This window comes from Balaenoptera physalus (assembly GCF_965194825.1).
Source record: "Balaenoptera physalus genome assembly, chromosome: 4".
In the NCBI taxonomy this organism is placed as follows: domain Eukaryota; kingdom Metazoa; phylum Chordata; class Mammalia; order Artiodactyla; family Balaenopteridae; genus Balaenoptera; species Balaenoptera physalus.
The window spans coordinates 63379976-63524055 of record NC_138891.1 but is presented as its reverse complement, the minus strand read 5'-3'; the positions used below and the strand labels follow the sequence as shown (position 1 = coordinate 63524055).

General features: G+C 43.1%; 2 pseudogenes across 2 annotated transcripts; both read left to right on the top strand.

Moving 5' to 3' along the window:
* Positions 1 to 54619: 54619 nt before the first annotated feature.
* On the top strand, positions 54620 to 117025 carry LOC309659613 (annotated as a pseudogene). The gene is made up of 4 exons: positions 54620 to 62153; positions 69465 to 69546; positions 112814 to 112977; positions 113547 to 117025. The product of its transcript is annotated as an uncharacterized misc_RNA (transcript).
* LOC309660653 (small ribosomal subunit protein eS10 pseudogene) lies at positions 88904 to 96182 on the top strand (annotated as a pseudogene). The gene has a single exon. The product of its transcript is annotated as a small ribosomal subunit protein eS10 pseudogene (transcript).
* Positions 117026 to 144080: the final 27055 nt, after the last annotated feature.

Below are 144080 nucleotides of genomic sequence, written 5' to 3'. Positions count from 1 at the left end.
GGAAGATCCCACATGCCACGGAGCAACTAAGCCCATGCGCCACAACTACTGAGCCTGTGCTCTAAAGCCTGCGACCCACAACTACTGAAGCCTGTGCATCTAGAGCCCATGCTCCGCAACAAGAGAAGCCATCGCAATGAGAAGACTGTGCACCTCAGCAAAGAGTAGCCCCCACTCGCCCCAACTAGAGAAAGCCCACGTGCAGCAACAAAGACCCAATGCAGCCAAAGATAAATTTAAAAAATTAAAAAAAGAACATTCTGGTGCTACATGGAGTCTGGATTCTAGGGGAGGAAGAGTAGAACCCAGAGGGTGGGCTGGGAGGCTACTGGGATAACTCAAACCAGAGATGATGGTGGCTTGGGCAATGGTCTGGCAGTGAGAATGGATTTGGGATGTGTTTTGGATCTAGAACCAACAATACTTGCTGATGGATTAGATGTGAGTGTGCAAGGATTAGCCTGATACAAGAGAATTTTTATCTCTATGTGCCATCTTGTCTTAGGTACCCTTTTTTAATTAACAGAATCAAGGCATCAATTGAGTCATTTCTGCCTGAGAAGAGAAAGAGAAGAGAGGGATGGGGAGAAACTGTGGGGTCTGACTTTCCCCTACTACCCTGCCCACAGGCTCTGATCTAGTTGGCTGACTTCAACCCTCTCCCAACTATGACCCCAGCCTCGCCCCCTGCACAGCCTCAGCTCCTACTGAGCCTTGCTCTCTGCAAGGCAGAGGAATGACCAACAGCAATGGAGGCCAAGCCCAGCTGGATTCCCAGGACAGACTTCTGAGCTTTACAGCTCAAGGACTATAATTTAAGAAGTTCAGAGAGAACCCACTAGAGGGCACTGCAGCACTACCCAGAAAAGACCATCCCATGACAGCTTTTTTTTCTTTTCTATTCAGTTAGGGAAAAAGTACTACAGAATTGAGCACCCATTCAGCCAAAGCCCTAGGTTAGATGCTTAGATACAAGTATCAGGGCACAGGTGCTGTCTGCAGTCAAGTTGGAAGAGCAGGGAGGGGCTCAGAGCCCTCAGAGGTGGGTGGTTGTGGCACCCAAGGAGTCAGTCTGTGGTTTTTTCCTGCTTCTGGGGACTTAACTGTAGGACACACACATATACATACACTACATAAACGGCACACACACATACATACAAACAACACACTTATGCACACACCACACAAACCACATACACATACACGCTGCAGTCCTGGACTTGGGGTGCCCGTGAGACCCCGGGCTGCAGAGCAGGTAGGCCGGAGACCCCGAAAAGAATGTGGAGCAGAGCAGTGGCGGGTTTACAACCTGAGAGAACAACCCCACAGCCCCCAGACGATCCACACATCATTAGAGTCACTATAAACGAGCCTATTAAAACGCACACACGTTAACCACAGGTGACCCAAGGGTTCCATGAACTCATTGACGCCCACTAACGCATTAGCATACATTTACTGAGCACTAGGGTTGGGGTGGATCTTGTGTCAGAGGGTCACATGGAAGGATGCTAGCCAGCCCTTAAGGAGTGCTGACTGTGTGCGGACGCCACTCCGGGGCCTGTGTGTCTTCTCTCTCTTAAGGCTCACAGCACCATGGTGGGCTCTGACTTTATCCCCGGTTTACAGAGGGGGACACTGCGGCTCTGGGAAGGGAGGTGGCCTGCCCAGGATCCCAGAGCTATATAGGTAGAGGAGCTGTAATCCTAATTCTGCCCTACAGGAAGCCACAGCTAGTTGGGACATGTATACATAAAAATATCCAAAACAACACACGATGGGCCGGCAAAGAGCAACTTCATTTTCTTTCTCTGTTTCTCTCTCTTTTTCTAAGAACTTAACACGTTTAGCTTGCAGAGCCTCGCCTGAGAAGGAAAGGGAAGCCCCTCTCCGGGGGCCCCGCTCTAGTGTCTGCAAGTGGCCCTGTGTTACCCGACACGCAAGCAGCTCTGTCACCTGAGCCATATGACCCAGCCGACATTATGGTGCTGAAGGTTTCAGTGGTGGGAAAGGTGCCTTGTGGGGTTGGTGATAAGCTCCAGTGGGATACTCACAGTGAGACCCCTGGGTTCACTAGCAAGGCCATGTTCTCTGCAGCAGAGAATTATGCTTCCACCAACAAAACAAAACAAACATCTACGGGGCACCAAATGACCATGCAGCCAGAACTGCCCATTGTGAACTGGGTCTTGTCAGACCTTCCAAGCTGTAAGATCCAGCAGGCCCAGCATCAGTTCACTGTAAGGTGGAAATGGCACAGCCAGGACTGAGCATGGGCAGGACCAGGAGGAACAGGCCAGCTGCACGGCCCCTGCCACTGTGGTCCCAGTGCGCCTTCTTCAGCTCATGCCCAGAAGGGATTCCTGTCCAACCAGCCAGAGGAGGAAGAAAAAGCCCTAGTTTGGGTTACAGGTGGGCCAGCTTTCTATGCATGTGTGAACTGAAAATGATGATAGCTGCACTATAGCCTCCTCGGGGGTGGCCTTGAAAACACAGGGAGGAAGCCCTCCAGTATATAGGCAGAGTTTCAGATGGTGCATCTCATCATCCTCTTTGTGTGGAAGGAGAAGTGTCCCGAAGTTAAAATACGTACAATGCCCAGGCAGTGGCTAATGGCTTGGCTGACTGGTCAGGGGCCTGGAAGGAAAAAGATTGGAAGATGAGGACCAGGACTGGGCAGAGGATGTGAGTAGACATATGGGGGTGGGTCCAAGTGTGCAGATCTCTGTATCACATGGTAACATCCATCAGAGAGTATCTAATATTGAAGAGGCACAGAACAACCAAGTAGATGAAATGACCCAGTCAACAGACATCAGCCAGCCTCTGTCATTGGACACCCCAGCACCAGCATGATAGGCACAGTGGAGATATGGAAGTTACACATGGACCCAATGGCTGGATTCTCCTTACCACACCCCATCTAGGTACAGCTAGGTACTTCCTGCCCTGAACGCCAACCTTCCAGGATACCCGTGAAATCAGAGCGGCTCCTAAGAGTCACCACCAGGAGGCACTAGTTGAACAGTTACAAACTTCGGTGGCAAATGACCCGCCAAATGTGGAGAAACCCAATGTCGGGAGGACCGAGTGTTTCTCTTTTCCTAGGTACAGAGAATGGAGCCATGGAAACTCTGGGAATTGGGAAGACATAGACAGAAAATCAACCTCTACCCAGACTCAATCTCCCCACAGTTGGATCTGTGGTCTTAAGCAAGAGTCTCAGGCTTTCTCTGTGACTCAGTTTCCATCTAAGGGTGGGAGAATGAGGTAGGCGTAGTCATCACTCTTCAAGCTTTGATCAAGTACCTTCACTTGTGCAGCCAGTGGTGCACTGGAACCAGAGTGCATCAGGGACCCTTGTTAAATGTTCACAGCACGGAACACTGCATGCAGGCAAAGGTGCAGTTCTCCACCCTCACCTCACGTGGGCCTCAGCACTGCCCTGCAGCCTGATTACAATCCTCCAACCCAGTGGCCTTCAACCTGGCTGCACAACAGCACCTCCTGGGCAGCTTCTCAGTGATGCCAGGCCCAGCTCACCCCAGGCTAAGTGTGGGGCCCTTGGCGGCACAGAGACTCCCAGGTGATACTGATGCAAGCAGCAGGTCAAGGACCCCATCCTTCCACCACTGAGGGGAAGAGCCGAAGATCCCGTCTCCTCTGGATACCCCCTTGCCAGCACAGAGGAGGGGCCTATGTGACTGAAGAGAGAGGGAAACAAGTTTATCCCACGTCTTTCTTCATGAAGCATCAGAGCAGTTGACACAGAGGGAAACTGAGGCACTGAGCGCCCCCATCTCCCCCTGCCTAGGACACACAGAGGTTCACAGATCAAGCCATGGTAGACCTGGGGTGTAGCCTCAGGCCCTTGTCATAGTAGAAGCAACGTGGTTTAAAAGGCCCAGGTCACCCTGTACACCTTAAACTTATACAGTGATGCATGTCAATTATTTCTTAATAAAACAGGTAAAAACTAATAAAGGGCCCTGGGATCAAGGCTAGCCTCTGCCTTCTCTCTAACCATGAGCTGTGGGACCTTAAGTCAATTAACTCCTCTGATCCTCTATTTCTTCATCTATAAAATGAAGATAAATACCCACTTCTCAAGATTGTTTTGAAGTTTGAATTAAAACCATCTATATATGGATGTTCTGACAACCTTAAAACACTAATACAATACAGTATGTTCTTTTTAAAAACTTTAAATTTTACTTATTTTTTAAAAAACAAGAAATAGATGTATATGGACAAAATTCAAAAAAATAAATGGGCCTCCCTCCCTTGCCCCCGGTAACCATTTCCACTTCTGGGAGGCAACTACTGTTAGCAGTTCCTTGGGTGGTAACTAATGTATTCCTAACAGGAGTTCTGCTGCGCCAGGCAATTCCCTGTACGGACCACGAGGTCTCCCGAATGTGCCAGATTCAGGCTTCCGTAATGTTATGGAGCACTTACTACATGCCAGGCTCTTGCACACATAACCTCTCTTTTAATTATCAAAACCAAAACAGAACAAGAAAACCTGTAAGGTAGCATTAAGACTTCTGCTTTTCAGATACAGAAACTGTGGTTAAGCAGTTTGGCTAAGGTCACTCAACAAGATAGTCATAATACCAAGACCCAAATCCAGGTCCTGTAACTCGCACGCCTTAACCACTGATCTACGGCCACCCCAGAAATCCACCCACATGCCTGCCGTTCCCCGCCCGCAAGCGCAATCCCAGCTCGCTGAGTCTCCGCGGGTCCCTAGTCAGCCAGGTCTCCACTGCGCATGAGTGTTTTCACGTCATTTACGCTTTTAGTGAATACGGTGCCCGTAAGAAAGCCAGCATGCGTACGTCTTTCCTTTCTAAGGAGACTGCGCTCCCTGAGGAAGGCAGCAGGTGTGGTAACACCCATGGGCCTTTGCACCCAAGCCAGTGCAGCCACAAGACCAGATGCATCAGCGGTATTGGCTGGGACCAAGGCGTCTTACTACACATACACCCACACACCCACTGCACAATCATTCTGATCTTGTTTTCCCTGGAATCTCCTCCCCTGCCCTAGAGGAGGTTGCCACACCCAGGTGGGGACACCGGAAGCCATGCGTCCCGAATGTAGGACGTGATCCAAACTGCATCCAGTGTCTGACTATTCTCAGCTCCATGCTGTGCCCACAGGAGCGCCAGAGAGAAATCCCTGGGACCTGTCTCCCCATCAGTCCCTTGAGAGCAAGCGCTCAGCTTCCTATGGTACCTGAGACTGAAGGACAGTCATCAGGGGACAGACCGCCCCTGTGACACATCCCTGTTCCACACGAGGAAAGGGAGCCTTGGGATAAGGGTTGGGACCTAGGAAGGAATTTCTCATTTAAACAGATGGGGTCTGTTGAAAGCCAGCCTCTCCCTTCTGAGAAGTTCAAGAAGGTTCCCAAGGGTGTGGCTTGAATGACAAGGAAGGACTGAGACAGGCAGGGAAGGTTGGGCCTGGGAGGGGCTGGGAGAGTCTGTGGGAGAGGGTGAAGGAAGAGAAGGAAGCGGGGAGGGTTCCCCAGACACCTGGTAGGAGAGCTTTGAAACAGAGAAAGAGCAAGCTACCGAATAGAAACTACAATGGACTTCCCGGTGGGTCGGTGGGTCGGTGGGTCGCCCCTTCTTGGAAGGTCATCAATCAATCAGTCAACATTACATAGCCCATCCCTCCCACTCGCTTTCAAGAAAGGTTAGATTTTCACCAGGCTAGTTAACTTTCCATCCTATTCCATATTTTTACCTGAGAAACTACGAGTATTTTAGGATTTTGGAATTATCTACCTGAGTGGAATTCTCACTCTACCCCCAACCCTGTCAAACGAAAAATCCAAAAAGAGATAGACTGTGTTAATGAGGTTTCATAAGCTATTTTGTTGGGGATGGTTTTCTGCTTTTAAAAGTGGTGCATCCACATTGAATGTCTCCAAGCCCCAGTTCCCTCATTTGTACAACAGGGATATTAACAATATATACCCCATAGGTTTGCCTCAAGGATTAAATGAGACAAAGTATGTAACGTGCTGAGCACAGTGTTGGAGGGTGTTTGACTCACAGTAAGCACTTGGTGAGTGTAGCTATTACTTTGTAGCAGCCGAATCACTTCCAAAACTGAGGTCCAATTTGCCAGCTCCCAATTTGGTCCTTTTCTCTATCTTGACTTTAACAGCTGCTAATTGTTCACAAGCTAAATTTTCACTTATTGAGGCATTTCTCCTAGACTCTCTTTGAGGGCAGGCTCCCTTAGTAAGTAAAAGATGTGATTCAATTTATAAAACTTCTATTTTTGTCCCCCCGTTTTTAGATCTTTTTCCATCAGCTGAGTTGGACCAGATAAAGCTGTGAAATCTTTTCCAATGAAAAATTGATGGCTCCGTTTCATAAAGTGAGGAACTGTCTGTCTACTCAAGTATCTTAGGGCCAAATATCAACAAAAGAAGACTGATATTTTGTAGACAGTAATTTGCAAACTGACAGAGCTGAACCAAAACATTTAACATCCAGTGATGAACGTCTTGTCAATAATGAGGTCCTTTGTATGCAATGCATAATTCAGAAAGGAAGCAGAGTCTCCTCTGCCTAATTTAGCAAACTTTAAAAGATAAAAAAGAATGAATCCTAAGGAATTAATCTGTGATGGAGGGGAAAAAAAAAACTGTTAAGATGTTCAGCAATGCATTACTTACACAGGCCCCAATGATACATAATCTAAATCTCTCACTATATGAAAATGGTTAAGTAAAATCTGGCTCATCCAAACATTTAGAATATTATGCAGTCTTTAAATGGATGCAGCATAAAATGGTGGTTACAGCTTCATTCTCTGGGCTTAGGCTGCCTGAGTTCAAATCCAGACTCCACTTCTTATGAGCTGCATGCCTTGGACAACTCATTTAATTTCTCTACACCTCTGTTTCCTCACTTGTGAAATGGAGATTAAACTAGTATGTACCTCAGAGAGTCGTTGATTAAACGTAAAGCTCTTAGAACAGTTGCTGGTGAACTGTAAATACTTAACACATGTTAGCTAATGTGAGAGTTTAATAACACAGTGTGTTAGCAGTGTGTCACTGCTAACTTATCATCAATTCCTTTTCATCATCTTCTAGGGCTCTTGGCTAGACTACAAAATGACCAGCCTTCCTTCAGTTAGGTGTAGCTATGTGGCTAAATTCAGGCCAACAGAAGAACAAAAGTAATGCATGTCCCTGCCAGGCATGGTCCATACAGACTTCACATACACTCTCTCAGCTTTAACCCTGCTGCTGGCTTGATGCAAACAAATGCAATAATCAGGAGCATCCATTTGGGCTTCCTGTGAATGAGAAACATTTTAGTGTTAAGACAGTGGAATTTTGGGATTCATCAATTACAGCAGCAAACATTAACTACTGCACAAAAGGTTTTTTTTAATGTTAAGTGAAAAAATATACGATATAGAAATGACATGCCAGAGACTGGGAGATATCAATATTTGTTGACAATATTCGTTTTTCCTTTTTTTTTTTTTGATTGAGGAAAACTTAAGCACAGTGAAATGCAAAGATCTCAAGTGAATAAGACAAAAGGTTTTAATGAATTTTAATTCCTATATAACCAACACACTAAATCAAAATATAGGCTATGTCCATCACCCCAGAAAATTCCCTTGTGCTCAAACCTCACAGGCGACCACCATTCCAATGTCTATCACCATAAATCAGTTTTAGCCCTTCTTGAGCACCATTTGAATAGGATCATGCATCATATATTCATTTGTATCTGGTGTCTTTCACTCCACAAACATAATGTTTTTGAGATTCATGCATATTGCTGCATATAACAATAGTTCATTCTTTTTAAGTTGTTAAACAGTATCCCATTGTCAGACTATGCCACAATTTGTTTATTAGTTCTCCTGTTGATAGACATTTGGATTATTTTTAGGTTTTTACTATTGTGAATAAAGCTACCAGGAACATTCATGTACAAGTATTCTTGTAGTGTTTTTTGTTTTCATTTCTCTTGGGTAAATGTCTAGAAGAGGAATTGCTGAGTGTATTAGTTTTCTATTTCTCCTGTAACAAATTACCACAAACTTAGTGGCTTAAAACAACATGGATTCATTATTTTATAGTTCTGTGGTCAGAACCCGGACACGGGTCTCACTGGGCTAAAACTGTGGTCGTCAGGGCTGCGTTCCTTCCTGGAGGCTCTAGGGGTGCCATAGTCAGCTCGGCTGCCAAAAAAGTACCATAGACTGGGTGGCTTAAACGACAGAAATTAATTTTCTCAGTTTTGACACCTGGAAGGCTGAGATCAGAGTGCCAGCACAGTCAGGTTCCAGTGAAGGTTTTCTTCCTGGCTTGCAGATGGCCACCTTCTTGCTGTGTGCTCACAGTGGCAGGGGGGAATGGGGATGGAAGGGGTTGTGCTCTCTGGTGTCTCTTTTTTGAAGGGCACTAATCCCATCATGAAGGCCCCATTCTTATGACCTTATCTAACCTTAATGATGTCCCAAAGGCCCCATCTCTGAATACCATCACACTGGGTTTAGGTCTTCAACATATGAATTGTGGAGGGTGACAGTTCAGTCCATAGCAAGGGTGAATTAGTTTCTGTACTTTTTTCAGCTTCTAGAAGCTGCCTGCATTCCCTGGATCATGGCCCCCTTCCCTTGTGATTACACTGAGCCCACCTGGGTAACCTGAGACAATTTCTCAATCACAAAATCCTTAATTTAATCACATCTGCATGGCCTGTCCCTTTTGCCACATAATGTAATATAGTCACAAGTTCTGGGGATTGGGATGAGGACATATTTTTAGGGGGTCGGGGGATATTGTTCTGCCTACCTTACTGGGTCATAGGTGGTATATGTTTACCTTTATATAAGAAACTCCAACACCGTTTTCCTAAATGGTCGTCCCATTTACATAGTTACCAGCAATATGTGAAAGTCCAGCTGTTCCACATCCTGCCAACCCTTAGAATTTTCAGTCTTTTTAATTTTAGTTATGCTAAGGGATGTAAAGCAATGTCTTATTTTGGCTTTAATTTGCATTTCCCTGATGACTAGAAAGTTGAACATCTTCTCCTGTGCTTATTGACTGAGAATTTTGTTTTGTGAAGTTTCTGTTTTCAGGTCTTTTATCTATCTTTAATTGGGTTATTTGTCTTTTTATTATTGATTTACAAGAGTTGTGGTTTTTTGGGGGGGGGGCTGCACCACATGGCTTGCAGGATCTTAGTTCCCTGACCAGGAATCGAAACCATGCCCCCTGCAGTGGAAACTCGGAGTCCTAACCACTGGACCACCAAGGAATTCCCTACAAGAGTTCTTTTTATATTCTGGATAAAAATTCTTTGTCATATATAGGTACTGTGTTGGGCAGGGGGAAATTCCTCTCTACCCCTCTTGAGTTCTTTGGTCTAACAATTAAATTGACATAAGACAGATTAGCAGGAGAAAAAAAAACAATTTAATTCGTTCACACAGAAGTCTTGTAGAACTGGAACCCCCAAAGTGACCAAAGCAGGCTGTTTATATATCATTTTTAGACAAAGAAACAATTATTTGTGAAGATTTAACAAAGGAGCTTGTGCCTGGGGTAGCAGATGAATAAAGAAGTAACAAAGTTTGTTTATCCAGCTTTCTTAGCCTTGAATTCCCTAACTCTAGTGATAAGGATTCTTTCTATTCTCCTGGTACAGGGAGGATACCTTCACATGGGAGATTTAGTTCCTGCTTTCAGGGGGAAATAGGGGAGTCAGAGTGTTTTTTTTTGTTTGGTTTGTTTTTTTTTTTAAATATCTTTTTTTTCCCACCAGCTGTTTCTCACATAACATTAATTCAAAATAATCAATACACCATTGTGGCATATCTTAAGGCAGTCTGCTCTGAACCCCAATGGTTCCCTCCACATATTGAAAGCTAAGTTGGTGGCTGTGAAGAGCAAAACCAGGTGAGTGCTGAGAGGTAAGAGATCTGCAAAGGGGGGAAAGAATGTAGATTAGAATGAGGATGAATAAACAGAAAAGAAAAAATTGAAGCACATTTCCCCAACCCCATTAATCCAGTTCCCCAATCCTGGGATTAGATCAGTCCAATAAAATGCCTTCATTTATGTGATAGAAAGTGTTAATCTTCTGTTTTAATGCATGTAAGTTAGACACTACTTGTCTGGTTTGATTAACACAGAAGCAACATTTTCCACCAGTGATCGGACAAGGTCCTCCTTGCTGATCTGCCAGCATGGCCAGAGCACGTCAGTTTTGGAGCATCACAGACTCTAAGCCATCAACTTCCGACTGGAGTATTTTCGAAGTCTGCATAGTGATATTGAACTCTTGTTCCCTTATCATGGAGAGATTTAAGATAGCTTTTTCCGATTCATAAGCTCCAAAGCTTGGGAATAAGACCCTCAATGCTGAAAAGAATTTGGAGTTGTGATACACAAGGGGATTTTCTACAGTTCTGACTGCCATGTTTATGGGACACAACTTTAGGACCAAAGGAGCCCAAGTCTGTAATTTGGCTGGCATTTAGGGTGGAGTATTTGGTGACAGAAGGAGCCAGGTACCCAAGTCCACCTCATCCTGACCATTTAGATGGGAACCCTTTATATACTTTGTTGCCACATGAAACAAAAAGACCAGTGTGGTTTACAGACAAGCTTAGAGTGGAACCTGTGATCTCCAGGGTCTGCAGTATTCCAAGACCTTTGCCATTGGGACTTTTAGCATCCATACACCTCCATTTTCCACGTGCTCCTGTCAGTCTGTGAGAGCAGAACAGATTCCACAATAGCTGGTATAGGAGGCCTGTAGTCTGGTTTTGACAGCTATAAAGCTTAGTTCTGTCACCTCATCAAGTCAGTACAGACTTTTGGTCCACTCATATAGAGTTTGTGGTATTGAGCAGCTTAATCAGGGGAGCAGCTTTAATACCCCAAGCTGTTCAAGGATGGCTTGCAAACTATCCAAAACATTTGGTGATTTGGCAGACATTTGTACCAAAAAGGGTAGTACTAGAGTCACTTACAACCTCGTTGAGAGGTCTGAAGATGCCATTTGTGGAACAAACCACAAGGTCTGACTGCAATATTGTCTTGGTATGTCACCCAGAAAAGGTCCAGTGTCATGTTTGTTTTTAATACAAAGGGAAAATTTTTCACCTATTGTCTTTATCTGGGCAAGAGACACTCCTTGAGCTTCTATAGAGGTTTGCCAGGGCCCAAATAGCTCACCAGAAGGAGAGGCAGGGTGATGTTTTTCTAGTTATGGATACCATAGCCTGTCATCCAACCACCTCCCACCTAGTCCACCAGGTGTTAACATCAGCAGGAACCAAGGCCAGTTCCGGTTCTCTTGCACTACCTAGGTGCTGACATATCCAACAGTCAGACTGACTGGTTAACGTGGCCAGGGTTTGGTAAACTGGCATAATAGGGTGTTTGGTTAGTGCCCAACCTGCTGAAAAAGTAAGGGTTAATAAGGGTAAGACATAGGCTGAAAAAGAGCCATCGTGTAGACTTAGAGGGGGAGCAGGATAGATGGAGACAAGCACTCTCCAGCCAGCCTTCTAAAATGACTAATACATGTGAGGAAAGTGGCCATTGAAGAGAAGGTGCGGTTTTTGTTTGGTTTTATTTTTTAACATATATACAGGGAGTCTTAAAACAAGGGGGAAAATAAGTGAAAGCAAAGTTTTTTTCTTTTTTTTTTGGCTGCGTTGGGTCTTCGTTGCTGCGTGCAGGCTTTCTCTAGTTGTGGTGAGTGGGAGCTACTCTTTGTTGCGGCACATGGGCTTCTCATTGCGGTGGCTTCTCTTCTTGTGGAGCACGGGCTCTAGGCACGCAGGCTTCAGTAGTTGTGGTGCACGGGCTTAGTAGCTCCGTGGCATGTGGGATCTTCCTGGACCAGGGATCGAACCCGTGTCCCTTGCATTGGCAGGTTGATTCTTAACCACTGCACCACCAGGGAAGTCTGAAAGCAAAGTTTCTTGATCTATGAACTTGGGAAAAGCTGTCTACTTCATGATGCCAGCTGCTTCTGGGGCCTGGGAATTGGCCCTGGAAATCCTTACTTTGAGGTCACCCATAGGGATTGTCCCCCAACTGTTTTGAGAGCAACGACCCAGGTCTATTTTGGTATGGCTTGCATGAATCCAGGAGGATTTTTCTTTTATTTTGATAGTAGTGTATGTGGTCAGCAGTACCTCATAAGGCCCTTCTCAGTGAGGTAACAGCACGTGTTTCCTTCTAAGGACCTTGATGTACACCCGGTCTCTTGGTTGAAAAGGATGGCAAGGCTTGTAGGTAGGTGGAGACCATGCCCCTTTTTCCTGTTGGCAATATGCTTTAAGTACACTGGTTAGTTCTTGTATCTAGCTAGTCATTGCATCAAATAGTTCACTCACATTTCCATAACATTCACTTAAGCCAGGAATGGAAGGTTTAGACATGCCAATAAGCACTGGGTATCCAAATACTATTTCAAAAGGGATTAATCCATGCCTCCTACTTGAGTATTCTAGATCTGTCAAGGGCCAGGGGCAAAGGTTTAGGCTATTTAAATCCAGTTTCTTGACAGATCTTTCCTAAAGTACTTTCTATGGCTAGATTTTTACATTCCACTTGCCTTGATTATTGAGGATGGTATGGGGCATGGAATTTTAATGAGTGCCTCAAAGTTTTTGCAAGCAGTTGGTTCATCTCTGCTGTAAAATGAGTTCTTGCTCTGATTCAATCCATAAAGGCATGCCAAGACGAGGAATAATCTAGGTTATCAGTGTCTTTACCACTGTGATGGCATCAGCACATCTAACCAGTTAACGTTCAGTCCATCCATTAAACAAGCAGACAATAACCAAACAGTGAGAATAGCCTAAAGCTGGGATCAAATCTATAAAATCCATTTGGAGTGCTGAGAAGGGCAGTGTGGGCCTGGGAGAACTTCCTGGGGTGTACTGATTTCTTCCAGAAGTTTGGTGAGATTTACAAGTTGTGCACTGGGAAATAATTTGGTCTGAAATTTTGTGGATGCGAGGGCAAAACCAATTGTCTTTTGGTTCCTTAACTATCCCCTGTCTATACATGTGTCCCATTTGATGAGAGTTAAGTGCAAGCCAAAAAGTCAAAAGAAAAGGAGTACAGGAAGTCTGTCTGGACCAATGTATAATCAATCTGATAATTGTTTGGCACCTTTTGTATCCATTTGTCTTTTTTGGATTGTGGGGCCTTTGCCTGATAGTTAATAATATCAATCAGAGATAAAGCCAGGTTTAAAGATAGGGTGGAGAAAGGATAAGGGGGGTCCATTTGTGCTGCATGTTTAGCAGCTCTGTCAGCTCTATTGTTTCTCAAAGATATAGCCTCACTCTCCTTAGTATGGGCTGAACAGTGAACAACAGCAATTTTAGAAGGGAGGTGACTGGCTTGTAATAGGGCAGCAATTATATGCCCATTAGCAACAGGAGTACCTGCAGAAGTTAAGAATCCATGGGATTTCCGAATTATGCCAACAGCTTGGCAGACTCCAAGAGCTATGAGTTCGACAGCTTGGGCTGATTTTATAGTGGGCAAAGAGTAGGCAAAGAGTGTTTCATGTGGGGAAACTATGGCATAACCAGTTAGGTTTCCTCAGAAATTTCGTTTGCAAGAGTCGTCACAAAATAAAAGTAAGTCTGGGTTGTCTAAAGGGATGTCTGAAAGATCCTCTCATGGCTTTGAGACCATATCTATAGTTGCAAGGCAATCATGTGGAATGGAGTGGGGCTCTCCATCATGAGGCAGGGGTAGTAGAATAGCTGGATTTAAAGTGTTACAACAATGTACGGTGATGGAAGGGTAAGTTAAAAGATCCTGGTCCTAGGTGATCTGTCACCATGTAGAGAGGTGCTGCATTCTATGAACTTGTAAGATAGCAGACACAGTGTGGGGAACATAGAGATGAATGGGGGAGCCTAATTAGAGTACTGGCTTTGTCAATCAAGGTGGCAGCTGTGGCCACCACACAGCAGCATACTGGATGGCACAGGGCCTAATTGGCATGAGAAATATACTATATGATGTATCTGAGAGGCAAAAGTCTATCCTAGAATGCCTGCAGCAATCCCATTATTTTCGTGGCAGTACTGATGAAAAGGTTTATCAAAAGTAGGTAAGCCAAGAACCAGAGGTGTGACAGAGCTAATTCTAAGGCTTCAGAGGAGGGTAATGCCTCTGAAGGCCAGGAAATGGGCTCCGGGGTGATATCTGGGAGGAGTGCATACAGAGATTTAGCAAGAGCTGAAATATTAGGAATCCACTGGTGACAGTAGCCAGCTGCCCGTAAAAATTTATGTAACTGTTTTTTTTCGTTTTGGGGAGAAGGATGGACTAAAGTGACTCAAGGCATTTAGGGGTGAGTCTTTGAATGCCCTGAGATATGTCATATCCTAAGTAAGTAACAGTTATTTGTACCCACTGAAGTTTAGATCTGGAGATTTTATGGCCTTGTTCAGCTAGTGCCTTTAGGAGAATGAGGGCATCTATAAGTGCTCCCTGTTTAGTTTGAGTACAAAGTAAAAGGTCATCAATATAATGGACAAGCGTGGAGACTTGGGTAAAGGCTATGGTTTCTAAGTTGGCTTTGAGGACTTGGGAAAATGTTGAGGGAGATTAACAATATCTCCTGAGGTATTTGAGTCCATGTTAATTGTCTCCCTTTAATAGAAATGCAAAAAGAAATTGTGAGTCGGGGTGCAATGGGATTGAAAAAAAAAGCTGAACAGAGCTCAACTATCGTGAACCAGGCTGCATCAGCAGGAATTGAGGTGAAAATAATAGCTGGGTTTTAAGGGGGCGTCAGATTGGGAACCCAGAAATCCAAAAGATCTTCTGGAGGGTCAGAAACAGGGAGCTGGGCATAAAGTGGATATAAAAGGGAAGAGAAGGGGTATTTACATCAGATTTGGTTTTTAATTTTTGTTCCAACTTCTATCTTTCATTTTATTAAGGGATTCCCTAAGGATAGCTGGTATACTTTTTTGTGTTCTCTTTTCAACTTAGTCCTCCCATAAGTACCAATATGACAGCTGTTTATGATGAGAGCTCTCCAAAAATTTTTTTCAAATACAGAAGTTTTTCCAATTCAAAAAGTTTGGCCATTGATGAGTAGGCTCTCCTTTAGCATATTTATTCCAATAGTGACTCAATTCAATAAGCCTTTTTGTGGAAAGACGTGGAGGAAAGTTTCCAGGCTTAGAATGAATCTTTACTATGGATGCAAGATGAGTTCCTGGAGAGGGTACAGACAATGAGTCCCCATGATCCAAACGTTCACTCCCAAAGTTAGTCTAAGAAAGCAAAGGCCTTCACTGCCCGGGCGGTAAGGATGGTGTAGTAAAAACAGTGTCTCCAATCTCTCACAGAAAATGTGAGATGCCTCGAATTACAGACGAACTAATCTATGACACCAGGCAGGCACTACTGGAATGGGACCTTTCCAGCACTAACAAGCAACAAATGATGTTGTGACAAAGGCCCCTTATGGACTGGGACCCCTTATGACAAACACCCCTATGACCTGGCACGGCTGGACAAAGAGAGTGCTGCTTATGACGTCATGTCTCAGAACCCCAGTCTATTCAACTGTCCACCAGATGCACCCCGGTAAGTGCACCTTACGGATGGTGGAGACCATAGAGACTATTCTCACTGGTCACAAAGTCAAGCTCTCAGGACGTAAAATGAGATGGAAGGAAAAACCTCATCTAGTTTACATAGGGAACCCACAGCAAAGTTTGTCTAAACAGACGCCATTCCGGTGAGAACAGTTAACTCACCCAGTCTGTGAGGCCAGCTCAAACAGCAAGATTATAAAGGGTTAATGCCTGCATTTTTCTCTCTGATTCTTCCTCCTAATGACAAACAATACAACAGACAGAGACAAAAACAGTGACCATCTCTGAAAGGAGAGAATTCATAAAAACCTAGAGTACTCATTTCCCAAACACCAGAGTTGGTAGGTCCAAGGAATCAGTTCCACAAATATTTTCTCCTGTTAATCTAAGTTTAGAAAGAAAGAAAAGGGACTCTCATCACTTTCCGTTCCACCAGAGACCCAGGTAAGAACTCTTACATTCTGCCAGCCTTTGTCAGAGGTTTCAGGATTTCTCAGCTGCAGCAGCCTCATGGGGGAGCCTGGTCCAGCCGATATCCTGCCCACTATGCCAACTGCTGGGGAAGAGGAAATTCCCCCCCCAACCCTTCTTGAGTTCTTTTGGTTGGTCTAATAATTAAATTGACACAAAACAGGTTAACAGGAGGGGAAAAAAAAAACAATTTAATTCATACACATGGAGGTGACACAGAAAAGGGACCCCCAAGGTGAACAAGCAGGGTGTTTTGTATAAAATTTTTAGACAAAGAAACAATTATTTGTGAAGATTTAGCAAAAGGACTTGTGCTTGAAGCAGCAGACTAATAAAGAAACAACAGGGGCTTCCCTGGTGGCGCAGTGGTTGAGAATCTGCCTGCCAATGCAGGGGACACGGGTTCGAGCCCTGGTCTGGGAAGATCCCACATGCCGCGGAGCAACTAGGTCCGTGAGCCACAATTACTGAGCCTGCGCATCTGGAGCCTGTGCTCCGCAACAAGAGAGGCCGCAATAATGAGAGGCCCGCGCACCACGATGAAGAGTGGCCCCCACTTGCCGCAACTAGAGAAAGCCCTCGCACAGAAACGAAGACCCAACACAGCCATAAATAAATAAATAAATTTTTTAAATAAATAAATAAATAAAAAAGAAACAACAAAGTTTGTTTATCCAGCTTTCTTAGCCTTCAATTCCCTAACTTTGGTAATAAGGATGCTTTCTATCTTTCTGGTACAGGGAGGATAGATTCACATGGGAGATTTAGTTTCCGCTTTCAGGGACAAAGGGGTAGGGATTGGGGGGTCAGAGTGTTTTTTTAATATTTTTTTTCCACCAGCTATTTCTCAAGTAACTTTAATTCAAAATAATTAATATGCCCTTGTGGCATATCTTGGGCAGCCTGCTCTAAGGCCCAACAATTGCAAATATTTTCTCCCAGTCTGAGTGGTGAGTTTTCATTTTCTTCAGAGCATCTTACAATGAGTAGACTTTCTTTGGCAAGTTCAATTTACTTTTATTTTCTTTTATGGTTTGTTCTTTTTGTATCCTAAAAAATCTCTGCCTATCTCAGCCTCACTGTGGCAGACTGTAAGTTCCAAATACAGCTGCAAAAATATTTCTTATCCACATGCTCTTCCACAATATGGTCTTGCCACGCCTTCCATTTCCCTTAAATGCTTGAGAGAATTCACTGATGAGACCATCGGGGCCTCCAGTTTCTTGTGTGGAAAGTTTTTTAAAAAATTATTATTAGAAATTCAATTTATTTAATGGGCATAGGGATATTTATTTATTTATTTATTTCATTTTTTAAAATTTTATTTTATTTATTTTTTTATACAGGTTCTTATTAGTTATCTATTTTATACATATTAGTGTATATATGTCAATCCCAATCTCCCAATTCATCGCCACTTTCCCCCCTTGGTGTCCATATGTTTCTTCTCTACATCTGTGTCTCTATTTCTGCCCTGCAAACCGATTCATCTGTACCATTTTTCTAGGTTCCACATATGTGCGTTAATATATGATATTTGTTTTTCTCTTTCTGACTTACTTCACTCTGTGTGACAGTCTCTAGATCCATCCACATCTCTACAAATGACCCAATTTCGTTCCTTTTTATGGCTGAGTAATATTCCATTGTATATATGTACCACATCTTCTTTATCCATTCATCTGTAGATGGGCATTTAGGTTGCTTCCATGACCTGGCTATTGTAAATAGTGCTGCAATGAACATTGGGGTGCATGTGTCTTTTTGAATTATGGTTTTCTCTGGGTATATGCCCAGTAGTGGGATGGCTGGCTCATATGGTAAATGTATTTTTAGTTTTTTAAGGGACCTCCATACTGTTCTCCATAGTGGCTGTATCAATTTACATTCCCACCAACAGTGCAAGAGGGTTCCCTTTTCTCCACACCCTCTCCAGCATTAGTTGTTTGTAGATTTTCTGATGATGCCCATTCTAACTGGTGTGAGGTGATACCTCATTGTAGTTTTGATTTGCGTTTCTCTAATAATTAGTGATGTTGAGCAGCTTTTCATGTGCTTCTTGGCCATCTGTAGGTCTTCTTTGGAGAAATGTCTACTTAGGTCTTCTGCTCATTTTTGGATTGGGTTATTTATTTTTTTAATATTGAGCTGCATGAGCTGTTTATATATTTTGGAGATTAATCCTTTGTTGATTCATTTGCAAATATTTTCTCCCATTCTGAGGGTTGTCTTTTCATCTTGTTTGTAGTTTCCTTTGCTCTGCAAAAGCTTTTAAGTTTCATTAGGTCCCATTTGTTTATTTTTGTTCTTATTTCCATTACTCTAGGAGGTGGATCAAAAAAGACCTTGCTGTGATATATGTCAAAGAGTGTTCTTCCTATGTTTTCCTCTAAGAGTTTTATAGTGTCTGGTCTTACATTTAGGTCTCGAATCCATTTTGAGTTTATTTTTGTGTATGGTGTTAGGGAGTGTTCTAATTTCATTCTTTTACATTAGCTGTCCAGTTTTCCCAGCACCACTTATTGAAGAGACTATCTTTTCTCCATTGTATATCCTCACCTCCTTTGTCATAGATTAGTTGACCATAGGTGTGTGGGTTTATCTCTGGGCTTTCTATCCTGTTCCATTGATCTATATTTCTGTTTTTGTGCCAGTACCATATTGTCTTGATTACTGTAGCTTTGTAGTATAGTCTGAAGTCAGGGCCTCTGATTCCTCCAGCTCCGTTTTTTCCCTCAAGACTGCTTTGGCTATTTGGGGTGTTTTGTGTCTCCATGCAAATTTTAAGATTTTTTGTTCTAGTTCTGTAAAAATGCCATTGGTAATTTGATAGGGATTGCATTGAATCTGTAGATTGCTTTGGGTAGTAGAGTCATTTTCACAATATTGATTCTTCCAATCCAAGAACATGGTATATCTCTCCATCTGTTTGTGTCATCTTTGATTTCTTTCATCAGTGTCTTATAGTTTTCTGAGTACAGGTCTTTTACCTCCTTAGGTAGGTTTATTCCTAGGTATTTTTTTCTTTTTGTTGCAATGGTGAATGGGATTGTTTCCTTAATTTCTCTTTCTGATCTTTTGTTGTTAGTGTATAGGAATGCAAGAGATTTCTGTGCATTAATTTTGTATCCTGCAACTTTACCAAATTCAATGATTAGCTCTAGCAGTTTTCTGGTGGCATCTTTAGGACTCTCTATGTATAGTATCATGTCATCTGCAAACAGTGACAGTTTTACTTCTTTATCAATTTGTATTCCTTTTATTTCTTTTTCTTCTCTGATTGCCATGGCTAGGACTTCCAAAACTATGTTGAATAACAGTGGTGAGAGGGGCCATCCTTGTCTTGTTCCTGATCTTAGAGGAAATGCTTTCAGTTTTTCACCATTGAGAATGATGTTTGCTGTGGGTTTGTCATATATGGCCTTTATTTTGTTGAGGTAGGTTCCCTATATGCCCACTTTCTGGAGAGTTTTTATCATAAATTGGTGTTGAATTTTGTCAAATGTTTTTCTGCATCTATTGAGATGATCATATGATTTTTCTTCTTCAATTTGTTAATATGGTGTATCACATTGATTGATTTGCTCATATTGAAGAATCCTTGCATCCCTGGGATAAATCCCACTTGATCATGGTGTATGATCTGTTTAATGTGTTGTTGGATTCTGTTTGCTAGTATTTTCTTGAGGATTTTTGCATCTATATTCATCAGTGATATTGGTCTGTAATTTTCTTTTTTTGTAGAATCTTTGTCTGGTTTTGGTATCAGGGTGATGGTGGCCTCATAGAATGAGTTTGGGAGTGTTCCCTCCTCTGCCATTTTTGGGAAGAGTTTGAGAAAGATGCGTGTTAGCTCTTCTCTAAATGTCTGATAGAATTTACCTGTGAAGCCATCTAGTCCTGGACTTTTGTTTGTTGGAAGATTTTTAATCACAGTTTCAATTTCATTACTTATGATTGGTCTGTTCAAATTTTCTATTTCTTCCTGGTTCAGTCTTGGAAGTTTATACCTTTCTAAGAATTTGTCCATTTCTTCCAGGTTGTCCATTTTATTGGCTTGTAGTAGTCGGGCATAGGGATATTTAAATTTTCTCTTTCTTCTTGAGTCAGTTTAGGTAAGTTTTGTTTTCCAAGGAATGTTCATTTCATTTAAGTTGGTGAATTTATTGGCATAGATTGCTCCATAATAGACCCTTTTAATTTTTTCAAAGTCTGAGAATCCTTATTGACCTCCATCCTTTGTTCCTGATATTGGTAATTTGTGTCTTCTCTCTCTTTTTTTTTTCTTGACGAATCTTATAAAAGGTTTATTGTTTTTATTAAACTTTTCACAGAACCAACTTTCGGCTCTGTTTGTTTTGTTTATGGTTTGACTATTGTCTATTTTATTGATCTTCACCCTTATCTTTATTATTTCCTTCCTTCTACTTACTTTGACTTTGATTTACCCATATAATTCTTATTTCTTAAGCTGGAAACTTAAATCATTGATTTTAAACCCTTGTTGCTTTTCTGATGTAAACATTTAAACCTGTAGACTTCCCTCTAAATGCTGCTTAGATGCAGCTCACTGATTTTTTTGCTGTTTTATGATTTCAGCCTTTATCATTCAGCCTTATTTTCTAATTCCTCTTGTGTTTTCTTTTTTGACTCCTAATTTATTTAGAATTACCTTGTTTAATTTCCAAACACTTGGGGATTTTCTTTTTTTTTAATTTATTTTAATTTTTTTTAAAGATTTTTTTTTAACATCTTTATTGGAGTATAATTGCTTTACAATGGTGTGTTAGCTTCTGCTTTATAACAAAGTGAATCAATTATACATATACACATGTTCCCATATCTCTTCCCTCTTGCATCTCCCTCCCTCCCACCCTCCTATAAAAGATTTTTTCTGATGTGGACCATTTTTAAAGTTTTTATTGAATTTGTTACAATATTGCTTCTGTTTTATGTTTTGGTTTTTTGGCCACAAGGCATGTGGGATTGTAGCTCTCCGACCAGGGATCAAACCTGCACCCCCTGCATTGGAAGGTGAAGTCTTAACCACTGGACCACCAGGGAAGTCCCCATTTGGGGATTTTCTAGCTATCATGTTGTTACTGATTTCTAACTTACTTTTGTTATAGTCAGAGGACATACTCATAAGATTTCAGTCTTCCAAAATGTATTGAGACTTACATTATGCTCCAGCATCTGGTCTGTCCTCTTGAACACTCTGTGTGCACTTGAAAAGGACGTGCAGTTGATGGATGTGATGTTCTATAAATGAGTTTCTATCTAGTTGAACTTTTTTTTTTTGGCCATGCTGCACAGCATGTGGGATTTTAGTTCCCCCACCAGGGATTGAACCTGTGCCCCCTGCAGTGGAAGCACGGAGTCTTAACCACTGGACTACCAGGGAAGTCCCTAGTTGAACTTTTCTTATACTGCAGTTTTGCAGGCAATGAGTTCTCTCAGCTATCATTTGTTTTATCATTTACTTTTAAATGACTGTAATTTATCCTCATTTTTGTGGGGTATATTCACTGAATAGAAAATTGTGGATTGTCAGGTTTTTCTTTCAGCCATCTGATGATGTTATTCCACTATCTTCTGGCCTCCATTGTTTTTCATGAGAAGTCAGCCATCATTCATTTCATTGCTCTCCTGTGTATAATGTGTCTTTTATCTGGCTACTTTTAAGATTTTCTATTTATATTTGGTTTTCAACAGTTTGACTATGATGGACCTGGGTATAGTTTTCTTTTTATTTATCCTGCTTGGAGGCTCAGTGAACTTCAAGGATCTATAGGTTGATGTTTTCATGAAATTTTGGGAAAATGTGGCCATTATTTCTTCATGTACTTTTTTTTTTTCTGCCACATTCTCTCTTCTCTTTTCTTTCTGAGATCTCTGCTTTTAACTATGTTAGTTATGGCGAGTAGATCTGGGGTGGGGGTGGGGGTGGGTAGAACAGCTAGTAATTACAGTCTTCACATTCCAGGCAGCAGGAAAAGAAAGCAAAGAGAACTAGAGGCACAACTCATTTGCTTCTGCTCATAGTCCCTTGGCCAGTTCCCTGGGCAGCTGGGTATCCAAATAAAATTCTCTATCTAAAGAAGGAAGTGATTTTGATGATATCCCTGATGGAGTAACTGATATCAGATTCCCACCACCACCACCATAAACAAGTATAAAACTAGACAAAATGTATGAGGCAACTGTTTTCAGGCATTGGACAACAGGCGGTACCAGACTGCAATCCTTGACAGAAAGAAAACACATGCAGCGAATCCCACATTGGCCCTGGCTTTCTTCCTGGGGGTACCTCCTGGGCCCAGTGCAGGGAGACGGAGTTTACACAGAGCTAAGCAATCTTGCTGAGCTGAAGAGGGTAGAAATTCAGGGATGCTGGATTGGCTAAAATTTACAGGGCAAGGTAACAAAGATGAGGGAGCTGCATGGGGAGAAGGGTGCTAGAACGTTTACATGGGGGTTCTCCAGTGGCCCTTGGCTGAGGGCTTGGCTGAGCATGTGCAGGTAGGACACCATGAGGCCTAAAAGGACGTGGCTGCTACGGGGCTGCAAGCTGAATGGGAGTATCAGAGGTTGCACGGTGTTGAATGATGGGGGAGTTCTAACCAATCCATGGTTAGGAGTGAGGACCATGCCCTAGAGTAAAAACAATTCCTTAGGACTAAGGACTAAGCCAAAACACACCAAGCCTGAGAGTCCATAAGATCCACTAGTAATTTAACTGCCTTTCAGAACAAAAGGGGCAGAGTCAGAAGCCAGTAAATTAAAGGACAGAATTCTCCTGTGTAAAAACCATGCCTAAAGAAGAACTTTGACTGGTTACTTGCACATGGCACTGACAGGAAACAAATGTACTAGAAGTCTATTAACTCTTGGAGGGAATTTTATTGCCAAAAAATCCTCAAGTGTGGCCTGAAAAAGCCGGTGATCGTTTTGACTCCTAAAGTAACTCCTAGGCCCCCAAAAGTCACCAGAGGAAACAGGCTGTGAGATCTACAAGCCCCCCAAAAGGGCATACTCTCCAGTGCCCACTTGGGATGAGGCCATGGAGAAAAACAGATAAGGAATAACCTTCCTGAAAACTAGCCTATCCCCTCTGGGGGGGGGTGGTCAATGGACAAGTGGCTACCAGATGGAGAAACTAAGGCACTAACTCCACTGCCAGGGAAGGGAGTGTTTATCATTCCTGTGTGGTAGGATTTGATAATTGCTCTGAACTAGAGACTGCTGTGTGTTTTCCATCCTTCCCTTTTCTGAGTGGAAGTTTTAATTAGGTATTCTGCTCTTTCTCCATAGGTGCATGTTGGGTATGTGTGTGATTGGAGGGAGATAGGTAACTTTTCTCTTTGTTTACAGGTCACCAACAATAAAGAGTTGCACCTGGACCTGCAGGAGAGAACCCTGCAGCACCCAGAGATCCCGAACTTTGAGCTGGAGGAGGGCAAGTACATTCTGTGGGTGAGATATATGGATATTTGGGTGGCTGCTCGGGTGAAGACTTTCACAACCTTCCTTGCAACTGGGTGCAGCAATGTGACCTAATCCTGGACAACAGCACGTGAGCAGATGTGACGTGCAGGACTCCCAGGTCATGCCCCTAAAGGGAATGGGGAGGGGTGTGCCTTCAATGCGTTGTTTTTCCTCTTCCCACTCGCTGGAATGCATACAGGATACCAGGAGCTAGAACAGATGTCTCAGACAGTGAGCTAGAAATCACATGCTGAGAACAGGAGGGCAACAAGATAGGCGCTTCAGTCCAGACCCCCTCAAGCTGCCATATCAGATCTGCACTGCCCACCTAGACTTTCATCCAACAGAGAAACCAGCTTCTATTTTTTTAAGGCACCATATTTTAGGATCTTTTTATTGCATTACCCTATCCACTATTTTAACTCAAATGCTCCTCTTCCTGCTAATTCTCTGAGATAGCACTTGGGTGTATAGGAGATGGGGTTTGTATGGTCTCGTGGTGAAGGTGTGGAAGGGGCCCTAAGTTCCTGAGCATAGGTACTTGTTGCCTCTGATTTTTGTAGCCATGTTTCTTGTTGGTCACTATGCACACATCTTGCTGACATTTGTTGCTTACATCTCTGGCTAATAAACTCGAAGTCTTTCTTAGCTTCCTCAGAGTCCAGTGGTCCTTTCAATGGTCTCTTCTCCACTTCAGTCCTACTGTTGCCCCGTGAGGCTTGGCTGCAACTCCCATTTGGCTCCCAGACTGGAAGACCTCCCAGTCCTCACCTATAGGGTCAGCTCTTCCTTCCCAAGGATATGCAGGAAATTCTGGACACCTTTCATGCCAATGAATGCCAGGGAAGACTTTGGGTAGCTAAATGCTGCCCTTCTCTCTGCTTAAACAGAGAGAAGAATTGCTTCAGGGTGGGTACGTGGTGAGGCTTCTCTTCCCAGAATCCCAAACGAAAACGGGATCAGAGACCTCTCTTCTGCTTTTGATGTTTCCTTCCATCTACCTGTCTACAACTTTGGGACGGTCAGGATGCACAGCTCTCACCTCCTCTTCCGCTTCTTCTCCTCTCCTTTTCCACCCATAATCCTCCCTGGAGAAGGGCTGGCTATTTTTCCCACTTCTACTTGGTAGTAGTTCTCCCTGTATAGACATTTATGATGAAGTCCACCCAGGTTGGTCCTTGATTTATTAAAGGGTAAGCTTCAGGATAAAATCATTCTTTCTCTTTTCTCTGCAAAGGCTGGCATCTGAGACCCCTGTCTTGCTAATGGGGTGAAGGAAGTCAGCGTTGAGACCCAGTTTCTCAAGGGCCTCTCTGCCCCAGGCAGTCCCTGCCCCTCTTTTTCTGGGCTATGAGCTTCATGGCTCAGCCTTGGAGGAGAGAAGCTGAAAGAGAGAGTGATTTATGGGGAAAATTAAAATACATGAGTTTAATATTGTTCCTGTTGCATATTTTATCTCATTTCATCGCTCATATTTTCACTTTGTTTATGGTGTCTTTCAAGGACAAGGCTTTTTAATATTTATGGTGTCAAATCTGTTAGCTTTCTTTTAATGGCTTCTGGGTTTGGTGCCCGGCATAGGAAATCTTTCTTCACTCTAAAACCGAACAGAACTTTTAATGGCTGCAAAATATGCCATGTGAAAACACGCAAATGTGTCCTAATTTATTTACAGATGAATACTTAGTCTGCTTCTGCTTTTAAGCTATCATAAATAATGTAATGAACATCTTTGTAAATACATTTTTTTCTTCTGTGATTTAAACCACTTCTTTAGGATAGATTCTCAGGAGGTTCATGGGTCTTTTTCACTATTTTAAAAGCCTTAACAACAGTGAAATATTTACCTTTTATAAAGCTGCACAGGCCAACTAAAATGCCAAATTCCCTTCTTTTGCATAGAATTGCAGCTGCTCAGTGTGGTGACATTTACATTTCATGTTGATTAGAAGATGTGGTAGTTACTAGTGACTTTAATAAAAGAATGAGACAAGCAATTATTAGTCAACAAATGCGGTTGGTTTGATATACTAAATCTTATCAAAGATAGGGGAAAACATAAAAAAGTGTTTCTTATTTTGTAGAGAGTCCAGAGAAGAAAAAAGATCATCTCAAAGATATACAGTTAATTCCAAGTAGTCAGCTTCTAGGTTTCGAATAAACTGATCAGCACCATCCCTGCCATCATCACATCACCCCTTCCACATGCCCAGCTTCGCTCTAAGGGAACCCACGCAACTCCCCCGCACCACAGCCTGAGCTGTGCTGTAGACGCTTCATCACCCCCCCAACACACACGCACACACACACACATGCTCACACATGAGAAAACAGAGTGCCAGAGATACGGGGTAGGTTTCTGAACCTGAGTCCAGTATCTTGTGAGATGCAGTACAGCACAGTAGTCAAGAAATTAGGTTCTAGAGTCAGACATTCTGGGTTAAAAGCCCCAGTACCCTGCATCTTACCAGCTGTTGGCCTTGGGCAAGTTTATTTAACTCCCTGAGGTTTAGTTTCTTCTCCTATAGAAGGGAGGCAATGAGAGCACTTACCTCAGATGATAAAATGAAGTGATCGATATGAAAGAATAAATTACAAGATGACGTATAAATGGACGGGGTTATCCATTCATAGCATTAAGGTCTCCAGGCTCGGCGAGCCCATATGATACAAGCAACATAAGTAATAGACACCAAGAACATTTTTCTTTAGCGCTTCAATTCAAACTTACTCCTAGAGTTCGCCGTAACCAAATCTACCTCAATAGGACCTTGTCCTGTGTGTTCACACAGGTGATCACACATTTATTGGGGGTCTTTGCAAAGCTTTAGCAGGACAAAGGTGAGCCCAGAGGCCAAGTTTCAGGGGCTGAGGGCCCCCTCCCCATGCAGTGTGTAAATAGATGCTCCAGGAGGTTAGATGAGCAACTAATCCAGTTGAGGGAAATCTGTGAACTTCTGTCTGAGTTCTCTTTTTAAAATAAGTAACTTCCGTGGTTTTAAGAGAATATTTTTTCTTGCAATAGGAGTATATGTTTATTGAAGAAAATTCAGAAAATAGAGATAAGCAAGAAGTCGAAAAGATCATTTGTAATCCCATCTCCTAGGGAAAAAGAGTTGGTGTATTTTTTTGCATCTTTTTTTCCCTGTGTGTATGTATGCATTTATGTTTTGTGTAAGACACACACTTTTTAAAAAACCAAAATGGGGGACTTCCCTGGCCGTCCAGTGGTTAAGACTCCATGCTTCCAGTGCCAGGGACATGAGTTCGATCCCTGGTCGGGGAACTAAGATCCCACATGTTGCACGGCAAGGCCAAAAAAAAAAAAAAAAAAAAAAAACCAAAACAAAATGGGGTTCATCCCATATAGACTATTTTCTCACTTTACCATAAACCTAAATATTTCTCCATGTCAATACACAATTCCTTACACCCTTGCTGCTCAGTGTGGTCCTGAAGTACAGGCATCACAGGGCAGCTAGTGAGAAATGCAGAATCCAGGCCCCACCTCAGACCTGCTGAGTCAGAATCTGCTGCTGAATAAGCTCCCCCAGAGGATGTGCCCCACACAGTTTGAGGAGAATCATCTGATAGCACCGTGTTTAAAGGCCACAGTCTCCCATAGCACGGCTGAACCATAATCTATTTCACCTCTCACTGGTGGGGATTTTCCCCTATGACAAGAAGCTGATCCCTGGAGGATCTTGGGCTTCCCAAAGCTGCCCTTGACCTTCTTCCCACCCCCCCCAGCAGGGTGCTCTTCCCTTGCTGTGGGTCCCCCTCTTCTTCTTCTCCCCACTTCCCAGATGACCTCTTGGCCCCCCAGAGGCCACCCCCAGGAGACTCCTGACAGCTGGGGAAGCACATCCTTGCACGTTCTCCATGGGCTGAACGCACACTGCCCACCTCTGTCATCACCTTCCTCCGCCTGGACCCCGGCCTGGGGCCCCAGACTTCCCTCAGGTCCCAGGCTTCGAGCAGAGCCCTTGGCAAAAGCAATGCCCAGTCCCCTGCGGGGCGGGCAGCCCAGGCTTGGCAATGCCTCAGCCCCTCCTGAAATTCCTTTCAACCTGCTACTCTCGCAATCCCTTCTCACTCCTGTAACCTCCAGCTCACTGTGAACAGCCCCCTAATTGCCGCCTGAGCCTCCGCTCCGTGCCCCCCCCCCACCCCGTCTCCCTATCCCACCCTCCTCCCCTCCCTTCCTCAGGTCCCCTCTCTGGTCCGGAAACCTCCTCTCAGCCCCTCCTCTCCACCCCACAGTGTTCCTCTCCTCTGCCATTCCCCCCATCCCTAGAAACAGCCTCCCGTCTCACCCGCCCCCTCACTCCTCCCTTTCCAACTTCCTCAATTTTCACCTCTCCCCCAAATTCCAGTCCTGTCCCTGGGAAAGGAGAAGCTCCTCTGGTCCCACCCTGCCTGTGTGTGGTCCGAGGTGGGGTGGAGGTCGCTCCCGCCCCCAGGGTGGGGAGGATGCCCTGCCCAGTCCGCCCACCCGGCCCGGGGAGGGTGAATGGAGCCCTGTGTGCCCCTGCTCTGTGGGAGGATGTCAGTGGTCAGTGTGTGACTGGGTGAAAAGAGCCCAGTGACGGCTGTGAGGCAGCCCTGAAAATTACCCCGGCCCACCAGCCCGGGGGTGAGCCAGATGCGACTCGTCGGGCAAGAAAGAATGACAGTGAAAAGTAAACTATGACCCCGACCACCTCGCTGGGCTTCCGTGGGGGCTGGGCTCCCCGGATCAGAGCCACCTTCCCCAGGGCGCCGAGAACCAGAGTCCCCGAGAACCAAAGGCGGATGCTCTGAGCTGCACCTGCCGCGGGGCCGCAGGAGAGACGATGGGTCCCACGGCGCCCTCCACAGTAAAGCTTTTCCCCTTTATACACGTTTGATAAGTAATCGGGGGAGATATTTTCAAAATAATACCGATAAGCTTCTATTTTCACCGATCAAAATAGTAAGGATTTTTTTTTTTTTTAACGAGAATATTTAGCGCTGACAAAGATACAAAGAAACTTAGTCAACCTTGCACTGGTGGGGGTGGGGAAGTGAATGGGCTCAACTCTCCGCAAAACGTAATAATATCCAGTACTAAGAGTCTCTGAATGCTCACACAGTTTGATACTGTAATTCCACAGGTGAAAATGTATCAGAAGGAATAATCCCAAATATTCCCCAAAGCACAGACGTTCTTTGTGCTGAAAAATGAGAAAGAGCTTATTAAAATTGGAATCAACATATTGGGAATTAGGTAGGTATATTATGATACATCTACAAGTTGGAATATCATTCTGTCATTAACAACATTTATGAAGAGCTTTTGATAACATGAGGAAATGTCTTCCCAAGAGAAAGAAACAGAATATAAATTCGTATATACAGGATAATCACAAGTATACAAAATAAACATAGAAGACTAGAAGAAAATCAATTAAATGGGAGTGGGTGATTTTCCCCTTTACCTTTTACTGTTTTATGAATTATTTCAGAGATACATTGAAGTATAGAGAATAATTTAGCCACACTAAGCATTAGAAATGCAACATTCTTCCTGCTGCAGCCCCTCAGGGACTCTCCTTATTCCCCATCCTCACCCTCACCCCTGAGGCAAAACTCTATATACTTTTATTACATGTGAACAGATTCCTGAACATTATATAACACTGTTTTAAATATTTCAAACTTTCTTACATGGTAAAGTACTACTTGTATACTTCTGTGACTTGCTTTTTTTAGTCAACATGATTCTTCGGGGATTTATTCATCCTGACTCATTGTTGATAAAGCCAAATCTGGTTCACTCAGTAAATGAGTTAATATTAATAAGGAACTTAGAACAGGGTCTGGCACATGGTGCTACATGAGTTTTGGGGGGTTTTGATAAACAAAAATTTATTTCCCCTGTAGTATACTATTGTGTTAATATTATATTGCATTTATTTATCCATTCTCCTACTGATGAAAAAATCAGACTGTTTGCATTTTGTCCTGATGACAAATAATGCTGCTATGGACATTCTAGTCCATGTCTCCTTGTGCACGTGTGTGAGAGTGTGTCAGTTTCTATAGCGTACACATCTAGAATTGGGGTTGCAGTGTTGCTAAGGATGCCTAGCTGCAACATGGCAAGTTCCTGCCAACGGGTGTGTTACTGTGTTCCCAATCCCCATCAACACTTGCTACGGTCAGATTTGTTAATTTTTTTCCCCAATTTAATGGGTTTGTAGTATATTTCTTTATGGCTTTAATTTGCATTTCCCTGATAACTATGAGTTTAGAGGTTAGGTATCTGTTCATACATTTACTGGTTATTTGTATTTTTTTATTCTGTAAACTCCTGTTCATCACCTTTTCCTATCTTTCTATTGGTTGTTGTAATTTTCTTCTTGATTTATAAGAATTCTTATATATTTTGGATATTAATGCTTTGTCAGTTGGAAATGTTGCAAATATTATCATTCACATCGTGGCTTGCCGTAACTTTTTATGTTGTTTTAAGGCACAGAAAATTTAACTGTCAACATAGCCTAATTTATTTATTTATTTATAGTTTGTGCTTTGGGTGACTTGGTTAAAATACCCTTTCTTACTCCAAGGTCATAAGTCTCCCTATATTTTCTTCTCGAAGTTTTAAAATTTTGTTGTTTTATATTTGGTCTTACATACATCCACCTGGATTTGATTCTTTGTGAAGGTAGTTATGGAGGGAATCTTCTTTCTCATATGGATAACAATCGTCCTAGAATCATTTATTCCAGTCATCTGCAAAGCCAGCTTTGCCATAAATCAAATTTCCCCAATGTGTTGGTCTGTTTCAGGGCTCTTTATTTTGTTCCATTGGTGTATTTGTCTTCCTTGAGCAATACCACACTCTTTTACTGTAACTTGATAAATAAGTCGATTTCTGCATAAGCATGTATTCCCACATTTTTTCAAGACTATCTTGATGATTTGGGGCCCTTTATATTTTCATACACATTTTAGAATTAGCTTGTTTTACTAAATTCTTGTTGGTCTTCATTTTTAAAGTCTTTCATATTTTCCACTCTTTTTAAAAATGAAGCATTTAATATCTACAAAAATATACAAACATGTATATATATGGTATAAAAAAAAATAAATACCTGTGTACCCATCAGCCAGCTTAAGAAACAGAGTATTGCCTGCATTTTAGAAGTCCCCTACATGCCCTCTCCTTCTCAAGGAATTTTTATTCTAAATTTTGTGTTTGTCATTCTCTTCCTCATTATTATAGATTTACAACATAATGAAATGTTGTTAAGTTTTGTATGTTTTTGAGTTTTATATAACTGTTATAATGTAAAGAAAAATACAAATGTGTAGAATACAAATTAATGGCAGTTTTATTTCCTTCTTTTAAATTTTTATTTCTTTGTTTTGCTTTATTATACTGTCTAGGACTTCAAATAATAGATTAGATAGAAGTGGTGAAATTGGGAATTTCCACTGTGCCACCAGGAAAGTCCCAAGAAATATACTTTTGATTAGAAAAGCCCAGTAGCACTTCCAAATTGATAAAGAGGAAGGAAGAAATAAATAAGAATGGGAATAAGCTAGAAAAAAGGAAAAAGATGAAAAATTAAAATAAATATTAAAAATAAAATAAGATGGAAAGAATAAAATCAAGTATATCAACTGTGACACTAAATGTGAATGAGCTGAATTTCCACATAAAATATAGAAATTGTCAAATTGAACAACCAAATCCAAATATATAATGTTTATAGGAAGCACACCTAAGACGAAGCGATAAAGATTGATGATTAAAGAAATTCTAGACAAATGCAAACAAAAGGAAAGCAGAAATGACAACATAGATGATCTGAAATTTAAGATAAAAAGTATTAAATAAGACAGAGATAATGTGCAATGACAAAAGGCACATTTTAACAAGAAGGCATTCTTCATAAACCTCTAAAACGAAACATCTTGGCAGCCAAATATATAATGCAAAAACTGTTAGAAATACAAGAAGAACCTCATTTTAAAACCTGCATGCATGGGCTTCCCTGGTGGCACAGTGGTTAAGAAACCGCCTGCCAATACAGGGGGCATGGGTTCGAGCCCTGGTCTGGGAAGATCCCACATGCTGCAGAACAACTAAGCCCGTGCACCACAACTGCTGAGCCTGTGCCCTAGAGACCACGAGCCACAATTGCTGAGCCCATGTGCCACAACTACTGAAGCCCACGTGCCTAGAGCCCTGCTCTGCAACAAAGAGAAGCCACAGCAATGAGAAGCCCATGCAATGCAACGAAGAGTAGCCCCCACTCACCTCAACTAGAGAAAGCCCACGCACAGCAACAAAGACCCAACGCAGCCAAAAATAAATAAATTAAATAAATAAATTTTTAAAAACATGCATGCATAATTACAGTAACAGATTCCAATATAAATCTTTCAGAATCTGACAGATCTAGAAGATAAAAATTTAGCCAGGACATAGAGGATCTGAGTATTAAAATCAACCAGCTCAATTTAATAGATGCATATAGATCTTTGAAACCTACAAATACAGGGTATGCTTTTTTTTACCTTATGTCAATAAAACATTTATATATTTATATATATTTCAATACCATGTATATTTCTATATCATACATATACATATATATATCCATCACGTACTTGGCCACAAATAAAACTTGACAAGTTCAAAAAAGTGAAGATTTTTGTAGGATATATTCTTCTGATCAATGTTGTAGAATACAAATGAATAATAAATAGAAGACCCCCAAACTATTAACTACTTAGAATAAAAATAACCTCTAAATCAATATAGAAATCAAAATAGAAACCAAAAACTATCCAGAAAGTAATGAAACTTATGTTTTGGTATGTTAAACCTATATTCCAGGGAAAATTAGTCTTAAATGCGTTCAAGAAAATTGAAATTAAAGGAATCAAGAACTCCTCTTAGGAAATTAAAAATGAACAACAAAAAATCCAGCCAAAGGGATTAATAAAAGTAAAAGCCAACAATAGTGAAATAGACAAAAAAATAGTGGAAAGAATAAATAAATCCTAAATCTAATTTTTGTATTCTGGTAAAATATATATAATATCTATCATTTTAACAATTCATAAGTATACAATTCCATGGCATTAAATACATTCACAATGTTGTATAACCATCACCACTATCTATATTCAAAACTTTTTCATCATCCTCAACAAAAACTTTGTACCCATTAAACAATAACTCCCCCTTCTTCCCTCCCCCCAGCCCTGGTAACATCTCTCCTACTTTCTGTCTCTATGAATTTACCTACTCTAGGTACCTCAGATAAGTAGAATCATACAGTACTGGTCCTTTTGTGTCTCGCTTATTGCACTAAGCATAATGTTTTCAAGATACATCCATGTTGTATCATGTATAAAAATTCATTTCTTTTTTATGGTTGAATAATATTCTATTGTATGCCTATTCCACACTTTGTTTATCCATATTTTGGTTATCTGTTGACAGATGCTTGGGTTGTTTCCACCTTTTGCCTATTGTGAATAATTCTGCTATGAACATTGGTGTACAAGTATCTGTTTGAGCCTCTGTTTTCAAATCTTTTGAACGTATACATAGGTGTGGAATTCCTGGGTCATATGGTAATTCTATGCCAAATCTAATTTTTTTGTAAGATCAACAGATAGTTATTTAAAAAAAAAAAAAAACAGATACCTCATGCCCACCATTAGTGACAAAGGAGAGATCAAATACAAACAATAGTAGAAATTAGAAAAGCCATATAACTCCAGATACAAAAGAGAGAAAAATAATCATAAGACAATATTATAAATAATTTTAAAACAACCAACTCGAAAATCTAGAGAAAATTGTTGAATTCCTGGAAAAATACAAATCAACACCAAAAGAAACAAAATTTAAACAGATCAGTTACTACAGAAGAGACTGGAAAAGTAAAAATAATACAGTATAGGAATGGAAGGACACTTCTTAACTATGATAAAGAACATTTATCAAAACTCAGTAGCAAATATCTTACTTAAACAATAAAAGCTTCAAGCTATTTCCATTAATAGTAAGCACAAGGAAGGGATGCTCACCATGATCATTATTAGTTAAACTTACTTTAAAGGCTCTATAGCATTATTAAAACAAAATGAAATTATAAGAACAAATTCTGACAGCAGAAAAAATTATCTATACTTGCAGATGATGTGATTGTATACTGAGAAGGACCCAAGGGACTGTAGTAAAAAGAAAAAAAAAAATCTGTCAGAGAAGAAATAAATAAACAAGGTATTTACAGACTGTAATAACTACTCTGCAGGAAATAGAGTAATGATAAAGAGTAGCTAGGCAAAGGGCCCTACTCTAGGTAGACTGTCCAGAAAAGACTCTTTTGTAGGGGGGCTCCTGAAGCTGGACCTGGGCAACGAGAAGGAAGAGCTTGGGGTGGCATTCCAGCCAGGGGGAACAGTGTGTACACCGGGAGTTCAAGGAACTGCAGGAAGGCCACTATGGCAGCAGCAGGGAGGGAGGGGTGTTGTGAGATAGGGTGGGGTGGGGGTAGAAGCCTGTTGGCAAGAGCAAGGAGATTGACTATTACTGTAAGTGCCATGAGAAGACATTGAAGGACTTCAAGCAGGGGAGAGATTTAGGTTTTTACAATCTGATTTATATCAGTGTGAGTTGATGGATGTTCACTAAACTTATTGTAATCATTTCATGATGTATGTAAGTCAAATCATTATGCTGTACACCTTAAACTTATGCAATCCTGCATGTCAATTATATCTCAATAAAATGGGAAGAAAAAATTTTTTAAAAATCTGATTTATGTTTTTAAAAGAACATTTTATCTGCTTGTAGAGAAGAAGGCAAGAGGAGCAAAGGGAGACCAACTAGAAAGCTATTGCTATAGTCCAGGTGGGAAACCACCATGGTTTGACTTAGGGAATGGCAGTGGGTGAAGAGAGAAATAGGTGGACGTGAGATGTATTTTGGAGCTGGACTCAGGCTAGACAGATGGAGGAATGTTAGTTTCCCCTGGTACATCTTCACTGACCTCTTTGTTTTCAAACTCTAAGTGTCATTTTGTTTTAGCTATGTGTTTTATCAACAGAAAATAGGTAGATGGGTTGTGGTAGGTTTTTACTGGGGGATTTTTTTTAATACTGGGATTTAATCCATCTGAAGTAATTATGATCTCTGCTATGTATCTTCTACTTTTTCTTTTGTATTTTTTAGTTCCAGGATTTCCCTTTCCCCTGGTATTTTGTCCCTGATTCTCGAAGGGTTGCCTGAGTTTTCTTGATTTCTCCTTTTTTAAAGCTTTAACGATTTGGAAGTTTAACATCCTATTTTTAGTCTTGTGGTCTAGTAACTGTTCAAAGTCTTGAGTCACGTTAAGTATTAACCTTACCCCTCTGTTCGTCTCCACCATCCACCCCCCACCCAGTTCCTTTCCCTTTCTTTAGTGTCCTCATAAACATTTGTGATCACTTCGAGTTCTTTTTAGTAGTGAGTTTCCACAGGAACATGTGACGACGCTGCCTGGCATATACATATTCATTTCTCCTTTCTTGTCTCTCAAGGAGAATGAAGACCTGAAAGAGTGTAGGCAGAAGGCCTCCCCGCCTCCCCGGATGGAGGCTGCCACCGCACCGTCCTCACTGCCCCCACCCCACCGCCCCAGCCCCGGGTCTGCACCGTCCCAGGGTTAGTTGGCGTCCGGCTCTCTGCAGGCTGCGGGTGGGCGGAACACCCAGGTCTGGCGCTCTTGGTCCGTACCTCCCCGCAGTCAGAGTACCGGGACCTCGGGAAGTTCAGAGCTTGTCCACTAGGGGGCAGTGGCGCGCTTCCCAGAGGAGACCGCCCGGGGGCTTTTAGTTCTCGGTCCCCTCTCCAGAGTCCCACGACCGGTTAGACTGGTTCCGCCTGGTGTGGGAGATGCAGGGTGAAGGAGCTCACAGACCCCACAGGCCAGCCAAAGTCGGGGAGGACGCGGAGCCCAGGCACGCCAACCCCCTGACCCCCACGACATACACACAGGCATCTGGAGGCCCGAGTGGAGGAGGCGGGGGCGCGGGGTGACCCGCGGAAGAAGTCTGGTTAGGGATCAAGCCAAGAGCACGCGGTGGTTCTTAACGTGGAGGGCAGCAGGGGTACCTAGTCCAATTTGAGACCAAAACTCTTCTCATCCCAGCCTCAAAGCAGTTCTCCCAGTGTTGCCACCATGCCTGAATCCCCACCATTAGAATCACTCCAATTATTACGGAAGCCCCCAGTCAAATGCTCATGTGTTAACCACTGTTACCCAAGGACAACTCATTAATCCCTTGGGACACAATGACACGTTAGCACAGATTAATTTTGCACTGAAGTGGGATTGGGGCAGGGAGATCTTTAGGCTGTAGGTCATTGGGAATGTTGTTATTACCTCAAGGATTGCAACAATGGTCATTGTTTATTTCACTTGTTCCTTGCCAGGCACCTGAGAGCTTTGTCCCATTATCCCTTCTAATAAAACAACATCTTGAGATCACTTGGTCTGCTGGGTTTTTCCACTGTAAAGTTACTATTTTTTCCCTTTGTAATTAATGAATATTTAGGGGGAGATACTTTGAGACTGCAATATTCTGTTTATCCTCAAACTCCCCCCCCCCCCCACTTCTCAGTGTCCTTGGACTGCCTCTGGGACACCTCTTCACGCTGGCATTGACAGTTTTTGCTCTTGGCTCACAGTTTTCCTTTCACCCCAACGCTGCCTGAGTAAATCACTGTATTTGCATCTCCCTCTCCATCAACTCCCATTCTCTGCTTAATGACTTTCACCCTGCACCTGGCATTGGCACTCCCAAGTGTTTTTGACTTCCAGGCTCCTGGACCCCTCTGCGGGCCTCTTCCTCTTTCATCTAACTCCTCTCCTTTCCTTCCCTCCCCCTCGCCCGCCTCCCCCAGTGGAGTCTTCCTTGGTAGCTCCTTCTCTGTTGAATTCCCACATCCTTCAAACTCTGCAAATAATATCTCTTACCATTTGCTGGGAATAACCAAGCCTGGAGCCTGAACTGCATTGTTGGGCTGCACCCCCCAGGCCTACAAGCCCTGTGCTTGCCCAGCTTCAAGACCGAAGAAAGAGCCCAGAGTGAGCGACAGAAACATCAGTGGTTTAATGGATGGGGGAGCTTACATGTCTGAAGCCAGGTCCTGGAGCGACACCCTACCGTGTGGGGCGGAGGGAAGGCAGAACATGGCGGCAGGCTTCACTCCCGGAGGCAAGGAGAGATTACCAGTTATAGGGGAATTGACGTCAGGTTGTCTCATCAGTTACCAGGAAAACTAGCAGAGGAGCATGCCCCTTACTGCCCCTTTGATAAGCTATCAGGTGGAGATGTTCTGATCTAAAGTTAGAGCAATCATTAGCTGGGGCGGGAGCAAGTACGTAGGAAGGTCAGTCAGGTGAACAGGGTGTAGGTGAAGCAGGTGCTGGTCAGCAAAAGAACAACCATCTTGGGTGGCCTGATCATACGCTAACTTCCTAATTCTTCCTCTGTGTTTTCCAAACATCTCCACCTGCACAGAGCATCCTTTCCTCCTTTCATCCAATCTCAGACAACTAGAAAAGGCCTTTGGGGCCAGCTGGAGCTCTGAGACCTCCTGGTAAAGTAGAAAGAACACCAGCTTTGGAGAAAGTCAGATCTGATTTGGATCCTAGTGCCACCATTTACTAACTATACGACCACTTCTTTTTTTTCTTTGAACTTTCTGAGCATCAGTGAACATTTCAGCGATGTCTGGATAGAAATACTATTTGTTAAAGATTTTAAGAATTGATATTTATGTGTGACAGGAACTTCCCTAGTGGCGCAGTGGTTAAGAATCTGCCTGCCAATGCAGGGGACACAGGTTTGATCTGTGGTCTGGGAAAATCCCACATGGCTTGGAGCAGCTAAGCCCCTGCACCACAACTACTGAGCCTGCGCTCTAGAGCCCACAAGCCACAACTACTGAAGCCCCCACACCTAGAGCCCGTGCTCTGCAACAAGAGAAGCCACCACAATGAGAAGCCCATGCACTGCAACGAAGAGTAGCCCCCTCTCACTGCAACTAGAGAAAGCCTGCACACAGCAATGAAGACCCAATGCAGCCAAAAATAAATAAATAAATTAATTAATTAAAAAAAAAATTGACGTGTGACAAGTTCCTGAAACAGACTCTGACATGTAAGCTCAGTAAATGGCAACTATTATAATTATTCATGGTAGGGGTCCCTGCTCCCTCTAAAAACTTCATGCATTACCTCTCCTCTCCCCTACGTTTTCAACCTCTCACTCTCAACTGGTTTCTTCTCTCAGCTTATGAACAAAGTCAAACCTCCCCCATCTTGAAAAACAAACAAACAAAATAAATAAATAAAAAGAAAAAAAAAAAACCCTCTGTAAGAAAACCCACCAGCTCCCTCAAGTACGTTCACACCTTGTCAGGAAAGGAGAATTTCCACAGGAGGGAATCCTTGGCTTAACCAATGCCTGGTTCTCCCAAATTCCTGTCTCCTGTGGGAATCTCTCGTTTGGCTTTTCTGAATCAGAGGATTGGCTTAAGTCATCAGTTATGGAAAATTCTCAACCATTATCTTTTCAAATATTTTCTCTGCTCCATTTTCTCTCTCCCCTCCTTCCAGAACTCCAGTTAAATATATACTGGATTTTCTCACTGTATCTTCTATCTCATTTATCTTCTCATCTATATTTTTCATCTTTATGCCTCTCTGGGCTTCATTCTGGATGGCTTCTTCTGACTTATCTTCCTTTCCACCATGTGTTATCAACCCACTATTGCATTCTTATTGCATAATCATACTTTTCAGTTCTATAATATCTAGTTGATTCTTTTAAAACTCTGCAGTGTTGCTTTCAAAGTTTCCATATCCTTACTTAAAACTTTAAATCCTGATTTTATGTCCATGGACAAAATAAGCATTGCTTTATTACAAGTTGGATCTAGTAACTCTAGTATCTGGGATCCTGGTGGGTCTGTTTCTATGGCTTCTGTTGATTCTGCCGCATATTTGTTTGTTTGTTTGTTTTACATGCCTTGTGTGCCTGTGTACTTCCTGGACCCTTTATTTGACATTACTATTTTGAAAATTAATTTGAAACCTAGGCTCTTCTTCCAGAGAGGATCTTCCTTTCCTTCTGCCAGCATCTGAGGACACTCAGGCCAGGAATGGGCCCTGAGAATATTCTATATGACCACAGAGTCAGTCCCTGACCCATTTCCAGTTACAGCCCTTTGGGGACCCTGTCCAGAGCAGAGAGTGGGCATATACTAGGTTTCCACCATGATGGACGGTGAACACTGTCCCTGCAGCAGATCACTCGCGTATCTTTAAGACACTGTGGAATAGATGCAATATCACCCCTCCCACTCGCCCAAGAAGCTTGGCCTGTTCGCTGCCTTCTCCCATTGGGTGAACACAGCTAAGATACGGAGCAAAGGGTCATCCATTCAGAGTCTTACCCCCTCCATGTTCTATTGTATTAATTCCTCTTTTTCTGTTAGGCCTTCAATGTTATTAAGAAGAAGTTTGATGTCTCCTCCTTTAACTTTTGTAGTTTCTTTAGAGGGAGGGTGGTTCATCCCTTAGTCTACCACTACTGGAAGCAGATGCCAGGGAATCACTAATGCCCCTGTACCACTTCTTTCCTGGCTGAACCTAGGTCCTTCCTTTTATTCATCCACAGTTGAGCTTTACATGGAGATAACAGGAGGGCATTACAATACAGAGAGCAATGTACAACTGGCCACTAGAGACATCCTGGTCCCTACCCCTGGGTCCACTAGAGGCCAGGAAGCCATCTTCCTTTCTCCCTGACCATCCATCAGGATACATCAGCATCGCTGGTGTGAGTGCTGGGCTTCTGGTGTGGCAATCTGATATGGGTTTGATTCCAAGGTCTGTATAAGTGCGTAGACAGGTTCTATGTCTATGTGTAGACAAGTTCTATGATGAGCAGACCTCTCTGATGTGAGCCACCTGGGAAACAGGCCTGTTCTTAGGTAGGTAGCATTAACTCAAACATGAAGCCTGCTCTGATTCCTCTAACACGGACAGAGTCTCTCCCTGCCTTGTGTCCATGGCTCTTTCTCAGTACCTGGTCTGGAGCCTACATCACCCTCCACCTTGTATGATCAAGATTTTATGTGCATGTCATGTCTTCCCTTTTGTGGTGGTGGTTGTTTCTGTTTCATTTTGTTTGCCTTGGTTGAAGAGGCTTGGATTATTCCTATTGCTCAGTCCATGCCATATTATTTTCCTTGGTCTGCACAGAGGCCATTAGTCATTTTATTAATTAACTTATTCTCTTCTATTTCTACTTCCTACTTTTATTACCCCCTCTCCACAGGTCATTATTTTATTGTGTTAATGGACATCTTTATTTGAATATGTTCTTGAACATGTGCATTGTTGATTTATATGTGTATATTTTTTAAATGTGAAAGATACTATGAAATATATTCTATTCTGTTTCCTTCTCTCTGTGTTTTTAACATCCAACCATGTTCTGTACAATATCTAACTCAAGCCATCTAACCTCTGCATAATATCCCATCATGTGCACGTGCTCCGCTCTCCCAGCAATGAACACTCAGGTTGCCTTCAACTCCTGGCCTTCAGCTACTGGTCACCATGGAAATATGCTGGGATGAACACCTTTATGAGAGTTCCCTTATGGGTCTGTGTGAGGACTTTCCTGGGATGTGTATCCAGAAGCAGGATTGCTAGGTTATAGAGTGTGCTCACGTGGGACTCAGTTTGACAAAGTAGAACCAGGCTCCTTTCCAGGATGGCTGCACCTACCTACACTTCCAGCAGTGATACATGATTGACTTCTATGTTACCAAATCCCCTCCAACTTACATTACCCAGCTTTCTAATTGTTGCCAGTCTAATAGGTGCCAAATGATACCTTGTGGAGTATTGAATTTGCATTTTTCTGGCCATCAGTGATTTTGAGCATCCTGTCATATGCTTAGTAGCTTCTTGGGTTTCTCTTCTGTTGTTTGCTTGTCCATGTTCTTTGCTCATTTTTTCTATTGAAGTTGCTGGATTTTTTTCTTTATTGATCAGCAGTATTTCTTTGCGTAGTCTAGAATAATTTTAATACCTTGTCAGTTTTAGACATTGCAAATGTCCTCTCCAATTCCACATTGCCTATTTTTTTTATAAACATTTTTTTTTAATTTATTTTATTTATTTATTTTTGGCTGCATTGGGTCTTTGTTGCTGCGTGCAGGGTTTCTCTAGTTGCAGCGAGCGGGGGCTACTCTTCATTGCGGTGCACAGGCTTCTCATTGCGGTGGCTCCTCTTGTTGCAGAGCATGAGCTCTAGGGGTACGGGCTTCAGCAGTTGTGGCTCGCAGGCTCCAGAGCTCAGGCTCAGTAGTTCTGGAGCACAGGCTTAGTTGCTCCACAGCATGTGGGATCTTCCCAGACCAGGGCTCGAACCCCTGTCTCCTGCATCAGCAGGCGGATTCTTAACCACTGTGCCACCAGGGAAGCCCCACATTGCCTGTTAACTTTTCTATAATGTCCTTTATAGAACAGAGCTCCTTCATTTTATGTAATCAAATTCATTAAGTAAATTAATCATTTTCCATATGATTTGAGCTTTTGAAACTTTAAAGAGTTCTTTCATGCCCCTGGGATGTAATATTTTCCTCCACTGTCTTCTGCTAACTGGATAGTTTTATCCTTCACATTTAGTTCACAACTCCATCTAGAGTCCACATTTGTATGTAGAGTTAGGTAGAGATCCATGTTTATGCTCCTCCCTAGAGTGAGTCTGTTTTTTCAACATCACCTACTAAACAATCCATCCTTTCCTCTTAGATTTGTGGCGCTCCCTTGTCGATTAAGTTCCCGTAGCCAGGCAGGCCAACCGCAGGAAAAGAGCCCCAGCTGCGCCTCTAGCACAAGTCCCTGCCCACGCCCACTCGTGACTCTCACCTCCTCAGGTGTACAAAGGCTAGGCTGAGGGTCTTTGGGGGGCTGAATCATCCCCAAAGAAAGGCCTGTGGAGCAGTGACAAGGCCCCTGCGTGGCCAGAGCTCAGCAGGGGCTGGTCTTGGCCCCCATGAGGCTCAGAAAGGCCACTCCAGAGCTAAGGAACTAAGGAACTGGAGCTAAGGAACTCCAGAGAGGCAACGCAGGGTCTGAGGCAGCCACGCTGGGTCAATTCTAAGATGAGCTCAAGGGAAAAAGAACAGGAGAAGAGCCCATTCATAATAGAAAGGAGGGCAGAAAGGGAGGGAGAAAGGAAGGGAGGAAAAGAGACAAGGAAACGTATCTTTGGGCAATAGGGTGGAGCTGGGCTCAGGTAGAGATGAAACCCCTTGCCTCAGGCAGGGTTCTTAGCCACAAACCACGAAAACTGGCTCTGGCAGATTTAACTAGAAAGGAGGTTTATAAAAGGAGTCATTTGGAGGGCTAAGAGCCAAGGCAGAGTCCAGGGCAGGTGTGTAAGGTCTGTGCCCACTCCAAGGGAGGCCATGAAGGACGAACCTAGCATTTCTAGGTCCCTGTGGGGATCTGGGCCCTCCCCGCTACCTACCCATTAGGTGGGGAATTCCTTACATAGAGGAAGGGGGTTCAAATACTGAGCAAACAGAATAACTATGTCCACTAAGCTCCTCCTCTCCTCTACCCATTTGTGTCCCTGAACTGTGTGGGCATGAGGTATGTCTGAAAAAATAAGAACTTGAGCTCTGTTAACAGTCAGGGTTCAAAGATCACTGACACCCTGGAATCCTTGACAAGAGCCACTGTAAGAAGAAACAGTATGACACCAAAGAGAATATTTGCTACAAAGGAGGAAGGCACCTCGTACTACAAACCCCACTCATCTTCAGACCCTGAGGGTCCACATGATAGTGGCTTCAGGAAAACTGGGAGGCTGGCCCTCAGCCTTCCTCCCCATCCAGCCTCCCACAACCACAGGTGTGCACTTTGAGAAGACAGTCTAGGTGGAGGGCCTAGGAGAGTGGCCTCAGAGAACGGTAGAGCCCCACAGAGCTCAAAGAAACTTCCTGCAGGGTCCCCCCTCCAGTGGAAACAGAGCTGTTGCCACCTCACTTGGCCCGAGCATCGATCCCTGGGGAGAACTGCCAGAGACCGAAACCAACAAGACCAGGACCCCTCCTAGCTGTCGAGGCCATTGCCTGTGGAGCCCCGGCCCCAGAGACCCAGCTCAGCCAGCAGCAAGAGTGGGCTCCCCACAGCAATGGCAGCACCACAGGCCAAGACAGGGCTGGAAGCCTACAGCCCAGCAGGCTACTGCATCCCTGGCGGGCCGCTGACGGTGGCAGCTGCAGCATCAGTGCCCCGCGCGCAGCTCGGGCAGTAGTACATCTACACCTGACCAGCAACCTGCTGACAGAGCAGTAACCAGAGCTGACTCTTGGCAGATGAGACTCCACAGAAGACAAACTGTGCAAGATCCGTAGACTCTCTGTGACCTTGCAAATGTTGGAGGCAAAGAGCCACTAATATGTGGACACTCGTGTTAATCAGACTGGACTTGTAGTCCCAGACTGGTGAAACCTGGTGTGCTGGTACCACAATTGTAATAACAAACACAATTGTCATGTCATGTCACATTCTTGTGCATTAGCTTCATGCCGGGCAGACAGAGGCACCAGTGAAAGCACAAGGAGCAAAGCGGTATTACTGAGGCACCGCCTCCTGCCCCTGGGAGCACCTACCTGAGAGGTGAGCCTACCTGTTCACCAATTGTTGGGCCGTCATCCGGCTCCTCCTGGTGGGATGGAAGGGGCAGTTGTCCCTTGTGAAGACCCCTGGGCTCTTCTCCTTAGGGCTGATGTCACTACCCTGCTGGGCCCATGTCCTACTAAGAGACACGAGGGCAGAGGTAGTGGCAGCAGGTACCCCTGGAAGAGGTGGCAGAAGCAGTTGCCTTCTTAATTCCAGCCGTGCTAAGTTCTTCTGTTTTTCAAGGATGAAGCAGATGGTAATAGAGGACTAAGAATAGGCTGGTCCTTTTTCATACGCCAGGGCAGCAGGTTGCTGTGTTCTTCTTGCTGAGCACGTGGGGCCGTAATGAACTGGGCACGGCTGGCAGAGAGGCACATGAAGACGGGCTGGGCAGCTGAGGCCTTTGGTGTTGGTGTTCAGGGCCTGAACAGCACGTTGATCAGCCACCTGGCTGCTGCAGCTGTGTGTGATGATGTGTCTCCTACGCACTGGAGACCCTGAGCTTCCTCACCACCTTCTGCTGCTGGCGCCTGGCCTTTGGGGCTACCGTGCCGGCACCATCTGCAGACTCTGGCACCATTGTTGCCCCTCTGATGGAAGGGCAGGTGCCAGGTCCCACCATGCCTGGCAGGCCCCAGAGGTAGAGCTCAAGAAGCTCAGGGCAGAGGTCATGCTGCAGGATGGGGCCTCCTGGCTCAGACTTGTCCTTGGAAGATGCCCACACTTGGACAGACTATAGTGTCCTGAGAGCCACGGTTTGATTTCCTATCCCGTGAATCGTGTTCTTGTATCCTGGGGTTGTTTAGCTTCTGGGATGGCTTCAGGACCTGTCTGTCTGTCTGTCTGTCTCACTGTATGGAGGTGCTTTCCGGGCCTTTCTGGAGGCTTGGGGGTTCTAGAGGGTAGGCTGATATGGAGGAGTGTGGGGAATCAGGGTGGGCCAATGGACACCCTGGCCCTGGGCACCTGGACGAGTCTTTCCAGTTATCACTGGCGTGATTGTGACAGTGATGTTTAGGAAGAAGTGTATGTGCAGAGCTGTCTCTGCATAGGCCCATCATTGACAACACGCTTGTGTGTCTGCATTTCTTTCTGTCTTTTTTGAAAACACTGCTAACAGGTCAAAACCAAAACCATCTTCCAGGAGACAGATGCTGGGTGTGGAGATGCAGATTCTTTCTCCTGATACGGACAGGGTCTGGACGGAGAGAGAGGATTGAGCAACTTGTCTGGACGTGAGGTTGCGGACTGACTTCTTTTATTGAAGCATAACAAAAATACAGAAAGGTGGATAAATTGCAAGTGTGCAGCTCAATAGCTTTTCCCCAAATCACCTGTGTAACCAGCATCCAATCAAGAAATAGAAATGTACCAGAATCCCAGAAGCCTCTCCTGATTCTTCCCTGTCACTCCCCCTCACGCTAACCACTCTCCTGACTTCTAACACCTTAGGTTAGTTTTGCCAATTTGAGGACTTAATAAGAATAGAATCCTAAGATATTACTGATGGACTTTAAAGAACAGAAATGTCTAATACCTAATATTGGGAGTTTTGCTTTGGGATGATATAATCCCCTACCATCATCATCCTCACACTTGTAATAAAGCCTGCTGCACAGATGAATGCCTTTTGTGTGTCTTTCGTTTTGCTTTCTAAAGGGTAGAGGTGGGAATCAGTGAAAGTGGCTGGGCCTCCCCTCTGGGCAGTACAAAAACAGACCAAACAGCGCTGCTGCAGAACATGTTTATAGCAGATTCACACACTCAGAGTCTGATGGGGGCCCTGGAATGCTCAGGAACCGTGGACAGAGGGTTGGATTTCCGAGAGTATGGGATGTGTAGGCAATGAGTCAACTTCACCTACATTTCAAAAGATAGGGTGATGCTCCACTAGCATCTGGGTCACAAACTAGATAAGCATGACATTTCATTAGAGGAGATACAAAGAACCACCTATAGGCATCTCTATTTGACATTAACTGGCAGGTTTATTCCCGTGTGAGTTACACCTGCATGAGTCAGGTTTCAGGGCTGAAGCAAACCAAGCGAGTCTGGAAGAAGAGAGGGGAGGGAGGAGGATCCAGCCACAGGTATGAAAAGGGACCAGGAAAAAAACCCTGCTGGCAGAGGGGTAGCCATCCAGCCACCTATGCAAAAGTGCTGCAGAGGGCACGGAGGGGGTCTCTGGGGCCAGTCTTGGGTAGCGAACGGACCAAATCGCAAAGCAAAAGAGAAAAGTGAAACTTCTGTGCACCCACCCCCCACCCAGCAGCAGCAAGAGTTAAAACCAGAACAGCGCCCAGCTGAGCCTCCCAGGGGTGTAGGAAACCAACTCGAGCAAGAGGGCAGGACCCACCCTTCTGACAGTAACTGCAGATCAGATAGCGTAAGGTGGTTCTCAACCTGACTGCAAATTACAGTCACCAAGGGAGAGTTTACTTTTCACTTTTTAAAAAATTGTGGTAGAAAATACATAACATAAAATGTCCCATTTTAACTATTTTGAGGGATACGGTTCAGTGGCTTTAAGTACATTCACACTGTTGTGTAACCATCACCACTATCCCCCTCCAGAACTCTTTCATCTTCCCACACAGAGACTCCATCCTCGTTAAACACTAACTCCCCATTCCCCCCTCCCGCAGTCCCTGGCAACCACCATTCTACTTTCCATCTCTATGAATCTGGCTACTCTGGGTACCTCATATAAGTGGAATCATACAGTGCTTGTCCTTTTGTGTCTGCAGGGGAGATTTTAAAAGCATGAATGCCCAGGCCCAACAGCCCCTGATCAATAAATCAGAACTTGGGGTGGGGGCAGGAAGCCCTCCCCATAGCAAATACATCTCAGCACCTGCTGGCTGATGCCTACAGTTCCTTTAGTTGTGGGTAAAGCTAAGGATTTCTCCTTTTTCAGCTGGAGATGAGGGGCTTAAAATGACTGATTGAGGTATCACAGTGACTGAAACTCATCTGCTAAAGCTTGATCTATCAGTCAACAAGCATAAATGACTATTATCAGGCACTGTCTACTTTGGAGAGCCAGGAGCACTCAGACAGCAGCAGACGATGAGATGGGGTGAGACAGACACACTGGAGACTCATGGTCACTTTTGGTGGGGGGTGGGAATAAAGGTTAGTTCTGTTTACCTTTAGTTACCCTGTGGACAAAATAGGAGTTGGGAGTAGAGAAATTTAGGTCCAACGCAGCTGTGCACTTGCCTGGTTTACTGGAACGTGGCCACCCTGACATATGGTTCCCATCAACTGTATTTTTGCATGATTCTTGAATCCCTCCCCTTTTTTTATTTGACTGCACTGACTTCATTGCAAAGGAACTTCACTTCCATGGGTTCTGAGGCATGACCAGTGCCTTGTTCAGAAAAGAGCCCCTTGTGTTGCTTGTTTCTGCAGAACTAGAAATACATAGAAAACAATCAGATGGGTTAGAGCAGGGGTCCCCAACTGCCAGGCTGGGTACCGGTCCCTGGCCTCTTAGGAACCAGGCGGCACAGCAGGAGGTGAGCGGCCGGCAAGCGAAAGAAGCTTCATCTGCCTCTCCCCATGGCTCGCATTACCCCCTGAACCATCACTCCCCACCCTCCTCACCCCCGTCCGTGGAAAAATTGTCTTGCCTGAAACCGGTCCCTGGTGCCATAAAGGTTAGGGACCGCTGGGTTAGAGAGACAGAGAAAGACAGGCAGAGATACAAACATATACAGAATAACAGAATGACAAGAAAGATTCACATCAAGCTCCTAAGGCTGGTTCTCCCTATGAAGGGAGAAAGGTATGGGAAGGGGGCTGGAAGGATTTGAATGTTTGTTTATTTTTTAAAATCCTGAAGCAAACATGACAAAATGTTAACACTTATTCATTCTGTGTTGGCATTTGCTATGTTATATCACTCTTTTTACTTGTCTTTGTGCCTTTTGGTGTCTTTAAAAGTTGCCAGTATTGCAAATATATCTTTATAAATAATTGTACATATGAATATACATGTATAAAGAAATATTTTGATGACTAAAGAGAGTTCTGACAAAGTTTTTTATGTTAATAATTTTACCATAAAATTAAATTAATAAAGCCTCACAGAAAAGTTGAAAAATACCAAAAATAGAGACGCAAATTAACATTTCCCATAAAACTACCATCCAGAATTTGCCACATTGTGATGTCTTAATATCTAAGCTTTTTCTCCATGCATTAAATCATTGCATCATTGGGACTTCCCTGGTGGTGCAGTGGTTAAGAATCCGCCTGCCAATGCAGAGGACATAGGTTTGAGCCCTGGTCCGGGAAGATCCCACATGCGTCGGAGCAGCTAAGCCCGTGTGCCACAACTACTGAAGCCCGCACACCTGGAACCCGTGCTCCCCAAAAAGAGAAGCCCCAGCAATGAGAAGACTGCGCACCGCAACGAAGAGTAGTCCTGCTCACCACAACTAGAGAAAGCCCGCGCACAGCAACAAAGACCCAACACAGCCTAAATAAATAAATAAATAAATAAATAAAAACCTTCATTAAAAAAAAAAAATCATTGATTTCAAGTTTTCAGGTAGTCTCTGATTTAAAAAATAATACTTGTTCGTTGTAAAATGCAGAAAAAGATAAAGAAATAAATTACCCATGGTCTTACTACCTGGAGTGTTCCTATCAACGTTCTTGATGGCAAAACCCCAAATCTGATTCTAGTTAGGAAGAGAAAGACATTACTGGAAAGATTGGAGTAGCATTCATCATCAGTGTGGAGATGGGTTTACCGGTGTTTTTTATTTCATTCATCTCCTCCTCTGGTCTTTATGTGATATAGTGACCCAAACATTCAGTCAGATTTTGAATGGCTGGACCCTAATGCCAATTTGACCTTAAATGTTATTTCTTTGATGGCTTAATCTGAAGGAGTCGCTCACTATTGCAGTAGCCTTTTTTTTTTTTTTGGAGGGGAGAGGGCTTACCCTTTATCATCCTCTAGCATTTTTCTTGTTTTCTTGAGTATTTGTTTCTTGTCTCTCTTCTTCATTGTTGTATCCTCAGGGCCTGGAACAGCATCTGACATTAGCAGTATTCATTGTTGAATGAATAAATGAATCAAAGAGCCTTTGGTGGTCTTGCCTACGAAGTATCTTCCTTTAACTACCACTGGACACGTAGCCTAAGAAGGCAACCTGGTGAAGCACCGGGTTTCATCTGCATCCCTGCCCCCCACCTCCTTGTAGAGCAGCAATTATACATCCCTGTGTCCACTAGCCACAGCCAACACCATATCCCTCTTTTTTTGCCTGTTTGCCTTGTGCCTTGAGGAGCCTGAAATATCCATGTGAAGCCTCAGCTTCCAGTTCAATGACATCATCAATGTGTCCCTTGATGAGTATATTCTTCCCTTTGGTGCTAAAACTTTTACCCTCAGGGTTCAGTGTTGCTAGTATGGGAAAAAATATTTTTTATAGCCATTCACTATTGCAGCAGTCTTAAGATTTTTTTGACTTATCATTTATCATTCTTTACCACTTTTCTTATTTGCCACTGAGGAGTGGGAGGAACTACGTCATCCTCTGTGAGGGGAAGTCTGTATTCTTTTTTTTTTAAACATATAGTTAATGCAATTTTTTAATTATTTATTTATTTATGGCTGTGTTGGGTCTTCGTTTCTGTGCGAGGGCTTTCTCTAGTTGCGGCAAGTGGGGGCCACTCTTCATCGCGGTGCACAGGCCTCTCACTATCGCGGCCTCCCCTGTTGCAGAGCACAGGCTCCAGACACGCAGGCTCAGTAATTGTGGCTCATGGGCCTAGCTGCTCCGCGGCATGTGGGATCTTCCCAGACCAGGGCTCGAACCCGTGTTCCCTGCATTGGCAGGCAGATTCTCAACCACTGCACCACCAGGGAAGCCCGAAAGTCTGTATTCTTAAGGCCACAGATAAGCTCCACCCCAGCCACCATGGCCACACCGTACATGACCCCACTGAGCACACACTGGGTGGAGGGTTAGGGAGCAGAATGCCATCCGCAGAGTCGACTGTCCTGGTCCCTGGTCACTGAAAACCTCCACCGTGGGAATATTTTGTTCAGCATTCACATGAGACGCATATTCTGGGCCCATTCTGAGAGTTCAAGACATTAACTCTTCCCCAAACTTTTTTTGTCATAAATCCTCTAATCTTAGTTCTTCTAGGTCATTGATCATATGATGAGATTTTAATCACACCCCAGGATTTAGTGGTCCTTGAGCCATTCCAGAAAAAGTAGAAAATTTTTTAAAAATTTAAATACTCTGTTCAAAGTTCTGCCTCCTAGAAGTGTTTCTCTTAGCTGCTGTTCTTCAGGACCATCTGGAGCGGGACTATAGCACTGCTCAGGGCATCCCTGGTAGAGCCATCTGGAACCAAGCTTGAATGTTTCCCCCTCATCAAGCAGTCATAGAGAGCTCTGCACGTGGCCCTACGTGTTGGCTGAGGGAGGAGAGGGCAGAGAAAGCATGCTGGGAATGTGAGCAACACTTTCATGCCATTTATTTGTGCTTTCAGGTGATGCTCAAACCTGGCCTCATTGTACCATATCTGTTTGATGATGGAGCATTGTTATGCATGCCTGACTTTAGACTCAGAAAGCGCCCAGATCACATGGTTACCTGATGTCCAATATGGAAAGTGTTCACTCTCCAGAAGAGCCCAATAGCAAGCTAAGAACAGTTTCTCAAAATGAGGATGGATGGTCATTTGCCAACATAGTCATGGTTTTGCTCCAGAATTATGGCGCCTTCACTGTGATTCTCCTATCTGGACTTGACACAGCCTCCAGGAAATTTACTACCTCTGGATCCACTAGGCAATAATAAAGCTGCTTGTGCTGCAACCTGTGCCAGTTGGAAGGTCTTCCCTTACATGGATCTCCACCTAAAAACAAACATATATGGACATTCTACCCAACAACAACAGAATACACATTCTTCTCAAGTGCACATGGAGCATTCTTCAGCATAGACCATATGTTAGGTCACAATTCAAGTCTGAAAACATTTAAAAAGATAGATATCATACCAAGTATCTTCTCCAACCACAATGAGATGAAGTTAGAAATCAACTACAGAAGGAAAACTGGAAAATTCACAAATTTGTGGAAATTAGCACACTTTCTTTTTTTATATACAGCAGGTTTTTCTTAGTTGTCTATTTTATACATATTAGTGTATATATGTCAATCCCAATCTCCCAATTCATCCCACCATCACACGCCCCCTCTGCTTTCCCCCCTTGGTGTCCACACAATTGTTCTCTACATCTGTGTCTCTATTTCTGCCTTGCAAACCAGTTCATCTGTACCATTTTCCTAGATTCCACATATATGCATTAATATACGATATTTGTTTTTCTCTTTCTGACTTACTTCACTCTGTGTGACATTCTCTAGGTCCATCACGTCTCTACAAATGACCCAGTTTCGTTCCTTTTTATGGCTGAGTAATATTCCATTGTATATATGTGCCACATCTTCTTTATCCATTCGTCTGTTGATGGGCATTTAGGTTGCTTCCATGACCTGGCTATTGTAAATACTGCTGCAATGAACATTGGGGTGCATGTGTCTTTTTGAATTATGGTTTTCTCTGGGTATATGCCCAGTAGTGGGATGGCTGGGTCATATGGTAATTCTATTCTTAATTTTTTAAGGGACCTCCATACCGTTCTCCATAGTGGCTGTATCAATTTACACTCCCACCAACAGTGCAAGAGGGTTCCCTTTTCTCCACACCCTCTCCAGCATTTGTTGTTTGTAGATTTTCTGATGATGCCCATTCTAACTGGTATGAGGTGATACCTCATTGTAGTTTTGATTTGCATTTCTCTAATAATTAGTGATGTTGAGCAGCTTTTCATGTGCCTCTTGGCCATCTGTAGGTCTTCTTTGGAGAAATGTCTACTTAGGTCTTCTGCTCATTGTTTGATTGGGTTGTTTGCTTTTTTAATATTGAGCTGCATGAGCTGTTTATATATTTTGGAGATTAACCCTTTGTCCATTGATTTGCTTGCAAATATTTTCTCCCATTCTGAGGGTTGTCTTTTCGTCTTGTTTATAGTTTCCTTTGCTGTGCAAAAGCTTTTAAGTTTCATTAGGTTCCATTTCTTTATCTTTGTTTTTATTTCCATTACTCTAGGAAGTGAGTCAGAAAAGATCTTGCCATGATTTATGTGAAAGAGTGTGCTTCCTATGTTTTCCTCTAAGAGTTTTACAGTGTCCAGTCTTACATTTAGGTCTCTAATCCATTTTGAGTTTATTTTTGTGTTTGGTGTTAGGGAGTGTTCTAATTTCATTCTTTTACATGTAGCTGTCCAGTTTTCCCAGCACCACTTATTGAAGAGGCTGTCTTTTCTCCATTGTATATTCTTGCCTCCTTTGTCATAGATTAGTTGACCATAGGTGCGTGGGTTTATCTTTGGGCTTTCTATTCTGTTCCATTGATCTATATTTCTGTTTTTGTGCCAGTACCATATTGTCTTGATTACTGTAGCTTTGCAGTATAGTCTAAAGTCAGGGAGCCTGATTCCTCCAGCTCCATTTTTTTCCCTCAAGACTGCTTTGGTTATTCAGGGTCTTTTGTGTCTCTATACAAATTTTAAGATTTTTTGTTCTAGTTCCATAAAAAATGCCATTGGTAATTTGATAGGGATTGCATTGAATCTGTAGATTGCTTCGGGTAGTAGAGTCATTTTCACAATATTGATTCTTCCAATCCAAGAACAGGGTATATCTCTCTATCTGTTTGTCTCATCTTTGATTTCTTTCGTCAGTGTCTTACAGTTTTCTGAGTACAGGTTTTTTACCTCCTTAGGTGGGTTTATTCCTAGGTATTTTATTCTTTTGTTGCAATGCTGAATGGGATTGTTCCCTTAATTTCTCTTTCTGATCTTTTGTTGTTAGTGTATAGGAATGCAAGAGGCTTCTGCACATTAATTTTGTATGCTGCAACTTTACCAAATTCATTGATTAGCTCTAGTAGTTTTCTGGTGGCGTCTATAGGATTATCTATGTATAGTATCATGTCATCGGCAAACAGTGACAGTTTTATTTCTCCTTTTCCAATTTGTATTCCTTTTATTTCTTTTTCTTCTCTGATTGCCATGGCTAAGACTTCCAAAACTATGTTGAATAATAGTTGTGAGAGTGGATATCCTTGTCTTGTTCCTGATCTTAGAAGATATGCTTTCAGTTTTTCACCATTGAGAATGATGTTTGCTGTGGGTTTGTCATATATGGCCTTTATTTTGTTGAGGTAGGTTTCCTATATGCCCACTTTCTGGAGAGTTTTTATCATAAATCAGTGTTGAATTTTGTCAAAAGCTTTTTCTGCATCTATTGAGATGATCATATGGTTTTTCTGCTTCAATTTGTTAATATGGTGTATCACATTGATTGATTTGTGCATATTGAAGAATCCTTGCATCCCTGGGATAAATCCCACTTGATCATGGTGTATGATCCTTTTAATGTGTTGTTGGATTCTGTTTGCTAGTATTTTGTTGAGGATTTTTTCATCTATATTCATGAGTGATATTGCTCTGTAATTTTCTTTTTTTGGATTATCTTTGTCTGTTTTTGGTATCAGGGTGATGGTGGCCTCATAGAATGAGTTTGGGTGTGTTCCTTCCTCTGCCATTTTTTGGAACAGTTTGAAAAGGATGGGTGTTAGCTCTTCTCTAAACGTTTGATAGAATTCACCTGTGAAGCCATCTGGTCCTGGACTTTTGTTTGTTGGAAGATTTTTAATCACAGTTTCAATTTCATTAGTTGTGATTGGTCTGTTCATATTATCTATTTCTTCCTGGTTCAGTCTTGGGAGGTTATACCTTTCTAAGAATTTGTCCATTTCTTCCAGGTTGTCCATTTTATTGGCATAGAGTTGCTTGTAGTAGTCTCTTAGGATGCTTTGTATTTCTGTGGTGTCTGTTGTAACTTCTCCTTTTTCATTTCTAATTTTATTGCTTTGAGTCCTCTCCCTCTTTTTCTTGATGAGTCTGGCTAAAGGTTTATCAATTTTGTTTATCTTCTCAAAGAACCAGCTTTTGGTTTTATTGATCTTTGCTATTGTTTTCTTTGTTTCTATTTCATTTATTTCTGCACTGATCTTTATGATTTCTTTCCTTCCACTAACTTTGGGTTTTGTTTGTTCTTATTTCTCTAGTTCCTTAGGTGTAAGGTTAGATTGTTTGAGATATTTCTTGTTTCTTGAGGTAGGATTTTCTTGCTATAAACTTCCCTCTTAGAACTGCTTTTGTTGCATCCCATAGGTTTTGGATTTTTGTGTTTTCATTGTCATTTGTCTCTAAGTATTTTTTGATTTCTTCTTTGATTTCTTCAGTGATCACTTGGTTATTTAGTAATATATTGTTTAGCCTCCATGTGTTTGTGTTTTTTACATTTTTGTCCCTGTAATTGATTTCTAATCTCATAACATTGTGGTTGGAAAAGATGCTTGATATGATTTCAATTTTCTTAAATTTACCGAGGCTTGATTTGTGACCCAAGATGTGATCTATCCTGGAGTATGTTCCATGTGCACTTGAGAAGAAAGTGTAATCTGCTGTTTTTGGATCGAATGTACTATAAATATCAATTAAATCTATCTGGTCTATTGTGTCATGTAAAGCTTGTGTTTCCTTTTTCATTTTCTGTCTGGATGATCTGTTCATTGGTGTAAGTGAGGTGCTAACGTCCCCCACTACTATTATGTTACCGTCGATTTCCTCTTTTATAGCTGTTAGCAGTTGCCTTATGTATTGAGGTGCTCCTATGTTGGGTGCATATATATTTATAATTGTTATATCGTCTTCTTGGATTGATCCCTTCATCATTATGTAGTGTCCTTCCTTGTCTCTTGTAACATTCTTTACTTTAAGGTCTTAATGATATGAGTATTGCTACTCCAGCTTTCTTTTGATTTCCATTTGCATGGAATATCTTTTTCCATCTCCTCACTTTCAGTTTGTATGTGTCCCTAGGTCTGAAGTGGGTCTCTTGTAGACAGCATATATATGGGTCTTGTTTTTGTATCCATTCAGCGAGCCTGTGTCTCTTGGTTGGAGCATTTAACCCATTCACGTTTAAGGTAATTATCGATATTTATGTTCCTATTATCATTTTCTTAATTGTTTTGGGTTTGTTTTTGTAGGTCCTTTTCTTCTCTTGTGTTTCCCACTTAGAGAAGTTCCTTCAGCATTTGTGGTAGAGCTGCTTTGATGGTGCTGAATTCTCTTAGCTTTTGCTTGTCTGTAAAGCTTTTGATTTCTCCATCAAATCTGAATAAGATCCTTGCCGGGTAGAGTAATCTTGGTTGTAGGTTCTTCCCTTTCATCACTTTAAATATGTCATGCCACTCCCTTCTGGCTTGTAGAGTTTCTGCTGAGAAATCAGCTGTTAACCTTATGGGAGTTCCCTTGTATGTTATTTGTCGTTTTTCCCGTGCTGCTTTCAGTAATTTTTCTTTGTCTTTAATTTTGGCAAATTTGATTACTATGTGTCTCGGTGTTTTCTCCTTGGGTTTATCCTGTATGGGACTCTCTGTGCTTCCTGGACTTGGGTGGCTCTTTCTTTTCCCATGTTAGGGAAGTTTTCGACTATAATGTCTTTGAATATTTTCTCGGGTCCTTTCTCTCTCTCTTCTCCTTCTGGGAACCCTATAATGCGAAAGTTGCTGTGTTTAATGTTGTCCCAGAGGTCTCTTAGTCTGTCTTCATTTCTTTTCATTCTTTTTTCTTTATTCTGTTCTGCAGCAGTGAATTCCACCATCCTGTCTTCCAGGTCACTTATCCATTCTTCTGCCTCAGTTATTCTGCTATTGATTCCTTCTAGTGTAGTTTTCATTTCAGTTATTGTATTGTTCATCTCTGTTTGTTTGTTCTTTAATTCTTCTAGGTCTTTGTTAAACATTTCTTGCATCTTTTTGATCTTTGCCTCCATTCTTTTTCCGAGGTCCTGAATCATCTTCACTATCATTATTCTGAATTCTTTTCCTGGAAGGTTGCCTATCTGCACTTCATTTAGTTGTTTTTCTAGGGTTTTATCTTGTTCCTTCATCTGATACATAGCCCTCTGCCTTTTCATCTTGTCTATCTCTCTGTGAATGTGGTTTTTGTTCCACAGGCTGCAGGATTGTAGTTCTTCTTGCTGTCTGCCCTCCGGTGGATGAGGCTATCTAAGAGGCTTGTGTAAGCTTCCTGATGGGAGGGACTGGTGGTGGGTAGAGCCGGGTGTTGCTCTGGTGGGCAGAGCTCAGTAAAACTTTAATCTGCTTGCCTACTGATGGGTGAGGCTGAGTTCCCTCTCTGTTGGTTGTTTGGCCTGAGGCAACCCAGCACTGGAGCCTACAGGCTCTTTGGTGGGGCTAATGGTGTACTCCAGGAGGGCTCACGCCAAGGAGTACTTCCCAGAACTTCTGCTGCCAGTGTCCTTGCCCCTGCAGTGAGCCACAGCCACCCCCCACCTCTGCAGAAGACCCTCTAGCACTAGCAATTATGTCTAGTTCAGTCTCCAATGAGGTCACTGCTCCTTCCCCTTGGGTCCTGATGTGCACACTACTTTGTGTGTGCCCTCCAAGAGTGGAGTCTCTGTTTCCCCCAGTCCTGTCAAAGTCCTGCAATCAAATACTGTTAGCCTTCAAAGTCTGATTCTCTGGGAATTCCTCCTCCCATTGCCAGATGCCCAGGTTGGAAAGCCTGACCTGGGGCTCAGAACCTTCACTCCAGTGGGTGGACTTCTGTGGTACAATTGCTCTCCAGTTTGTGAGTCACCCACCCAATGGTTATGGGATTTGATTTTACTGTGATTGCACCCCTCCTATCATCTCACTACAGCTTCTCCTTTGTCTTTGGATGTGAGGTTTCCTTTTTGGTGAGTTCCAGTGTCTTCCTGCCGATGATTGTTCAGCAGTTACTTGTGATTCTGGTGCTCTCACAAGAGGGAGTGAGGACACATCCTTCTACTCCACCATCTTGAACCAATCTTGAAATTAGCGCCCTTTTAAACGACCAATGGATCAATGTTATTAGTCTGCTTGGGCCACCATTACAAAATACCACAGACTCAGTGGTTTAAACAGCAGATATTTATTTCTCTAGTTCTGAAGGCTGGGAAGACCAAAACCAAGGTGCTGGCCAATTCAGTTCCTGGCGAAGACACACTTGCTGGCTTGCAGATGACCACCTTCTCTGCTGTGTCCTCACATGGCAGACAGAGAGTTCTCATCTCTCTTTCTCTTCTGGTAAGGACATTAATCCCACCAGGGGGGCCCCACTCACATGACCTCATCTAAACCTAATTGCCTCCCAGAGACCTCACCTCCAACCAACTACCATCTCACTGGGGGATTAGTGCTTCAACATATGAATTTTAAGGGGACACAAACATTCAGTCCATAACATTCTGCCCCTGGCCTCCCTAAAATTCATACAGATATACAAAAATATTCATCCCATCCCAACAGTCCCAAAAGTCTCAACTCATTCTAGCATCAACTCTAAAATCAAGAGCCTAAAGTCTTATCTAAATCAGGTATGGGTGAGATTCAAGGTATGATTCATACTGAGGCAAAACTCCTTTCCAGCTGTGAACCTGTGAAACCAGAAAAGTTACCTGCTTCCAAATACAGTCCTGGAACAGGCATAGGCTAAACATTCCCATTCCAAAAGGGAGAAAGTGGAAGGAAGGTGTTATGGTCCCAAGGAAGTACAAAACCTAGCAAGGCAAATATCGTTACATCTTATGGCTGGAGAATAATTCTCTTTGGTTCTATGCCCAGCCCTCTGGTCCTTTGGAGCAATGGTCCTGCCTTCAGGACCCAGTGGATTGGCAACACCATCCCTATTGCTCTGCTTGGCAGGTTACCACCCCCCGCCTCCAGGTGGCCCCACCCCCAAGGCTCCAGAAGACCACTATCTGACCTGTTGAAACTGAGGTGATGCCCACCCCCCCTACCTTTTGAAACCAAGGAAGCAGCCCTGATGATCTCTGAATTGCCTTCAGGGTCATTTTTCCCTTGTCTTGAAGAATAGCACATGTTCACAGCCAAATAACTTTATGGTCCAGTCCTGTCTATAGTACCTAACAAGCCCAATAGCCTTCCCTCATTTGGTCTGAGCTCCATTCCTTTGGATTGAAACTGGCAGTGTTGCTGATGGAGTGGCTAATTAGGTCTGTAGTCTATTCCCATACTAATCCCCTTATCAAAGGGTTGTTGGGCCCCACCTTACTGTTCTCTTCAGAAAAACTTCCTCATTTTTTGCAATATGGACAGGGTGAGAATTTTCAAAACCGTAAGTTAGGATCTTTTTTTTTTTAATTTATTTTTTGCTGCCTTGGGTCTTCGTTGCTGTGTGCAGGCCCTCTCTAGGTGCAGCCAGCGGGGGCCATTCTTTGCTGCGGAGCGCAGGCCTCTCATTGCAGTGGTCTCTCTTTGTTGTTGAGCACAGGCTCTAGGCGCAGCGGGCTTCAGTAGTTGTGGCGTGTGGGCTCAGTAGTTGTGGCTCGCAGGCTCTAGAGTGCGGGCTCGGTAGTTGTGATGCAAGGGATTAGTTGCTCTGTGGCATGTGGGATCCTCCTGGACCAGGGCTCAAACCTGTGTCCCCTGCGTTGGCAGGCAGATTCTTAACCACTGCACCACCAGGGAAGCCCTCAGGATATTTTCTGCTTAACAATTGCTTCTTCAATGTATTCCTCTCTTTTCACATTATATTACAAGCAATCAGGAGGCACCAAGCCTCTCCTTCAACACTTTGCTTAGAAATCACCTCAGTTAAACATGCATTTTCATTTCTCACAAGTTCTACCTTCCACAAAACACTAAAACATGAACATAATTGTGCCGAGTTCTTTGCCATTTTTATAAAATTTATCACTTTTTCTCCATTGTCTTATAACATGTTCCTCATTCCCATCTGAGACTTCACCAGAACAGGCTTTATAGCCCATATTTCTACCAACATTCTGTTCATGACTATTTATGCTTTCTCTAAGAAAATGGACATTTCTCTATAGCTCTCCTCTTTTCCTTGTAGGCCCTCAGCTCAATCAACTTTAACTGCCTGTTCATGGCAATCTTGATCTTTTCTAGCATGCACCTCCAAACTCTCCCAGCCTCTACCCATTATCCTGTTGCAAAGCTGCTTCCACATTTTTAGGTGTTTGTTACAGCAGCATCCCACCTCACAGTACCAAAATTCTGTCTTAGCTCAGTCTGCTCTAATGAATACCGTAGCCTGGGTGGCTTAAACAACAAATATTCTTTTCTCACGTTTTATAGGCTGGAAATCCGAGACCAGCATGCCAAGATGGTTGGGTTTTTGTTTTTGTTTTATTTTGGACGCACCGCATGGCATGCAGGATCTTATTTCCCTGACCGGGGATAGAACCCGTGCCCCCTGCAGTGGAAGCGCGGAGTCTTAACCACTGGACTGCCAAGGAAGTCCAGATGGTTGGGTTCTGATGAGCATCTTCTTCCTGACTCACAGACAGGCATCTTCTCACTGTGTGCTCACACGTCCTTTCCTCAGTGCATGCACATGGAGAGAAACAGCAGAAAGAAGATAGGTAAGGAAACAGAGGACTTGAACAACACGATAAACCAACTAGATCAAACATATATGAACACTCTACCCAACAACAACAGAATTCACACTCTTCTGAGAGATCTTTGTCTCTCCTCCTCTGTCTATAAGGGCATTAATCTCATCATAAGGGTCCCACGCTTATGACTTTATCTAAACCTAATCATCTCCCAAAGGTCCCTCCTCCAAAAACCATCACATTGGGGGTTAGAGCATCAATATAAGAATCTTGCAGTGAGACAAATTTTCAGTCCATAACATGTATCATGTTGATTTTATTATTATTCATTTGCTTACCAGTGAGATTCATTATCTTGAATTTCATAGGTTTGTTAAACATTTATGGTTTTTCTTAGATGAGTAGCCAGTTTATGGCCTTTGCCCATTTTCCTACTGAGGTGTTCATTTTTAACTTCTTGATTTGTAAGAGCTCTTTATATTGTAAGAAGACTAACACTTTGTTACATATAGAGTAAAATTTTACAGTTTGCTTTTCTCTTGAAATTGGTTTTTTAACAGTAACTTTTATAAATAAATTATTAATTCTAATGTTTAATTTCTATTAATAAAAACTTTAAAAATTTACATATAATTAAGCTTTTCACTTTTTTCTTTATGATTCCTGCTTTGGTATCATTCATAGAAATACTTGAACAACTTCAGTGTCATAGGAATTTAGCAAGGAATATTAGTAATAACAATAGCAAAATTACTAATAATCACTGTCATTTTTTGAGTATTTACTATGTATCAGACACTCTACATACATTATTCTACAGGGATACCTCAGAGATATTGCAGGTCTGGTTCCAGACTACCACAGTAAAGTGAATATCACAATACAATGAGTCATGGAAATTTTTTGGTTTCCCAGTGTATATAAAAGTTATGCTTGGGACTTCCGTGGCGGTACAGTGGTTAAGACTCTGAGCTCCCACTGCAGGGGGCACGGGTTCGTTCGTCGGGGAAATAAGATCCCACATGCTGCACGACACGGCCGAAAAACAAAAATAGTTATGCTTGCATTATACTGTAATCTATTAAGTGTGCAATAACATTATGTCTAAAAAACCAATATACATACCCTAATTTTAAAATACTTTATTACTAAAAAACACCAAAACAATTATAATAGCAACATCAAAGATCAGTGATCACAGATATAATAATAACAGAAAGTTTGAAATATTGTGAAAATTACCAAAATGTGACACAGAGGCACGAAAGGAACAAATGCTTTTGGAAAAATGTCACCAATAGACTTGCTTGATGCAGGGTTGCCACAGATCTTCAGTTTTTTTAAAAAACACAATATCCACAAAGCCTGATAAAGAAAAGTGCAATAAAATAAGGCATGTCTGTATTTAATACTCACAACAAACCTAGGAAGTAATTATTATTCCCATCCTACAGATTAGGAAACCGAGTCTCAAGAAGACAAAGTAACTTGCTTGCAGTCATGTGAGTTGCAAGTGTTGGAGCTGAAATTCAGTCACTGTGCAGATAAATGAGTAGATCCGGTCCCCATCCAGGCTCTGCTGTGCTGGCTGTTAGAAGGGACCCCATGCATGTCCCTTCCCCCCCACCCCCGAGCCTTCATGTCACCTGTAAAATTTGTTTAGCAATAACTTCCTTATAGAGTTGTTGAGGGATTTTTTAAATTAATTTTTATTGGAGTATAGTTGCTTTACAATGTTGTGTTAGTTTCTGCTGTACAGCAAAGTGGATCAGCTATATGTATACATATATCCCCTATTTTTTGGATTTCCTTCCCATTTAGGTCACCACAGAGCATTGAGTAGAGTTCCCTGTGCTATACAGTAGGTTCTCATTAGTTGTCTGTTTTATACACAGTAGTGTATATATGTCAATCCCAATCTCCCAATGTTGATGGATTTAAATGAGAAAAAAATTATGTAACGTGCCTGGCACCAAGAGACCATCAGTGGAAGAGAGGCCTCTTTCTTGGAGTACCTAACTCTTTCCCTCCCCTCTCTTTGTTGAGGGGTGGGGCAGAGCCTGTGAGAGAAAGGGCAAACCAGTGCCTGCAGTGAGGGGCAGAGGTTGAAATCCCAGGCCTAGCATCTAAGTAAGGAGCAGAGTGTGGTGCAACGCACGCACACCATCACGCCTCCGAAAGAGGTCCCACCCAGGAGTGACTCAGATGCTTTGGACAGCTTTCCCTGTGTGGGAAGCGTGGGTGGGGCTGGATCGGGAAGATCTCCCCGCTGTTCAAAAGCAGCCACTCTTGCTTGTAAGGAGTGCCTGCAAGGTTACTGCTCATCTCCCGCTGTCACCCTGGTGGCCCTGACATACACACTGAGACCATGGGAACCCTCGGGGGACACCTGGTAGCAGGGATCTTCTTCTTCTCTTCTCACTCTACTACTTGGTGCTGGTGTCCTTGGCCCTGCTACGGGGACAGAGGTTCCTCAAACCCCCTCTGCCCCCAAGGGAGAAGCGAGGGCACAGGTGGTGGCAGCTGGTCCCTGTGGAAGGAGTGGGGAAGGTGGTTTTCCCCCTGATTCTCATTTTCCCCGAGTTCTTCCACCCGCCGGGAACAAAGCGGTTGATGACGGTGGACTGGGAGGCCCCTCGGCGACCGTTCACGTTCAAGGACGAGCGGCGGCACCTCACCACGTACGGGTCCTTCCCCCTCGGTGGCATGGTGGACATCGCGAGCCAGGCGTGCCAGGCGTGTGCAGCTGGAGCAGGCAGCCGAGGCGCTGGCCTTCTGTGCGCTGGTGCTGCTGGCGGTGACCCACGCCGAGCACACGGGCGCCCTGGAGACCCGCGTGCACACGCTGTTCACAGTGCCTGCCTTCCTGGTCGGCCTGTGCTCATCATCGAGATGTGGGTCCCCAGCCAGCCCAGCTCTGGGTGCTCAAGACTTGGGTGGGGCTGGTGCTCAGCAGCGGGCTGATGCAGCTGAGCATGCTGATGTACACGCCTCCCTCTGGGCAGCCCTGGGGAGGGGAAAACCCCGTGGACCTCGCCTTCCGCACCATCTGCTTCTGCTGGCACCTGGCCTTAGGGGCCGCCATCTACGGCCTCTGCAGCCTCCGGCATGATCGCTTCTCCTCCTGGAGAAAGGCCCCAGGTGCCAAGTACCACCTGTGCCCCATAGGCGAGGGCAGTGAAGAGCTTGAGAAGCTCCGGGCAGGGGCCCAACTACGAGATGGGGGTGTCTAGGTATAGAATCTGTCCCTGTGCTGCACCCTTTGTAATGAGAGCTTTGAGGATGCCCACCGTGTGCCTAGCGCAGAAATGTCCTGGGATCTGCAGTGTGGCTTTCCATCACAGGGGTCCCCGTCCTTGTTCCTGAATGAACCTTCCAGCTCCTAGGATTCCTGCTATCTATCTCTCTGTTCTCTCCAGGCCTGTCTCTTTCCTGTCTCGCTATTCAGTATGGTTCCTAACCATGGACTTACATGAAGTGAGAGCAGGAGTAGTGTTTATCTTTGACAGCTTTTGGGATCCAAGAGGAAGAAATGAAATGAGGGAACAGAGAGAGACGGAGGGTCTCTGGGGACTCGGCAGGGCTCTGCGGGTCTGAGGCTGGGCTGGCTTAGCGTGTGCATGTGTGTGCCGGCGGCTGAAGTGGTGAAACGTGTGAAAAGGAAGGGGCTCTGTTTTCACATCGTGGTGAGGACTTCTGTTTTCTTCGTTTCTCTCTGTTTTTTATTCACACTAAGTGTAGCAGGAAGAAGAGCTGGTTTTGTTGTTGCTGTTTCCTAGTCTAAACTGGACGAGGCTACTTCTGCCTGAGGGAGTAAGGGATGAGGGGAAAGGGGGTGGCAATCAGCTTAGCAGGGCTCAAGTCTGGGGAGAAAGGAGGCAAGGGAGGAATTCCCAAAGGTGGGTGTAAGAAATGAGGATTATATCTGTATAATTTTAAGTTGTTTGGGTTCTGCTGTGACATAAAACAACTCCATTGCTTATGCAGAGTCTTTCAGTAAAGTCTTATGATACACATACATGTGTCTTGTGTGAGTGATTCTGGGGCAAGATCAAAGAAAGGGCCCAGATTTCAGGTGGTGGGAGCAGAAGGGGAAGAACCGCCATGAAACATGGGGCACAGATGACCTCAGTGGTTCTGAAGATGCAGGAACTCGGAGCCAAGAGGGAAACTGCAGCCCCTGGAACCTGCAGAACTTTCCAGCCAGTCACTGAGTTCCTCCCAGAATGAGGAGAGGAGGTGCTAATAAATTCACATACTCAGTGAAATATATGAAAGCAAACTATATAAAAATACTTATCCCTGGGTACAATCAGAAAACTGCTTCTGATAGCATGTGTCTGCTTATGTGAGATGATAAACGCAGCATTTGGAAGTCTGAAGAGGCAGGAAGACGGGAGTAGATGCTGGCCATAGATGTGGACAAAGGACCACAGAGAAAAGTGCCCACACATGAAGCAGCGGCAATTCTGCCATGGCACACGCAGTCAGAGATGCTGTCCTCAGAGACAGAAAAGCTCTACGAAGCACAGAGAGGGATTTGCATTTGCAGGTGGAGGGCAAGATGGGCTGCACATTGTCCTCTGAAATATGCCTGGACACTCCCTAAAGAAGCAGGGGGCAAGAGTGTGGAAACAGGCCCTGGAAACAGTAGAACAGGGGTTAAAGCGAAGAAGGGGTACAAGGGAAAGGATGGAAGTGGGGCAGGGGTCTGGCAAGTCACATGGGCTGGGCTTGCAGAGGAGGGACACTCTGGGTCTAAGGAAGAGACATGTCTTCCTGCAGCAGCTGGAACCAGGCCAGCCTCAGCTTTCCTCCCCAGCAAAGCAGGAACCAACCTAAGGAAAGGTCAGCACCTTTCTTTCTGTCCCCACCCTAAAAAGCCCAGAAACAGAGCCAGCTTTACCGGCGGCTTGTGCGCCCCCAGCAGTGAAAGCACCGAGTCCTAACCACTGGACTGCCAGGGAATTCCCAGGGCCCCTCACTTTATATCTTCCGTCCAAAGCCCTGGGTGAGGCCATAGCAAGGGGTCCATATGATCGTTTATCACTGAAAAATAGCAAAAGTTAGATATTTCTGTATTCTTTTTTTCTCCATAAAATCTGACTGCACCCTCTCCCTGAAGACTTAACACAGATTTACTTTCAGGATGCCTTATGATAAACACACCTCTTTCCCTGTTAGTAGAACATCCTTTATTCAAGGATAATGGTAAGACTCTTCCTTCTTCAGCTTGGAAACAAGAAGCTTAAAATGCTAATGACATCACACACTGGCTGAGAACCACCTGCTAAAGTAGAATCCCTCAGTCAACAAATGTAAATAAGTCTTATCAGATGCTGGGCCTGACTTAAAGAGGAGTAATTGGAGGTGCAGAAAACTGATGGCTAGGAGAGAGATGGGAAGTAATTTACAGAGGTGGGTCCTGTTTATCTTCATTTGTGCTGTGTGCGGGAATTCTTGTCCTGCACATCTGGCCCTTGCCCAGCGAATCAGTCATGGCTCTCTAGGGAATCAGAACCAATAGGATGTGGATAGACAGACAGAGAATTTAAGGAATGGACTCATGAGATCGTGAGGACTGGCAAGTACAAAATCTTCAGGGCACGCCAGCAGGCTGGAGACCCAGGGGAGAGTTGATGTTGCCATCTTGAGTCTGAAGGCAGTCTGGAGGCAGAATTCCTTCTTCCTCAGGACACCGCAGACTTTTCTTTTAAGGCTTTCAACTGATTGGATGAGGCCCACCCACTCTATGGAGGGTAATCTGCATGTTCAAAGTATACTAATTTAAATGTTAATCACATTTGTTAAAAATACCTTCACAGGGATTTCCCTGGTGGTCCAGTGGGTAAGACTCCACGCTCCCAATGCAGGGGGACCCGGTTCGATCCCTGGTCGGGGAACTAGATCCCACATGCCACAACTCAAAAAAAAAAAGATCCCACATGCCTCAAGGAAGATCCCGCATGCAGCAACCAAGACTCAGCACAGCCAAATAAATAAATAAATAATTTTTAAAAATACCTTCATAGCAACATCTAGACTGCTGTTTGACCAAACAACTGAGTACCGTGGCCCAGCCAAGTTAATTAACCATCATACTCAGCATAATGGAACATGGCCACTCAAACATGATTTATGTCAACTGTGTTTGTCATGATTGTTGGAGACCTTCCTAAAGAATAACAGTAACTTCATTTTAAATGAACTCCATCATTATTCGTTCTGACTGCAGTGTGACTACAACTATATAATGGTCTATGGACTTTATCCCTTCCCTGTATCCTCCAGAAGGAGAATGATAGAGTGATGGGTGTGCAGGTAGGTGACACTTGATTTTCAATTAAAAGAATAATGCTTAGAGGCTATTTTTTCTTTTTCATGTTACATATTTTAGACATCTTAGAAAATAACAAAAAGTAGTTTAAAGTATTTTGAAATCTACCATAATGCTCTTACCCAGAATTAATTACTGCCTGGCAGGGCTAAAAGGGTAGAATGTATTTCAACCACACTAAGAGGTTGGATGGTAGGGTTTACATATCAGAGATGAGGCCTTTCCTGCTGAAGATGACTGATGTGCCTGATGACCAAGGCGTGGCTGACTGAAAAGTGTTGCAGGTGAAGGTCACTGAAGATAAGGAAATCCAGAACTGGGAGTCTAGTGCTGTGGGAAGGAACTGAGTAAGGATACTGACATGCCTGGAAGATGGCAACATTGGGCTGGAGAAGAACCCAGAGCCCAGTCTGCAGCGAATTTGGAGGAGGAGGAGGTGGTAAGGTATCAAGGATGGCCAGAAGACAGAAAATGTGACTAACATCAGCTTCAAAGGAGGAAGTGATCAGGGTTAAGCAGACATGGTAATACCTACCCCACAGAGGTACTGTGAGAAATAAATAAGGTTCTGCATAAACAACACTTAATACACAGTATGGTGTACAGTAGATGCTCAATACATATTAGCTTGAGATTCTGAATATACATATGCGCAATGACCAGACCATATATAAAAATAAAACTCTGACCCACAATCTGCAGCAACCAGCCCAGGAAGCCAGCCTGCTATCTATAAATCAGACTTGTAGAAAGTCAGCTATCGCTCACTACTAACCAGTCCAGGTAGCCAAATAATAACCCCTATAACAACTGACCCAAAATGGGAAGGACCTGATTAATAACTAACAGCTTCCCTAATTTTTGCCCTGCTTCCAACTTAGGACCAACCAAAGAAAGCCAAATATGCATCCCTAAACAATCACACTCCTAGTTAGCCCCACTAGTTAACCCCACTCCTAGTTAGCCAGCCTGCAGCTTCCCTATGCCAACAGCCTCCAATCAAGGCATAACGGATGCCTTCTCTTTTTTTTCCCACTCTGAAGCATTCCCATTCCCCTGCCTGTCTTTGGGTCTTTGCCAAAAAGCAAATAAAGGTGGCTAACTCCCTTGCTATAGCAAGCCCTGAATATAAAGCCTTTTCTTGTTCTCCTTTGGTTGGTTTTCATCTATTTTCACATGTTTAATTCTTTCATTTATTCATTCAAGCAGTTATTCAATATTTATTGAGCATATGTTGATACTATATGCCAGACCCCATGCTGGGACATGAGAATAATGACGTGACCCAGATGCGCAGGTCCCTGCCTTCAAGCTCATTGTGGTTGTGGGAGAAGAAAGGCAAATAAACAGCAAGGTAAGTACAGTCTGAAAAGGACTGTGATGAGGGGCAGCTAATCCAGACTTGTGAATCAGGGAAAGCTTCCTAGAAAAGTGATGTCACCACAGGGACCTGAAGGATGAATATGGCCAAGGGAAGAGTGATGAGGGAAACAGTCAGGAACAAGTGAAACGGCCATAGGAAAAGTCCCCAGGCCATTGCATAAACACCGAAGGAAGTGAATGAAAGTGGGATGACTGGACCTCCGTGTTTGAGCCTGGAGTGGTGAACCATGAAGGTGGAAAGGCAGACAAGGGTCAGAATCCTTCTAGGCCACACGAAGGCATTTGGCATTTATCCTAAAGCTGACAGTAATGATCAGATTTCCATTTTGGAAACATCACTCAGGCTCCATGTGGAGTGAGGCCTGGAGGGCAAACCTGGAAGCAGGGAGACCAGTTAGGAGACTAACAGGTGATGGTGGCTGGAGGAGAAGAAAAGTGCAAGGACTGGGAAGATGAGTTAGATGTTCCCACCCGGGACATCACGGCTGGAGGTCAGTAGGGTCGGGGGGTTGGAGTGGGTGGGACAAGCCAAAGCTTGTACAGCTGAGGAAGAAAGTAAATGCAGTCACTGAGAAAATGAAATCCACAGTGGGGGCTGGAGAAGAAGAGATGAATTCTGGATGGAGACATGAAGTTTAAGGTGTCGTTCTGCAAGAAGGTGGATGAACTTGTCTGGAGCTCAAGAGAAAGGATGGGTAGAGAGGGCAATCTGAAAGTCATAAACGGTCATTAAAGCCATTTATGGGGATGGATGAGATTGCCGAGGGATAGGGTACGGGGAAGAGGGCTTGGAACGGGACTCTGGGAGGCACTACACCTAACTGGAAAAAAGAAGGCAGGCACTCGTAAGGCAAACCAAGAAAGAGTAGCCAGGGACGTGTGGGGAAAATCAGGACCTTGCTGTAATATAGATACTAAATATTGATATTGTTTTAATAAAGGGAGTAGCAAACAAAGCCTCGTTTCTTATTCCCAGTTCCTCCTTCCCCTTCCAGAGAAGGATGGTCCCCAGGACACTGGGAGGGAACTTACTCTACTAGTTACTAGTGGAACTGGTCATGCATTGCCCCATAGTGTTGCCCAAGCTGCATCAACAAAGTGCTAGCGTTGGTACACATCATTAAGTAAAACTGGATGATGAAATAATGGGAAGAAATGCACATGCTTAGGACAAGGACGTCCCCCTGAGGCAGGAGATAGATAGCCCCCCTCCTGAACCCTCCCTGCCCATGGTAAACAGCTGGAGTTTGTTCCCTGTGGACCGATACTCCAATATGAAAATAGCAGGACAATTGAGAGAGGAGGCTGGGCCCTGCCCAGATAAGAGATAAGGGACCACATATTTCTCATTCTCAAAGTCAAGGAGACCTTCCCGACTAGAAAGCTCCTTGGAGGTCAAAAGGGAAGTGATGCTAAGCTACCCATAGGCCTCTTCTCTGGAATCCATCTTAGCTGAGAGATGCGAGAGCACACATGGAGGATCCTGAGATATACCAAACACAGACTCAGAAGCAGGCCATTTAAAATGACCGGCCAAAGGGAACCCGGAAGAAGTGCCCCATATAAGTGATTTAAACTACCATGAGGGCACCACTCTCTCTCTGAGTCCGCCTGTGTGTCTAGCCACCCGTACTGTACTCTTTTTCCTCCTAATAAACACTTTATTTCACTACTCTCCATCTTTGTGGGGATTCTCTTCTGCAAAGCCAAAGGGCCATGGATTCAGCTCTCTCACTGCCGTGACCCAAACTCAATCTCTGGCCAGGAACCGAAACCCTGCTTCAAGCCGCTGCAGGCCGAGGCCACCTGGGCTCACCCCTACGTCACGCCCAGCTGAGGATTTTACTAGTATCTTGGTTAGGTGGGACTGGCAGTTAATTCCAGGACCACCGTGGGCATTATTCCAGTTTGATGGTTGAACAGTATACAGTTAACTATTTAGTTCATTAGCCCGGGTTACTGAGTGCCTACCATCATATTTCCTCTCTCTTCAATAGCCTGTGGGTACAAAAGGGACCACAGGAAGGATAATGGTTTATGTTTCAAGTCCCCCAACCTCTTAAGCCCCCTCTGAGGTACCCCTCCCCGTCCCCACAAGCCTCTCTCTCTCTCCCCCCCCCCCACACACTTTCCCTCTCCCTCTCTCTTCCCTCCTCTCACCCTCTCTCTTCTCTCCCCTCACCCACTCTCTTCTCTCCCCTCACCCACTCTCTTCTCTCCCCTCACCCACAAGCTCTGGGCCTTCCAGTTTCCAGGAGAGTCCAGAGATTACCCTTCGGCCTTCCTCACTGCCAATGGTGTCCCTGGTAACGAGGCCGCTTTCCTCTCTAATTCGCAATTCTTTAAAGACTGCATAGAGGCCCTCCCCCCACCCAACCAGGAAAAAACGTCCTTCTCCCAGCACTGTGCGCCCACCCTCGGCGGCCCTCCGCCCGCCTGAAAACAGTTCCTTAACTTCCCCTGGCAACCCCACTCTCCAGGGACACAGTCCCCAAGGACCAGTCTCCGCGTGGCAGCATCCTCACTGCCTAGCTCATCAACCGGTCCTGCTGTCCTGGGACAGAATCTAGGCGCGTGGGGACTGGGAGACAAGAGTTGGGAGAGACACTTCACTTATTTTGTACTTCTGATTGTTTTATCATGTACAAAAGAAAGAATACGGGTAATACGCTCGATTTCTTTTTCAACGAAATCAAAATTAAAACTGTACTAAGGGCACAGAACTATCTAGTAAACCGTGAGGAACGCACGGAGCCCAGTTCTGCCAGGCTGCCCCCGGCTGTGCCTGATGTGCTCCACGGCCACCCTCTTGTTACAGGGGTTCCGGCCTGAGAATGGCCGGGGTGCCAGGCCCCTCACCCCTGTGCAGTTCCTTTCCCCTCCTCGGGACGGGGGCGGAGGTCAGGAACTCAGCCCGGAGCCCACCTCTGCGCGGGCGAGGGGCTGCGGGGACGCTGCGGCGCGTGGCGCGACCGCCCCAGCGTGCGCTCAAGGGAGGAGCGCGCCTCCCACCGCGCCGCACTTTCTTTTCCCGCCTCGCCCTGGAGGTCCGGCCTCGCAGCTCGCCCGGGAGAGTGTCCAGACGAGGTGGTGTACCCGCCCCTCCTGGGTCGTTTGTATCCTCAGCGCCCAACACCACACCAGATTCGGGAGGCAGAGGCTGCGCGGGGGAGGAAGCTTCGCGTTCTGCGTGGGTGCCCAAAGCTAGGCCCCAGCACTGCTGTGCCCTCTTATGCCAAGCCCGCCAGGGCGAGGGCAGGCCGGCCCCAGGTACTCATAGGTTACACGCCTTATCTGGGGAAATGAGGAGGGAGATGGATGAATCACTGATGGATGGACTGATTCTTAGATCTTTTCTGCGTGCACTATTTCTCCAGCTCCTTCTAAGCACTCGGGAGGAATCGGCGAACAAAACAAAGCTCCCCGGCGCTCTCAGATCTAGAGTGGGAGGTGGCAGTGACCTGATTAGTTCATATATTGATGTTTAGCCCTAAGTGTCTACACCACCTCCTCCTACACCCTATTAAAAGCAAACTTTCCTTGACAAATTGGTCTCCATTGTGCACCAAGGGAGCCAGCAAGTGGCAAAAGCATGCTGATTGGGGGAGGGTGTGGGCAGGAAGAGGTATGAGGTTGGGAAACACAATGCCTACGTTAAGCAGAGACATTTTTTTCATTCGTAAAACATCATTTATCATCATCATTTGGGCTTCTCAAAATTTCCTAAGTGCCCCAACCTCTTTTTTAGTCGCTAATATTTGAAAAGAAAGAAAGGATGGCAGTTTCATTCCGCAAGGTCATAAAAACACTTCTATTCACTCGTTATTTAACAGTTTCTGACAAGATGGTTGAGATGCCAGATGTGGTGACAGTTCGTCAGAAGAAAAAGCACAAGTTTGAAAGGCAAATGATAGGGATACATGAATGTCCTCAATGGGAATAACAAGGTTTAATGACCAGACAATAGTGCCCCAAATGTCCGATTAACAGGAAGCGTGGAGCAATGACAAAGGAATCAAAACCAGAGCACCGCCAGACAAGAGGAACTCCAAACAGGCCCTTTCCAGGCATGTTTTTTTTCTTTCTTTCTTTCTTCCTTCCTTTCTTTCTTTCTTCCTCTTGTGATGAAAACTTTTAAGATCCACTCTCTTAGCAACTTTCAAATATACAATACAGTATTATTAACTGTACCCCCATGCTGTACATTACATCTCCATGACTTATTTATTTGATAGCTGGGAGTTTATATTTTTTAACCCTCTCCTCTCATTTCACCCGCCCCCTCTCTGGTGACCACCAATCTGTTCTCTCTATCCATGAGCTTGGATTTGTTTGTTTTTTGTTTGTTTTTAGATTCCACATATAAGTGGGATCATACGGTACCTGTCTTTCTCTGTCTGACTTATTTCGCTTAGCATAATGCCCTCAAGGTCCATCCATGTTGTTGCAAATGGCAAGATTTCATTCTTTTTTATGGCTGAATAATATTCCATTGTATGTATATACACTGCATTTTCTTTGTCCATTCATCCATTGACAGACACTTAGGTTGCTTCCATATCTTGGCTCTTTTAAATAATGCTACAATGAACATGGGGCTGCAGATGTCTTTTCTAATTAGTATTTTTGTTTCCTTTGGATAAATACCCAGAAGTGAATTGTTGAATCACATGGTAGTTCTATTTTTAATTTTTCGAGAAACCTCCATATGGTTTTCCATAGTGGCTGCACCAATGTAGATTCCCAACAACAGTGCACAAGTGTTCCCTTTTCTCCACATCCTTGCCAACACTTGTTATTGCTTGTCTTTTTGATGACAGCCATTCTGACAGGTGTGAGGTGATATCTCATTGTAGTTTTGATTTACATTTCTCTGATGATTAGTGACGTTGGACACCTTTTCATTTACTTGTTGACCATCTGCGTGTCTTCTTTGGAAAAATGTCTATTGAGATCTTCTGCCCATTTTTAAATCTGATTGTTTATTTTTTTTACTATTGAGTCGTATGAGTTCTTTACATATTTTGGATATTAATACCTTATCAGATTTATGATTTGCAAATATTTTTTCCTATTCGGTTGGTTGTCTTTAACCAGTCATTTTTCTTAAGCTGCAAAGCAGAGTAGTTTGTGCCGTGTTTAGTTTCAGGGCTTTTTTTGTCTTTTTTTGTAATTTGACACTACCTGCTCATTTAAGTGACATCCTGTGTGAAACCTACATTCACACACAGGATTTATATGCAGACAAAACAGCATACCATGATTTACCTGTAGACAGAGTCAAGTTCAGAAAATTACTATCAATGATCCTACCAAACTCAATACCCTCTTTTTGTAACAAATAATTTGTCAAGGTCCTTTACTATCTTTTTTTTTTTCCTTTACTATCTTGAACTGAAATTCATAGATAATATAATCTGTCTACATACATGATTGCAAAGACTAGAGATAGATAGATGATAGATAGATAGATAGATAGATAGATAGATAGATAGATAGATAGATGATAGATAGATAGATAGATGACACTATAATATCTGTCAATGCCTCCCAGCCAGAGACCCTCAGGAACACACAGTTGAATAAGTTAAATCTATTGCTCTTTGCAAGGAGGGAGAATATGCACCACAGGGAAATGTGGTAGAAGGGACTTGGAGGATTTAGGTTTGTGTTAGGTGACTTTCAGGAGGATTCATGGAAGTGGTGCTTTGCTTTGGATTAGATGCTGTTGAGAAGTGGGAATCATTCTATAGTTGGCTCTTTTGATAAATGTGACCCAGAAGGAGGGTAGGTTAGATTAAGACTAAAGGTATCATTGTAAAGGAGCAGCAGACACCTGTACTAGCCAAGATAGGGAGATGTTTAGTCATTTCTCTGGTTTGGACCACGTTCACATTACAGAGTGTTCTTGTTTTTATCTAGATCCATCAAGGTCTCAGAGTGGCTTCATCTCATACTGGCAATCTGTGAAATTGTTGATGTGCAACAGGAGAACACATGCTGAGCAGTGAGTGCCAGGCCAACTCCCAGGTGTCATGGATGGCTTTTCTCATTTTCATATCCTAAGTGAAATTAAAAGGAGAGATAAAAATGATCCATAATGAAATAATGTACATTTCGATATATAAATGCTCCAGCATAACTATATTAGAACACATAATAGAGTCAGATGATTGCATTCCCTTATATGAGTCATTTTGGATTTAAAAGTAAGAATATTGGAAGTGTTTCCTTACAATAAATGCAGAAGAATGAAAGAGAGTGGTTCCAATTATCATCAGAATTTAAATTAGTGTTAAGATATATAATAACACACCAGGCTCATTTGTATATGATAAGAGAAGGAAGGAATAACCTTAATGGAAACAGGAATAACATGTTAAGCAAATTATAGGCTGTCAAGGAAGAAAACATAAAGAACAATATTCTCATGACATTAGCCTTACTTGTGAGTAGTGAAGAAAAAAAAACCTTTTTGTATGACATGGAGGAAAAGAGTGATGAAATATCTCAGAGATCATATCTCCTGTCTTGAAATTTCAATACTCATTCAGTGCATGCATACTATTATTTAAAAAGACCTTGAAGATCATATACAATAAACCCAAAGATAAGGCGTATTTTAATATAATGGGATTCTCTCCAGGCCCCTGACCAGCCCTTGTTGCCAGACCTGAGTCTCAAACTGAGGCAGACTAAAAGGATAATAACACTTACCGTACAGGGTTGGTGCTATGATTAAAGATAATGTTTGGTAGCTCATACAACTCAATAACAAAAAAACAAACAACACAATCAAAAAAAGGGCAGAAGACCTAAATAGACATTTCTCCAAAGAAGGCTTACAGATGGCCAATAAGCCCATGAAAAGATGCTCAACATTGCTAATTATTAGAGAGATGCAAATCAAAACTACAATGAGATACCACCTCACACCAGTCAGAATGGCCATCATTTAAAAGTCTACAAATAATAAATGCTGGAGAGGGTGTGGAGAAAAGGGAACCCTCCTACACTGCTGGTGGAAGTGTAAATTGGTGCAGCCACTATGGAAAACAGTATGGAAGTTCCTCAAAAAACTAAAAACAGAGTTGCCATATGATCCAGCAATCCCACTCCTGGGCATACATCCAGACAAAGCTACAATTCAAAAAGATACGTGCACCCCAATGTTCATAGCAGCACTCTTTACAATAGCCAAGACATGGAAGCAACCTAAGTGTCCATCGACAGATGAATGGATAAAGAAGATGTGGTACATATAGACAATGGAATACTACTGATACTAAGTCATATAAATGAATGAAATAATGCCATTTGCAGCAACATGGATGGACTTAGAGATTATCAGATTAAGTGAAGTAATCAGAAAGAAAAAAGACAAATACCATATGATATTGCTTATATATGGAATCTAAAATATGACACAAATGAACTATTCTATGAAACAGAAACAGATTCAGACATAGAAAACAGACTTGCGGTTGCCAAGGAGGAGGGTAAGGGGGGAGGGATGGATTGGGAGTTTGGGACAAGTAGTTGCAAACTATTATATGTATGTATAACTGAACCACGTTGCTCTACACCAGAAACTAACACAACATTGTAGGGAATTCCCTGGCAGTCCAGTGGTTAGGACTCTGTGCTTTCACTGCCGATGGCATGGGTTCAACTAAGGTTGCACAAGCTGCTGCAGCATGGCCAAAATAAATAAGTAAATAAATATTTTTAAAAATTGTGAATCAACCATGCTTCAATAAAATAATTTTTTTAAAAAAAGATAACGTTTGGAACATGTATAGTTCATGGTGCCCTAAAGCTAGCCATTGTCATCAGTTTAGTCTTTGGGCCCCGTGTGCACACACGCACGCACACACACACACACACACACACACGTCTTTGGGCCCCGTGTGCACACACGCGCGCACGCGCACACACACACACACACGTCTTTGGGTCCCGTGCGCACGCACACGCACGCGCACACACACACACACACAAAGATGGAGAGATAGGATGTGTGCTTGCTTGAGTCTCCATGATTACATGGAAGGTGCTTGATTGAGTGTGTGTGGTCGAGTTTGCAGGAGAATCCCAGGTGACGCTGTTGCAGGCTTTTGACAGTGCAGGCCGGGTATGGGGGGATCACGGGAGATGGAGAGGACAGGTTGAACATAACTGAGTTGGAACTTGCTCAGTTGGGTATGTGGATACTTGTGTACAACATGCTTCAATATATTTACCTTTGTGCCTTTTTTTGATAGTACAGAGCTCTGGGAAAATAGTTTTTATTAACATCACAAAAATGCAGGGACTTCCCTGGTGGTCCAGTGGGTAAGACTCTGCACTCCCAATGCAGGGGGCCCGGGTTCAATACCTGGTCGGGGAACTAGATCCCACATGCATGCTGCAACTAAGAGTCCGCATGCCACAACTAGGAGTCCGCATGCTGCAACTGAGACCCAGCACGGCCAAAATAAATAAATAATTTTTCTTTTTAATTGCAAAAACTGCAGCCCTACATTTTACATGCTTGACTTTTGGACCCCATTTATTTCACTGTGGCCTGGGGTTCTTTCGCTTCATCGGGTGGTGGAGAATAGAAGCTGAATTGGAAGAGAAGACAAGAGGTCTTAGAGAAGTTAGCATTGGGACTGTATCAGAGTAACAGTGAAAATCCTGAAAAACGGCAAGGAATCCAAAATAAATAAAAGAAAACACAATTTTCTTTGCATTGTGCTAAACATCTGTTGCTAATTTTTTTTTAATGGCCTACAAACCTATGTTGTCAGCAAATTATAGCTGAGGCTCAATCTGTGGCACATACAGTGATATTGGAAAAGGGAATTATTGTTTCTATGAAATCATTTTCAAGGGTTGCGTTTTACTGTCAATGCCTCTGTATGAATTGTCATTAACTTTGAAAATAAATTTCCACTGTGGCTTTTTTATCCCTTAACCTCATCCATGTGAGCAGAGCGCTTCCTTGTCCCCCAGGGGGCTCTCGTCCACTAGAAATCAAAATTTCCTAGCCTGATCCCAACTCACAGCTGATGTTCAACAGCTTTCACCATCTCTTTGATTTTTCTTAGAACAGTATCATCAGAATTCAGTGGAATAAAAATAACATTTCAGTTGGATTTTTTCCTATCATCGTTCTAATAACCTATCGTTTGCTGGTAATTTGACTTTTTTTCCCCTACAATGTGTTGCTTACCCTATTTTGCAAGCCTTTATATTATTTCAAAATTCCAGCTTTCAAACTTTTCCTTTAAATCTCAGAAGTATGATATGCTATCAATTTTATAAATGTGTTTCTTTGTAAAATCTTCACTTTATCTTGATGAGGGGGCGTCACTGTTTATTAGAAAAGAACTGCAGAGTTGGCATGTTCGCAAGGGTTCAACGTGGGCAGATACAAAACCAAGTTTTCAATATTCAGCTGAATATTGTTGACTCTTTTCCTTTACATTTGACATTTTGTCATACAGGCCAAATCACTATATTCCTATGTAAATGCAGAATCACCATGAAGATGACAGTTAAAAGGCGGACAGATTTGGTGACTCCAATAATACAAGAGGATTGCCGTCAGCAGCTTCTCAAAATGGTGAACTCTGAAATAAAACACAGTACAATCTTTCCTTGATGTATGCCGTTGTTGCTTCCCAGGAAATCTGCTATTTAACTAAACCTTGCCAATAAAACCAAAAAACATAGAAACACTTTGTGTTCATTTGTAAAATGGAATTAGTTCTGGGCTCAAATAATTATAAGCAGGTTTTTCACCTACCTAATTCCAGGTTCAGTTAGATTCTAGAATTGGATCATTATAAACAGGTTTTTCACTTCTATTTAAAAGTCCTGAGGGACACAGGAGAAATCTTTTGTTGTGCCAGTGTGGCCCCACTAAATGCCGGCAGTAACCCCTATTCATTATGACCAAAAAAAAAAAATACAAATTTCCAAAATTCTCTGGGGAGCAGTAGTGCCCTGCAGAGGACCACTAATTTTTATGAAGATACAATTGCACATCTGTGGTTTATGATCTAAGTTACACCTGATTTACATAAAAATATGGTCACTCAAACATGATCAGGGCTGTTTTAAGAGCTTTATGAGGCTCAGTCCCTTACTTTGGAGGCCCTACCTTAATTATATCAAGCATTTAAAATGCACCCTCATCCTACAGTAAATATACTAATAGCAAGACTGGCTATGTGCCATGCACCATTCTAAGTATTTTACAACAACCTTCTGAAGTAGGCACTATTATTATTCCCATTTTGCAGATGAGGAACAGGCGCAGAGAGGCTCAGTGACTTGCCCAAAATCACACAGCTCCTAAGTGGGGGAGCCAAAATATTATACAAAGCTAGGCACTCTGATGCGGACATACTATGGCCTGTGTAACTCTTGTAGAGTTTGTATTTGAGAATAATTTAAGACATCACTTATGAGTTAGTTGAGTTGCAGATGACTTAACCTTTGTCAATTTCAGTTGTGGAGTTTTTGTTTAGTGTTTTGAGCCAGTCATTTAATTTGAGGTCTCAAACATCCTTGTAAGGTCCTTAAAAGGCCCCCAGACCTCATACTAAGCCTGCACTGTTGAAAGCCTACAACAGCACCTTCCATGCAGTCAGGGAGACCCACAGCAGCACTCACCTTCTCTCTCCTGGTTTTTAGTGTGTAGCTTCTAGAGCACCATGATCCATGCAATTGTCATCTCTAATCTTAGCACCACCCTGTAGGATAAGTGTTATTATCTCAATTTATGCAAGAGGAAACTGGTATCAGAATAAGTGACTCATTCAATGTTCACATTGCCTAAGAAATGACAGAGCTGAGAATTCAATCCTGGTCCTTAGGGGTCCAAAGTCTCGGCCCCCGTGATCTCAGTTTGGGCCCCATGGGGCTTTCCTGTCTCTTTGCCTAACACTCCTTCCCTAGTAATGGAACCTCAGCAGGTTTCCAAATGTCCTGCCACCCAGTTCCCATCAGCAAGAGGCACAGCTACTAATTCTTCCCCTACAGCCACTGTCATCCCATTTCAGAGCCGATTAAGCCCTCAGACTCTCATTAGAGCAAAGCCAACTACAGAGGTTGTTCTGGATGGGGAACTCGAGAAGACGATGTTCTCAATGCCAGACCTCACCTGCTCCTCTTTTCCTGGGCACTAAAATCACCCATCACTTCTCCTGACCATGCTTTTTTTTTTTTTTTTTTTTTTTTACGAACAAAAAAATTTTATTGAAGTATAGCTGAATTATAATGTTGACCATGCTTCTTAGAGTTCCCTTTCCCCACAACCCCAGAGGCCATGACTGCACAAAATTTCCCCTCATCCTGGTTGCCTGAACCCCCGAGGGTTCAAAGAGCATGGGGAGCAGATGTTACCAGCTGGTTCCCCTCACTCGAGACTGAGATGGACTCCACGGGCCCTTCACCTGGAGGCCTCCGAGAATGAGGCTGAAACAACCAAATTTTATTGGGCATGTGGTAGAGAGAGCTGAGAGAAGCTACGGTGTGGGGACCCAGGAAGAGAGAAGCAAACAAGAGATCCCTTGCAGAGCCAGAGAGAGGGAGCGTGCATGTGCACAAAAACAAGAGAGAGGAACTCAGTCCCTGCCTTTCTGGTCCCCAAATCCTCCTGAGGTCTCCTACCCTTCCAATCCTTAGGCCTCATGAAATCTGCCAGTATCCTTCCAATAGATTCCTTTCTTGCAACCAAAGTTCCCTGCATCACCTGCTGAGCCCCACTGCAGCCTCAGGTGCTGAACCTCAGGGAGGGAGCAAAAAGGACCAACTCATCAGTCCCAACCCTCTCACCCCCATCCGGATCTGGGATCTGGCAGGTGGTGGCACTTAAGTGAGTTTTCTGAGGGCCTGTCACCTGTTCACCTCTGAGTCACAAACACTCCAATAAATGATATGGAGTTGAGAGTATGGGAACAATCTATTAAATAAAAAATATAGCAATGCCATAAAGGCTGGACTAACTCTGAAAAAAAAGCTAGAGGCTAGGAGACCAGAAATTTCAGTACAAAGTGAAGATGCTCCAAAATGAGACTAGGAAAAATTTGACAAAACATAGCATTTTCAAAGAAATGCTTCTGGTGTTTAATCACAGAACTGCTGCAAAGGGCAGAGAAAACCTTCAAAAGTTTATTCCAAGGGGAAAAAAATAAAGAGGAACCAAATTGGAATAGGTGTTGGGACACTAGAAATGAAAGGGTTAGGGGTGTGGAGTTTGAATCTTAATGCGGCAGACATAAAAATAGAATATAGAAGACAACTTGCATATGATAAATACATTTGGGAACTATCAACTTGAAACCATGAAAATAGACGTATTCTACCTGAAAATAAGTATGGTGTGGTTTGTAATATTTTTTAAGGTTACCAACATTTGGAGAATGTGATGAACAGTATAAATCCTCTTCCCAGGTAAAAAAAAAATACTCATAACACAAAAATACACATAATTTTGCACATAATTTCAGGAGGTACTCAGACTCCAAATACAGCAAAGACAGTCGGGAATTTAGAGCCAATGAGCAGAGTGAGGAGGTCAGTGGATAAAAAAATTACTAAGAATAATTTGATTGGACATCAAGGGTAGAAGTATTCTTGGTAGGCAAGCCAAAGTGATCAGATACCAAGGATAGGGGTATTCTCATAACACTAACTTAGAGTTTCCCTGGTGGCGCAGTGGTTAAGAATCCGCCTGCCAGTGCAGGGGACACGGGTTCGAGCCCTGGTCTGGGAAGATCCCACATGGCGTGGAGCAACTAAGCCCGTGCGCCACAACTACTGGGCCTGTGCTCTAGAGCCCGTAAGCCACAACTACTGAAGCCCACACGCCTAGAGCCCATGCTCCACAACAAGAGAAGCCACTGCAATGAGAAGCCACTGCAATGAGAAGCCCACGCACCGCAATGAAGAGTAGCTCCCACTCGCGGCAACTAGAGAAAGCCCACACGCAGCAGCAAAGACCCAATGTAGCCAAAAATAAATAAATAAAATAAATAAATTTATTTTAAAAATAAATAATACACTAACTTAGTAGATTCTTTGCTAAAACAGGGCCTTAACTGGGGTGGTCTACCTTACAGCCCCTCCAGAATGCCCCAAGTCTAGCCCCACTGTAGACCCCAGCCCACTTTGCTCTAGCTAAGCCCTGTCTGTTGACTGCCTGAATCTGCTCCCTGAGGTCCTCCTTTCCATGTTCACTTTGCCACTTCCAGACTCTGGAGACTCAGCAGTGACACAGATGGTTCAAGGCCTGCCCTGCCCTACCCACTGGATGGTACCTCTCAGTTCAGAGTCTTATCTATTTACCTGAGCTTGCTGAGCCCGCACAAGGGAACATCACACAACCAATAAAGTGATGATCGCCTGAGGATCTGGAAATATAGCCACAATCTACGTCATGGAGAGCAGGTATGTAGATACTCTTGTAACTAGACATGTCTCCACAGGAAACAGCCTAGTAAGCAACATGGCTGAATTTTCTTTCTGTCTCTTTTTTGGCTTAAACATTGTTCTGGTTTTCCTACTCACCAAAACTTGTGTGAATTTCACAGAGACAATGATAAAGAAAGCAGACACCAAAGAGCAGATACTATATAATTCCATATACGTGAAATTAAAAACAAGGAAAACCAATCTATGATGATAGGAGTCAGAAGAGTGGAATTTCTGTGTTGACTGGGAATAGAACAAGAGAGCTCTCTGGGATGCTGGAAATGTTCTCTCTTGATCTGGGGCGTGATCACGTGGGTTTATACATATGCAAAACTTTCTCAAGTAGTACCCTTAAGATTAGCGCAGTTAATTGCATATAATTTATACCTCGATTAAAAAGCACAAAAACATTTATTATGGGTTCTTCCCTTCCACAACAGTATTTCCTGACTGGGTACACGTTTCCCCTTGCTGATCTGTCTTCTGGAATTCCTGGGTCCTTTTCCTCTTCCCTGAGCCTGGAGATTTTCCTTTCTGGAAGCTCTGTCTGGAGCTGAGAGCTACCAAATGGAGTAAAAATACTCTCAATCAAGGGACTCCAGGTTCTCTGTTCCATGTGCCAGTTATCAGGTTATTGCCTTTCAGCTCCAAGACTGTTCCTCGGTGATAATGCACCTGGACCTTAAAATATTTCTCCTTTGCCAGCTGGCCAGATGCTAAGCTTTCTCAGTAGTGGGCTCTGGAAAGAGACTGGGGGAGGAGGGGGCCAGCTTTCCAGGTTCCAGCGTGCTCCCCTGGGCAGCCTCCCGCAGCATGAGGCTTCTGCAGCACCTGGTCCAGCTACGTGCATGGTTTCTGTAGAACCTAGCAGCCAGCAGCACCGGCACTTCTCCCTGGGCAGCTCCCCTCAACCCCCAGGGAACTGTTCCTCAGTGACTCCAGCTAGCACAGCACCTCAGCAGACCTCACCATCCAGGGAGCCCTGGCTGCACCTTCTTCAGTGAGGTCTGGATCCCAGCCTGTGGAGGGAGACCCTCTTGCAGATTGCTCCTTCTTTCTGTCTCTCTCAGCTCTAGGTGTAGTGACCGCTCCCTATATCCGCTACTACTGTATTCATCTGAGTTTTCTCCACCAATTACTAGCCAGCCTTTCTTTATCCCAATCCCCTGTTATACTTAATGATTCTTTACATTAAACTTTCCCTGTTCAAGTCACTGTGCGGTTTCCATCTCCTGACTGGACCCTGACTGATACATTCCCCTTGTGGGGTTTGGGGACGTGGGGTTTTTACAGATAGAAGTAGCAATTGTCGGAGTGGTGATGCACTGAGGTAAAAGGCTCTGCTACCACATTGCTGGGTGATCCTGGGTATCTCAGTCCATTGGACCGCTATAACAAAATACCATAGACTGGACAGCTTAAACAGCAGACATTTATATCTCACAGCTCTGGAGGCTATAAGTCCAAGATCAGTGCCAGCATGGTAGAATTCTTGGTGAAGGCCCCCTTTTGCAGACGGCCATCTCCTTGCTGTATCCTCACATGGCAGAGAAAGAGATCATCTCTCTTGTGTCTCTTCCTATAAGGGCATCAATCCCATTCATTAGGGCTCCACCCTCATGACTAATCACCTCCCAAAGACCCTACCTCAAAATAGCACACTGGGGGTTAGGATTTCAACATATGAGTTTTAGAAGGGGACACAAACATCCGGTCCCTAACACTGGGAAAGTCACTTTTCCTTTCTGGCCTCGGTTTCTCCTGGGATGAAAAGGGGAATGTGTCTGCTCATCCTCCACTACCTTCACAGAGAGGTTGTGAGAATAAAGTGGAAGCACTGTGAGCTCCTCGGTGGACAGGTGCTGCTGAAATTCCCGGAGCTATTCCACCTACTAAAGTGGCTTGCAAAATTGACTGTTACGTAAAGATCTCTGCATTAATCAATTGCCACCCCTCCCACTGCAGGGAGGGAAACAGGGGTGGAGGAATACAAGAAGGCCTAGAGACTTCTGGAGACAAGCAGGGGTGGCAGGACCTCTGGGAGATTCAAGGCAAGGGCAGATGTTAAGACCTACACCCTGTCTCTGCCCTCAGATTAAGCTGATAGTCGGGGTTCACTTAGCTTCGTATCTGTGACACTGTTCCCCAGCACACATTTGACACTGACCAGTGCTGAAATGGGATGCTCTTGTACAGGATCTCCGCACTGTGCAATTCCAGGTGGCGCCATGCACGTCACAGTTTTGCAACTGGCCCTCCCTGGTGTTGTGCAATGTACAGCCTGTGCAGCCATACGCAGTAGCCCTGCCCAGTTGAGGGAGGCTGAGGCCGTGGCCACACACTCCCTGTGGGTCATCTTCTCTGAGGTCCTGAAGGGAAGGCCCTTCAAGCAAACTGATGACACAAGGAACTTGCACCAGGCCTCCAGGGGCCACAGAACAATCATACTGATTTCCACCTGACTGTCCTTTACCACCCAAAGGGCAGCATCTTCCCTGGTTCCCGTCCCTGCCTGTAGTTCTTCCACCAGTACCTCCAACTTCGGGCTTACAAAATTCCTTATCGATTAGCATGATGTATCACACGTCATTACTTCAGAACGAGGAACCCATCTTATGTCAAAGGAAGTATGAAATGGACATAGGATCACAGGATCTATTGCTCTTACTGTGTTCTTAGCATCTGGAAACAAACATCGGAAGAGAATGTTGGAATGGCCTGTTAAAGTCTCATTTAAGGCACAGGTTTCAGGGCAACACCCTGCGGGGTTGAGGTGCATCCTCTAAGATGAGGTCTGGGCACTGGCCAATGGATGATATACAGAGTTGTTTCCTCTGTAGCTGTTCAACATGCATCCAGGAACCAAGAGGGAGAAGTGGGATTGATCCCTCCCACCATCAATCCCTGTGGCCTACTTTCAGACTTTGTGATTCCGGTACCTACAGCCTTATGCTCTGTTGTATCAGAAGATCTGGCTCTCATAGTAGGGGAAGGAGGGGAAAACTTCAGACAGGCATACCATAGGGTCTGAAGCTACACCTACTACCTGGACCCTTGGGAATCCCATGCTGATAGACCAATAAGGATAGGTTACGGGCAGGCAGGAGTGATGATTGACTCTGAAAGCCATGAAGAGTTAGAGTAGCTATATGATGGGGGACGGAAGGACTACAGCTGAAACACAGAGGTTCCATGCCCAGTGATAATGGTGAGCAGTCAATTACTGCAACCACTGCCCGACAAAGGCAAGGTAGCTAAGGCTCAGATCCTTTGGGATGAAGGACTAGGTCTCCCCACCAGGCAACCAACCCACACCAGTCAAAGTGCTGGCGACAAAGAGGGAAATCTATGACGGTGATGGAGAAGGAGATGATAAATACCAATTTCAGTTTTGGGACCAGCTGCACCAGTGGGGACCACAGCTTGTTCTACTGACACCCTTATATTATGTTCTTGCAGAGATTGTAGCTGACCACATTTTGATGGGGTCTCTGTGGTGGATTGGACTTGATGGAAGGCAGGAACAGATCTGAGTGATACAGGAGCCCTCTTGTGCACCACTTCAAATCCTCTTGGCCACAACTCTTACTCCAGCCACTGCTTTGGCAACCAGTTTTGCACAGACTTCACCCAGTTCTTAGCCTGCACAACCTGACTGTGCCTTGCCTTGGGCCCTTGCTCCCTTACTCTGAATATCCTTCCGCCCTGTGTCTCCTGGACCCTTCTCCTACATTTCTGCCCTCTTCTTCTCATTAGCTCTTTTGGTTCCTTGTGCCCTGTAAATATAGGTTCTCCCCAGAGTCCGCTCTTTGGCTCCCTTCTTGGTGTACACATTCTCTCCATACAAACTTGTCTATTCACATTGCTCTTATCTTTATTTTTATTAAGCTATTTCCCAGATCTCCAACTTTACTCCTGTATTTCAGATCCACACTTTCAACAGCTGGCTGGAGACCTGCATGAGGAAAACCAACCAACATTCCAACTCAGGTAGTTCTTGCCAGAGAATGATTATTCTTTTGCTTATATGAGAGTTGTGGATTCTACATATTTAAAGTATTCTATATTTTTAATAAAATGATAAGGAAAGCACACACACACACACACACACACACCCCACTCTTGGGATCCTGAGCCAGGGGAGCTGGCAAGCGTCCCTCCAGGACCCAGAATTCTCAGTACCTGATTTTGTTCTCCACCCTTCCTCCACCACGCATTTCATAATCATTCTGTAGATTTACATTCACCAGTAATCAAAGCCAACAATCTCAGTCATGCATCCCAGTTTCTGCCTTCATCTCCTATATTTCTAGCTCACTCCCCCATTACCAAACTCCAGCAATGCTTTGCCCCACAATGACCTAAGATCCACTGATCCTACCACCTTTCCCAGTGCCTAGATCCCTAGATGTCCCCTCTTCCCTCCTTGCCAAATTTAATTTCCTCACCCAATTCTTATAATTTCTCTCTTTATCACAATCTAATTCCTTTGCACCTCTTTCACTTTGTGATACTAACTTAGAAAAATGACAGACCAGGTTAAATCCAGCCCTCCACCTACTCTACACCTGCCCTCATGCACCTGAACCTGGCTGCAGAAAAAGATGCAAAACTGCTGACTGTTTTCTCTCTAAATCCATGACATGAACCTCAAGCACATCTCAGCTGTAGCCAGGCAATCATCCAATACATCCTAATCCTATAGCCCTGAATGACGACTTCTTCACCTGTCTTCCCCTCAGACCTCCAACACCTTCTTTAGCTTCACTCTTTACTTGTGACCTTGTTTCCCGTTTTACTGAGGAAATGAAATTTGCCAAAAAAGAACTGTCCTGGACTCCCACCTACCACATCTGTGCCAGCACACTCTGTATTACCTCCTTGATTATAGGTAAACCATCTGTGGTCCTGACTAAAGCCAATCCCTCCCTTATTCAAGGACATCTCTGCAGTAAACCTACCTTCTCTCTCACAGCATCAGATTTTCCCTCTCTACTCTTTCCCATAAACATACAATCACACTATTATTTCTCCCATTTTCTTTTTTCTTTTTTAACATCTTTATTGGAGTATGATTGCTTTACAATGGCATGTTAGTTTCTGTTTTATTACAAAGTGGGGCTTCCCTGGTGGTGCAGTGGTTGAGAATCTGCCTGCTAATGCAGGGGACACGGGTTCGAGCCCTGGTCTGGGAAGATCCCACATGCCGCAGAGCAACTGGGCCCGTGAGCCGCAACTACTGAGCCTGCGCGTCTGGAGCCTGTGCTCCGCAACTGGAGAGGCCACGATAGTGAGAGGCCCACGCACCGCGATGAAGAGTGGCGCCCGCTTGCCACAACTAGAGAAAGCCCTCGCACAGAAACAAAGACCCAACACAGCCAAAAAAATAAATAAAATAAAATAAAAGAATTACAGGGGTCTACATCTTTAAAAAAAATAAATAAAATAACAAAGTGAATCAGCTATACATATACATATATCCCCATATCTCCTCCCTCTTGCGTCTCCCTCCCACCCTCCCTATTCTACCCACCTAGGTAGTCACAAAACACCGAGCTGATCTCCCTGTGCTATGTAGCTGCTTCCCACCAGCTGTCTATTTTACATTTGGTAGCGTATATATGTCAATGCTACTCTCTCACTTCGTCCCAGCTTACATTTCCCCCTCCCTGTGTCCTCAAGTCCATTCTCTACGTCTGCATCTTTATTCCTCTCCTGCTCCTAGGTTCTTCAGAATCTTTTTTTTTTTTGATTCCATATATATGTGTTAGCATATGGTATTTGTTTTTCTCTTTCTGACTTACTTTACTCTGTATGACAGACTCTCAGTCCATCCACCTCACTACAAATAACTCAATTTCGTTTCTTTTTATGGCTAAGTAATATTCCATTGTATATATGTGCCACATCTTCTTTATCCATTCATCTGTCGATGGACACTTAGGTTGCTTCCATGTCCTGGCTATTGTAAATAGAGCTGCAATGAACATTGTGATACATGACTCTTTTTGAATTATGGTTTCCTCAGGGTATATGCCCAGTGGTAGGATTGCTGGGTCATATGATAATTCTATTTTTAGTTTTTTAAGGAACCTCCATACTATTCTCCATAGTGGCTGTACCAATTTACATTCCCACCCACAGTGCAAGAGGGTTCCCTTTTCTCCACACCCTCTCCAGCATTTGTTGTTTGTAGATTTTCTGATGATGCCCATTCTAACTGGTGTGAGGTGATACCTCATTATAGTTTTGATTTGCATTTCTCTAATGATTAATGACGTTCAGCATTCTTTCAAGTGTTTGTTGGCAATCTGTATATCTTCTTTGGAGAAATGTCTGTTTAGGTCTTCTGCCCATTTTTGGACTGGGTTGTTTGTTTTTTTGACATTGAGCTGCATGAGCTGCTTGTAAATTTTGGAGATTAATCCTTTGTCAGTTGCTTCATTTGCAAATATTTTCTCCCATTCTAAGTGTTGTCTTTTTGTCTTGTTTATGGTTTCCTTTGCTGTGAAAAAGATTTTACGTTTCATTAGGTCCCATTTCTTTATTTTTGTTTTTATTTCCATTTCTCTAGGAGGTGGGTCAAAAAGGATCTTGCTGTGATTTATGTCATAGTGTTCTGCCTATGTTTTCCTCTAAGAGTTTTATAGTGTCTGGCCTTACATTTAGGTCTTTAATCCATTTTGAGTTTATTTTTGTGTTTGATGTTAGGGAGTGTTCTAATTTCATTCTTTTGCATGTAGCTGTCCAGTTTTCCCAGCACCACTTATTGAAGAGGCTGTCTTTTCTCCATTGTATATTCTTGCCTCCTTTATCAAAAATAAGGTGACCATATGTGCGTGGGTTTATCTCTGGGCTTTCTATCCTGTTCCATTGATCTATATTTCTGTTTTTGTGCCAGTACCATACTGTCTTGCTTACTGTGGCTTTGTAGTATAGTCTGAAGTCAGGGAGCCTCATTCCTCCAGCTCCGCTTTTCTTTCTCAAGGTTGCTTTGGCTATTTGGGGTCTTTTGTGTTTCCATACAAATTGTGAAATTTTTTGTTCTAGTTCTCTGAAAAATGCCTTTGGTAGTTTGATAGGGATTGCATTGAATCTGTAGATTGCTTTGGGTAGTAGAGTCATTTTCACAATGTTGATTCTTCCAATCCAAGAACATGGTATATCTCTCCATCTGTTTGTATCATCTTTGATTTCTTTCATCAGTGTTTTATAGTTTTCTGCATACAGGTCTTTTGTCTCCCTAGGTAGGTTTATTCCTAGGTATTTCATTCTTTTTGTTACAATGGTAAATGGGAGTGTTTCCTTAATTTCTCGTTCAGATTTTTCATCATTAGTTTTTAGGAATGCAAGAGATTTCTGTGCATTAATATTGTATCCTGCTACTTTACCAAATTCACTGATTAGCTCTAGTAGTTTTCCGGTAGCATCTTTAGGATACATATATAGTATCATATCATCGGCAAACAGTGACAGCTTTACTTCTTCTTTTCTGATTTGGATTTCTTTTATTTCTTTTTCTTCTCTGATTGCTGTGGCTAAAACTTCCAAAACTATGTTCAATAATAGTGGTGAGAGTGGGCAACCTTGTCTTGTTCCTGATCTTAGTGGAAATGGTTTCAGTTTTTCACCATTGAGGACAATGTTGGCTGTGGGTTTGTCATATATGGCCTTTATTATGTTGAGGAAAGTTCCCTCTATGCCTACTTTCTGCAGGGTTTTTATCATAAATGGGTGTTGAATTTTGTCGAAAGCTTTCTCTGCATCTATTGAGATGATCATATGGTTTTTCTCCTTCAATTTGTTAATATGGTGTATCACGTTGATTGATTTGCGTATATTGAAGAATCCTTGCATTCCTGGGATAAACCCCACTTGATCATGGTGTATGATCCTTTTAATGTGCTGTTGGATTCTGTTTGCTAGTATTTTGTTGAGGATTTTTACATCTATGCTCATCAGTGATATTGGCCTGTAGTTTTCTTTCTTTGTGACATCTTTGTCTGGTTTTGGTATCAAGGTGATGGTGGTCCCGTAGAATGAGTTTGGGAGTGTTCCTCCCTCTGCAATATTTTGGAAGAGTTTGAGAAGGATAGGTGTTAGCTCTTCTCTAAATGTTTGATAGAATGCGCCTGTGAATCCATCTGGTCCTGGACTTTTGTTTGTTGGAAGATTTTTAATCACAGTTTCAATTTCAGTGCTTGTGATTGCCCTGTTTATATTTTCTATTTCTTCCTGGTTCAGTCTCGGAAGGCTGTGCTTTTCTCAGAATTTGTCCATTTCTTCAAGGTTGTCCATTTTACTCATATATAGTTGCTTGTAGTAATCTCTCATGATCCTTTGTATTTCTGCAGTGTCAGTTGTTACTTCTCCTTTTTCATTTCTCATTCTATTGATTTGAGTCTTCTCCCTTTTTTTCTTGATAAGTCTGGCTAATGGTTTATCAATTTTGTTTATCTTCTCAAAGAACCAACTTTTAGTTTTATTCATCTTTGCAATTGTTTCCTTCATTTCTTTTTCATTTATTTCTCCTCTGATCTTTATGATTTCTTTCCTTCTGCTAACTTTGGGGGTTTTTTGTTCTTCTTTCTCTAATTGCTTTAGGTGTAATGTTAGGTTGTTTATTTGAGATGTTTCTTATTTCTTGAGATAGGATTGTATTCCTATGTACTTCCCTCTTAGAACTGCTTTTGCTGCATCCCACAGGTTTTGGGTCGTTGTGTTTTTGTTGTCATTTGTTTCTAGGTATTTTTTGATTTCCTCTTTGATTTATTCAGCGATCTCTTGGTTATTAAGTAGTGTATTGTTTAGCCTCCATGTGCTTGTATTTTTTACAGATTTTTCCTGTAATTGATATCTAGTCTCATAGCGTTGTGGTCAGAAAAGATACTTGATATGATTTCAATTTTCTTAAATTTATCAAGGCTTGATTTGTGACCCAAGATATGATGTATCCTGGAGAATGTTCCATGAGCACTTGAGAAGAAAGTGTATTCTTTTGTTTTTGGATGGAATGTCCTATAAATATCAATTAAGCCCATCTTGTTTAATGTATCATTTAAAGCTTGTGTTTCCTTATTTATTTTCATTTTGGATGATCCGTCCATTGGTGAAAGTGGGGTGTTAAAGTCCCCTACTATGATTGTGTTACTGTCGATTTCTCCTTTTATGGTTGTTAACATTTGCCTTTTGTATTGAGGTGCTCCTATGTTGGGTGTATAAATATTTACAATTGTTATATCTTCTTCTTGGATTGATCCCTTGATCATTATGTAGTGTCCTTCTTTGTCTCTTGTAATAGTCTTTGTTTTAAAGTCTATTTTGTCTGATATGAGAATTGCTACTCCAGATTTCTTTTGATTTCCATTTGCATGGAATATCTTTTTCCATCCCCTCACTTTCAGTCTCTATGTGTCCCTAGGTCTGAAGTGGTTCTCTTGTAGACAGCATATATATGGGTCTTGTTTTTTTATCCATTCAGCCAGTCTGTGTCTTTTGGTTGGGGCATTTAATCCATTTACATTCAAGGTTATTATCGATATGTATGTTCCTACTACCATTTTCTTAATTGTTTTGGGTTTGTTATTGTAGGTCTTTTCCTTCTCTTGTGTTTCCAGCCTAGAGAAGTTCCTTTAGCATTTGTTGTAAGGCTGGTTTGGTGGTGCTGAATTCTCTTAGCCTTTGCTTGTCTGTGAAGGTTTTAATTTCTCTGTCAAATCTGAATGAGATCCTTGCTGGGTAGAGTAATCTTGGTTGTAGGTTTTTCCCTTTCATACCTTTAAATATGTCTTGCCACTCCCTTATGGCTTGCAGAGTTTCTGCTGAAAGATCAGCTGTTAACCTTATGGGGATTCCCTTGTATGTTATTTGTTGCCTTTCCCTTGCTGCTTTTAATATTTTTTTTGTATTTAATTTTTGATAGTTTGATTAATATGTGTTTTGGAGTGTTTCTCCTTGGATTTATCCTGTATGGGACTCTCTGTGCTTCCTGGACTTGATTAACTATTTCCTTTCCCATATTAGGGAAGTTTTCAACTATAATCTCTTCAAGTATTTTCTCAGTCCCTTTCTTTTTCTCTTCTTCTTCTGGGACCCCTATAATTCGAATGTTGGTGTGTTTAATGTTGTCCCAGAGGTCTCTGAGACTGTCCTCAATTCTTTTCATTCTTTTTTCTTTATTCTGCTCTGCAGTAGTTATTTCCACTATTTTATCTTCCAGGTCACTTACCTGTTCTTTTGCCTCAGTTATTGTGCCTTTGATTCCTTCTAGAGAATTTTTAATTTCATTTATTGTGTTGTTCATCATTGTTTGTTTGCTCTTTAGTTCTTCTAGGTCCTTGTTAAACATTTCTTGTATTTTCTCCATTCTATTTCCAAGATTTTGGATCATCTTTACTATCATTACTCTGAATCTTTTTCAGGTAGACTGCCTATTTCCTCTTCATTTGTTTGGTCTGGTGGGTTTTTACCTTGCTCCATCATCTGCTGTGTGTTTCTCTGTCTTCTCATTTTGCTTAACTTACTGTGTTTGGGGTCTCCTTTTCACAGGCTGCAGGTTCATAGTTCCTGTTGTTTTTGGTGTCTGCCCCCAGTGGCTAAGGTTGGTTCAGTGGGTTGTGTAGGAAGGGACTAGTGCCTGTGTTCTGGTGGATGAGGCTGGATCTTGTCTTTCTGGTGGGCAGGTCCATATCCAGTGGTGTGTTTTGGGGTGTCTGTGGTCTTATTATGATTTTAGGCAGCCTCTCTGCTAATGGGTGGGGTTGTGTTCCTGTCTTGCTAGTTGTTTGGCATAGGGTGTCCAGCACTGAAGCTTGCTGGTCGTTGAGTGGAGCTGGGTCTTAGCATTGAGATGGAGATCTCTGGGAGAGCTTTTGTCATTTGATATTACGTGGAGCTGGGAGGTCTCTGGTGGACCAATGTCCTGAACTTGGCTCTCCCACCTCAGAAGCACAGGCCTGACACCCAGCCGGAGCACCAAGACCCTGTCATCCACACAGCTCTAAAATCAGCAACAAGACAAGGATGCCCACTCTTGCACTTCTATTTAACATAGTATTGGAAGTCCTCGCAGAATTTATTGGATACAGTGAAAGCAGTGCTCAGAGGGAAATTTGTGGTTGTAAACACCTTGGATGAGCTTAACCATAGACTGGTCACAGCTGAGGAAAGAGTCAGTGAGCTTGAATACACGTCAGAATTTCCCAAACTGTAGAGGACAGATGGTAACAACTCTTCTCCCATTTTCAAAGAAAAACTCTTGATCCTTCCTTCCCTTCCAGAAACCATTCCATTTCTCTGTTCCCCTTCATAAAAAAGCCACTTGAAAGTATTACTTGTACTCATTGTCTCCAATTCTCTATTGAATCCACTTCAGCCAGGCTTTTGCCTCTATCACACTATGAATGTCTCTGAACAAGGTCACCAGTGACTTCTGTGTTGCAAAATCCAATGATCGGTCCTCAGTCCTCATCTTACTTGACCTATCAACACACCTGGCACAGTTCATTGCCTCTTCCTCCTGGAAATACTCTCTAGCAAGACACCACACTCTCTGGGTTTTCCTCCTTCCTCACTGGCTGTTCTTTCTCAGCCTACTGGTTCTTCAATTTGTATTTCTTTACTTTGGAGTACTCCAGGGCACTCCTTCACTTCTTCCTCTATACTAACTCCTTTAGCAATCTCGTCTAATGTTATGATGTTAAATATCTTTTTTTAAAACATTCAACATTTTTAAAAATTGAAATATAGTTGATTTACAATATTGTGTTAGTTTCAGGTAACATGTTAGTTTCATGTCCAACAGGCACATGAAAAGATGCTCAACATTGCTAATAGTTAGTCTGATGCAAATCAAAACCACAATGAGATAACACCTTACATTGGTCAGAATGGCCATCATCAAAAAGTCTACAGATAATAAATGCTGAAGAGGATGTGGAGAAAAGGGAACCCTCCTGCACACTGTTGGTGGGATTGTATATTGGTGAAGCCACTATGGAAAACAGTATGGAGGGTCCTTAAAAAACTAAAAATAGAGCTACTGTATGGTCCAACAATCTCATTCCTGGACATATATCCAGAAAAGACGAAAACTCTAATTCAAAAAGATACATGCACCCCGATGATCATAGCAGCACTATTTACAATTGCCCAGATATGGAAACAACCTAAGTGTCCATTGACAAATGAACGGATAAAGAAGATGTGGTACTGTATGGCACACAAACATGTAAAGACAGGGAAATATGTTCAGTATAGCACATAACTACATTTTAATTTTAGTTTATTTTTAATTTTTATTGGCATATAGTTGATTTACAATGTTGTGTTAGTTTAAGGTGTAGAGCAAAGTGAATCAGTTATACATACATATATATCCACTCTTTTTTAGATTCTTTTCCTATATAGGCCATTACAGAGTATTGAGTAGAGTTTCCAGTGCTATACAGTAGGTCCTTATTAGTTATCTATTTTATATATAGTAGGGTGTATATATCAATCCCAATCTTCCAGTTTATCCCTCATCCCACCCTAGTAACCATAAGTTTGTTTTCTACATCTGTGACTCTATTTCTGCACATAACTACATTTTTGTTAAGGTAAAGACATTTTCAACATTACATTATGTAGGATGTGGAGTTTCAGCTCCAGGGGTAAGTGCAGGGTCTTCAGTTCCAGCCTCCCCCATGAGTTCTGCTGTGAACTGCAGGTAGACGCTCATTCAGTTCTCAGGCCCAACCACATCCGGCTGCCATCTGGCCAGGAGCAATGGTCAGGATCACATCTACCTCCTGGTGGTTCTTATAACCATAGAACAACCATCTTCTTTCCTTTCCTAATGGGGATGCTTTTCTTTTAAACATTTAAAACTCTAACAGAAGAGATTTCTAATTAAAAATAGCAGACTAAACATCTCTGTTTATTTCCATTCCCTCCCACATCCTCGCTAAAATTAAAGTGAAGGACTAAAAAATGGATAAACCTACAGCCACAAGAGAATGAAAGGCGGTCCATCAGCTGATAAGAGATTTTGACAAAATTCTAGAAGACAGGAAGCAAAAGAAGGAGTGACAAGTAAAGTAGCAGAATAAAGGAAACTGCAGATTACAATACTGGCACAGAGAAAAATTACAGAAAAGAGCCGTTTAGCCCTACAGAATGTCAGAGAAGTTCAGTTCTCTAAGGAATCAAGTAGAGTAGAACAGCGGAGGGCAAGTAGGGTTGAAAACAAGGAGGCTAATTAAAATCTATATAGAAAATAAACAATCCCCCCATTCTCCCCTTCCTCCAGTTCCCCTGGGGTCAAACCAGACATCCATCCTTTAGGGAGGAGAATAGAGTTTCTTTCCCTACAGAAATGAGTGGCCCAGAGAATAGAACTGCATATTATGGCATTAGAGGATCCCCCAGCATAATGGCCAGCTCCCGTACAATCACCCCGAAGCAAAGCCCACCCCCAACTCAACACACACACAAAGCTCCTGATATGCTTTTTGTGCCATGCTCTTAAATAGGAGCAGTCAGTCAAGAATCACTAGAAATTTGAGGAAGGCTTCCAAAATAAATAAAATCAAGATTTTAAAAAATGACTCAACTGAGTTCCCATGGAATACTGATAGTTTCTTACATCCAAATCTCTTCACACAATCACCAAAACCCATACAAACTAACAAGGAGAGCAACTCAAATCACATATAATCTATATCTATACCATAACTACAAGGCAGAGATTCCACAAACTTTAATTTACATGTAAGAGGCAAATTAAACATATGATATCAGCAAAGCTGGCTCCAGAGCTCACTCCAGAGCTCTAACTAGAAAGTCAGGTGAAGACTGCAGGGAAGAAGGATGGGTTCAGGGGAATTCTAGCAGTGGAAGAACATGAATAAAAGTCACCACTTCAAAAAGAGAGGGTCTCACCTTGAGTAGAAGAATGCTAAGAATCCTTCTCCAGCTCCAGCCCCGGATGCAGCAGCTATCTCGATGTTGATGCCCAAGAAGGACCTGCTTGTCATTTATGAACTCCTTTTAAGGGAGGGGGTGATGGTGGCCAAAAAAGATGTCCACATGCCTAAACGCACTGAGCTGGCAGACAAGAATATGCCCAGTCTTCACGTCATGAAGGCCATACTGTCTCACATCACCAGGCTACAGGAAGGAACAGTTTGCCTGGAGACATTTCTACTGGTACCTTACCAGCAAGGGTATCCAGTATTTCTGTGATTGCCTCCATCTGCCCCCTGAGACGGGCCTGCCACCCTGCACTGCAGCCGTCCTGAGACTGGCCACAGCCCAAAGTTCTGGAGGGAGAACAACCTGCAAGACTCACACAAGGGGAAGCTGACAGAAACGCCTACAGACCAAGCATTGTGCCCTCTGGTGCCAAAAGGAGAGCTAAGGCCAGGCTGGGTCAGCAACTGAATTCCAATTTAAAGGTGTGTTTGTTTGGCCGTGGATGTGGTCAGCCACCTCAGTAAATCTGGAAGAGATTGTTTAGTGTTGAATAAACCTGTAGGAAGGAAGGAAGGAAGGGAGTGAGGGCGGGAGGGAGACTGAGATTAGGTCTGCCACCTGGCAGGCCAGAGCACTGGCCACTGAGGAATCTAGGAGAGGCTCAAAAATGCACAGAACCAAAAATAACAGTCTTGGAAAGCCTCCACTCCTAGGGAGAGGAAGACTGCTTAGAAGGGGGAAGCATTACTTGGAGACTGGGAAATGGTGGAAAGTAGAAGTCCTACAGAAACAAAAGAAAATTGAGGAATCAGAAAACACACTAATCTCTCCCTCAGAAAAGCACAATCTATTAAAGAAATTTCACTCCACTTATCAATAGAAGAAGGCATTCCTGAACTAAGAACCTTAGTAAACTACCCAAGCCCTTTACCTCTCCCCACAAAGAAACACCTGTTATTAGCAGGCCGGGAAAATTCAACACACTTTTAAATAAACAAATCACAGGCAGCATCTATACCAAGCCACTTTGAGAAGAAAACAATAAGTGAGATGCTAATATGTTCAGCTGATGAATTTATTCCCCTCCAAAACAACAAAGAAATGGATGAAAATCGTGACACAATATCCAACAGCAATTAAATATTATTAAATAGGCATTTGAAGATATAAAACACCAAAATTCAAATTTTCTGGATAGAAATGGACAAAAACCAAGATGTGAAATGAGTTAATCAAACTCAGGAAAGAGACAGAAGAAAAAGTCAAATAGAAATATATACAGAGAAGCAAGAAGAACTACAATCCTGCAGCCTGTGGAACAAAAACCACATTCACAGGAAGATAGACAAGATGAAAAGGCAGAGGGCTATGTACCAGATGAAGGAACAAGATAAAACCCCAGAAAAACAACTAAATGAAGTGGAGATAGGCAACCTTCCAGAAAAAGAATTCAGAATAATGATAGTGAAGATGATCCAGGACCTCAGAAAAAGAATGGAGGCAAAGATCGAGAAGATGCAAGAACCTAAATGTCCATCATCGGATGAATGGATAAAGAAGATGTGGCACATATATACAATGGAATATTACTCAGCCATAAAAAGAAATGAAATGGAGTTATTTGTAGTGAGGTGGATGGAGTCAGAGTCTGTCATACAGAGTGAAGTAAGTCAGAAAGAGAAAAACAAATACCGTATGCTAACACATATATATGGAATCTAAGGGGAAAAAAAAAAGGTCATGAAGAACCTAGTGGCAAGATGGGAATAAAGACACAGACCTACTAGAGAATGGACTTGAGGATATGGGGAGGGAGAAGGGTAAGATGTGACAAAGTGAGAGAGTGGCATGGACATATATACACTACCAAACGTAAAATAGATAGCTAGTGGGAAGCAACCGCAGAGCACAGGGAGATCAGCTCTGTGCTTTGTGACCACCTAGAAGGGTGGGATAAGGAGGGTGGGAGGGAGGGAGATGCAAGAGGGAAGAGATATGGGAACATATGTATATGTATAACTGATTCACTTTGTTATAAAGCAGAAACTAACACACCATTGTAAAGCAATTATACTCCAATAAAGATGTTATAAAAAAAAAAAGATGCAAGAAATGTTTAACAAAGACCTAGAAGAATTAAAGAACAAACAAACAGAAATGAATAATACAATAACTGAAATGAAAACTACACTAGAAGGAATCAATAGCAGAATAACTGAGGCAGAAGAACAGATAAGTGACCTGGAAGACAGAATGGTGGAATTCACTGCTGCAGAACAGAATAAAGAAAAAAGAAAAAAAGAAATGAAGACAGATTAAGACACCTCTGGGACAACATTAAACACAACAACATTCGCATTATAGGGGTCCCAGAAGGAGAAGAGAGAGAAAGGACCCGAGAAAATATTTGAAGACATTATAGTCGAAACTTCCCGAGCATGGGAAAGGAAACAGCCACCCAAGTCCAGGAAGCAAAGAGAGTCCCATACAGGAAAAACCCAAGGAGAAAACACCGAGACACATAGTAATCAAATGTGCCAAAATTAAAGACAAAGAAAACTTATTGAAAGCAGCAAGGGAAAAACGACAAATAACATAAGGGAACTCCCGTAAGGTTAACAGCTGATTTCTCAGCAGAAACTCTACAAGCCAGAAGGGAGTGGCATGACATATTTAAAGTGATGAAAGGCAAGAACCTACAACCAAGATTACTCTACCTGGCAAGGATCTCATTCAGATTTGATGGAGAAATCAAAAGCTTTACAGACAAGCAAAAGCTACAAGAATTCAGCATCACCAAAGCAGCTCTACAACAAATGCTAAAGGAACTTCTCTAAGTGGGAAACACAATAGAAGAAAAGGACCTACAAAAACAAACCCAAAACAATTAAGAAAATGATAATAGGAACATAAATATCGATAATTACCTTAAACGTGAATGGGTTAAATGCTCCAACCAAGAGACACAGGCTCTCTGAATGGATACAAAAACAAGACCCATCTATATGCTATCTACAAGAGACTCACTTCAGACCTAGGGACACATAGAGACTGAAAGTGAGGGGATGGAAAAAGATATTCCATGCAAATGGAAATCAAAAGAAAGCTGGAGTAGCAATTCTCATATCAGATAAAATAGACTTTAAAATAAAGAATGTTACAAGAGACAAGGAAGGACACTGCATAATGATGAAGGGATCAATCCAAGAAGAAGATATAACAATTATAAATATATATGCACCCAACATAGGAGCACCTCAATACATAAGGCAACTGCTAACAGCTATAAAAGAGGAAATCGACAGTAACACAATAATAGTAGGGGACTTTAACACCTCACTGACACCAATGGACAGATCATCCAAACAGAAAATTAATAAGGAAACACAAGCTTAAAATGACACAATAGACCAGACAGATTTAATTGATATCTATAGGACATTCCATCCAAAAACAGCAGATTACACTTTTTTCTCAAGTGCGCATGGAACATTCTCCAGGATAGATCACACCTTGGGTCACAAATCAAGCCTCAAGAAATTTAAGAAAATTGAAATCATATCAAGTATCTTTTCTGACCATAACACTATGAGACTAGAAATCAATTACAGAGAAAAAAACGTAAAAAGTACGAACACACGGAGGCTAAACAATACGTTACTAAATAACCAAGATATCACTGAAGAAATCAAAGAGGAAATCAAAAAATACCTAGAGACAAACGACAATGAAAACACGATGATCCAAAACCTATGGGATGCAGCAAAAGCAGTTCTAAGAGGGAAGTTTGAGCAATACAATCCTACCTCAAGAAACAACAAACATCTCAAATAAACAATCTAATCTTACACCTAGAGGAACTAGAGAAAGAAGAACAAACAAAACCCGAAGTTAGTAGAAGGAAAGAAATCATAAAGATCAGAGCAGAAATAAATGAAATAGAAACAAAGAAAACAATAACAAAGATCAATAAAACTAAAAGTTGGTTCTTTGAGAAGATAAACAAAATTGATAAACCATTAGCCAGACTCATCAAGAAAAAGAGGGAGAGGACTCAAAGCAATAAAATTACAAATGAAAAAGAAGTTACAACAGACACCGCAGAAATACAGAGCATCCTAAGAGACTACTACAAGCAACTTTATGCCAATACAATGGACAACCTGGAAGAAATGGACCAATTCTTAGAAAGGTATAACCTTCCAAGACTGAACCAGGAAGAAATAGATAATATGAACACCAATCACAAGTAATGAAATTGAAACTGTGATTAAAAATCTTCCAACAAACAAAAGTCCAGGACCAGATGGCTTCACAGGTGAATTCTATCAAACATTTAGAGAAGAGCTAACACCCATGCTTCTCAAACTGTTCCAAAAAATGGCAGAAGAAGGAACACACCCAAACTCATTCTATGAGGCCACCATCACCCTGATACCAAAACCAGACAAAGATACTACAAAAAAAGAAAATTACAGACCAATATCACTCATGAATATAGATGCAAAAATCCTCAAGAAAATACTAGCAAACAGAATCCAACAACACATTAAAAGGATCATACACCATGATCAAGTGGGATTTATCCCAGGGATGCAAGGATTCTTCAATATGCGTAAATCAATCAATGTGATACACCATATTAACAAATTGAAGAAGAAAAACCATATGATCATCTCAATAGATGCAGAAAAAGCTTTTGACAAAATTCAACACCTATTTATGATAAAAAATCTCCAGAAAGTGGGCATACAGGGAAACTACCTCAACATAATAAACGCCATATATGGTAAACCCACAGCAAACATCATTCTCAATGGTGAAAAACTGAATGCATTTCCTCTAAGATCAGGAACAAGACAAGGATGTCCATTCTCACCACTATTATGCAACATAGTTTTCGAAGTCCTAGCCATGGCAATCAGAGAAGAAAAAGAAACAAAAGGAATACAAATTGGAAAAGAAGAAGTAAAACTATCACTGTTTAAAAAAAAAAAAAAACTATCACTGTTTGCAGATGACATGATACTATACATAGAAAATCCTAAAGATGCCACCAGAAAACTACTAGAGCTGATCAATGAATTTGGTAAATTTGCAGGATACAAAATTAATGCACAGAAATCTCTTGCATTCCTATACACTAATGATGAAAAATCTGAATGAGAAATTAAGGAGACACTCCCATTTACCATTGCAACAAAAAGAATAAAATACCTAGGAATAAACCTACTTAGGGAGCCAAAATACCTGTATGCAGAAAACTATAAGACTGATGAAAGAAATCAAAGATGATACAAACAGATGGAGAGATATACCCTGTTCTTGGATTGGAAGAATCAATATTGTGAAAATGACTATACTACCCAAAGCAATGTACAGATTCAGTGCAATCCCTATCAAATTACCAATTTCATTTTTTACAGAACTAGAACAAAAAATCTTAAAATTTGTGTGGAGACACAAAAGACCCCAAATAGCCAAAGCAGTCTTGAGGGAAAAAAACGGAGCTGGAGGAATCAGACTCCCTGACTTCAGACTATACTACAAAGTTTCAGTAATCAAGACAATATGGTACTGGCACAAAAACAGAAATATAGATCAATCGAACAGGATAGAAAGCCCAGAGATAAACCCACACACCTATGGTCAACTAATCTATGACAAAGGAGGCAAGAATATACAATGGAGAAAAGACAGTCACTTCAATAAGTGGTGCTGGGAAAACTGGACAGCTACATGTAAAAGAATGAAATTAGAACACTCTCTAACGCCATACACAAAATTAAACTCAAAATGGATTAGAGACCTAAATGTAAGACTGGACACTATAAAACTCTTAGAGGAAAACATAGGAAGAACACTCTTTGACATAAATCACAGCAAGATCTTTTTTGAGTCACTTCCTAGAGTAATGGAAATAAAAAAAAAAAAAAAGAAATGGAACCTAATGAAACTTAAAAGCTTTTGCACAGCAAAGGAAACTATAAACAAGATGAAAAGACAACCCTCAGAATGGAAGAAAATATTTGCAAGCAAATCAATGGACAAAGGGTTAATCTCCAAAGTATATAAACAGCTCATGCAGCTCAATATTAAAAAAGCAAACAACCCAATCAAAATATGGGCAGAAGACCTAAGTAGACATTTCTCCAGAGAAGACATACAGATGGCCAAGAGGCACATGAAAAGCTGCTCAACATCACTAATTATTAGAGAAATGCAAATCAAAGCTACAATGATGTATCACCTCATACCAGTTAGAATGGGCATCATCAGAAAATCTACAAACAACAAATGCTGGAGAGGGTGTGGAGAAAAGGGAACCCTCTTGCACTGTTGGTGGGAATGTAAATTGATACAGCCACTATGGAGAACAGTATGGAGTTTCCTTAAAAAACTAAAAATAGAATTATCATGTGACCCAGCAATCCCATTACTGGGCATATACCCAGAGAAAAACATAATTCAAAAAGACACATGCACCCCAATGTTCATTGCAGCACTATTTACAATTGCCAGGACATGGAAGCAGTCTAAATGCCCATCGACAGATGATGGATAAAGAAGATGTGGTACATATATACAATGGAATATTACTCAGCCATAAAAAGAACAAAATTGGGTCATTTGTGGTGACATGGATGGATCTAGAGACTGTCATACAGAGTGAAGTAAGTCAGAAAGAGAAAAACAAATATCGTATATTAATGCGTATATGTGGAACCTAGAAAAATGGTACAGATGAACCAGTTTGCAGGGCAGAAATTGAGACACAGATGTAGAGAACAAACGTATGGACATCAAGGGCAGAAAATGGCGGGGGTGGGGGTGGTGGTGTGATGAATTGGGAGATTGGGATTGACATGTATACACTGATGTGTATAAAATGGATAACTAATGAGAACCCGCTTTATAAAAAAATTTTTTTAAATAAAAAGAAAAAAGAAATATATACAAATATCAACTCAATATGTTGCACACCTGAAGGTAATATAATGTTACAAGTCAATTATATCTCAATAAAATCTTTAAATTTTTTTTAATTAAAAAATTTCAGAAGTAAAGATTAAATCACAAGATGCCCAAAGGAGAGAGATGAAAATTCAACTGAAAATATAATAAGGGATATAGCCAAGAGAAAAATAAATAAATAAGGAGGTAAAATGATCAAAGAAAAGATGATAGCTATAGAGAATAGGCAAAAAAGATTTATATACATATAATTGGAGTTGCTAAAAAAGCAAAACAGAACAATGGAATGAAACTAATATTTAAAACTATAATCCAATAGTGATTGTAGTAATGATTATACAACTATATATGACTTGTCAAAACTCATCAAATTACACACTTCAAATTGGTGAACTTTATTTTATATGAATTATACCACCATAAAGTAGATTATAAATTAAATAAATATGAAGTGTTTAACCCCAAAGAAATATAACCCCAGAAAACTTTCTGAAAGTAAAAATGGCCTAAATCTACATGTTGAATGCACCTATGTACATAGGAAAATTGACCAGAATAGTCAACTCTGAGATATATCAGAGTAAAACAATTTTAAAGGTAAAGAAAAAAATCCTCTTGGCAAATTTTCCAAATCAAATACAAAGTAAAGAAAATCAAGTTGTCATCCTATTAGATAATCATTAGTGCAAAACTAAAAAAATAGTGAAAGAAAGTATAACTGACAATTTGACCAAAAAAAAGGAAATTATAGAAAATATTTTATTAATCTAAAAGAACCAAAAAGGAAGAAAAAAGGGAACATAAAACAGATGGGTTCATCAAATTTACCAGTGGTGAAAGAAGAAATTAAAAGTTCAAGAAGTGTGGTGTTTTTTTAAGAACTGTATTTGGCATTTAAAATTTTCCAACAGTTCTGGCTATGACAGAGTAACTAGCACTGGACTAGCCCTCCTGCCATAAGTAATTACAAAACTAGACAAAATGTATAAAGAAACTTTTTTTAGACATTGGGACAACAGGTAGTACAGAACCGTGATCCCTAAGAGAAGAAACGCCCATATGAGCTCCCCCGTAACCTGGCTTTCTTCCTGGAGACAGTTTCTAGAGCACAGTACAGAGAGGTAGAGCCCAAGCAGAGAACAGTGGGCTCATTGAGCTGAAGAGGCAGAAGTTAGATTTTAGGGCTGTTGAAACAGCTGAAATTTGTGAGGCAGCGTACTGAAAAGGAGAGAGCTGTAAGAGAAGGAGATTCAGAAATCTGCATAGCGGGTCCCCTCAAGTGGTTGACTGAATACTCAGCTGAGCATAGAGAGATGAGAGTCTGCAAAGCCTGGCAGAGAACAGCTACTGAGAAGTTGGGAGCCGCACAGAGATTCCAGCGGTCTCACAGGACTGGGAGACATAGCTGTTCCAACCAGCCAGAGTGGCCAAACAGTGGTGCAGTTCAATTAAGGCCTCAGAAAGGCCACATCTCAGGAGCAGAGCTAGTCTAGCTCTTCAGTAAGGAATACTCTAAACCAGTCCTAACAAGGCTTAAAACAAGTCTTGAAGAAAAAAATCAAATTGATTCACCAGTAAATCGATTGCCTACTAAAATGAACCTCAACAAACTTTAAAGAAAAGCCGCATAATTCCCACAGTGTAGAATGTACAATGTACACATGACAATCAAAAATCAGTGGACAGGTGAAGTAGCAGAAAATGTGATTCAAAATCAAGGAAAAAAGGTTAAGAGAAACAAACTCAAACATGATAAGAGGTGTTGGAATTAACAGACACAGACTTTTAAAAAGCCATTATAAAAATATTTAAGGATTTAAAGGGAAAAACCGAACATAATGAGTGAACAATTGGGGAAATTCAGTAGGTAAAGGGAAACTATTAAAAAGCATCAAATGGAAATTCTAGAATTGAAGAATACAATATCAGAAATAAAAAATTTGCCAAATGGGTTGAAGGGCAGATTAGACACTGCAGGAAAAAAAGATCGGTGAACTTGAAGGCAAGTCAATAGACCTATCCAAAGTGAATCACGGGGAGAAAAAAAATGCAAAAATTGACCAGAGCCTTAGTGACCTGTAGGACAATATTAGGCAGTCTAACACATGTAATTGGAGTCCCAGGAGAGGTGAGATAGTATAGCATGCAAAAATATATTTGAAAAAATAATGGTTGAAACATTTCAAACATCTCAGATATTATGAGAAAATATCACCCCACAGATCCAAGAAGCTCAAATGCTAAAAACCAAAGATAAATAGAAAAATCTTAAAGGCAAAGAAAAATGAAAAAAAAAATTAAACAATGATAAAACATTGACTTAGAAATAACGCAAACCAGAAGACAATGGAATGACATCTTTAAAATACTGAAGGGGAAAAAATTGCTAACCTATAACTACAATGCATGCAGTGAAAATATCCTCCAACAGTAAAGGCAACCAATAAAAGGAACCAGAGCTCCTTGGAGAAATAGCTGATTCCAGGACTAGGACATGGAAAGTACAATATGAACCTGGGACATCTTATAGAGCCAGGAAGTACTGATCAATGTGGAGGGAATGGTTAAGTTTGAAAATCATCATTTTGCAATCATCATAGTAAAAAAGTTGGCTCAGGAAAATGGGTGCTAAATCTATAGGGAAGTTGATAAGGAGCAGGATATTTACAAGGTCTTAAAATTTCTCCGCAAAGATGGCTTATTAATTGCAAGGAAAAAACAAATTGATAAAGCAGACAACACCTTGACTGGGTAATCCAAATCAACATCACCAGCGATGGGCAAGTGAGCATGTGTGCCTTTAAATGTGATGTCCTGAAAAGAACACAATGTCACATGTATATTATTACTGCCCAGGATGTGTAAGCTAAATCTAATCACAATGAAACAAGGAGATGCAATCTTCAGTGCATAAAATTACCTAGGGAGTGTACTTGCCAAAAATGTTTAACCTGTTTAACATAATCAGAAAAATGCAGAGTGCAGAACATTCCACAAGATGGCTAGCCCAAGCTCTTCAAAAAGTCAGTACCATGAAAGCTACCCAAAAAATTCGTAAGGGAGAACTGTTTTAAGTTAAAAGAGAATAAAGAAACATAATAACTAACTGCAATATGTGACTCTTGACCCAATCTTGGATCTTAAAAAAAAAAATGCTATTAAAGTAAGTTTGGGCACAAATGGTAGAATTTAAATATGAACTGGGTATCAGAAGATATTATTCAATTAGTGTTAGACATTTGGAGTGTGGTAATGATCTTGAAGTATGTAGGAAAATGTCCTTATTCTTTAAAGACATATATGCTGAAGTATTTAGGACTAAAATGTCATGATGTCTACAATTATTTTCAAATGATTCAGAAAAACAAAAAACTAGAAATAGAGAGAAAGCAAGTGTGGCAAAATGTTAATGACTGATGGTTAGGGAAAGGACATATGAGCATTCAGTGCACTATTCTTTCAACTTATATGTAAGTTGAACATTTTTTAAATAAAAAGTTGAAAGAAAAATAAAACAGGAAAAATGACCTTGGAGAAAACAAGGCTAACTCTGGGAACAAGAGAAAATATACATACAGGGACTTCCCTGGTGGCACAGTGATTAAGAATCCATCTGCCAGTGCAGAGGACATGGGTTAGATTCCTGGTCCGGGAAGGTCCCACATGCCGCGGAGCAACTAGGCCTGTGTGCCACAACTACTAAGCCCGCGTGCTGCAACTACTGAAGTCCGCAGGCCTAGAGCCCATGCTCTGTAACAAGAGAAGTCACCGAAATGAGAAGCCCATGCAGCGCAATGAAGAGTAGCCCCTACTTGCCACAAGTAGAGAAAGGCTGCACGCAGCAACAAAGACCAAACACAGCCAAAAAAATATATATATATATATACACACACACACACACACACACACACACACACACATACACAGTATCCTCAGGGAAACTTGAGACACTATTACAAGGGTAAAAAAGAACAGGATACTCTAAAACCAGAAAATTCCGTAAACAAGACAACACTCTTAGAAATTAAAATTTTGATCATTAAAAAAAATTCCAATAGAAGGACCAGTAGATCAGAAAATAGATGTAAAAAACAACAAAATAGGAAGTGTGAGAGAAAAGAGCTATAGAGGATCAGTCCAGGATTCCAACATCTGACTAATAAAAGCCCTAGAAACTGGAAATAGAAACATGGTGGGGGGGAGTATTTTCAAAAAATAAAACAAGAAAATTTCCTAGAGCTGAAGAACGTTTGACTTCTATCCAAGATCCCAGAACAATGAATGAAAAATAACGCCACTGAGGCATACTTACATCATTTTTGTGGAAGTTCAAGATGCTGGGGATACAGAGATGGTTAAAAGATTCCAGAGATATAAACAAACACACTGACATGTCACCTACAAAGAACCAAATGTCAAGCAAGGTTCTGAACACTTTGACCAGATAGCTTGACGCTCATAGCCACTGACAGAGTGCACGTCATACCAAGAGGTCTCCCTGGGGACGGCCCCTATTCTTTGCCCAACACCACTGTTACTGGCATATCTTTCTTTTTCATAAGAAACTGAATCACCAGAGAGCAGGAATACCAACTTATTCATCTTTATATCCCTGTCTCTTTTTTATTTCTAAAGTCCTGCAAAATATATACAAAGTTCTTTTGAATAAGCTATAGTCAGTCTCTGTCTCTCTGTCCTTATCTCATCATTTCCTTCCCTCCCATTTTCTGTCCCCTTCTTTCTCTGATCCCCTGTTCATCCTGGAAACACTGATCAAGACCTAGTGTGCTGGGTCAGGGGCTATCAAGTGAACAAAGACCATTAGTGGTTTCCAGGAGCCCACAGCTGTGAGGAGACAGACCCCATGCAGGATATGGCCCTCCTGGGAGCCCGGACGTCTTCCTCCCCAAATTACAGCACAGAATCCAGATGTACCTACACAATAGTTTAACGTTTCCTATTCTTAAACTTGAGTTAAACACAGATTGAATTTTCTATTTTTCTAATTTAAACATTTAGCTAAGTTTTAACTCATGGAATTTTGTAAAAGGTCAGGGGCTCCTTAGGGAAGAAAATGTTCCTCCTTCACATCATCCAGGGAGAATCCACACGTTCCTTCCATCTTTGTAGTCCCTCCCCGTGTGAGTTGCTCCTTGAAACAGGAGGCCACAGGATGCAGATGAGGCCTCATCAGCAGAACTGGGCCTGATGATGACAGTGTGAGTGGCCCAGGGACTCTGGGTGCCTTGGAAGGGGGACTGGGAGAGCGAGGGTCTTCGCAAACAGTTCCCAGAGGAGCATCTCCCCCTAGTGGCCTCAAGTGGGAGCTGCAGTGCTCTCAGCCAAAGAAATGCCAACACCGTGTAGGGCTTTCCACACACATCCTCCACCCCACCCCTACCCCGCAGACGCTGGACCCCCTTCTCAGAATCTGGCCTGTGTAAAAGGCACAGGCGACCTGGATCTCCGTTTATACAATCTCCCTGGGTCCCGGGTGGAACTTACAGGTGCGCTGGACTTTCCTTGTTTGTGCCAGACAGAGCCCCTGCCCGCCCAGGCCTGTTCCGTGAGGGCAGCTGCTTCCCGTCGCACCCCTCTGGGCATCAGAACCTTGATAACAAAGCTTAGCTTCAGCACTCTTCCCCTGCACAAGTTCCTTCTAAGGCCAGGCGAGAGGCCTTAGCAAAATGTTCATATGGACACATGTTTAGGCAAAATCTACAAAAGTGAGATCTTTTTGGTATTATTTTTCCAAAAGAGGGTCCCACAAACTTTTTAAGCTTTCAACCACACAAAGTCTATACATATCTGACCCTAATGGTTGCATAGGGGCCACTTGGTGTAGAGCTCTCTGAATAGTTCTTCCACTCAAATGTCCAGTCCCCAATCCCACTTCACCCCCTGGAGGCCGCAGAGGACTTTGACAGGGCAGTCTGTGCAGGGGTCAAGAACATGGGTCTACAGGTCAGACAGATGTAGGTCTACCTCCCACTTCTGTCCCTAGGCATGCTACTTGATTGTGCCTCTCTTTCTTCATCTGAAAAACAGGGATAATAATTGTACAACCTCTTTGGGCTGCTGTGAGTACAGAATCAGAGAATGCACAGAAAGACTTCTGTTTGATGCCTGACCAGTAGAAGGCTCCAGGAATAGTGGTTACGGGAAGGTCCATAAATAGATACCTATCCTGGGAATAAATATGTATACCCCTAACTTCAATTCAACTCTCTATGTTAAATTGGACCAAGTAAAACTGCCAGTATTTCACTGTTTTTTGACCTACAAAAATGGCAGTTTCACGTGATTTCCCCTAATAGAACATATGATGACAATAATTCCATAAGGTGGCCGGGGTGTGGCTATTGGTAGGGACCCCCAGTCCCTCATGGTGCATCTGTGCTTTGCCTGGAGAGGCTGAAAGAGGCAGTTTGATTCTTTGCTCTCTTCTCCCTCCAGGAGCCCCGCTCTGTAGCCATAAAGACCTCTGATAGAAAATAAGTCCTGGGATGTAATGTACAGCATGGTGACTATAGTTAATAACACTGTCTTGCATATTTGAAAATTGCTAAGAGAGTAGATCTTCAAAGTTCTCATCACAAGAAAACAATGTTTGTAACTCTGTGTGGTGATGGATGTTAACTAGACTTATTCTGGTGATCATTTTGCAATATATGCAGATATTGAATCATTATGTTGTATACCTGAAACTAATATAATTTTACATATCAATTATACTGCAATAAAAAAACTTATTTAGAAAGTTCTCACCAGCCAGACCACAGAGGGTCCCCCTGCCCCCAGCACTCTATGAAACGCTGTCCCCTGCTGTCGGTCCCTCCGTGGCACCAGCTGCTCTCTGGACCACAGCTCCTGTTTGGGAGGTGCTGGGGCTCTCCTGGCCTCTTCCTATCCCAGTCCTTGACACCTAATCCAGAATCTCTCTTTCCTCACCCGGCCCTCAGGGGAGCAGGGGAAAGTCTGGTGGGGAGGGAGCCAGGCCCAGATGCAGTCCACACTGCAGAGGCCCCACCTGGTGGCCAACATCCTCTAGCCTAAAGCTGTCCCTGAGAATCACAATCTCACAAAAGTACCCTCTGGCTGCTCTTGTTTAACTAGTTCCACCCCAAGTGGCCCCCAGGCCACACACTCTCTGAGAACACACGCAGAATCCCAGAGCCCCTGCCACGGGCACGAAGCACAGTCCTGACAGACGAGCTAGGTGCTCGGCTGGTCATTCAGTCAGACCACAATCCCAGGAGCCCTCAGAGATCAGACGGGAGAATGCCACGCAGACTGTGCCGTTGGAGTTCTCTGAGAAGCAGAGGCTGACTGAGCTGGGAGGAACAAAGGCCCACCAGCTTGTAACGCAATGAAAGAAGGGGGAGGAAGAAGGACGGGATGGACAGCCATCGCGACGCAGGCATGTCAGTTTCCACCAGCCCCACGGGAGCTCTGGAACAAAGATGTCCAAGGTTTCCTGTTCAGAGTCCCTCACTGGGCAGAAGTAGCCAGGCCCTATGCCATCGTCATGCTCACATTGGCTGGGCTCAGCTCAGAAATTGAAACTGACCTTCAATGTGGACCCAGACGCTGAGGCTGTAAGCTCACCTCAATCCTCGAAGCTTCTCGAAGGAGAGAAGCAGGCAGTGCAGCTCTGTGCCTGCCACAGTGCACGCCTTGTGCTGCGTGGACCCGCTTTTCCACACACATGAGGCAGACTCTGGGGGCCTGTCTTCTTTCAGGAAAATCTACAAGAGGGAAGTTAGGGGGATGAAATAGAGACCCCATTCACTGCAGGTGGTCTTGGGGCCACAGCTGGTACCCTTCGCCTCCCTCCTCTACCATGCATTCTAAATTCCCCTTGCCCTCAGCTACTGCCTCTGCGGTCTCAGTGGTTTACCTGTGGTATGACCCAAGCCCTGGTTCTTGAGGAGTCTGAGCTCCTGGAAACAAGGAAATGCACCATCCAGATCCTCCTTCAAGAAAAGACGTGCTGACCAGCTGGGAGGAGTGTGATTGCTGACCGTCTCCAGCTGTTCATTTCATCGGCATGGGCCCCAGCCCATAACTGAGCAAGGTGGCGCCACAGGGCCTAGCTTTGCACCAGTCTTTGCTCTGGAGCTGCCCCACTGGGCGGCAGTTTATCATCTTTGCATTTCCATCTGACGGCCCCCCCTGCTCAATACTGCCCTCTTTCCTGTCACAGATGTTACCCTCCAATGAAACCCCTGCACCTAACTCTGCATGCCTAACTCTGTCTCAACCACTGCTTCCTGGAGAGCCCAACCTGTAACACTTGGTACCAGGATTGGTCCAAGAAAGCATCCACCATGGAAGAGGCACCATGCAAACAAAATGACTCAGGCAGCTTTTATCGGTAGCCACCCCATTGCCAGCACGATGGACACATGAACAAAGTAACAATGATGGCAGAGACAGAGGCTATGCAAGGGCCCCACAGCATGGATTCACACTTAACAAGGACAATCTAGCTGCTGCTGCTTCTGAATGTCCAATTGGCCAGCAACACAGACCAGTGCTAAGCCCCGTGTGTGCTATTCCATGAGGAGACCAACCAGCCACATGGTAGCAGGTTGACTACATCGGGTCCCTTCTATCCTCAAAGGTCAACAGTTCATTCTCACAGGGATAGACATCTAGTCTAGGTGTAGGTTTGCCTTTCATGCCCATAAAAAGGTTATGGAATGCCTGATTCACGGATGCTGAATCCCGTACAACACACATCTTTTCTAAAACTGTACCCAAGATTTGTTTTAATCATGTATGGTGAGACATGCAGATGTGAAAATGATTGTCATGAAGGAAGAAATTTATACTCACAGATTTCTAGAAACAGGGGCCTTCCATGCCGTGCCACACAGGACCACCTAGGGAAGGACCAGTGTTGTTCAGGATGCAGAAGAGGGGCAGAGCATAGCTTGAGCCTTTATTAGGGTTCTTGTGAGAAGGAATGGGCAAGGCAGGGCGGTACTCTGAGTCAGTTTAGGATTGGATAGTTTGAATGGCTTCCTTGGGCTCTGGGCTATAGAGGTGGACCCTAGTTAATAATTGGTACCTCGCCCTGGGGTGATTTGGAACAAGGTATGTGAAAGTTTGATAAAGGAGCTAGTTGGAGATGAGCTCTGGATTGGTTGGTTCGTATGTCAAAGGCGCACTTGCAGGGAAGTTGTCTGCTATCTCTAGGAATTTGTGAGCCTTGGGAGGGGCAGTCTCTCCAACATCAAGTCCCCAAATGCCAGAGGATCAAGAATACAGGAAACGAGAAAATATAGTCAATACAACATCCAACCAGGGCATTCCCTTACAGCAAAGGAAACAAGGCATAATCACAGGATTCACTGGTGATATCGCCTGCCACACCACTCAGAGGCAGAAGTTCAGGGATTCGGTGTCTTCCACGGTATCCAACCAATGTGTCATGGTCCCACAGACCTGCCTTGGGTCAGGATTCAACCATCTTTGGAGCTATATTATACCACTCAGCCACTCTGTCTATCTGTCTAAATCCTGACCTTCAACTCCAGCTCTTTTTTCTTCACCCACTGTATGAGATGAAAGATTCTTTGTAAGATGCCAAAGAAACTCTCAGGCTCTCACACTTGTTTTCAGTTGTTTGTTAATTGCCCTCAGCTTTTCATTATGTGTCTGTGGGTTATCAACCCAACTATTCATTCCCATCTATCCACGCATGTGTGTGCAGGCATGTGTGTACAATTACGTACACACGCATACCTTTCAAATGCCTCTGCCTTCCTTTCAAATGCCTGATCATCACACAGGCTAGTTCATTATTCTCTACCTGCACATTCTCCCAAGTCACCACCAGTGAAATGTTTAACAGTGGGAATACCAGCCCGAGCTGGGGGCTGGGATGTGGTCCTCATGGCCAGCTGGGTGATGGAGTGATCAGTCCCCAAACTCCATCTTACTGACTAATCTCTTGGACCACTCCTGAAAACAGATGCTGAGATGGAGTTAGGAGTCCAAAAGTTTTATTGGCGAGTAGGACTTGGGAAAAGAAAAAGGCAAAAGCTGGAGTGGGCAGGGAGAATTCTCCAGCTATGATGCAGGCCTGCTGAGGTCTCTGCCTGCCCGTCAGGGAGCTCCGGAGCACATGTCACCCATTAGAGAATCCAGCGCGGGGGGGAAATGGCCGGGCCCTTATGACACCACCTTGTCGGGCTGCTAGCTGGAGGCCACCGTGAAGGGATGTGCCCTCAGCTGGAAAACTGAGGTTGACCCTGAAGGAGACTACAACTGAAGTTGTTAGCGCACCAAATGCTTGGCGGCTGGGCAGCGAGTCCTTTCTGGAAGAGGTATCTGAGAGGAGCATCTCCCAGCGCAGCAGAGATGATGACAAGACAGCCTGAGAACTGGTGATATATCACCTGTGATATCAGTTTTCGTGTGAGCCTGTGCAGAGTACAGTCAAAACATAGAGTTGCTTCTCTGGTTAATAAAGTGGTGTTGGGTAGAAGTTTACCACGAAGATAAGGTGGGAGGGGATATTGCAGAGAGAGGGAACCAAATGGTCAAAGACCAAGGCAATGCAAAACATGGGCATGTTCTAGAAAAATACAGAGAATCCAGAGAAGCTGAAGCATAATATTGGCAGGTGGCGGAATGCAGGCATGAGTGATCAAAGGGGACAGGTCACACAGGACCTTGTTTGCCTGGCCACAGAACTCCAGCCTACAGCCGACACAAGACACCTGAAAAATGTTCATCAGGAAAATGACACGATCAGGTGTGAATATTCGTATTCTGGCAGCCGTATGGAAAAGAGAAACCAGGAGGTAGAGAGGACATGGGCCAGCAGAGAGCCAAGGCGGGGTGGTCAGAGGAAAAGGAAGGTCTACCTCTGCAGGAGGAGGAACTGGCTGGACATGGTAAGGGACTGACTGTGGGGCTGGATGAAGGGAGGAGACCAGGACGATGCCTTGGTTTCTGGCTTGGGCATCCAGTTGGCTGTTCCCCTGCTCCCAAAAGAGACCGATCCACGTGCTTTCTCCCCCAATCTCTACTTTCCCTTGACCTCTGGTCTCTTCTCCCCAGCCCAGGTCCCTCACACCACTGGACATCACTTGTCCTCCTGTCTACCTGATGCACATGTACAGGAGACAGTACAGGAAGGCACTCCAGCAGAGGCTACCAGGCATTTCCCAGTGGGCAGCTCACAGCCCCTGCCCAGGTCACCTCTCAGTCCCAAGTTCTGGGACTCTTTGTCCCATAGAAATGGGTGGTCCAATAGTTAAGCCCCCCCAAACCTCCACCCCACCCCTGGCTGCCCAGACCTGCCAGTCTATTCTCCCCTTCTGCCCCACCCCCCATCTCCCTGCTTCAGCCCCTGAGCCTACACTTACCTCTTGTATTTCCCACCCCAGGGCCCTCCACTTGCAATGTCTAAACCATCAAGACATGATTCAAATGCCACCTCCTCCTTGATTCCCCCATTTGCCCCAATCTCTACTGGCCTCGGTGTTGTCCTCTCCACCCCTATTGTGAGGTTTTACACACTTGTAGTTCTCCTTTGCTACATGTCAAGAACCCAAAGACAGTGTCTGTTCCAGGCAGGGCCTTGCTCAGAGTAGCAGTAGGGGAGTGTCCAGAGAAGGAGCAAGAAGGCAGAGCCAAGACCCGGTGACCAGGACAGAGGGCAGGGGATGGTGCAGAAAGACAGGTCGTGGCATCTCAGGGCAGGAGGAACTGAGTGTCAGTGGCTCTGTCACCACCACTGTGCCTTGGCAGGGCAGCCCAGCCAGAGCTGTCAGGGCCTGCAGCTGCAGAATCAAGGCTCAGAAGCAGCTCCAGTGCAGGTGGTGCAGCGGAAAGCAACGTCCAGAACCTCAGCCACAGCCCTTCCCTTAGAGCCACTGAAAGACCTGGGGAAGGGCAAGCACACAGGGGCTCGGGTAAGGGTGGAGAACTTGGCCATCAATGGTAGTAAGCCTGGGTTTGTATTCACTGGCTGGTGAAACCTGGGTTGTTCCACTTGGACTAATAATAAATGACAATAAGTATCATCTATTGTACTACCAGGGCGCCAAGTACTTCACATGCATTCTTCTAACAGTGGGAAAAAGGCTCAGGGCTGAGGAAGGGAGCAGAGTCGTGTTTGTTGTAGCGGTACCGCCCTGTTCTGGAGCCCTGCCATCAGGGAGGAGCCCGGCCAGCTCTCAGCTACCTGAAAATGACGTGGGCCCACATGGGGCCTGTGCCCTCCTCCTGTGTGGGCAACAGAGGAGGGGCCAGCAGGGCCTCTTCTGACAGTTGATAGGTGGGGAGAGTCCCTCACAAGCCCCAGCCCCCCACTCCCAAGCAGGCTGCTGGCCGAGGCATGGGCACTCTCTTGGGACACCTGGCTCTGGCGCTGCTCATCTATCACAGTGGGCTCTACTATACAGTGATGGTGTCCCGGGCCCTCTCGCGGAGCCAGAAGCTCCTCTTCCCCCCACTCCCCGCAAGGGACAAGCAAGGCTAGAGGTGGTGGCAGCGGGTACGTGCAGAGGGAATGGTGAAGATGGGCGCTGGCAAGATACTGATCTTGGGAGAGTTCTTCTTCCCACCCGGAACCAACTGTTTTCCCCTGATAGACTGGGAGGCTCCTCGGCGGCCTTTCCAGCATCACAATGCGTGGCAGCATGCCACCATCTTTGGCTTCTTCCTGCTCAGTGCCCTGGTGGAGCTCACCAGCCAGGCATGGCTGGCTCAGCGGAGCATGAAGCTGGAGCGGGCGGCCACAGCCTTGGCCCTGGTTGTGAAGCTGCTGGAAATGGTGGCCCGCATCGAGCACAAGAACGCCCTGGAGATCCGAGTGCACACCGTGCTGATGCTGCCTGCCTTCCTGCTGGCCCTGGTGCTCATCGTCGAGGTCTGGGTCCCTGACCAGCCCCCACTCTGGGTGCTCAAGGCCTGGCTGATGCTGGTGTCTGGCTCCTGGCTGCTGCAGGTGACCTCGATACTGTATGCCCCACTTTCTGGGCAGCCCTAGTGGGCAGACAGCCCCGCGGACCTCGCCTTTCTCACTACTTTGTTCTGCTGGCAGCTGGGCTTAGGGGCTGCTGTGCTGGCCGCTGTCTGTGGCCTCTGCAGCCTCTGGCACTGTCGCTACTCCTCCTGGTTGGGATTTCCAGGGGCCAGATACCAGCCGTGCCCCACAGGTGACAGAAACAGAGAGCTTGAGACGCTCAGGGCAGAGGCCGTGCTACAGGATGGAGACATCTAATCTAAAGACTGTCCTTCTGTCCCCAGCTGCGCTTTGTCTTGTTCCTATAAAGAGCTCTGTGAGGATGCCCACTAGGTGGGTGACACTGCAATGTCCTGGGATCCACAGTGTAATTCCTATCTCAGGAGCCATGTTCCTTGTCCCCAAGTAAACCTGCCAGCTATTACTGGGATGGTTTTTCTATGCTGTCAATCTATCAGCCTTCCCGTCTGTCTAGCTTACGTTGTGAGTATGGTTTCCAGGTCTCTCTGAGGGGATTCCAGGGTTTCTCCTCTGGCTGCTTCTGGAATGCAGGAGGAGGTATGGGAAGGGGAAATGGGAGGAGATGAACATGAGTTGGATGGATAACCCAGTGTTCCCAGCCCCATTGCATTACTGATATCTGGTAGGAAAATCTCCCTTTTTTTAAAAACAATTTATTTATTTATTTGGTTGCGCCGAGTCTTAGTTGCGGCTCACCGGCTCCTTAGTTGCAGCATGTGGACTCCTTAGTTGTGGCATGTGAACTCTTAGTTGCAGCATGCATGTGGGATCTAGTTCCCTGACCAGGGATCAAACCCAGCCCCCCTGCACTGGGAGCACAGAGTCTTAACCACTGAGCCACCAGGGAAGTCCCGAGTCTCCCTTTCTTATTGTTCTTCTTAAAAAGTACATTGTCTATCCTTGACCTTTCCCAAAAGTTGGGATACAGCTACTTTTAAAAGTATGATAATAATAGGGACTTCCCTGGTGGTCCAGTGGTTAAGACTTCGCCTTCCAATGCAGGGGTTGCGGGTTCGGTCCCAGCTTAGTTGGGGAGCTAAGATCCCACATGCCTCGCGGCCAAAAAAAAAAGACCAAAACATAAAAGAGAAGCAATACTGTAACAAATTCAGTAAAGACTTTAAAAAAAAAATGGTCCACATCAAAAAAAAAAATCTTAAAATAAATAAATAAAAGTATGGTAATAATAAACACAAAATTCAAGAAGATGAACCCCACAGGGGTGGGGGAGTGAAGGGGGCAACAGAATAAAATATGGTGGGAACACAGAGGTAGATGTAGGTTACTGAAAATGTTTTAGTTCTTAAAACTAGTAGCAGGTTCATGGGCATATCAATAAGTAAATAAAATGAAACATCAATCATGGACCAACAATGAGAGTTTGTCATGATCCAAGGTCATAATTAATCCAGTCTGCACACTCAAGATCCATTTAAAGCTGTAGATGGGAGTAGGAACAGAGTTGGGTCTCTTGCGGGAGGTGGGGGAAGGCTGTGTGCATTTGTGCCTGAGGCTGGAGAGTTGAATGTAAGAGAAAGAGAGAAAGAAAAGAGTCCATCATAGTGGCTCTCCTCCACATTTGTATATTGTGAGGATTTCAGATGCCTTCATTTTTTGGTTCTTTTTGTTTCTGTTTTCTATGTTAATTATAGAAGGATGGAGAACTTGTTTAAAAACAAAAGTGACTCTGTTCCCTTCTGCCCTGAGGGGAAAGGGGGCAGGGCTGGCATAACTGGCAGCAGATTCTGGAGAGGGGAAGGGGGACCAAGGCACTTAGTGGAGGCCTGAGCTTAGAGAGAAAGGGATCTGTGAGGAGTTCCAGCAGTAAGGCCGCTAAAGAAACGTGGAAGATGGTGGGAACACAGAGGGAGAGGTAGGTTACTGAGACTGTTTCAGTTCTTAAAACTGGTGGTGGGCAGGGAAGAAGAACAAGAAGAAGGGGGCTTCCCTGGTGGCGCGGTGGTTAAGACTCCGCCTGCCAATGCAGCAGACACGGGTTCGAGCCCTGATCCGGGAAGATCCCACATACTGCGGAGCAACTAAGGCCAAAAGGCCGTGTGCCACAACTACTGAGCCTGAGCGCCTAGAGCCTGTCCTCCGCAACAAGAGAAGCCACCGCAATGAGAAGCCCAAGCACCACAACGAAGAGTAGCCCCTGCTCGCCACAACTAGAGAAAGCCTGCGCACAGCAACGAAGACCCAAGGCAGCCAAAAATAAGTAAATTAAGTAAATAGATTTAAAAAGAAGAAGGAGAAGAAGCCATGTTCCTGAGCATAGAAAACAGGCTCTGGGAGCTGCGTGGCAAATGGTTAAGTTAGAGAGAGAAGGGGAGCAAGGGAAGGAACGGGGAGCAGAAAGGGGCTGGCAGACCCATCCTGGAGGGGCAGGCTCCAGATGTTGGAGGACAAAAGATGCCTCATTCTTCCCCAGAAACTTCAACAGCTGGAACCAGACCAGCCCCATCTTATCTTCCCAGGGGAGCAGGGACCCCACTGAGGAGAGGGCAAGCGCCTAATTCAGGAGATCTAATTCAGGTGGACTAGATCTAATTTCAGGAACCCTGTTGGCAAACGTGTCTCTGCACCTACTGACCAAAGATCCAAAGGTGAGCAGATGGGGAAAGAGGGAAAGACACACAGAGCACAGGCTTCCAGCTAGCATTGTGGGGAGCGAATTCACACAGTTGGCCCTGTGTACCTTTGGTGGCCCTGCAGACAATGAGCAGCTTTCTCTACACATCTGTGCTCTCACCCAGCTCAGCAGGAATCTGGCCAGGCAGACATATGACTCACACCAGCGGATTTCTCATGTGTTTTTGAGACTTAAAAGAATGCCAGCTTCATTATAAAAGAAGCTCACTCCCAAATATCATAATTGAGATGTCACTCCATTGTGCTATTTCCATGGAGGAAAAAATAATATTGATTCATTTTTCTTCTACTCACAAAAGTAATAAAAGTTCATTGGAAAATAGCTGAAATCTCAGAAATGTATGAAGAAGAAAATTAAAATCGCTCACAGGCTGACCATTCGTTCAGTCAACAAACATGTACTGGGCTCAGACCTTTTTAGTGCCAGGTCTGCTCTGGGCTGCAGAGATGAACAGAACTGACAGAGCCCTTGTTCTTGTGTCGCTTCCATGCTAGTGGGGAAGGCAGAAAGGAGACAATTCAATAGGCGTAAAATATATCAGGTCGTAATAAACAGCATGAAGAAGAATAAACAGGGCAAGGGGAACTGCGAGACTGGGGGCGGGGGGGTGTGCAGACTTCATATTTGGAGAGTCAGGTGACATTCTACCCACAATGAAGCAAAGTGAACTTTGAGGGTTTTTTCCTTCCCATCTTTTAAATATATGTTAACATTTTTATTATTGTTTGCAAGTTTTCAGATGAACATTTTCTAAAATCAACATTTTTTTCCTTAAAAAACTAATATTTGTTCACTGTAGGAAACCTGGAACATATGGAAAAGTAGAGAGAAGACAAATCTCCCACAATAGTACTACCCAGGATAATCCTTCTGGGTGTGTCGGTGCATTTCTCTCCTTCTGTGTCGATTGCTAAACTCACAATAGTATTCACATTATTGAATCCTGCTTTTCTTCTCTTAATTCTCTCTCTCGTAAACATTACCCCATGATGGTCAGGGTTTTCAGAGAGAAAGTACCTCTGTGCAGGAAAAGGCCTTCATAGAAACCCAGGTGCCCAGCTCCCGTAGCTGGCTGCCAGGTGCCGCCCTGTCTCGGTCACCCTGGGCCCTCCATCCAACATGTCACTGAGAGAGCTGGACCCAAGTAATACGTCCTGGACGCCCAGAAGTCAAGTCTCAGGAAGATGGGCCACCTTGTGTCAGACTCAAGGGGAGCTGAGTTGCCAGCAGGGCTGAGGAAGTATTTGTTTCAGAGCTAGAGGTGAGGGAGGGTACAGATCCCCAGCGGGGTCAGGCAGGAGCCAGAGAGAGACAGCAATGTCTGTCCCCAGAGCCAGAGTTGATAGTCCCTCTACCCCAGAGACTGGGCAGCCCCAGACTTCTCTCTAAGGCTCCTACAGGAGAGCCGCCTTTGTCTTAGGAAGAAATGGGGATGTTACCAGCTGCGGTGGTTCCCTCCCTCTCCGGCAGCCTCCACGCCTACCGCTTCCCTCTGGGTCTGAGCTTCCTCCTTCTTGCTTCTTTGCCTTAGGAGACCATCATTCTGGACCTATGACCCCTCACACTCACCCCTCACCCTACCCAATCGGGTCACTAGAAGATTTTATAAGCAACATTGTTCTTCAAAAACCTTCGAGCATGTCTACTGAACCCAAAGAAGGGTTTGCTTATCTGTGAAGGGTGGAAGTGGCTGGTCAAAGGTGCTGGGACCTTCTCAGGATCTGTGCTCATGTTCTGCCTATTTCACCACGGTCCAAATGGTCCAGTACTTTGAGCAGTCTTTGCTCATTCTCCTACAAAGTCTTGCTACTTTCTAGCTGTGTGTCAATAAGAAAATCACTTGCCCTTTCTGAGCCACTGGAGACTGGTAGGAATTGGTCCTAGCATTCTGCAATTTCACAGTTGCTTAAGGTCAGAGCCCAGGGTCATCAACAAAGAGCTTGGGAGCCCCAAAGAGGCAACACGGAAATCCTGCTTTGTGGAGAAGAGGCCGGATGCAGACAACAGGGATGGTTCCGTGTAGAAGGTGTTATGGGAGCTGGGCCTCGGAGTCCCTCTAGCATAGTTTTTAAGAGCATGAAGTTGAATCTTGGCTCTGCCACTTACTGTCTGGGTGCAACCTAACCGCTTCTAGGCTTCAGTTTCTTCATCTTACAGCTTCAGTAATGATGCCTATCTCATAGGCTTGTTGTGAGCATTTACAGGTTAAGGACAGAGAGGTCAACATCAGATCTAGACTCAAGGTGAGGGCTCAAAAAGTGGTTCTAAGGGACTTCCCTGGTGGTCCAGTGGTAAAGAATCCGCCTTCCAATGCAGGAGATGCGGGTTCGATCCCTGGTCGGGGAACTAAGTTCCCACATGTCGCCGGGCAACTAAGCCCGCGTGCCACAACTACTGAGCTCGCGAGCCTAGAGCCCTCCTGCTGCAAACTACAGAGCCCACGCGCTCTGGAGCCTGTGTGACACAACTAGAGAGAGAAAACCCTCACGCTGCAACTAGAGAGAAGACTGTGTGCCACAATGACCCGATGCAGCCCCCCCCAAAAAAAACCAAAGTGGTTCTAATTATTTTTATATTATGAACCATGATTATTATTGACCAGGTGAAGAAGGGTGAGCAGTGAGGGCGTGTCAGGCAGAAAGAACACCATTAGCAAAGGCTTGACAGGACAAGGTGTGTTTAGAAACAGAAGACCCGTCTGCAGGGCTGGGAAAGTACGTTGGGCGGGATCGGGGACCTGGGAGTAGGACGGAGGGTGAGGCTCCGGCAAGCTGCCCTACTCTGCTCCCTAGCTCACATTTCTGATCCCCACCGCCTGACCAGGAATTCTGTACAGCAACGCCAGCCACACCCCTTGTCCCCCACCAGCCTTCACCTGCCAGAGTGGGAAACGTCTCTCTAGCTCCCCCACTGCTGACAGAGCCTATGCCCTTGTCACCACCTGTGTGGACAGCACAAGTCTCCTAAATGGTCCTCCTGGGCCGCCACAGTGTTGCCTCCCGCACAAGTCCCACACAGGCCCTGGAGCCAGCTCTGCAGAATGTCGGTGTGGTCAGCTTACAGCCATTCCACCTGCCCGCCGCCTGAGCAGAGAGTGCCTGTACAAAGCACTTCACGGGCTGCCTTTCCCCTCCATGTCACCCCCTCCTTCTCCAGAGTCTAGATGACAAAACCACCTGCCTTTATCCAAACATACCACAGACTTGTTTCTGGGCCTTTGCACGTGCTCGTCCGCCTGTCCAGGATGCCCTCCCCCAATTCTTCCCCTGAAAACATTTTCTGGATCATTTTGTACCCAGTCCACTCTCCCTTCTTAGGGCCGTGTGGCTCCAGAACAACCTTGATGCTGGAACTATTGTACCATGTGCTTCAAGGATGCCCCCGTGCCCCACTGCCAGGCTGCGAGCTATCGGCTCATCTTTACATCTTCAACACTGTGCCTAGCTCTTAACAGAGGCTCCAAAGAAATGTGTGATTTCTTCGGAGGAGTGATTGACATTGGAAAAATAAGGCCAGAGCATGGAGAGAGGGTTAGGTTATGGGGAAACACCAAAGATTTGGAGGCCAAGAAATGTCATCTTGATGTGTTTTAAGGAGATGATCATGGGCAAGGAGAGGGCAGACTGAATGTGCCCAGGACACTGGGACTTCCTCATCTGCAGAGAGAAGCAGGAGGAGGAGAGCAGTGGACATCGGCTAGGAGAGTCAAATGGCCGTGACGAAAGAGGAGGGTTGGTCCTCCGCCACCCCTCTAGCAACGACCCACTTAGAGGATTCGCTCCTGTACTGCAAAATGAGAGCCACACTTGCAGGGTCATCCTGTCAAACTGGAAAAGGAGAAGCTGGAGTATCTCTATGCGCTGGGACATGGCTGCATGGGAGGTGCAGCCGTGAGCCGTCTCCAGCTGCTCTCGTTCCTCGGAAGGTCCTGCGGCTGCCTGTTCCAACAGAGAGGCTGCATCCTCTCTGCATCCTCAGGATGGAGAGGCTTGACTGCGGGGTGAGGGGGTAGGACAGGGCTCTCTGGAGGAGGGGCAGGAGGGTGGCGTCCAACCTCTCCTGATCTCCAGGCCCCACACCCACCGTGTCCTTCACTCCTGCAGCCACTGCTGGGACCTGAGGCCCTTCCCCATCAATGCCCTCCTTGCCTTCCAAAAATCTCCGCAGCCCTTCCCCTGGCTCTCTCAGAGGAAGGAAGCCCACTCTGCTCTGTGACACCCCTCATACCCTTTAGGGTGATTTCAGCTGCTGGTTACAAAGCTCAAACCACACTGCTTCAAACGACAGGATTTACTGGCTTCCATAACAAAAAGTCTAGGGCAGGGAGCACTGCAAAGGGCTTTGGTCCGCAGGCCTCTACTCTGTTTTCTAGCATCTCCAGACAGCATGTGGCAGCCCCTGCCACTCATATTTTGAATAGAACAATTGAAAGGAAAAAAATCCCTCTCTGTATTCCTGCATTGCACACCTCTGTCCCATAGCATTCGCCAGAGTTGGACCTGTGCATCCCTCTTTTGTATGTATAACTATCCTTCCCCCCTCCTGATATTTTTGTCTGATTCTCAGAAGAATCCGTGACCCAAAAGAGATTACAAACCATTACCTAGTAGAAAAAAAATTAGTCCATGATAATTAATTCTAAATGTTGAGCAAATGTTCAAGTTCTGTTTGTAATTTTAAGCACCTGGTTGTGGCTTAGGGTTCATTCTGACTCCCAAGGAGGCTGGAGAAATTCTCAGAGCATGGAAGAGGCAAGACAGAGGGCACTATAGCAGGAAAAAGACAGAAAAGCTAGAGCTGAACACATGACCAGGTAGATTTATTTCTCTTTGGCCTCATCTAGCTTCAAACATGACTAAATGCTTAAAGAGGAAAGATTGAAAGTAAATATCAAAGTTCATTTATTATTTGTGCTATATAATATACATAAGTCCATATATAAAACAGTATACCTAGTTATTTTTACCTGTTTGTTCTCAGGGCAGCTGTATGGACAGAATCATTCTCAATTCATCTTTCTTGTTGTTTTTATGAAACCCGAAATTAAAAGAACTCCACCCTGGACTTCCCGGGTGGCGCAGTGGTTGAGAACCCACCTGCCAATGCAGGGGACACAGGTTCCATCCCTGGTCCGGGAAGATCCCACATGCTGCAGAGCAACTAAGCCCATGCGCCACAACTACTGAGCCTGTGCTCTAGAGCCTGCGAGCTACAACTACTGAGACACGTGCGTGCCACAACTACTGAAGCCCGCGCTCCTAAAGCCCGTGCTCCACAACAAGAGAAGCCACCTCAATAAGAAGCCCACACACCACAACGAAGAGTAGCCCCAGCTCGATGCAATTAGAGAAAGCCCACGTGCAGCAACAAAGACCCAATGCAGCCAAAAATAAATAAATTAAATTAAATTAGAAAAAGAACTCCACCTGAGGAAAGGGAACCCTCCTACACTGTTGGTGGGAATGTAAATTGGTGCAGCCACTATGGAGAACAGTATGGAAGTTCCTCAAAAAACTAAAAATAGAGTTGTCATATGATCCAGCAATCCCACTCCTGGGCATATATTCAGACAAAACTATAATTTGAAAAGATACATACACCCCTATGTTCATAGCAGCACTATTTACAATAGTTAAGACATGGAAACACCTAAACGACCATCAACAGATGAATGGATAAAGAAGATGTGGTACACATATACAATAGAATACTACTTAGCCATAGAAAAGAATGAAATAATGCCATTTGCAGCTACCTGGATGGACCTAGAGATTATCATGCTAAGCAAAGTAAGTCAGAAAGAGAAAGACAAATACCATATGATATCACTTATATGTGGAATCTACAATATGACACAAATGAACTTATCTACAAAACAGAAACAGACTCACAGACATAGAGAACAGACTTCTGATTGCCAAGGGGGAAGGTTGGATTGGGAGTTTGGGACTAGCAGATGCAAACTATTACATAGAGAATGGATAAACAACAAGGTCCTATTGTATAGCACAGGAACTATATTCAACATGCTATAATAAACCATAACAGAAAAGAAAATAAAAAAGAATAAAAATAAATAAGTAAAGAAAACAACTCCACCTAAAATTAAAATCACGAGGATCTAGGTATAAAATAAATAAGATACAAAAATATGTTGTACAGCAGAGAGAATATAGCCAATATTTTAAAATAATTATAAATTATAAATAATTATTATAAATGGAGTATAATCTAAAAATTGTGAATCACTATATTGTATACCTGAAAATTATATAATATTGTAAATCAACTATACCTCAGTAAAAAAAAAAAAAACACAAGGAGACACCCCTATACACTTATTAGAATATCTAAAAGTAAAGAGATCGACTATACCAAGTGTTATTGAGGATGTGGAGCAACTGGAATGCTCTACAATGCTGGTGGGGAAGCAGAATGAAACAACCACTTTGGAAAACAGCTTGGTAGTTCTTCTAAAAGTTAAACATACACCTACTATATGATCCAGCCATTCCACTCCCAGGTAGCTACCCAAGAGAAATGAAAGCACATGCCGTACAAAGACTTATACACAAATATTCATAGCGGCTTTATTTGTGATAGCTAAAAACTGGAAATAAGCCAAATGCCTATCAACAGATGAAAGGATAAACACATTGTGGTATGTCAATACAATAGAATACTATTCTGCAATGAAAAGAAAAGAACTATTGGTATGCATACAACAGCATGAATGAATCTCAAACCAATAATGTTGAGTGAAATGTCAGAAAAAGAGTATATACATATTATTTCATGTATATAAAATTTTAGAAAATTCAGGCTTCTCTGTAGTGACAGAAAGCACATCCATTATTGTCTAGGCAGGGGAGAGGAGGCAGAATTACAAGGAGACACAAGGACACTTTGGGGGGTCATGGATACATTCATTATGCTGATAGTAGTAACAGTATCGCAAGTGTATACATTTGTCAAAGTTTATTGAATGTCAACTACACATCAATAAAGCCACTTAGAAAAAAGAACCCCAAATGTTCACTACACCTTTCTCCTTTTCTTCCTGGAAACTTGTGCTTAGGGACTTATTTTAAATTCCCCCTTTCTTCCCTGTCTCTCCTTCAATTTCATAATCCGCCTAAATTACGCAGGATTCTCCACTCTGGGCTAGGGAGTAATGTCATTCTTTCATGACAGTGAGATTAATACTGGGAAAGCTTTATCCAAAGTCCAGGCTCTTATTCAACTCATCCAAAAGAATTTGGGCACGGAACACAAAACACAAAGAAAGAAACACACACACACACACACACACACACACTGAGGCTGAGGAGCAAAGAACAAAGAAGCAGTTTATTGAGGCAAAAGCAAAGGACACAGTCAGAGAAGAGTGCGGTGTCCTCGAGAGTGAGGGGTGCACTCTTGAGAGATGGGGGTTTTTTTCCTCCCCCATCTTATTTTCAGCCCTTTGAATGGGTGGGGGTCTTTTTGATTAGGGATGGAATATTCTTTGAGGGGAGGGTTGAGGTGTGGCCTGGATTGCACCAGGTTGCATCAGCTTCTGGTCCTGTGCATTTGTCTCCTGAAGCCACCATTCATGCGCTCTAAGAGCTATTTTCCCTTAAATTTTCCCTTTCTAGTCGAGCACCACACGTGGGAGGTCATACTGGGTCATCAGCAACCTGTGCATTTTTATTTGCTGCATGCTCCACTGTTTTCATGGTGAGAGTTTCTTGCTCAGAGGCTACAAAGTTTCTGTTTTAGATGCCATTCCTCCATGTATCATGGCCTCATTAAGTGCAAAACAAGGAGGTGGTTTGCCTTCTGCCTAATGCCTATACATGAGGAGGCTGGCCTTGGACCTGGCCCTGTCTTTCCTGCCTCAAGATGAAAGTGTCAGGGCTCAACTAATCAGAGTCTATTCACAGCATTAACCTACCCCATATTTCCTCTCACGGTGCCAATCAATTCCCAGATGTTAACCCCACTGATCTGGCCCTGTGCCAAAGGTCCTAGTTCTTTGCTAGTCTAGGCAGTTGTGGATCTCAGAGCTGGAGTGGCTCTCCTGGAAGCAGAGTAAACAGAGAGGAGTCTTTTCTGAAGGGCATGGCCAAGCTCTGAGCAGCAGCCACTTATCTGTTCCAAGGGCAGAAACTGTTACTACACCTTTTATTACTTTCCCCAGGGTAAAAAGTGTGACACCTAATGCTACATATCTTGCATCAACGACAAAATGGAAAAATGTTCATGAAAAGAAAACCAAAAAGCAAACAAAGATGGCTTCTAAACAGAGATGGATTTATAACAGGATATTACAAGTCTTTCTAAAATACCTCTTGCTGTGTACATTACACACAGAAATAATAATCAAAGCTGTTAATTCCATCTGCTTCCTATACCAAGGGAAACTTCCTCATGTGTGGGAGTCAGGAGGCCTCAGATCAATGGAGGGCATTTCCCGAGGGTCTCCCAGAACCTGCTCCTGGCTGGCTTTTTGCCTTCAGGGCCCCCTCCACTTCCCCACTGCTGTCCTAGAATGCCACCCTCTGCCTCAGCTTTCTTCTCGTCACCTGGCCCTTAACTCATTGCTGTTTGGCTTTGGCCCCAGCCCTCCAGTGAGGCAGCTCTCGAAGGCCCCCAGCATCCTCACTGTTGCTCTCACGACCTTTTCTCGGGGCTGATGCTATCATCTCTCCGTAGTGCATACCCTTCCTCTCTCTCCTGCCCTTCCACAAGTCTCCTGCTACCTCTCCCACCACTCCTGCCCACTGTTCCTCGTTTTATCCCAACCTCTTAAGCATGGGTAATTTCCTAAGTGCTATCCTAGGTTGGCTTTTTTCCTCTCTCTCTCTCTGCACAGGCTCTCTCTGAGTATCTTTTACCCTTCCATGCTTCAAGTTTTATTTTATTCAAATGACGCCCAAATCTACATGGCTAGCCCTAAGCTCTCTCTCCAAGCTTGAGATTCACAGATGGTGGCCTATAAATAAGATATATTCCTAACAAATGAAAGAAAAGATATTTTTTAAATCTGCAACTCAAAATTATGAAAGGGTCCCTTGGTGGATTAGACACTGTGAAGATTTTCTAAAAATAAAATGCTGATGAAATGATGATGGGATTGGATTGAAGAAAGAAAACACAGTCCAAAATGTGCATGGGAGAGCACCATGCCCAGAGGAAGGGGTGCCTGGGAGCTGGACAGGACCAGGGCAGCTCAAACGGAGAACCACCAAGAGGAGGAGTGTTTGGTCTCTATAAACCAAGCCCTGCCCACATTCACGCAAACACCACCAGTCAGAGGTGACTGGGGCATCTCCCTCCTGGCAACACAGTGGATGTGGGCTGGAGTCAGAGAAGGCAGGGTCCCATGCACACCAGAGACCGGAGCACTCATGCCACAAGACCAGCCTAGGCCATCCCCTGTTCCCAGCTGCCCAACCCTCCCCTTCCCCACTCACTCACATCCCACTCCTTCCCCAAGGAAGTAGCACAAACAGATACTAGAGAGCCCAACTCGGCTCCAGCGAAGACAAGCCCAGTCAACAGTCAGCAAACTCTTGGGTAAGGCCAACACCATGAAAGAAGTGGAGCAGGCAGCAAAAAGGAACTTACAGAGGCAAAGTGTATTCACAGCAAGACCTAAACATAATCCAAATCCTCGGAGGAATAAGTGAGGGTCTGGCACCCAAGAAACAAGAACAGGCAGGCTGTGCTGAAAAAGAAGCAATGCGAACCCTTGAAAATAAAAAATACCATAAAAGAAATAAAAAAATAAGCAGATGAGCTGATAACAAAATAATGACAGTTTATAAGAATTACTGAGCTGGAAAACTGACCTGAGGGCTTCTTCTGGAATGCAGCACAAGAGGAGGGAAATATGAATTGATTTATTTAAGAGATGTGGAAAATAAATTCTGAAGTTCCAGTATCCCTCTAATAGGTGTTCCAGAAAAAGAAAGTAGAATAGAGAGGGATTTTTTTAAAGAAATATTAAAACTAAAAAATAGAATAGAAAATAATATAATGTTGTGTTCCCACCAATCAGTACTGACAATTTATAATGTTTTACCAGCTGCACGTCGAGTAATATTTTTAGAGAACAAAACTACAGATAAAGCTGATGGTCTTTCTGACCCCCAATCCCCCTTCCCCACCTTTTTCTTTCAGGCAGCAACCACCATCATGAATTGGTGGATATCTTTCCAGTCCATTATTTTTATATATATATATATATGTATATGTATATATATATATATATATGATGTGTATTATAAAATATATGTAATGTTGCATGTGGCTTTAAAGTTTACTTCAATAATAATATACTGTACATAGGGTGCTACAACCCAGGATTTTCACTCAGTAGTGTAAGTTTTAGCTTTCTCCACATTTATGGAGAGAAGACCAGTTAATTTCTCTGGACTGCTGTAGAATGTTTCATTGTATTCCTGACTATACCACATTTTTTTATATAGTACTTTATTTAATAGATGGATTTATGCAATAGTTCCAAATTTTTACCACCATGAAACAATGAAACAATGTAATAATATGTGCCTTATGCACTTGGGTGAAGGTTTTTCCAAGTGTATATCTAGAAGTAGAATTGCAGGGTGATAAGATATGCACATTTCAAATTTTACTAGAGTCTGGCAAACTGCTCTTCAATTTGTACTCCAACAAGTAGTGTATGGCTGTCCCCATTTCTCCTCAACCTCACCAATACTTAATATTTTCATACTTTTAAATTTTGCCAGTCTGATGGATGAGAAGTGATACCTCATTATAATTTCTATTTGCATGACCTTGATTTCTAGTCAGTTTGACCATCCTTTCATAGTCTACTGGCCATTTGGGATTCCTTTCCTATGAATTGTCTTTTTGCCTTTTTTTCTCAATTGAGATATAGTTGACATATAACATTATACTAGCTTCAGGTGTATAATATAATGATTCAATATATTGCAAAATGATCACCACAATAAGTCTAGTTAATATTCATCACCACACATAGTTATATATATTTTTCTTTTGTTGGGTACTTTCAAGATCTACTCTCTCAGCAACTTTGAGATATACAATACAGTATTACTAACCATAGTTACCATGCTGTACATTACATCCCCAGGAATTATTTATCTTACAACTGGAAGTTTATACTTTTTCACCCTTCACCCATTTCACCCACCCACCCACCCCCTCCCTAAATCCTTTTTCAGTTGCATTTATAGTGTTTTTTCATACAAAAGTTTTAAATTTTTACATAGTCAAATGTATTCATCCGATGAGATACTTTTTTTTAAAGAATGGGTGTTTCCTGAACCTAAAAAAAAAGCTGACTCCTCAGAATTGAGAGAACACACAGAGTACTAAGCAGAATAAATATAATAAATGACCATGTAGACCCATAGTAGTGAAAGTTCAGCTGTCTAGGGTGGGGGGAAATTGTTGTTTGTGCTAGTGTTTGCAATGGGAGAAGAGAGAGGGGGAGCTCTGGGTACTGGGAGAAACTGGCAAAGAACTAAGGTCTCGCACATTCACTGGTTTCTGGCTGTCCTTCGTAGCCACTTCACAAATCCCCAGTTCCTTGAGACATTAAACAGAATTCTGGAGACTCGTTAGGGAGCATGGATGGAAGGATTTTTTTGTTACTGTAATTTTGTTTTGTTTTGTTTTGTTTAAACACAAAAACTAACAATTCAGAGTTCACAAAGCATTGTTTACACGTTAGGCTGAACCATCTGAAACTGTCATTTCTGTAGAGTGAAAGAGCATTGAATGTTGGCAGTGTCCTAGAGTTCAACCTAACACATGATTTCATTTCATACTGAACTCTGTGAGGTTTGCACTATTATTATCAACTTTTTTTTTTAGAGATGAGCAGCCAGCGGGGCAGGGAGCTTAAGTCGGCCGACGGGGGCTTTACGGCGGAGGTGAGCCTGCCTGGCCCCATCTCCCAGCCTCACTCTTTGGGCAGGGCTTCCTCCGTCTGAGAAATGGGAAACACACTTCATGTTCCTCTCTCCCGCAGGAAGATTGTGCCTGTCGCGGATGTCACCTGTCTTCTAGGGAGATTAAGCTCAAGATAATCAGTGGCAAGAAATGGCCTTGCCCGCAGCACTTGACCTCGACCTTCAGACAGACAACATGCTTCAGGCACGACATATGAGCTGGAGGAAAGTGTGTCAGGGCAAGAGTGGACCGCAAACCGGAGACAATCAGGTGAGCAGGGGCGAAAGAATGACTGCTGTGCGCGTCCCAGCTGCTAAATGCTACGTTCAGAACCCTAAGTAACGGGTGTGCAGTTTCCTTACACCAACAATATTCCAGGAGGAAAGCCTCCAGGGCCTGGGTGACATCTTCAGCAGGCCCGAGATTTTCTGCTCATTTTTAGAACAGGGTCTGCAGTCACTTTGGGTTGCAAACACAGTCTCAATTCAGTAATCGGAATGCTAATGCAAGGTATTCATCAAAACTCTCAACTTATTTTTACCTTCAATCCTCTCTCTTCCCCCAGCCTGGGCCTGCCCAGCTGCACCCCGCAGTGGGGACAGTAGAGAGGAGTTGGCTTCTTCCATGGTTTTCCACTGGGCCTCCCCAGCCAGTTGCCATGGCTACAACTCTGCTGCTCCATGGCAGCAGGCGGGGAAGGGGCAGAAACAGCTGGCAGTTGACTTCAGGCTTCCTTGCCAGGCAGATGTTAAATTCTGCCTCTCTCTCATGGAGTGCTTTAATGCCCTCTCCACGAGGCTCCCCACTCAGCCTCTTTCTCCCGATGTTCTCTCCAACCTGTGATGTATCTCAAGTCCAATCTCATTTCTGGTGGTCACGTGGGGCCCCTTCCTCAGCACCAACCTTTAGCTAGTGGGGTCCCTCCACACAGGACCCAAGACATGGACCCCTCACAGGCTCACTGCTGTGAGGCCCACCTCTGTCTAGCAGCAATTCCCATGCTTCCTGTACCCCCCAAAAAAACTCTGGGAGTGCAGGGGCTCCCAGGGTGGCGGCAGCAGCCCAACCAACGCAGCTAGTGAGCCCTCCTCTCACCTTCCAGATTCCCCAGGTGGGACCAGAGCCCAGGCCACCGCGCCCCAGCCCTAGGGGTCACATGTTAAGCTCTTGGTATAGCGTCCTCACAGACAATCATCCTCAGTAGGTTTGAGGTGAGGAAGCAGGCACTGACCCTGCCCCCAAGATGGGACTCACAGCCCAGCTTTCTTCAAGGAAATCCTCCTCACAAAATCCTTCTGCCTCCTCTGTTTCTACTTTTTCAGAGTCTCAGTGGAGCCAAGGGGTTTCAAAAGTCTTGGAACAGATGTTGGCATTTCCTTAGAAAATCTCCATAAGGTGACTTGGCATCACGCTTTGGATTTTCACATCTATGATACATATTAGTACCTCGTGGAAAATTTAGTTTTAAGGCCCTGTTACATTTATATGCATTGACTCTTTACGTTCATAGGTACAGATAACATTTTTTTCATTTTAAAGATGAGGAAAACTTGCAACTTGCCTGGCGGTCCAATGGTTGAGACTTCATGCTTCCACGGCAGGGGGCGCAGGTTCGATCCCTAGTCGGGGAAATAAGATCCCGCATGCTGCGTGGCACAGCTGGGGAAAAAAAAAAAAAAAGGCAGGGAAAAAAAGGTGAGGAAAGCTCATCTCCACGGACTTAAAGAGGTAAGGCCAAGGTCACCCAACCAGTCAGTGATGGAGCTGGGATTCCAATCAGGTCTGTCTGGGGTCATCTGAGAGGTACATGTCCACTGGCCTTGAGCCCAAGGAAAGAATCTGAAGACCCAGAGGGAAGTGCTTCCTTCATTTAAGACCCAGGCCCCACGAGGCTCTGGGCTACTATAGAGCTGATACAGGTCAGCTCCTGTGGCTTGGTCCAGCCTACACCCTCACAGGACACATTCTGGGACCTAGTTGCAGAGAGAGGGATGGGAGGACCGGGTTGTGGGAAGGACAGATAATTCTACTGATCTGGCAACAACCCCATCTAAATGTGACTTTCGACTCAGAGGAGGGTGACAGGAGGGCGCCGGGAGGGCTGACTCACCTAGTCCATCATCCAAGCCAAACACTGTGAGGAAAGGGCTCAGCTCAGCCAAGACTGTAACTGCAGGAGGATGGGGAGTCTGTGCTGGGATCCCAGCCATGCCTTTGCCTCAGCGTTTTCTCAGTGTGTTTGGGCCTCCTTTTCTCCATGACTTCCGTGAGCTTGGGAACAAGGCATGCTGGGACTTCAACAGGTGGTCCAGAACCATCACAGGAAGGTGCTGAGAGGTAAGAGATGGAGGAACTGACTAAGCTGGTCCTTATAGGAGGGGGAAGATATGGCACTGGCCAGATCCCAAGATGGGCTTAGTTTGGTCTCCAGTGAGGTCCAGTCTGGTGGCCGTTTCCAGCACAACAGCTAAAAAACCATGTTCTATCCACAATGGAATGACTATTGAACACCATGGCACAGAAGCTTAATTATACAGAGAGATATTTACAATATATTATTAATGAAGACTATGTAGAGCAGGATCCTATCTTTATAAAAGCAGTGTTGTTGCTTGAACAAGTGTTTCTGGAGGACAAGCCTAAAAGGTGCAGTCTGAATTCTTGGCTCTGTTGATCACTGTGGGTCCCGAGATTACACCCCTTCAAATAAGTTTCTTATTTATCCTCACGCTGACCCAAAGACTTGGGGTCAGTACAGGGTCCAACCCCTTCCACTTCCTATGGTCAGAGCCACTCACCTCCCTCTCTCCTACAGCCCCTCTCAAGGATCTGCTGGCCGGTCTTCTATACCCTCCAGATACGAAGGGAGCTGTCATACCCTCATGTCATTTCCGCAGACAACTGGGCCACTCATTGGGCACCCATCTGTTGAATGATCCCTTCAGGGATTCCAGGAAGCCCCTCCCAATCCTACCCCCAGTTTCTGATGGGGGCTGCATCCCTGAGGCCAGAATGTGTTTTGGGCACTTTCTCAATGAAGAACACACATGTGCGTGTGCACACACACACACACACACACATTTAATCTAGGACAATCTACCTTGAAACAAAAACACAAACACACATATAAATGTTTTGTTTTTGTTTTTTATATGCAACAGGCTCATAATAGGTATATTGTCCTGCCTCTAAGATTGAGCTAAATTCACACATAGGTCTGAAACATTTCTCCAAGGAAACAGTCTGCAGAGATGCAAATCTGCTGCCCCACTACAAAGATGATCTTTCAATACGTTGTGCAAGACAGCCTGGCTTCTCCAGGTCACAGTGTCTCAAACCTCTGCGTACCAGAAGAGGGTCTTTGAATGACTTGCACAACTAAAGACCTATAGGGAGATTGCTCAGGACAAGGGGGTGAGGTCACACAGCTATCTCCTTACACTGAGAACTGTTCTTCTTGCAGCTCCAAAATTACAAGGTGTAGATTCTGTTGGGTTGGTTTGTTCTTATTCTTTCAATCAGAAGGAAGGACTGGCTTCCACTGTTATGTATTTATGCCTACATATGTATGCTTAGAGAAAACTCTAGAAGGAAATACAACAAAATATTAAAAGTGGTTATAGCAAGGGCTTGGAATTGTTCTTATTTTCTTTTATTGTTACCTGTGTTTTCCATAATAAATGTTCCTTCTCTACTTTACCAAAGAAGTCAAAGCCGTTTTCTTGAACTGCCTCAAAGTTCTGTTGCCTTCTCTCTACCCCTCCCTTATGTCTATACCCACCTCTGTGTCCACATTCGTCCTTCTCTCCTTCCCTCGAAAACCAGAGACCAAGGCAGACTTTCCTTCTGTGTCCTTACTGCCTCTCACTATGTTCTTACTATGCCTAATATGTAAGACTGATCTATTAATACATTACAGACGTGTGGTCAGTAGTCATACCCCTAATAAATAAGAGCTCAATAAATGATAATGATGATCATTGTTTTGACTCTTGGTATCTCAGTTTACCTCATCTGTAAAATGGGGTACAGTACCTACCTCATAGGTTTGTTGTAAGGATTAAATGAGTTAAATATATGTTAAGCACTTAGAAGAGCACCTGTACATAGCAGGTGCTCTATAAGTGTTTGCTAGTCTTAGTGTTACTAGTACTAATTAGCATTGTTAGTATTAGTATTAGTGCATTCGTCCATTTCTGCCAAAACTTTGACTCATTAGTTATCTCCCTCTCTCTCCCATATTTAAGCCTCTTTCTGTCTTCAAATTCCTTCCCTTAGTTTATTCAGAGTCAACTATGTCCCACCCCCCAAATTCATCCTGTGATATTATTGACCTATCTCTATCCACCCTTCAAGTCCAGGCATCTGGGAAAAGAGAGTTTGGAGATTCACTCTTCCACTTGTGCTCACATTCAGCTCACCATCGCTCATGACACAATGCAATCTGCTTCCCCCTCACCTCTCCAATGAAACTCCTCCAGCGAAGACCACAAGTAGCCTTCCTTTGCCAAACTCAAAGGACACTATTCAGTTTTTATCTTTCTGGACCTTTCTTCCTTGTCTGACTTCACTGAACTGCACTCTTTCCTGAAACTGTTTTTCTTGGCGCCCCTGTTCTCCTCCTTCTCTGGACTCGGCCTCCTTGCCTGGGTTCCTTCTCTTCCCTCAGTCCTTAAATGCTGATGGTCCCCAGGGTCCATCTGCAGCCACCCACCTCCCCAGGGAAGCTCATCACTGCCTCACTACTCATCTCCTTCTCCTGGAATAACCAACTCTGCACTTCTAGCTCTGGTGTCTCCCCTAAGCTGTAGACCCATATATCCTAGTACACACTGGATACTTACACCTGGAGGTCTCACATCACTGTCTGAAATTACACTCATCATCTCCTTAAACCTATGTGCCCTTCAGGGTTCCTATCTAAACAGATAAAATGTCAGGTGGTGACTCCACCACCACTATCCTCCAGTGAGAGGCTCAGGAAACCTGCTTGGCTTCCCTCTAATCATGTGTCCACCAGCACAGCTCATTTCTCGAGCTTTTCTCAAGCCTGTCTACATCTCTCCACAGTCCATGTCAGAGAGTAGCAGTGAAAGCCTCAGTCTCTCTCCATTCTCCTCCTAACCTTCCTCTTTCCGCATTCCCCTCTCTCTCTATTTACTCATTCAGTCAGTCGTCAGTCAGTCAGTCAGTCAACAAGCACGGGTTGAACATCTACACTATGCCAGGCTCTAGGAATATGGAAAGGAAATCCTGAGGGAGCTCAGGATTTAGTGGGAGAGGCCACCATCAACCCCAGTGTCACGAAATATGGACACACAGGGAGCTTAGGAGTCCTTCTGTCTGAACTGACAGTTATACAGATCTGGATTATGATGATTTTTACTACAATCTTTCAAACAAAGAAGTAAAGACACTTACATCTAAGTATCCAACACCCAGCTCTATGGGATTCTGATATTTATCTTTCCCCTGTGTGTTTATACTGTATACTTTATATATGTAACTATATATAATATCCATGTTTTCAAATTTCATGCAAAATGTATCACACTCTATATGTCATTTCGCAAAGTGATTTTTTTCTCAACATTATGTTTTTGAGATTTATCCATATTTATATATGTATATTTTCACTGCTTTTTAGTATTCCATTTATTTATTCATTCTCTTGTTGGTGGATATGTAGATGATTTCCAGTTTTTCCCTATTATGAGCAATGTTATAGTGGATTCTTTTTTTTTTTTTAATACATTTATTTATTTATTTATTTATTTTTGGCTGTGTTGGGTCTTCGTTTCTGTGCGAGGGCTTTCTCTAGTTGCAGCGAGCGGGGGCCACTCTTCATCGCGGTGCGCAGGCCTCTCACTATCGCGACCTCTCTTGTTGCGGAGCACAGGCTCCAGACGCGCAGGGTCAGTAGTTGTGGCTCATGGGCCCAGTTGCTCTGCGGCATGTGGGATCCTCCCAGACCAGGGCTCAAACCCGTGTCCCCTGCATTGGCAGGCGGATTCTCAACCACTGCACCACCAGGGAAGCCCCTATAGTGGATTCTTATACATGTACTATTTCCTAGTGCATATGTGAGGATTTCTCTAGAAGTCAATTGCAGAGTTGAAGGACATGCACATCTGAAGTTTATCAGACGTTGCCAAATTGCTCTTCAAAGTGGTTGTACCAATCTATTTTCCCACTAGCTGCCTATGAGAGTTTCTGTTTATCTACTCTACGTCCTTGTAAATACTTGGTAGTATCCCTTTTTAATTACTTTACCAGTCTGATGGGTGTGAAATGTTATCTCGTGTAGTTTAAATTTTTATTTCCTTGATTATTAATGAAGTAGCCCATTCAGATTTCTTTTTCTCTTAATTGCCCTTTCATACTTTATGCATATTTTTCTATTCTATTTTTTATCTCTTTCCTATTTCATTTGTAGAATTTTTTTACAAATTGTAGATACTAATCTTTTGTCAGTTCTCTGCGTAGCAAATACCTTCCCCTAGTCTGAGTCGTATCTTCAAGTTTCTTTAAGATGTCTTTTTTGAATAGAAGTAGTTCGTTTAAAACAGGTAAGACATCATTCATTCCTTTTGTGATCTATTTTTGTGATCTATTTTAAGAAATCATTACCTGCCCAAAAGTCACCTCTCCATATTTATTCTAAAAGCTTTAAAGATTAGTTTTTTTAGTTCTTTATTTTGGAGAACTAGGAGCCTATGGAACTAGAACTATGGAACTATGGAACTAGGAGCCTAATTTGATATTCTTCCATGTGGATAACCAATTTTCCAAGCATCATTTATTTTTAAAAGTAATTTCTTTCCCCTACTGATTTGAAATATCAGCTGTTGTATATCTTTTCCATATGTGTGTGGGTCTCTTCCTGGGCTCTCTGTTCTGCCTCACCACCCCACTCTCTAATTACTATTCCTTTACGATACCACTACGTCTTCTTATCTCGTAGGTTAAGTCTTCCTTCCATCCCACCTCCTCGTGTTCTTTTCCAAAATTATCTAGCTCTTGCTCTTCCATGTGAATTTTAAGATCACTTAGTCAAATTCCATCAAAAAAACACTTCATTGGAATTTTGATTGAAATTAAATTAAATTTATAGATTGTTTGAGAGAAATTGGCATGAACATTGAGTCTTCTGATCCGTGAACATATGTCTCTTCATTTATTTTCAGATCATTTTTGGCTTCTTCCCACAATATTTTGTCATTCTTTTCCATAAAAACTTTCCTATCTTCTGTTAGATTAATCACTGGGCACTTCACAACTTCATCTTGTCATTGTGAATGAGATCTTTGTTTTTTCTATTACATTTTCTAACTGGTCATGATTGATGAGTAGGAAGACTAGTAATTTGGGGGGAATTCCCTGGCGGTCCAGTGATTAGGACTTGGCACTTTCAATTCCTGGTCGGGGAACTAAGATTCCACAAGCCATGCGGCATGGCTGAGGGGGCGGAAAAGAAAGTCAAAACTAGTAATTTTTCTATGTTGACCTTGTGTCAAGCAATATAGCTGAATTAATTTAATACTTTAATAGTTTATCTGTAAATTCTTTTGAATTATCTATGTAGACAATTATATTCTGCAAAAGAGAACACTTGCATTTCTTCCTTTCCAATTCTTCTACCTCTTCTTTTTTCCCTTGGGTTGTTGCATGGGCAAGGTTCTCCAATGTGAAAAAGAAGTGACAATAGTAGGCATCCTTGTCTTACTCCCGAGTTTAAAAGAAATGCTTCTGAAATTGTGCTATGTGAGTATGCTTGCTGTTGATTATTGATGGATAACTTTGCCATGTTCAAAAAGCTTCCTTCTAAGCCCAGTCTGGTAAGTTTTATCCTTAATGGATTTAAAATTTCATCAAACTCTTTCTCTGCATCTGTTAAGATGAACATATATTTTCTCCTTTAATTTTTTGATATAGTGAATCATTAATAAATTTTCCTAAGTTAAACATTCTTGAATTCTGGGATAAACTCTAATTATACACCACTTAATTCATTTTGCTAGTATTTAATTTCTAACTTTTGCATCTAGGTGCTCAAGTGAATGTATCAGTTCTCCATTGCAATAATAACAATTGTCCCAAACTCACTGATTAAAACAACAATAAACATTTATTACATCTCGGTTCCATGTGCCAGGAATACGGGAGCAATGTAGCTGGGTGGTTCTGTCTTGTGGTCTCTCATGAGTTGCAGTTAAGATATTGGCCAATGCTACAGCCATCTGAAGGCTTGACTATGGCTGGAAGAAACACTTCTAAGATGACCCATTCACATGACTGGAAAACTGGTGCTGGCTATTGGCAGAAGGCTCAGTTCCTCATCACGTGGCTCTCCTCAGGGATGCTTGAGTGTGTCTATGACATGGCAGCTGGCTTCCTCTAGAGCAAGCTATCCAAAGAGTAAGGCAGAGAAGCTCTAGTGACTTTTATGGATTAGCCTCCAAAGTCATATGCTGTCACTCCTGCAGCACTCTAGTGGACACACAGACAAGCCACGATTCAATGTGGAAATCTATGCAAGGAGTCAGTGTGGGAATCTACACAAGGATGTGAATATCAGGAGATGAGGGTCCTTGGGGGCCATCTTAGAGGATGGCTACCAGTGAGATTGGTTTATAATTTTCTTTTCTTGAACTGACCTTGCTTGGTTTGTATCAAGAATACACCAGCCTCAAAAATTAATTTCCCTGGTTCAATTCTCTGAAGCAGTTCTTTAAAGGTTCAATAAAACTCATGTCTTTTGAAGAGAGAGATGTTTGATAAGTTGCATGATTATTATTGGTTAATTCAAACTTTCTATATATTCTTGGGTCAAGTCTGATTATTCATATTTTTTAGAAAAGTAGCCATTTTCTCTGTTTTCAATTTCATTGACTTGAGTTATTCTGTCATCCTCTTACTATTTTTGAAAATTTCTGGGACTTCCCTGGTGACACAGTGGTTAAGAATCCGCCTGCCAATGCAGGGGACACGAGTTCGAGCGCTGGTCCGGGAAGATCCCTCATGCCGCAGAGCAACTAAGCCCATAAGCCACAACTACTGAGCCTGCATGCCACAACTACTGAAGTCCACACGCCTAGAGCCCGTGCTCCTCAACAAGAGAAGCCACCACACGAAGAGTAGTCCCCACTTGCTGCAACTAGAGAAAGCCCATGTGCAGCAGTGAAGACACAATGCAGCCTAAATAAATAAATAATTAATTAAAAATAAATAAATAATAAATAAAATTTCTACTTCATTTCTAGCTATGCCTATTTTTTGTTTCTAATATTGTTCATTTATGACTTTTTCCTTTTTTTTCCTTGATGAGTCTTGCTAAGAGTTTGTCTGTTTTGTTTTTTCACGGAACTGCATTTGTGTTTTGTTTCTTTGTGTTCTACTTTGTTAACTTCCATTATTTTTACTATTCTCCTCCCCTACTTTCCTTGGGTACTCTGTTATACTTTTTCCAGCTCCTTGTACTGAGTGCTTAATCTTAAATCTGTCTTGTTTGTAATAAATGCCTGAAAAATTAGAATTGTTTTGGCTTCATCCTACAAGCTTTAATATGTAGTATTTTTGTTATCATTCAGTTCTAAATACTTGGTAATTTCCATTGTGATATCTTCTTTAACTTGCTTTAGAAGTGACTCCTTACTTCTAAACATGTGGGAGATTTAATGTTATTTTTATTGTTAATTTACAATTTACTTGTTTTGTGGTTGGAGAACACAATTTTCATGATGTTGACTGACATCATTTTTCACCTGGTATGCAGTTAATATTTCACAATTGTTCCATGTGTTTACATTCTTTTGTTTATTCTAAGTCTCAGAAATCCAATTCATGGGCCCATGAGAAAATGGTCCAGCCAGACAGTCCTACAGTGAAACCCACCTTGGACAAACCCCACCCGTGTACACAGAGCTCACAGTCAGCTTTTTCCTAAATATTAACAAGCTTTATCCTAAACATTAACAAGCAAATATCATCAAACATTTGAACTTCCTGTGTGAAGAAACAAAAATAAACAAGTAAATAAAAAGGAATTTTGAAGAAATAAAGACAATTTGAGAACAGGAAAAAAGTTGCTTTAAAAATCTATAATTAATATCCTCAGAGAGATAAGCAGAAACATGTGGATAATAAAAATATGAGAAAAGAAATGAAAATTTTAGAAGGAGGTTTAGAAATAAAGCTAAGGAATCTGAAGGTGAGAAAGTGAGAGAGCAAGAGAAATTAAAAATAGAAGAGAAAAAGTAAGACCTTTAAATGATCAATCCAGAAGGTCCAACACCCAAATAATAAAAAATCTACAAAGAGAAAATGGAGAGAGAAAAGATCAAAAAAATAATTTAAGAGGGTCATTTGTAGAGATGTGGATGGACCTGAAGACTGTCATTCAGAGTGAAGTAAGTCAGAAAGAGAAAAACAAATATCGTATATTAACGCATATATGTGGAATCTAGAAAAATGGTATAGATGATCTTATTTGCAAAGCAGAAATAGAGACACAGACGTAGAGAACAAAGGTATGGATACCACAGGGGAAAGGGAGGCGGGAACTGGGAGATTGGAATTGACATAAATACACTATTGATACTATGTATAAAATAGACAACTAATGAGAACCTACTGTATAGCACAGGGAACTCCACTCAGTGCTCTGTGGTGACCTAAATGGGAAGGAAATCCAAAAAAGCTATATGTACACATATAGCTGATTCACTTTGCTATACAGCAGAAACTAACACAACATTGTAAAGCAACTATACTCCATTAAAAATTAATTTTTAAAAAATAATAATTTAAGAAAAACTTCTAAGAAGAAAGGACATGAGTTTCTAGAGTAAGAGAGTCTCCACATTCTCTGGACAATTAATTTTGAAAAGATCCCACCAAACATATAATCATTAAATAGCAGAACAATAATGATAAAAGAAAGGGCCTAAAATTTTTCCAGGAGAAGAAAGAGTCCTTATATAGGATCTGGAGTCAAAATATCAATGGACTTCTAAACAGTAACACCGGAAGCTAAAAGGTAATAGAGCAGTGTATTCAAATTCTGAGAGAAAATTATTTCTGAGCCAGAATTACATGTTCAGCCTAACCATCACTCAGATGTGATGGTGGAAGAGACATTTTCAGAGATGAAAGTCCTCAAAAAAATATGCCTAAGTCTTACACACTCTTGTGTAGGAAGCCACTGAAGAATATACTCCATAAAAATGAGGGAATACATCAAGAAAGAGGAAGACACAAGACACAGGGTGTAGGCAAAGGGAATCCCCATGGTGACAGAGAAGGGATGTCCCAGGAAGACAGCTGGACAACAGGCCTAGGCACAGCCACCTGCAACAGAAACAGGAGGACAGACGGTTCTGGGAGGAAATGTCCCCAAGGAAAACATGAAATTAATAGATTACCTAAAATGTTAAAAAAAAAAAAAATAGATTACCTAACATGTTCAGACATATTGAGAGATGAGTCACTCATAGGAATAGAAATCTAATCAAACAAAACAGATCATTATTATCACCAGGGAAAAGAAAAAGTGATAAAAGAAAGGAAATGTAATCATATCACAATACAAAGTTTAGCTGTGAATAGTACTGATATAGTAATACTAATATGAGCATTGAATAACTAGAAAATATGATGTAATTACTTTGAAAGGGAAGGGGTGGAGAATTTGGGAAGGAGAAAAATAATACCTTTCATAATAGAAAAGCAATATATAATACCTAATGAAAAATATAAACAAGGTATATAGAAACATAGATGCAAAAAACAACAAAATACTAGCTAAAGGGAGTTGAAAGTGTTTGCCTTTAGGGGTTGGGAACTGGGGTGGGGTAAGAAGGGACAAGGGGCTGCAATTCTTCGTTAGAAGTTATCCACGTGTTCCTTGGAGATATTGTGGGTTTGGTTCAAGGCTACCATAGTAATGCGAATATTGCAATAAAGCAATAAATATTGCTTTAAATTTTGCAATAAATAAGTAAATATTGCAATATTGCAATAAATTTTTTGGTTTCCCAGTACATATAAAAGTTATGTTTACAGGGACTCCCCTGGCAGTCCAGTGGTAGAGACTTCGCCTTCCAATGCAGGGCGTGCGGGTTCGATCCCTGGTCAGGGAGCTAAGATCCCACATGGCTTGTGGCCAAAAAACCAGAACATAAAACAAGCAATATTGTAACAAATTCAGTAACGACTTTAAAAATGGTCCACATCAAAAAATCTTTTAAAAAAATTCTTCTTACACTATACTGTAGTCTATTAAACACACAGTAGCATTATGTCTAAAAAACAATGTACATAACGTAATTAAAAAATATTGCTAAAAAATGCTAATTATCATCTGAGCCTTCAATGAGCTGTAAATTTTTGAAACAGTAACATCAAAGACCACTGATCACAGATCACCATAATAAACATAATAATAATGAAAAAACTTAAAATACTACTAGAATAAACAAAATGTGACACAGAGACATGAAATGAGCAAATACTGTTGGGAAAATGATGCTGATAGACTTGCTCAATGCAGGATTGCCATAAATCTTCGATTTGTAAAAAACACAACATCTGCGAAGCACAATAAGGCAAAATGCAATAAAATGAGGTACGCCTGTATTAATTATCTATTGTTGTATAACAAATCACCCAAAACTAATCAGCTTAAAATAACAATAAACATTTGTTATCTCATTTAGTATCTGTGAGTCAGAAATTCAGGAGTGTAGCTAGGTGGTTCTGGCTGAGAACCTCTCATGAGGTCACGGTCAAGATCCCAGCCAGGGCCATAATCATCTGAAAGCTTGACCGAGGCTGGATGACCCCTTTCCAAAGTGGTCCACTGACATTCCTGGCATTTAGTGCTGGTTGTTAGCATGAGGCCTCGGTCCTTGCCACACAGACCTTTCCTTGGGGCCGCTTGAGTGTCCTTCCCACATGGCAGTTTCCTTCCCCCAGAGCAAGTGAGCTTAGAGAAAACCAGGTGGAAGCTGCAATGTCCTTCATCACTTAAACCGAGATATCACACACCATTATGTTCTGCAATGTCCTTCTGGTTACACAAGTCAGCTGTATTCAGTGTGGGAGGGTAGAACACAAGGGTATGGCTAGGAGGCATGGCTCATTGGGGACCATCCTTAGAATCTTTGAGAATTTTTTAAATTTTGTTTATAGTCAATGCTCACTTAGATTTATCAACATATCTTTATCACTTTCTGTGGTTAACATTGTTTCTTGTACCCTTCCCTTTCCTTCTAGGTTCATCTTTTCTTCTTGAAGTACATCCTATAATAATTCTTTCAATGTGGGTATGTATGGAAATGTCCCTTTTTCCTTTAATTTTAACTATAAGTTAGCTGGGCATAAAAGTCCAGTTGGCACTTTGAAGTTACTACTCCAACATCTCTGGCCTTGGTTTTTGCTGAGGCCAGAAGTTCCTTTATAAGTAATCTTTTTTTCAGGTCTACTGTAAGGTCTTTTTCTCTTTGCATTTGTTTGTCTGCAATTTCCCCCAAAATATTCTCTGCTACTACTCCCTCATGTGTTACTTCATTGTGGTTCCATTCACTTTCTTCTTCCAAAACTCCTATTGGACATACATTGTCCTTCATACAATCTATCCATCATGTCTCATAACTGCTCTTACATTTTTTAATCTTTGTCTGTGTGTACTGTATAGGTGTTAATTCCTAAGTAATGTCTTCTAACTCACTAACTCTCTCTTCATATCTAGTCTACATTTATTCTGTCTACTATGTCTTTTAATGATCAATGTTTTCATTTCCAAGATCTCTAATTGATTCTTTTTGTATCTCCTTGTTCTCATTTCATTTCTATCTGCCTCCATTCATTTCTTGTTAATGTTAAGCTTTCATTTGCCTTTTTAGGCATCCTAAACACTTGTTTTAATTCTTTATAAGATTTTCACAAAATTAAATTAATCTGGAATGAATTCAAATTCCAAATGTTGATTCTGTTGACTGTTTTTCTTACCATTAAGTTTTTTTCCTTGTATTTTGGTTTGAATCTCAGTGAGTTGGAGAATTTTTGAATTTTGTTTTTATATCTATTTTTCACTCTGTCTCTGTCCTGAGCTGGGACTCCAAGCCCAGCTGAAAACCAGGTCCTAGAATAGCACTTTAGGGCTCCCACTCTGCTGTGGTATGAGGACATCACACACCCAGGCATGTAGCCAGAGGGTGGCTTGGCTCAGCTCCTAGTCAAGAGTCTGTCTTCATCTTCCCACATTTCAAGTCCCAGGCTGTACATGGACAGCTGGCTTTTTTTTTTTTTTTCCCCTTGCCTCTTTTCACAAGCAGAGAGAGCCTCACCCCACCCCTGGCTTCAAGGAGCCTGGCTGTTGTCCCCTGTCTCACACAGAACTTGTAACCAGGAGCTAAACCTCTAGCAGCTACTGCTTCTTCTAGACCCCGAGGCTACCAGGCCCTCAGCCCCACTCATCACACTGCATTTCTGATCTGCTTCTCGTACACAAAGATATCTATCTTGGTTTAGGGCCCAACTATGTCCTTTTGTTTATCATTTTTTCTATTTTATTTATTATTGCTCTCTATTTGGAACAGAGGGCGTAGGCCACAGAATGAACTCGCTATGCCATCTTGGCTGGAAGTTGGGAACAGAATTGTGTGGTTGCCATACCTATAGAGAAGTCCTGTGTTTCCTTTTATTAAATGTAAAAGAGGAAAGATCATTTTATAAAAATTCAGTAGGCTTTTATACATGGGCTTTGCTATGAGTACTATCTGTGGTTCTGACAGAACATGTTCCTTCCTCAGGATAAAGGAGGTAGAGCCCGCGTGTCCCCACGTTACTCACAAGCCCACTTACTCCACACACATTCTGCGAGTTGTTCTTTGAAGCGGAGGCCGCAGCACGCAGACGAGGTCTCAGCAGCATCCATTCCTCTCTCCTCGGAGCAGAACAGGGCCTGCCTGAGCATAACAGCAGGGAGTGGCCCTGGGAGCCCAGTGGCCACAAGAAGAAGCTGCGGCGCCCACAGCCAAGGAAATGCCCACCGGATTAAGATTTTCCATGCACGTCCAATCCCAGCTGACCTGGGACCTGTGGAGATGGCACAGGCAGCCTGAAGGTCTCACTTACACAGGCCCCAAGGTGGAATTCTCTCTACTGTCTCTCCTGCTCTACCAGAACCTAGCCCACTCAACTTGGGCCAGTTCTGTGAAGGCAGCTACTTCCTGCCTGGCGCTTCTGAGCATCAGAACCTTGATTCTAGGCACCACTTGGTCCAGAGAGCTATTTGAATGGGTTGCTTAACACACAAATGTCCAGAGGATCCCCACCCCCATCGAGCCCACCCAGAGGATTGTGGAAAGGCAGTCTGTGCAGGGGTCCAACATGGGTTTTGGGGATTAGATAGACCTGAG